The 144179-nt window shown below is 39.0% G+C and overlaps 4 protein-coding genes across 8 annotated transcripts; 2 read left to right on the top strand and 2 right to left on the bottom strand.

Moving 5' to 3' along the window:
* Window positions 1–39725: 39725 nt before the first annotated feature.
* On the top strand, window positions 39726–71240 carry WDR17 (WD repeat domain 17). 2 transcript variants are annotated; one of them, XM_053459619.1, is made up of 30 exons: window positions 39726–39911; window positions 43072–43200; window positions 46170–46353; window positions 47110–47340; window positions 50075–50326; window positions 53003–53125; window positions 53798–53976; window positions 54915–55083; window positions 55171–55262; window positions 56459–56541; window positions 56728–56814; window positions 56972–57136; window positions 57899–58101; window positions 59121–59270; window positions 59404–59534; window positions 60193–60318; window positions 60696–60851; window positions 61256–61320; window positions 61784–61916; window positions 63173–63261; window positions 63852–63951; window positions 64188–64327; window positions 65225–65245; window positions 65885–65996; window positions 66539–66680; window positions 67230–67332; window positions 67714–67815; window positions 68164–68262; window positions 69505–69688; window positions 70519–71240. In XM_053459619.1, the coding sequence occupies exons 1-30, from the start codon at window positions 39867–39869 to the stop codon at window positions 70636–70638; spliced, it is 3915 nt and encodes a 1304-aa protein (XP_053315594.1). In that variant the 5' UTR covers window positions 39726–39866; the 3' UTR covers window positions 70639–71240. The 2 variants fall into 2 exon arrangements, with proteins under 2 accessions (XP_053315594.1, XP_053315600.1); XM_053459625.1 differs by lacking the exon at window positions 65225–65245.
* A 2695-nt stretch (window positions 71241–73935) lies between these two features.
* Window positions 73936–78397, bottom strand: SPATA4 (spermatogenesis associated 4). The gene is made up of 6 exons (XM_053455300.1): window positions 78238–78397; window positions 77173–77302; window positions 76635–76753; window positions 76075–76295; window positions 75342–75461; window positions 73936–74178 (listed from the first exon to the last, which is right to left on the bottom strand). Exons 1-6 carry the CDS (start codon window positions 78339–78341, stop codon window positions 74060–74062), a joined length of 813 nt encoding a protein of 270 aa, XP_053311275.1. The 5' UTR covers window positions 78342–78397; the 3' UTR covers window positions 73936–74059.
* Window positions 78398–84514: 6117 nt separating this feature from the next.
* ASB5 (ankyrin repeat and SOCS box containing 5) lies at window positions 84515–102975 on the bottom strand. 4 transcript variants are annotated; one of them, XM_053455282.1, is made up of 8 exons: window positions 95313–95437; window positions 94756–94956; window positions 89660–89739; window positions 88237–88344; window positions 86822–86972; window positions 85870–86004; window positions 85418–85609; window positions 84518–84832 (listed from the first exon to the last, which is right to left on the bottom strand). In XM_053455282.1, the coding sequence occupies exons 2-8, from the start codon at window positions 94865–94867 to the stop codon at window positions 84687–84689; spliced, it is 924 nt and encodes a 307-aa protein (XP_053311257.1). In that variant the 5' UTR covers window positions 94868–94956; window positions 95313–95437; the 3' UTR covers window positions 84518–84686. The 4 variants fall into 4 exon arrangements, with proteins under 4 accessions (XP_053311242.1, XP_053311264.1, XP_053311257.1 ...); XM_053455267.1 differs by lacking the exons at window positions 94756–94956; window positions 95313–95437 and adding an exon at window positions 102751–102975 and having other exon boundaries at window positions 84515–84832; XM_053455289.1 differs by lacking the exons at window positions 94756–94956; window positions 95313–95437 and adding an exon at window positions 92444–92533 and having other exon boundaries at window positions 84517–84832.
* A 14211-nt stretch (window positions 102976–117186) lies between these two features.
* SPCS3 (signal peptidase complex subunit 3) lies at window positions 117187–127830 on the top strand. The gene is made up of 5 exons (XM_053459608.1): window positions 117187–117570; window positions 120396–120469; window positions 124219–124295; window positions 124534–124649; window positions 127223–127830. The coding sequence occupies exons 1-5, from the start codon at window positions 117428–117430 to the stop codon at window positions 127353–127355; spliced, it is 543 nt and encodes a 180-aa protein (XP_053315583.1). The 5' UTR covers window positions 117187–117427; the 3' UTR covers window positions 127356–127830.
* The last annotated feature ends 16349 nt before the right edge of the window (window positions 127831–144179 follow it).

The raw sequence follows: 144179 nt of genomic DNA, 5'->3' as shown, positions 1-144179 counted from the left end.
CTTTACTACTACTACTACTACCACTACTACTTATACTACTACTATTACTACTACTACTACTATTACTACTACTACTATTACTACTACTCTCTGCGCAGGTTCTCTTTGCCTCTTTAACATCTAAATCTTTTTTCTTATCTCCCTAATCCATAAAATCACTTTGTTCCAGCATACATCATAGTCCAACAATATTTATGTCAGTATGATTTCTTCCATCACACGGTTTTTGTCCCAATATCATTTGATCAGGACGTACAATGGGCTTTTGCACTTTATGGCCAGTAGCACATAGATCACAGGTTTGGGGTCCCATGCTGGATACATGTGGTTGTATGTTACATGCTTATATCAGCCGTATACTACAGCTACCTCAGCGGCCTTGACAGTGAGTAGGAAAGTTTATAAGAATCCTATAGATTGTAAACTCGTTTGGGTAGGGCCCTCCTCACCTGCTGTCTCTGTAAGTCAATTTGTTATGTTACATAGTACTTGTTATGTCCTGTCTACCCATTGTACAGCGCTACGGAATTGGATGGCGCTATATAAAACAATAAATAATAGGAAGAAGGAGACTCTGTCTCACCTGGCATTTCCACAGCGTGCACAGTCTTTACATGCAAGCAGAATAACGTATGAAGCCTGGGTCACTACACCGAGCATTGTAAAATTCCCCATAGCACTTATTGCAAACAATTAAAAAATGTAGTTTACTATAAATGTGCCGTCATCCTCTAGACGTCATACCACATTCACTGTGCCGCAGTGGTCTTAATGTTACATAGTAACATAGGAAGTGTCCATAAGTGATCGTTTGTATGCTAGATGGAAACTGGCTATGTGCTGTTGGCTGTCATTACTTTCATTGATTTCAGTGAATTAAGATTGCTTTCTTGCTTTCCGTAGACACAGAGGATGGAGAGGAAAATGAATGTTGTAGAAGATGTATTGCTGGCAGACTTTAATGACTCAATGTAAAGTGTTTTAGTACATTTGTTTCTTAAATTCATGTGTGAAATACCCCACTTGCCATACTTTTAATTCTACCAATTTTACGATAACGTTTTATCTATACTTTTGCTACTCAGTGGGCAAAACTTTTAGTTGAAAGTTTAGATGCTACTAGAGCGTTTTAATGGTTAAGTACTGTTTTGATACCATGGTCCAAAATATTGAGAGAGTTCCTATGCACAAACAGGTGCAATAGGGGAAAACAGTTCACACTAAAATGTATGCATAATGATCAGTTCTGACATAAAGGGGTGCAATCACCATAGCAACCAACAAAATGTCTTACTCAATATAAAATAAATTACATGGTTTTCCTTTGGTCTTGAAGAATCCCTTGGCTTCAGCTGGCTGAAAACTTTCCTATGCTTTTCACAAAAGGAAAGTCACCTGCAACAGTGAGAGTGAACCTGTTGTGCATTAAATACACACAATGTTTGTCTGAGGGATAATAGTAAGTTAGACAAGCAACCCTGTCGCATTCTACACTGTTGTGCTACTCCCAGGTTTATTCTCTAACCACTAGAAGAGGAGAGATAAAACATTTAAACACAGTGACTTAACAGTGCCTTAAACAGAGTCAGCCACAATAAGGGGATGGCTGGCTCGGGGACATGTAAAGCCAAATGGTCCTCATGGTTCCACACACCATAACCAACACAGACTAATGTGCAATTTAACACTCAAACTTGCTCTAACACACACACACTCAGCCTGTCTTCAAAGCAACTTGCACATATGGACTGCTGCATTCATACAGCTGGGTTGCGAGGCAGGCTGGCACTTGGAGAATTAGGACCAGCCTGGGGCAACTGCCCTCCTGTCACCAGGTTTGTCTACCTTTAACCACCACAATGGGTAATCTTGCGAAAAATGAATAATTACTTGGTTCATGCATTGAAATTTATTACGTTTTGTGTTATCTATATAGTTATACAGTTGTCAACTTTTTTTGCCATTGAAGAAATTAGGGTTTGGCCTATCATCCTTCATAAGCCCAGTAGTTGTCACTCAACTCACCTGGACTAACTCTGTATGGAATGCATTCTGGTGTATTTTTTTTTAAACCTAGATACTTAAACAATTAAAACAAGATCATGATTGAATATTTCAGGGTCGTGACAACCATCAGTGTGACTCAAAAACTATAATGATGTGAGTGTGTACAACAAGTTCCTGTGCACATTATTCTCTCTGTGAAGGCAACACCAATATTAGCAGGGAAGTGTACTAAAGCACTCCATAGTCCATTTACTAAAGCAATTGAGCATGTGCATTAATCACCCATAAATGAATGTGATGGACAGATATTGAATTTGCAAATGCATTAAGACTACTTGCACCTTACTTTCCAAAGTGCTATTGTAGACCAATAATTTTGTATTAACATAGATTACTAAATATCTCTGTAGCCTCACATAAAATTATGGGTATTGACTTCCTCCAAAACAAGAATATGGCACTCAAATGGTTAATCTTTGCAAGGGCTCAGGACTAAGCTTTTTTTACCCGCATATACACATCATCATAACCTAGAGTAGGTCCCTTACGTGCAGACTTGTGAGTAGCCGGAGAAAATCTATGTGAAATTACACATCTCCTCTCCATGGACCATTAGGAAATTCCACACCCAACACACTGTGCTGATAGTCGAGGTGAACAATACAGTAGGGGAACTTGATTTTGTACGGCAGCACTGAAAGCCCCGCAGTTATGCTGTTGACTACTCGAGTTAGTTTAACAGGCAGGTCTGCAAGTAAATATCCATGTATCTATGCTTAAAAACCAAAATCCACATGACTTAACAAAATGGGCATTAGCAAAAACACATTCAAATGCAGGAAGCAGTAGACAAAAAGCAGCTAGGAAAAACTTGCTCAGGAATGCAACATGTGATGCCAACAAACAGACCTTGAACCGGCCAATTATATAACTGTTCCAATTAGGAATTACGGTACTTCTAAGGAGCCAATGTAGAAATTAGGTCATATCTTTACTTTCGAGTTTTAATTTGGAAAGATAACCCTATAGCTTTGGATAGCACAGATACCAAGTATATGTTTTCCTCTAGGTATAGTGGATGAAATTATTCCCATTAAATGGAAATTTACTATCTCTTTAAAGGAACAGGACATAAACTTGCATTAATTTCCCAATTGTTCCCATAATACTTCAGATTTATATGCCAGTTGGTGATTGTATTGGCCAGTGGTGTGCCACAAGACTCCTCCATTGTATGGAAGTTCTTGATACTGATTGGCAAGAAAACACTCTGCAACATTTTTATATGACATGCGAGTAAAAATGTTCAGCTATGTTCTCCTACACATGAAATAGCAGGGGGTCGGGAAAAGGGGCAGAATCCCCTGTACATTTACAAAAAGAAAACCAAGTAAATTTAAAAAGACCTATCAGCCATCATATGCATTACACTGGAGGAAGAGATTGAGCTATTTCACACACACTTCTCCACCCTTGACTACCTGAGGCCAGCTGGAAGGCACAAACACTATATAACCAAAGGTATGTGTACACCCGATGATCTATATGAGCTTGTTCGACATCCGATTAAAAAAACATAGGCACTAATATGGAGTTTCTTACCCCCTTTGCAGCTTTAATAGCCTCCGCTCTTCTGAGAAGGCGTTCCACATGATTTCTAAGGTTAAGTGCAAAGGTTGGGTGAGAAGGCATGGCTCAGTGTTCCAATTCTTACCAAAGGTGTTCAGTTGGGTACTATGTTCTATGTACAGTTTCTCTTCACCAAAGTTGTCAAACCATGTCTTTATGGACCTAGCTTTGTGCAAAGAGGCACAGTCATCCTGGAAAAAGAAAGGGCCTTCCCCATACTGGTTCCACAAAGTTGGAAGCATACAATTGTCTAAAATGTCTTTGTAAGCTGTAGCATTAACTTTACCCTTCACTGGAATTAAGGGGCCTAGACCCTGAAAAACAGCACCAGAACCTAACAGCACCAAACTTTACAGTAGGCACTATGCTTTCTGGTAGGTGATGTCCTCCTTGTATTCGCCAATGCAAGATTTTTCCATTGGACTTTGAGAAACATAATTCATGACTCCAGAGAACACATTTCCACTGCCCAAAGTCCAATGTGAGTGTGCTTGGTCTAGTGCTTCGCGGCTGAGCCGGTTACTCTTAGATGCTTCCATTTCACAATAAAATAACTTACAGTGGACCAGAGCAGATCTAGCAGGGCTGCAATTTGTGGCAAAGGTGGCATCCTATGGCAATCACACTTTTAAAGTCTCTGAGATCTTCAGTACAAACCATTCTACAGACCTTCTTACACAAATTCACTTTAATACACACACACTTATATATAGTCAGTCCATCACACCTCATATATGACAACTCACCACACATTCTTACCTTGCGTGAATTCTTATTGCTGCCTATTGAGCGCTATTACCTCTCTATTGGTGCAAGGTCATGTAGTGTCTTACATACACACAAATCGGTCGGGCCAAGTCAGACTGCCCCTGTTTGAAGAATTTTGGACCGGTCTGAGGAGCATTTGCTCCCTGCCACACAGCCTACCGCTGGCTGCACGGTCACACAGACAGTCTTCTGTTAAGTTCCAAAATGCTGTAAGCCCTTCTACACACACAGCATTTTGTGTCATAGTGCATGTCCACCGCACCCTGCGTTTACTAATGGCACCTTGTTATTTTTCAGTGGCAGGAGCACTTTAATAATGAATATAAATCCATGTATGCCTATAAACATATTTATTACTCTATTTGGGGTATCCTTTGCACCAAATGCAAACACAATTCCTTCTTGTATTTCAACTAAGTATTCTGTTACAATAAACAATTTACAGTGTATAAAATTAATCTTTAATTAATATTTTGCCTTTCAAGATATGTTTTTGCAGAGCTTGAGGCAAAATCTGTAATTGTAAAAATCGTTTCTTGCAAACTATCTATGCATGGATTTAACAAGGAATCCTTTTGGGTATAGCCTCAGTTTTCTTCAGCCTTTGGCAAAGTCTGACATAACAGTAAAAAAAAAAAAAAAAAAAAAACGCTTTGCCCGTATAAAACACCTCTGCTCTCTCTTTCATGTTATTAGGAAAATCCTTTTGGGTATAGCAACAGAACAAAAGGCTTTGGAATAAAAGATTGGATGTATTAAAAGAAGCTGATCACTGCTCAAATCGAGCTTAACTGTATGGCTACCAAAGGGACAGGCAACACATTGTACACCAAACAAAGGTTCAAAGGGTTAAAAGATAGAGCAGAAAAAAAAAGAAAAGAAAAAGCTACGAACGGCAGCATAGAGACAGGCTTGCAATTCCATGTTTCCATGGCAACGGATGCAAGAGTAAAAAAAGGAAGGGGGTATATTTCACTAGTATTTTTTCACAATAAAGATACTGAAGCACAGAAGGTGTATAGATGAAAGATATATTTAATGTGTTCTGCTGAAATAATATAACAATAATATAACAATACTATGGGTTTTGCAAATATATCGTTCCAAGAAAATACAAGCTTCATTACCTAGAGAAATTAAAACTATGTAACACGTACAATAATTTTCATGCGGCAATATCTTCAATTTATGTCCTTGTTTTGCAAAAATGTAACATCTCTGTCTTGGGTCAACTGTAGAAGAAAGATAATATGAAAAAAAAAACTATAGGCAAATTTAAATTTATTGTAGCACATACCGGTATTTGTTTTGTGTTTAAGAAGGAATGATGTTGCACGAGAGGAGCCCTAAAGCACTCTTTAAGATTTTGGTGAGGTGCATTCAATTTATTCGGTGAGATCTCTCACAGCCTTGGATGTTGGTCGGTAATAAATAATGAGCTTTTGCTAGTTTTGGATTTATCTGCTTGACAAATGCCCAAAAAATGCTAAGTGGTAAACCCCTCACCATCATTTTCAACAAGGTTCAGATGTTGACTAATCTATGTCAGATAAGAGACCAGGAGATTTTCCCCTCACCTCCACCTATATGAGTGTCATATTGGGAAAATACAATATAATGTATGAAAAAATAGAAAAATTAACTCAAAAGGTTATAACAGAGCTAAGACGGTAATCTAAATGTATTAATTAGGTAAGGGTAAATAACTAAAATTCTTTATATAATTAGTCCAACTTTCATGCATACCCAAAAGATAATTCAGATCAGAAGTTATTCTCAACGGTACAACCTTGTTCATTACGGTATATACAGCTAGTTCTAATGGTACAAATTACCAATGAAACTGTCCTATACAAAGATCTAATCAGCTCCCCATAATAATGAAAACATTATAAAATACCGTATAATGAACTTACAGCATAATACCAAAGTACCAGGCGATTCATTTGAATCACTACAAGGCAAAATGAAAGCAAGCTGGCTATACAATTAACCTCCTGGGACAACATTGTCAACATACAATAAATTCCAGATTGCATGATCAGGAATCTTCACAAGAGGTAAAAATACGCTACATGTTGTAAACTAGATTATGCTATAAGATTATTGTGTGCATGTTATGTAAATGGAATATACCAGTACAATATAAAATTTGTTTTATATCTGTTCTTTTATCTTTGCTTTTACGCCAGGTATTATTATTATTTATTGTTTTATATAGCGCCATCAATTTCCGTAGCGCTGTACAATGGGTGGACAGGACATAACAAGTAGTATGTAACATAACAATGTGATTTACAGAGACAACAGGTGAGGAGGGCCCTGCTCAAACGAGTTTACAATCTAGAAGGATTTAGGGTCTCACAATAGTTGAATCCTTAGTTAAATTTCAGAATGCATGTTATAGACATAAAGCTATCCTAAATGTAAGAGAAGATCGAGGATTAATTAAGATCTGAGTCTTACATCAGGCAGAAATAGGCAGACTAGATGGGCTAATGGTTCTTATCTGCTGTCAAATTCTATGTCTCTATGGTGGCACTCTAACCTCCCTTCTTGCGACCATGGGTAGGTAAGTGATTGGAACCCCTTTCCGCCTCCTGCAGACAATAATCCTATGTGTTCAATGTACATGTAAGCTTTCAGCTATAGATGGAAGCTTCACGTCTTCTGCTTGATTTCTGCTTACATACAGTGTTCTGTGCGCTGACATGTTTCATCATCCACCTATCAAAGTGTCATTCTTCCCATACCATATGAAGAAAAAGACCTCAGAGGTTGCAAAAGCTTATGGGACTTCTTCTTCTACATTGGTTGATTTCATTAATCAGAACTAAAAGCTTTGAGAAAAAATAATTAAGAACTTCAGCTTAGAGCAATTATTCCAGGCAATGCACTGCACATCAGGATGTGACCGCTTCTGAGACAGAGAAGAACGTGGAGGTGGATTACTGCCAACACAGCTCTGTAGGACAGATGGACACAGCCCCAAATTAAGACTGCTTGGATACATCATGACAGTTGGAACGCCACTAGGCAGTCCATTGTCCAATATTTCTTCTTAGGGATTAGTTGCAGGAAGCGTCAGTTGGGTGTATTGGGCATGAGTGTGCACACACATAGACACTTGCTTCCAGTGTTATTTATTTTTCCTGCCCAGCATGATACTCTGCTATAGGTAAAACAAAAATAAATCCAAAATCCACGTGTAAATAAAATAATACTAATAAAGAATACTCTCCAAAATAGCAGCTTCCAGAAAACACTCTTCCTCAGGTGCTCAAAGACACGATACGATAACCATGGAGCGCATATATATGGAGAGAAACAAAAACAACACTAATAGTGTAGCAAGTAAACACAAGAAATAAAAAAGAGGGGGGTGTAAGTTGCACTCACAAACTGGTTGAATAGAAAAGGCTCATCAGGTTCAGTAGGATTTGCAGGGTTTAATATCTTGTAAAATCTATAAGAACAAACAGACCACAAATGGTGCAGTATCTTCACAATTCAGGGGAGAGGGAGATCTGGATACACTTACAGTTCAGCCAGGCACAACTATATGTGAATAGTGTGCAAAAACGCAGTGCAAACCCAAGTCCACTGTGGAAGATAGATCGTCTCTACGCGTTTCGCCAGTGGTACGCTGGCTTCTTCAGGAGAAAAAACAAATAGCTCTGTCTATGCGGTCAAAAAAGATCAATAAAATGCACTTTAGTAATATGAAGATACTTCATCCTTTTCTTGTTTATGGAGTTTTTCTTCTGATGCACTTTTCATTCGCACTTTTTCATTGCACTTTAATCCCTTATATGGGATTCAAATACACCACACTTAATAAGGGATCTTTCTGATATATTATATTGAATGCAACTAAGTTTCTATTTAGATAGAATGTTCCCATTGACATTGGCACTTTATTTTATTTTATTTACACAATATATAGATAGTATATATCATATTGAATATAACTTATTCATAACACTGGCACTTTAACAGTGCATTTAATATCATATATCACCCAGGCACTTTATAATTATGTCAGAATGATTTGTATTCTATTTTTATTATATTGATAAATTATGTGTTAATGAATTGTATTTTGGCACCTGACATACAATTATGTCAAAATGATTATTATCCTTCTTAATGTATTATATGTGTTAATGAATTGTTTTTTTGGTATCTAATATTCTTCTACAAAAAATCAATTACTTTTAATATATTTTTAATATATTTAAAATTTAATATACCCACTATATCCAACCCATTGATCATTTTTATCCAGAATATAAATTATGTTTATAGTATATTTTTTTTATTTATTTTTTATTTTAGTTTCAATTTTATCCTTATCTAATGATAATAAAATAAATGTTTTTAATATATAAATCTAATACAAAGAGACCAAAAGGTATCTAATAGTTGATCTTTTATTGGAGGAATATTTTCTACCGTATGGTATTCGTGTCCATGCAGCATGATTATTAATATTGTTCTGGTATGTCCCCGTCGTGGTTAATAACATTACATCCACGAATACCAGTTGAAATAGATGTAACGCCGCCCCGTTGTTTATACTATTATACGTCTAGAAACAACCGGCAGTTGGACGAAACGATACACGCGACCATGTAATCGCGTGCACGACGTAGACGCCAGGTGGACCAATAGTCTAATTAGACGCACGATGACGGCTGGAACCGGGAAGTGAATGAGATTGGACGTTGGAGGTCACGAGACGGCTGAAACCCGGAAGAAGACTACTATTTAACCACGATACTGATACAAGACATTTTATTGATCTTTTTTGACTGCATAGACAGAGCTATTTGTTTTTTCTCCTGAAGAAGCCAGCGTACCACTGGCGAAACGCGTAGAGACGATCTATCTTCCACAGTGGACTTGGGTTTGCACTGCGTTTTTGCACACTATTCACATATAGTTGTGCCTGGCTGAACTGTAAGTGTATCCAGATCTCCCTCTCCCCTGAATTGTGAAGATACTGCACCATTTGTGGTCTGTTTGTTCTTATAGATTTTACAAGATATTAAACCCTGCAAATCCTACTGAACCTGATGAGCCTTTTCTATTCAACCAGTTTGTGAGTGCAACTTACACCCCCCTCTTTTTTATTTCTTGTGTTTACTTGCTACACTATTAGTGTTGTTTTTGTTTCTCTCCATATATATGCGCTCCATGGTTATCGTATCATGATACTCTGCTAGCCAGCTAAGTAAGCAAATGGAACTTTAAGCTAAAAGAGACATACAAAAGTAGTTCTTATAGAAAGACCCTGCGCATCATATAGGGGAGTTGAGGAAAGGGTGCTGTTTCATTAACCATGAATAAACAGTCCTGTAAAAAAGAAACAAAGTTACATGCTATCTGTATTCTGCGTGCTGCAAATCATTTTTAGGTTTCCTTAGCCTTCCAATTTATTCTCTGAGTAGGCAGGATCTGAAAACACTATCACATAGCCAAGATTATAGGAGCATACGAGAATGCTGGAAATGTTCTTCTTTTCTTTGTGTACAGGCTTACCTGCAGATATTTTTACTTTCTGTATTTCTGTATCACAATAGAAATGGTGAACAAAATGTGTTTAGCATATTTAATTAACCCTTTGATCAGCATGTGCATCATTGGCACTCAAAGAGGCTATAGCTCACTACATATTGTGTAAGGGAAAGAGGCAGAACGCCCCCATTCATTTGCAAGGTGGACAACGAGAAAATTTAAAGAGACTAGACAGCTATCATACGCATTAAATATGTGCCCCTGATAGCCGGAGTGTCCATTTGAGGCATGTATGTTAAGGGACTTCTATGCACGCTGGCATAAATGCTTGATAGATTTCAGCATCGTTTAGGAACCAGACAGATATTTTATGAACCAAGAAGAGTTACATCCAATAGAAAACTGCACTAAAACATAGCACCAGAAATCACAGCTAATTGGATTCCGTGAATAGCATTTTTATACCCTGTTCACCTTATTTTTTTAGTCATTGTCCAGGGGCAAGTAAAGCCAAGTTGCGTAAACACACTTACATACATGTATCAACTTACCTTGCATGAAGCCTGTCTTTATCCCTCTACCGCATAATGCAAGTGACCCCGCTGAGCTTCCACCTCCCAGAATGTGCTACCCAAATTCAGACCGGCCATGTTTGAAGAATTTGGACCAGTCTGGCGTCGATTGCTACCCTGCCGCACAGGACAGTTTGCTTTCGATCCTATATAACATTTTAAAACCAGTACTATAATTTCTTGAGGACACAACCCTAGATAGCGCAAAAAAGATCACAGCCATGTATTGTCCATGTCTCCTTTCCAACTCTGGCAAACAGAGCACTCGCAATCCATGTTTGTAACCCCTGGCACTTAGACAAAGAGCTTTTCCGAGGCCAACTGTGGATCTAAACATGTCCTTGTCCCAAATTTACTTTTAAGTTCTGACACTCTAGTATACATGTGCCATCTGTAAACTATAAATGCAGTTTATGAGAACCCTCAACAATCAGATGTTATAACAATTACAAAATGTATGAGTTTCCCCTGCTATGCTTCATGTGACAATAGATGAATAACACCTGTGTGTAAATTACAGCACACATTTACTCTTTTAAGCTTTCCTGGTGGATCAATCAGAGTCTCTTTGTCAGATCTGTGTACACCGAAATCTCATGAGAGGAGAAATTGAAATGTCTTAAGAACAGACTACAGTTTAACAACTTTGGATATTGAATTGTAACTACAGTAGATTTCTCAAATTCCTCAGCAATAATGCAATCACTTGGGGAATGTGAAACACGAGAAATCATTGAAGAAGAACCTTCTTTAATGCAATATGTTTAATATTCTCCACTAAAAACTAAACTACGACTGCCGATTTTAGTTCTTTGTGAGACACATATATCCCAGTATAACAACACAAACTCTAAACCTTACATTGTATGCTTACCTCTGTTTGGACAAAATGTATATTTATTTCACTAAAATGAGAGTAAATGCATAAAAAAGGATTACCAATAATCTGGATGCCTGGATACATTGGTTCAATGCCAATTCAGCATTCCAGTTTTTCTCTCAATGTAAATATGTGGCTTTCCATTTGAAACATCATATTTACTAAGAAGTAAGCCGGTGAAAATGAGCAGATTAGATGACTCTACATTTGTACATTTCTATGTGAATGTTTTCTGTCCAATGTGGTTTAGTGCCCCATGGCCATGTTATTCTTAACTAAAATTCTATATTCTATAATGCCATTATGTCAAAGCTAATGAATAATACTTTATACATCATATAGTATGATGTGTGATCCATAAGAGAAATGTATTAAATATGATGGTCTCATTACAGGGAGATGGAAGCATTTGGTTATAATATATAAATATACTTCATATTCCAAAATTTCCGTTGCTCTACAGTGGAGAATACTATGACAAACCTTCCCATGATGAGTGGGCCCTGACTGGGCTCACGAGTAGGGCCAGGCTTTTTGGCACCAGTTTTGGTGGGTTGGGGTTTAGGGGAAGGTTACTTAAGGGGCTGTGACACGAGTTTTAGGGAAATTTTGTAGTCACCTTACCTTGTATTGTTTGTCCTGCCCTCCCTCCCTGTTTATTGTGGTATGTTGGGGTATTTTTATTATGTTGGGGTACTTTTGCTGTTGGTAGCTTACTAGGCATCTAGGGGGTGTGACTGCTCTGGGGGGAGAACATTTGATGGGAGGTTCTCAGTAGGTGATGCTGGGAGCATCAGGTTTGGGCATATTGGTATGTCTGTCCCTGTGTGGTGGTTCCTAGTTTGCCTGGTAGGCTTTATGGTCTTTGTTAATTATTTATGTTTATGGATGTTTTTTATTATATTTATGTGGTATTCATTTGGTAGTCTTTGCCCTGTTAACGCAATCAGGTGTTGGGCCTAAGGTTGCATGGCATTGACTTGGTTAATAAATAAAATTGGCTGTGGCCTTTTCAACCCAAGTTTCATGTGTCTGTCTTTATTGGGTTAAAGTAAATTGTGGGGGGGGGGGGCTGGCCCATAGATCGAGGGTACTTCAGTCCTAGGTTTAATTCATGGACACTTACAATCCACTAAAATGATCTTGTCTCACTGAGTAGAACTATAAATTGAATGAACAGGTCCAGCGCACTCAACATTTAAAATACAAGCAGAAATTGTATTCAGCCCATTAAAAAACAACTCAAGCCTTCATATAAATAAATAAATAAATATAGCACTCCATTGTATTTTCACATAGGTTAATTCGCCCATTAAAATATGTTTTATATGTTTTACCTACTTTATTTCCTAGAGCTTGTGTTTAAAATAGTTTAGAGCTGGCTTATTCATCAGCTCAGCTTGTCAAACAAACATTTGAGGAGATGACAAATATAAGGGAATTGTATAACTTTCTTCTGAAGCTTCTAGTCAAGGCAGACCTCAATACATCTGATTCATAAAACATACATCAGTATCAGGAGAATTATCTCCAAAAAATAAATGGTATTTGCACAAAATAATACGGTAGTATACCGTGGCATAAAAATTTTTTTTTTTTTTTTTTTTTTCCAGGACGAATTAAGGTATTCATAGAGGCTGAAGTTAAAAGATAATGTGCACCACATCACATTATATAATGTAAAAATTAAAAGTTTGATATTTTTATGATATAATATTATGTAGTATTATTTCTTCAAGTATGCCAAACCTAATGGCATTATAGTCTTCTGCTGAGGAGGCAATAAAATGTTTCTAGTTGACTTATCACGAGAGGGAACCCTGAAGAATCACAACTTTTGACATGAATGGTTTTCTTCTGAGGTCCATTTTGCCAACCACATGTCCCATGTGTGGTTAGGGGTGAAACAGTTAAAGACATACCATTAAAAATTGTACTACTTCTTTCAAAAAAAGGTTACAGTGTTTACACATACAGAAAGGTTAAGCAGCATAATAAGTCTTGAAGTTCTTGAGAAGTATTGATTTTTCACCTCATCTTTCAACTTGTGTAGTAAAGCACGTTCACCAGAAGAACAAAGATTCATATTTTGTTTGCAGCAGCTCTTAATAACATGCAACATTGTAGTTATTTTTAAAATAACAGCATTTCACTTTATTGAAAATCAGGAGATGCTTAGGTTCCAAAAGGGGATTTGCTGTAATAATTAATAGGATTAATCCTTTGAGTGTAAGGGCAATTGTCATAGTTTTTCCATAGTTATATTTAGTGACAACCACATTAACAGTTTATATTTGACCTGGGAAAGCCTATAAGCAGTAATTGGCCCATGAAGCAGGCAGCCTTATACGGCTGCTTGCTATTATGGTAATCTATTGTGTTTAAAAGGTACAAGAGGCATCATGCTACCAGCTGATCAACTGTGAGGACAGCTAAATAACATGCTAGTAAAAAAAGCCTGATTTCTGCTAGCATGCAGGGATCAGTGACTGCAACATCATGTGTCTATACTGTAAAACCCCACACCTAATTAAAAACTATATTTTAAGTTACAAAATGGACTGAAAAGCTGGAAAATGTATCAGCAGCCCAATTACACCACAACAATGTGTTTTTAGCAATTACTAAGGGACTGCTCTAGAATGTCATTATGTATATGAAACATAGTTGGCCATCTAGGCCAACTTTGTCAACTGACTTGCCCAGTGGGCCAGTAGCTGGTAGGGCTACATACCTACCGTATATTCCGGCGTATAAGACGACTGGGCGTATAAGACGACCCCCAACTTTTACAGTCCAAATATAGAGTTTGGACTATACTCGCCGTATAAGACTACCCCTCTACCCAGCGTACAACAACCAGCCAATCACGGCAAGCGATGTACCTTACCGGTGATTTGCTGGTTGATTTGCTGACATATACATACATGCACTGCCCTTACACACACACACACATATATATAATATATATATCTATATATATATCTACACATATGCCTGTCCATACATACACATTTATACACTGCCCTCACCACACACCCCTGCCTTTACACACACATGTATATATATATATATATATATATATATATATATATATACACACACACGTATGTATATATTTATATATACACACACACACGTGTGTGTGTGTGTGTATATATATATATATATATATATATATATATTACACACCAGTGTGTGTATATGTATATATATATATATATATATATATATATATATATATATATATATATACACACACACCGGTGTGTGTGTGTGTGTGTGTGTGTATATATATATATATATATATATATAGATATATATATATATATATATATATATTTCTCCCCCCTTTGTCCCTTTCTCCCCATCTCTTACCTTATCTTCTGTCTTCTTCCATCCAGTTGTGGGAGCCCGATGTCTGGCACTTCAGACCTCGGCTTCCCTGCTCTCTAATCACTACGCGCCGGCTATTGATGCCGGGCGCCGGGACATGACGTCATCCCTGCGCTCGACATCAATAGCCGGCGCCTAGTGATTAGAGAGCAGGGAAGCCGAGGTCTCAAGTGCCAGACCTCGGGCTTCCCTGCTCCCTCATCACTACGCGCCGGCAATTGATGCCGGGCGCCGGGACATGACGGCATCCCTGCGCTCGGGATCAATAGCCGGCGCGTAGTGATTAGAGAGATTGGTGGCTTCGTGGGAACCTCCGGCTTGGTAAGTACCCGGCGTATAAGACGACCCCCCACTTTTAAGAAGATTTTTGGGGGTTAAAAAGTCGTCTTATACGCCGGAATATACGGTACTAATACTGCAACTGGAGAAGCAGACCAGGTCATGAAATGTGACGGCACTGGCTGGATATCCACGGCTGACTGCTGCGTGAGTTTAGCAATGTAACATGTGGTTGTGTGTATTCACCAGATGGCTACTGGCCTTAAAGTGCCAGTGGCAATAAAGGAGGCACAACATGTGCTCCACACTCCAGATCTACCAACTTTCTGCCTACTCCTAGCCCAATAACACCTACTTTTTGTTCAGTCCTCACCCACTAAATGCTACATGAGCATTAAAACGGCCTTAAAGTGCCAAGGCCGCATTATCAGCGCCAGTCCGGCCCAGGTTCCCCTAAAGTTTAGGTTCCACTGTCTTATCAAAAACTGATTGCTTCATGGGTATTTGTTTATAATATAACATTTACTACTAGTTACAGTTTTACTGCTATGGTGTTAAATAAGTGCTAGACACCATAACTGCAGTATTTTTCTTTTTAAAATTCTAGACAACTGCAAATGTGTTAATTTCTTTTGCAATGAATCAATAGCCACTCAAACATATGTGATATGCAAATGCAAGGTGAAAATCTATAATGTGACTTTAAGACATGCCACGCTGAGATGACAAACAAGAGGTGGGTTGTTTTTGAGTCTTGTATTAATTTTATGCTGGTATATAATTAGAAGTCGTTCTGTACTCTGCAAATAAACCAGTATCTATGGAAACTAGTCATAGTAGAAAGGGTGTAAAAAGGAGACAGGCAGGATAAGCAAAAGACTTCTTTACAACCTTTTTTTCAGCGTACCTAATAATAAGACATACACATATACATTGATTGTGGCATTTAATTGTCCAAACACCAGAAATACTAATTTTTATGGAGATCTACTAGTTTCATTTCAGATCACTAAAATGATCTGGCGTTACCCTATGAAGAATCAAACTTTTTCATTATTTTTTCATTATGTATTATATTTATTGACAAATCACAATAAAATATTAAATTATTTCACCCTTTTGATATATCTTCTGGAGCGCTTGCAGTCATATATTGACATCATTCTCGAAAAGAAAAGATTCTACCCCATGAGCAAACACTGGCAGAAATATCAAATTTATTTTCTTTTTTTTTACTGTTTTCACTGGTTCAGATTCTTAAGTATAATGCATGAAAGAATATAATACAATTCTTCACGCGATCCTAAACCACATTCATTGTTTTAGGGAAGGAAAACTGAAGCCCCCCCCCAGCTCACTTTCTGGCCTAGTAACTGCACAGCTGATACCTCCCACTCAATCAGATGTCACCCACTCTTTGGTACAGAGCATCATCAGCCTCAGAATAATCATTGGGTGCCATTGTAGCAGCAACTCACCAGAATTAGGAATCTGCACTCACTCCCCACAGGAACTCAGGTGCTTAGCTGTGCCAGGAAGGGCCAGCTCCCCAGTAAATCAAAAATAGAAGAAGGCTCCAGGCACGCAGGGGTTCCATCAGACAGATTTATTGTAGGAAACAGACAACAACGTTTCGACCTCACAATGATAAAGACCTCATTGTGAGGTCGAAACGTTGTTGTCTGTTTCCTACAATAAATCTGTCTGATGGAACCCCTGCGTGCCTGGAGCCTTCTTCTATTTTTGATTGTAGCAGCAACAACATTTTGAATAAAGTTTTTCCTGTTACAGTTTCTTATATTTTCAAGAAATACCCTGGTTAAGCTTTTGGTGGAGACAACAGTTAAGAGCTCAAGAGTCCACATCAATAACTTAAAAATGGAACTTAAAAAAGAAGAACCAAAGTAATAATTTTCTGTGCTGGATTCAATTGTGGTACTTATTGCCAAATATAACATATGAAAAACAAATATTTGCATTAAATGAACAAAAAATAGAGAGTAAGATCAATTTTTTTGTGTGAGATTAGTTTTACTGGGAAGCAGAACTGCCGTCAGGGGGGATTCAAGGAGGACCCATGCATGGGGCCCAAGAAAACAGGGGATTCAGTGCCTCTCTGAACTGTCCCAGGCTCATTGGCGCCCCATCACCCAGGCCCTTGCAGGCCTAGATGACCTCTTTATGGGGATTGTGGCTAATTGACCTTTTTCCAAGGATTGGGTTCTGGTTTTCCCACTGCAAGTTTTAGGGCCTGGTGGTCCCATTGGGAGACTGGGTGGACTTTGGGAGGAGCATGGGGTAGGGTGGAAGGAGAGATTTGGCATAGTGGTTTGAGGAGCATGGGGTGAGACTCAACAAATCTATTAAAAATATTTGCCTGTACCTCATATCCTTGTTTGGTTCCTTGCCTCAGCTTGACCTGTTGATTGCTCCAATGATTACACTACTGTCACTCCACCTTGGCTATTCCAACAAAGTTCCAGGGTTTTGTCAACCAGACCACCTGGCTGCTTCTGTCTTCTGTATCTGTTGGAGCTTGAGAGTCTATCACTCAGATGTTGCCTCCAGTTACTCATGGCTGCCATAGAACCACTTAAGATTATTCCTGAAGCCCACCATTACCTTCCCGGGGCTCTACCTCCCTAGCTATCCAGGAAATGTTGGTTGTGGTACATGACACAGTATAACACATAGGAGTACTAGTTCAACTGGCAGTTATAGAATGGGCAGTGTGCTTGAATTAACAAAATAAAACAGATATTTGATTATTTAAAATTTAAAATTCAATTACTTCATTTGGCGATTATTTTAGCATTGACTATTTACACTATATAGGGAGTGACGTACAAGTGAAATAGTCTATTCAAAATGTTAAAACACACCTTTACCAGACTGACTACTTACCTCCTATTATATTGACATAAATCTTGGCTACACCAGAATGACTGACAACCATGCAAGGAAAACAGGATTGTCCTGAGACCAAGACATATAAAATCATGGAGTAGGCGCATTGAGAATGGGCTGTTGCTTTGAAATGTGTGTCATTTGTGTTATGTAAAATAAAAACACTTGGTGACATAAAGGCACCATATGATAACAGGGGCGCGCGGCATATTTATTGCTGTTTTATTGGACTTGTGTTGCATTGGCTCATCGGCGGTGCTTTATATCCATCCAGCACCATAGGAAACCATGTTAACTATGTGAGTATCATACTGTATTAATGTGTATAAAGACGTATAGCATCAAAAAGATTAGTTCAACTCAATGTATGTTTAAATGCTATTTATTTTTAAATTATTAAAACCATGCATTTAAGGAACAGTCTACTGTTCCAAACAGCCTCACCGATGATAAATATGTATTAACCCTCTAAGTGCCTGGGGTTTATTCACTTGGGAGATTTGCCTAATTTTCTGAAAAATGCTACCATTAGGTTTGGGTCACAACCATATAAACAGTTTATACTTACCTAGGGAATTTTTTTTTTTTTATTCAGGACATGTTATGGTAATTATAGATATCTAGTTTGAGGCAAACTATGCATTTGTTCACATGATATATGGGTAATAAATTTAAAATCCAATACAAATAGTAAAACGAATGAAAAGTAAACCATTGTCTAAAAGCCTCTCCTCCCATTTATTTTAACGTATCATACACATACAGAGGTACATACATATAGATTGCAAATAGAGACATGATACGTCTGTGCAGAGATAATGTGCTAAATCACAAAACTATGGTAAAGACACAAACTCTAAGTAGAAAATATAAATGTCCACATGTACGGTATCCTGAATTCTCACATTGTTCTGGATGAGGGTGAAAAAACAAAATATTTATTAAATGCTATTAGACTGAATTTTTATATATTTCGTTGATTGGGGTAAGAATGGTGAAGAGGCACTGATCAAATCACAGTACCTGATCCCTGCATGGTAGCAAGTATCATACTCACAATAGATCAGCTGACAGAATATTGCCACTATTATCTGTAACCATAGTAGCAAGAAGCCAAGGGACCCCTGCTTTGTGTATGTGTGAACTTCGATATTTCATTTGATGTAGCAGGCTTGAGTCACAAGGTACCAACTTGATTTTAAAAGGATACACGCTGTACATATTTATGCTCAGAGAACATATTATATTACTTGAGATAACATATTACAAGATATCACTTGTTACCTAAAATTGATTACATTGTATTATGACTTTGTGACAATTAAAGTCAGCTCCAATAGAAAAAAATGAAACAAATGGAATATCCATGTATAAACAACAATATAGCAAGTGAGATGCATAGTTAAGGATAATAAATCCCCAAATCATGATGTATATTTCAAGTGTAATCTCTGGTCTATCCACTATAGAGAGTTTGTCAGAGAGCTGAGTTTTCAACAACCTTACTTCATTACTCATTGTGTTAATCCAGCTAGAAGGGCTCTGCCCTGTATAATGCATAATTTAAGAGTTGTGGGGTTAAATCTACTTGTACCAGTGTATGGTCAAATCAGGGGGTTGAAACCACAAACACTCTCTATAGTGAATACATTCCATAGTCTGGATAATTAGGACTTAAGCAAAAGTATATATACTGTCATGTATTTAACACAAGAAAAATAAATATAACATATATGATTTTTTTAATTATTTAAGAAGTACTCCTGCATAAAATTCATTTAAAAGAAAAATCTATTCTTAGCTTTATATAAAAGTTTCCTAGCAGCATAAAATCCATTCTTAATTAAAGTTGCAATGACTCATACAGACGGAAAAAGTTAAAATTATCACGACCATGCAAAGCTTCTTGAAATTATTCATGAAAATATTTATATCCTAATATAACAAAATGTAAAATCTGTCATTATTTAAAATGGGAAAACAAGTCTTAGAGGGATACTCTAACACAAAACAAATGGCGGGACAAATTTATGTAAGTAGAAGCCAGGTTGGCATATCTACATAGATCTCAAAATAAATATATATAATATAATATATATTAAAAAGCAGAAGAGCTCTGTATGGTTCCAAAGAAAAAAAAAAGTAATAAAACATAAGATTTTTTTTCTTTATATTCTAAATATGCAGGTTATTTTCAGTTACTGAAAAATCATAATTTGGCCTAGTTTTAGTGCATCCAGTCCAGATCTGATTTTTTATTTTTTATTTTCCACATATGGCCTACGTAGAATCTAGACTAAAACTTTTTCTGATCTATAGACAGTAACCTATAATTAACTAATGATTTAATTCTCAGTCTACCATAACTAGTACTCTTCTTTAGAGAATAAAAATAATGTGTTTTATTGGTCCTTTCAATTGTAATGATCTACAGTGACCATTAGAAGCAGCCATGTAATTACCTATGGTCCCTGTAGAGGCATGAGTATACCAGGTAAAATATGGTCTTATAGTGGTGCACCAAGGCAACTTGAGGTAGCTCTTGAGGCCAATTCTACGGCTGGACATTTGAGAGTTGCTTACATCTGCTACTTTCACATTTGTAGTTTCTGGTCCATTAGAGCACCATAGTCATAAGTTGGCGCATGTGCTATCCGTTTGTCAAAGACCCACCTTTATTAGAGAGCTATTCCTGGCAGATTCCACAATCACGTTATTATAGTCCGTAACTGTTTACTCATCCACTGCATTGCCAAGATACTGCTGGTTAGCATCACTCGGTCATTGCCCAAAGAAGGAGCTACTCTGCTGAATTTAACACATGCAGTGTGACTTAATGCAGTATTATAAATAGTCACTATTGTTCAGCAAACTTTCAGACAGCAACTTTCAGAAATCCTCTTTGTACTGAAACGTTTAATCAACCTAAAGATATGTTGTGATTGGTTACCTAAGAACTAACATTTTTTAAGAACATCCTAAGCATATTTTACAACAATTGAAAGCAATCTGGAAAAATAATTAATCTGACAATAATCACAACTAACTACACTAATTTCCTGCAAAATAATTATTTAATATATTGATAGATTTAATAAAAGGAAACGTGGGACTCAATTATCAGTGAGTCAGCTGAACTCAACATCCTCCCAAGAGAAAGCAACTCCTAAAGAAAGCTATTGTGAAATATAAAGTTCTCTCGAAACATAAACACAATGTCTAAGCAAAACCAGAAACAATAATTTTCCATTGAATACAAAGCTATTATGTCAGGCAAAAGAGAGACAAGTGTACCATTCCCATACGGCGATTCACTAACTTAGCTATTCCGTGATGTCTTAGACCAGAAGACTAAGTGTCTTCCAGAAGATAGCTGATCATAGATTGTAAGTTAGTTTGAGTAAGGCCCTTCTCACCTGTTGTTTCTGTAAGTCAAACTATTATGTTATATTCTACTTGTTATGTCCTGTCTACCCATTGTGCAGCACTAAGGAATATGATAGCGCTATATAAACAATAAATAATAATAATAAATCATATTTGTGGTGCCTCTTTTTCACTAGCGCCTTAACAAAAGCATCCATCAGGGGTGCTAGTATTTCTGTTAGGGTATGTTATGTTTCCACAGTTTAAAGAAGTTGAGAAGTAACTGTTATATTGGTTTTTATACATTCAGAACATCCAGTTATGGCTAAGTGGCTGTAAATAGCTGCGTGGCTGTAAATAGGTATTTGTTAACCACCGAGCATGATCTTGGTGAAACAAGCATACCAAGAAAATGAGCTCCCAAGTGCTACACATTTATCTGTATATGTGTTATTGCTAGTTTAATCACAAAAAACAACACCAATGCGAATGAGTTTACTTTAGTCTGAATCTATTTTTTCTGAGCAATATAATAGACATAAAAGAACCTTAGCATAATGTAAGTGTCAATTATTTAAAACGAATTTGTACAAAGTCACTACATACACCACCCTTAATTAAATGTGCTGAACGTACAATGAAACATATAATTATGTGACTCAAGGATAAAAAATGTACTATTTCAGAAGAATAAAACTATGAATTCCCTGGTGCTCAACTCATTACTGCCATATTGGACAGATCTAGAAAAGATTTCGAGATACTCTTAAAAGGAACCGCTGCTGTCCTCCGGGTCTGCTTAGAGTTTCATTAAAATGTCTTGTTCTATATTTCCTTCATGTGTGATGAGCAAATGATACAGTTTATTCTAATGTCCTGTCCGCAATATATTAAGATTTCTTGCATGTAGGGCCATATTTGTAAAAATAAAATTTGTACTAATCAAATGCCACAACTAGCATTTTGCCTCAAATTTTTTTGATATGGCATTTGTCTTTTAAAAAAAATGCAATTCTCATCAGTTTCCACAGAAATTTTATAACATTTGGAGACCATGGCTGATTCGGTACCCTGATATTCTTCCTTGATAGCAATCGATTTAATACAATATATAAATTTACTGACTACATTAACTTGGCTTGACAGTGTGAATGGATGGTGTGGATGGTTTGTCTTTTTTTTTCTCTTTTGTTTTCTCTGTTGCGGGCTATAGACTGGGAAGATTTGTTGTATTCCCGGTCTAATCGTGTTGTATATGTTTTATATTGCAATCTTAGACGCATCAATAACTTATTTATATAAAAATGCTGGAAATACTTGCTGCTCCATTCCGTGTAAACTGAATGGGAATTATGAATATTTGTATTTATATGCCGCTATATTTATTATATGTACTTTCGGCTGATATATGATGTTCCTTTTTTATATATATTGTATGTGATGTGGTCTAATAAAAAAAAAAAAAAAAAAAAAAAATGCAATTTACATTGATGCATGCCTCTTAAGATGTAATTTCTAATTTTAACCATTACTGTAGAAAGCTGTTTTTTTTTTTCTTTTCAGAAAGTGACTGAGCGCCTAGTCTAGGCTAGCCTCTACCATGTCAAAAATAAAATTGGTGCAACGAGAGACTTTGCCAGTTTACTTCAGTGGGTGCTTTTTTAAATGCTTTATCTAGGTTTTTGTGTTGTTGCTTAAGGCCATACAGTATAATGGAATTCCAATATTTTTTCCTTAGATATGTGTTTACAAATGGTATTCACTGGGTATGCGCTGAATTCATATAATTTGCATTGTTTTGCATGCAAATAATGTCTGCTGCAACCTGCCAATATTTAGAGAGAAAAGAAGCAGACATTGGGCATGTACAGAGATGGTGGAGTTATATGTGAAGCAAGCTGAATCTGTGTCAAACTCCTTCACATGTCTTCCTTTGCATTCAATTCCTCTGTTGAAAAGAATGCATACCTGGGAACTCTCTGGGTTTGACCTGGTGTCTCCTTAGTCTCCTGGCCCTTATCTTACTTCTCTAGGGCAGGGAGCAGTGCTTGTTTAGTAAATCAGCGCTGATATGGTTAACTGATTTATGAATACGTTATTTATGCTATGCTCTTACAACTCTGCCCTCTCTCCTGCTACACAACTCTACTTTTCCACTCTGATATTCTCTCTTTTTCCCATCTTCATCATGCCTTCTCTGTTCCTCCACACCTACACCACACATCTCTCTCACTTCCCAATGAGATAGCCTCCACAGTCTGGTTTCAGACAACTTAATTCCACCAAAACAACTCTAACTAAAGTATCCAGTGACTTACTCTCTGCCAAAGTCAAAGGTCTCTTCTCCTTACTGATACTCCTGGATCTCTATGCTGCATTTGATACTGTCTGTCGTCACCTTTCACTCTTTCTTCTATAGTTATACGAAATACAACTTTCTCTCCTGGATTATCTTGTACCTATCTAATTGTTCTTTCTTTGTCTCTTTCTACTTTCTGTGGCAAGACATCTTCTCATCTTCTACTTTCTGTTGGCTTTACCCAAGGACCAGTCCCTGGCCCTCGGCTGGCATAGCATGTTTTCATGGAACCTATTGGTCTAACGAAGGAAGCAAGATATATCCTTCCTCCAGCAGGGATGCCCTTCATGTACTTCCTAGTTGTCCACTGCACATCTTAACAGACAATGCTGCATCTAATGATGCACAAAAAGTCTTGCGCTTCATTAGATGTCACAGTAAAAACACTCTTTGTGAGGGTGCATTACAAAACTGTGTGCTTTGAGAAGAATGCATCTTTATTTTTATTCACTATAGTGCAGTGAGAGGTCCATATATAAGCATGGACTAGAGCAACAAAATCTAAGACTTTAAAAGGTGAGGGAATATTAAATTGATGTAAAATATATAGGACCAACTAAATAACTGGTGAAAGCAAAATTGTGTGGGGGGTGCGCAAGGAAAGCTACTTAAGATGGATGAAACAAAGAATGAAAAAGACAGGAGAGTATAGGTGGGTTTGATTTGCTGCTGATGACTCACATAGCTGTTTTGCCTGGCGAGGATGGAATAAAATGTAAAGTGAACAAAATCTGAATGTTTGAAGGAATAGTACCAGATGCAGTCAAGGAAGGGTACATGGACAGATGGCATAAACATTTAGAGGTCGGTCATAGACAGTGGTTCATTGAGAGTGGTTTTAGTAAGTCATTATAATTAAAATAAGGTTGTGGAATAATTATTTACATTAAAATAGAGAATGTGCTATAAATGGTGTTTGGAATAGTATTACTGGGTTATGGATATCATGTTAATATGAGAATAAGGGAAGCAAAATGTGTTCCTGGTGTTACATACGGTACCTGCAATTAGAGCCCTGCGCGGGACTGCTTTTTTAATCCCGCTCCCTCCCGATCCCGCTGTTTTTAATCCCTCTCCCGCCCGCTCCCGCAATGTGGGTGTTCCACTCCCGCCCACTCCCACCACATTTGTGGCCAATCCCGCCCGCTCCCGCCACATTTGTGGCCAATCACGCCCGCCTCCTTACCTGATTTCCCGCGCAGTCCCGCAAATTGTTCCCTCACAGCGTCTCTTCTCTTGCTCCGCCCAGGAACAAGGTGGAGTCACAGGAAGTGACGTCACATCACGTGACTCCGCCTTGTTCCTGGGCGGAGCAAGATAGGAGACACTGTTATGGAGCAGCGAGAAGACAGCCTTGCAGGACTGCGCGGGATTACCGGGACCCACAGGTACAGTGCCTGACCGCCCGCTCCCGCCCGCAGCCCCAGCAAGACCGCCCGCGCCCGCAAGTTTTTTGGCGGCTCCCGCGGGACCCGTCTCCCAATGCAGTCCTCTACCTGCAATGTAGGCGCTCTTCTTCTGAGTGGAGGCTGCGCTGAGGCGGTCCTGGAGTGGAGGGAGGTCTCCCTCGTCTCCGTGGAGGCTGTGGCTGTCCTGGATTGGACATCGGCACTGCTAGAGCGGTTGTGCGGTGGAGGGAGTGTCTCCATATTCTCTACAGTGGTTGCAGTGGTAGCGAGGGGGAAGGGGGTCTCCCCCTTCCTTGAGAAGACAGGGAAGAGGAGCGACTAGATTGCAGCTATGTAACACCTGGGTTGATTTTGTTTTGCTGCAACCCACATGTGTATAAACCCGCTTCAACCCGCCTCCATACATGTATGAGTGAGCAGCCTCCTGCACCCCAGTTTGGCTGCCAAATAGTGATGTGTGCTGTGTAAATTGTAAATTACCAGCCTTCAGCACTCCTACCCACCCCCTCTGCATATACACTATAAATTAGCACCCCCCCCCAACAACCCTAACCTGCCGCACAGCCTCCTGCCCCTAAAACCCTCAGACTATGAATAAGCAGCAGGCAGAAGAAACACGGAGGGCACAGACAAGAGAGATAGAAAAGAACGATGAAGGTAAATCATCCTAACCTTTCCTTCCAGGTACCATAGCTCACAGAATTACCACTCAACCCTCTGAAGTTGTGTTCAATAAGGCAACACAATAGGGAATATGAGCCTCTCCCCTCTGTATAGTCACTACGCTTTTTCACAGGATGAAAAAGTATAAATGACATTGCCAGAATGATGCAAAACTTTGGAGGACAGCAGCTGTGAAATGGCACTTATACATATAAAGGGTTTTAACAGGTCACCTGCAGTCTGCACTTGCTACAGACCCCACCTGCAGTCTGCACTTGCTACAGACCCCACCTGCAGTCTGCACTTGCAGATGCACCAAAGCTGATGTCTACACATGGTGCCAAAAAGAAAGCCTAAGGCAGCTGTCTGCAACTTGGCACAGCAACAACCGTCAATCTTGAGAACAGTCCCAAGACCGATCCTGCACATAGACTCCTACCTAACCCAGCACCCGAGCCCCTGACAAAGCCCCACAACAATGCCTTTTGAATGATGCTACAGAGAACGCTGTGGACCTTCAATTAATGTCTATGCTGTGCCATGTCTAGTAATGTGTTGTAGCAGTGTGAACAGCAGTGCATGCCAACATAATGTGTTGGAATTGCATTGCATGATGTGCACATTTAGAAATTTGAACTGACAACTAACAAAGAGGTTGCCACAGTAACTGGATGGATGCACAGTAAAACATTGCGGTCCGTTAGGATTTTCTGTTTATGAAACTCGTTAGAAAATCCATGATGCACACTTAATTAGTACATTTTATAACATCCTGATTTGAATTATTTATGGGGGTGCAAGACATTAAAGCAGCATTGGCTCAGCAGAGGTTTCTCGCAGAATGTGATAATGTTGGTTATAAAATATGTAGGGTGGTGCTGAAAAAAATATTATTGTGTAATAATCTAAGAACAATACCTAACAAAGAGTATGATCCGTAGAAAAAAAATAATTGTGAAATTATCTGAATTTTGTATATGGTGCCATCTGGTGGCTTTACAAAGAAAATGCAACAGCGATATTGGCAATACACTACCTAATTCTAAAGAAAATGTTACATTAATTGACATTTTCTCTAGGTAAAAGCTTCATATGGCCTTTAACTGCAATGATTGTAAAACAGATTTGTTAAAACTTGTCATCTAATTAGCCACTGCAGTAGCTGTGCCCTTTAGCCATAGTAATTAAATAGCAAGATACCAGTTTGATAATTAACAACAGTACTAAAGCAACGGTGATGTCTCACTTTTTCCAGTTTGACAAATTTTAACGGTTCATCATAACCCTCAACAGCTCCAGTATGCACAGTTTAAGACTTTATGAGGTTACCTGTATTCACAGTTCACCTAAGGCTTCCCTGATGTCAGCGACAGTTTCTCCTCATCATACATGACCTTTGCACTGCACTGTTAGAAATTATATTAATAATGGCTAGAGCTTCTTCTCTGGAAAAAAAAGTGAGAGGGCCAGCTGGAGTCCTTTGTCCACTTGCCCCCATTCCACCCTTTTCTATGTAGGACACATAAACTCACAGAAGGGAGTCAACACTAAGTTACAGTATAACATACCCACCAAATCCCCCTCTTTAGTATCCTTCCTTTCTAGAAGAACAGAATGTTTGCTGGGTATGAGTGTATCACATTTTACAATCAGCCTAGATTGGTGACATGTATAGAAACAGCAGATATGTTTGCATTAAACCAAAAATAAAAAAAAACGCACAGCTAAAAACAAATTTTAAAAAACAATAAAAAACCAGAGTTCTTCATTTATGTTGTTCTCCTTTACTTATATTATCCATTTAATTCATAACTATATTAGGCTGCTTACTATGTTGTAGGAGTGTATAAATCATGCTCTAACACATGCATAAATGAAACATTCATAAATAACACCACATAGTAAACTGTGTTTCTGTCGTATTGGAGTCTTTTTCTTGCTTAAATGATATAATAGGACTCAGGGACAAGCCCTGTGAGCTCCCATGTGTGACAATCATTAATCAGGGATGTATAATGAGATGAGACCATTTTATAAGACACTGAAACTGTATTGTATGTGAGCATGAATGTGTACTTGTGTGTGTGTGAGAATGGATGTGTACTATCAGTTGCCAGCAGTGCTGTGACCAAATTAGGCAGCAAAATGTTTCCACTGCTCCTTTCGGTTTGAATGCTTTGTGTATTGTGAGTGGTTGCCAAAACATTTTCACGTTTTCTGAAGCAATACGATTTTCTATTTCTCATTGGTGGTTGATGGATCCAAACAGGCTTATTGCAGTCAGTTTATCATCAAAATGAAAGCGCCATTATATACTGTATGTCCTACGTAAGTGGCTGTGGACGCCCACTTTGACAGCTACGTAGGACATACATAGTTGGAAGTTGGAACTCTAGGGGTTAAAGGATGTTACTTCTTTAAATATTTATAGTTTATATTTTTACATTTTAACTTTTAATTTTTTTAATGGAAACGCACAGCTCAAATAATACTTTGAATAATGATGTACTTCAACACTAACCTGATGTGTCTAAATTTAAATATTGAAAAATGATTATAATTTGCCAAATAGCAACATTCAAAATGCCCATTTACACATATAATTAACTGGATTCGAGACAGAAGTTCCTTATGCCAATAACTTTATTCACATCAGCTGCTTACTTCTTCCCACACGGAATCATTTATTACTGTATAAAGTTGCTTGACCAGTAATTATTTTTATATCTCTTAATTGGCTCGTATGATTTACACCCACTGATAATCCTTACACATTACTCATACACTGGTCATTAGCAACATACTCACTGAAATACATTTAATATGTAATAGCCTCTAATATCTCGAAATCAAAAAATTCTAACCGCAATACTAGCATCGCATGTGCCGTTTGCCGTGAAGATTTGCGCTGGCAGGTAAATTCTACTGCACTTCTCACAGAGGAGTCATAGCAAATGCTTTATAGCATGTTCTAGCTATGGATTTCTCTGGGGTGGATGTGATGTTAATGCTGAAAATATATTTAAAAATACAAACAGAACATTTTTATCTGCATTTTTGGACCTGATAAATCCTACCTCCTGCACTGCACAGCACGAATATACTGTATTGGCTCTAATATAGGCCGTACCCGATTATAGGCCGTACCCTAAAAGTTTGGTGCTATTTTAAAGAAAAAATACACGTTAGTGGAATGGTAATCCATTCTAATCCCGTATCTAATGAACGGGAATACATGTATTTTAACATTTTTGGTATCTATTATGCAATTAGTCAGCATAGGTTATATATATTAACAGAAATTTGGAAAATCAATAGCCATTTTAAGGTCTCCCCTTAATTCATAAAGCACCTTTCTTATAGATATTCCCCTTTGCTCCCCTGATATGCCACTCTGCCCCCCAGATATGCCTTATGCCCCCTAGAAGTGCCACTCTGTCCCAGATATGCTTTATGCCCTCTAGAAATGCCACTCTGCCCCAGATATGCCACCCTGCCCCCAGATATGCTTTATGCCCCTAGAAATGCTTTCTGCCCCCTGATATGCAACCCCACCCAGGCTTACCAATACACCCCAGACTCCCTGGTATCTAGCGGGGCCAGCCGGTGGACATCTGCGCCACGCACGCAGAGAACCTCCGCTGCCGGCACTTCCACCGGGGCTTCTACGACGGAGAAGCACTGGTGGAAATGCCGACAGGGGAGGTTGTCTACGCGCATCGCCGCAGCTGGTGAACGTCTGCGTGATGCGTGTAGACAACCTCCGCTGCCGGCACTTCCGCCGGGGCTTCTATGGTGGGGCACTGGAAGGTCAGGTCACGCTGGTGCTCCTCCATAGAAGCCCCCCGGCAGCCTATAATCTGTGGCAAATGCGCATTAGAGACCTCAGAGGCTTGCCAGTAAGTCTGTCTCTTGTAGGAGTCCAGAAAGACCTCCTATACTGCGAGATGAGCTTGCAAGGAACAAGTGAGTCTGATATAGTTATGCGGCCAGACTACCCGAGCTGCTGCTGCCGCTAACCTCCTACTAAACACCTTACCCATGACCATCCTGAACTGTGGCTAGTACAATGAAGGAAAAAAATATTTGATCCCCTGCTGACAAAGATATGATTAGTCTATAATTTTAATAGTAGTTTTTTTTTAACAAAAATGCCATATATACAAATATAATTGCATTTATCCCCCCATATTACTACTACAGACTTCCCCCATGTGCAGTGATTTGTTCCCAGATATTGCATTTGAGATCCAAAAGTGTATACATATGAAGTGGGGACCAAATATATTGGTCCCCTACGCACAAATTGTGTATTATGTTGAGCTGAGAATTGAGTTGATTTGCTCTGGTCAACTCAACTGAGTTTGCTGACACTAAACAATTACGGTAATTATGTTATGGAAAATAACTTGGCTATCAACCTGACCACAGCTCAGGTCAACCCTTCCGAAGCTGACTTGGCTACCAAAGGCAGCAAACGAAGTTACTGCAAAAAAAGCATTGCAAATGGTCTATTTAAAGAAATGGGACTTGGACTGAGTAGCTGACAACACAAAACATAATGACTATACCTGCGCATGTTATGCATTGGATTTCACCAGCTACGATTTTATGGTACCTTCTTCCAAAAAATGTAAAAATGAAATAAAGCTCCAAGTACACAAATACATCATGTGAAATGGGTACTGGCAATCTCCTGTAGCTTCTATAATGATATCGAAAGATTTGTAATACTTTGTAATACTCAAAGGGCAAAAGTGCTAGATTTAGTATGGAGGCACTTTGCAAGTTTAAGTGCCACTTATATATATATATATATATATATACTTAATACACACAGGTGGACTATACATGCCTATGTAATCACATCAAACTTAATCTACCAAATAATGATGTTTCAAAGATACATGCATACAAACAGTATACATTCACTGGCCACTTTATTAGGTACACCTTGCTAGTTCTGGGTTGGACCCCTTTTGCTTTCAGAACTGCCTTAATTCTTCGTGGCATACTTTCTACAAGGTGTTGGAAACATTCCTCAGAGATTTTGGTCTAAATGGACATGATGGCATGATGCAGTTGATGCTGATTTGTTGGCTGCACATCCATAATGCGAATCTCCTGTTCCACCGCATCCCAAAGGTGCTCTATTGGATTGAGATCTGGTGACTCATTGTCATGTTCAAGAAACCAGTTCGGTCGCTCGTACGGACATTTAACCCGGCACAGACTAACTAATTGAACAGGGAGGGAGACCAGTGGCATCGGTCTCCCTCCCTGTTCAATTAGTTAAAGACCAGTGGCATCGGCAGGGCAAGTTGCAGCATTGGGGTTTTAAAACCCCAAAGCTGCAACTTACCCTGCCGATGCCACTGATCTCCCTCCCTGTTCAATTAGTTAAATGTCCATACGAGTGACTTTATTGTTCGCTCGTACGGACATTTAATTAATTGAACAGGGAGGGAGACCAGTGGGATGTGCCGGGTAAGTTGCAGCATTGGGGTTTCAAAAGTCTGCACGAGCGACCAACAGAGTCGCTCGTGCAGACTTTTAAAACCCCAATGCTGTAACTTACCCGGCACATCCCACTGGTCTCCCTGTTCTATCAGTTAAATGTCCGTACGAGCGACTTTATTGGTCGCTCGTACGGACATTTAACTGATAGAACAGGGAGACCAGTGGGATGTGCCGGGTTAGTTACAGCACCAGGAGCCTAAAAGTCTGTACGAGCGACCAACAGAGTCGCTCGTACAGACTTTTAAAATCCCAATGCTGCGACTTACCCGGCAGATCCCACTGTTCTCCCTGTTCGATCAGTTAATAAATGATAGAACAGGGAGACCAGCGGGATCTGCCGAACAATTACGGCACCAGGAGTATAACAGTCTGTACGAGCGCCCCTATTGGTCACCAGCAGGGGGCTCGTCTGCCATCAACCAATGGCAGACGAGCCCCCTGCTGACGACCAATAGAGTTGCTCATACGGACATTTAAACTCCTGGCGCCAGAGCGGCTTTAACCCCGTTTTAACCCCTTAACCGGGGAAAACGAAGAAAACCCGAGCACGAAGAATGTCCGCGAATATTCGCCCAAAGAGAAGACAGGACCAGGCGAATATTCGCGGAATACGAAGTTTTTTTTTTTGCCGAAGACGAGCATGAAGACGAACACGAAGAGCCCCCTGGTGCCCAAGTCTAGTAATTACCGTTCAGACAGCCCCACTGCCGCTTGGCCCTAATAAAATTATGATTTCCTGCCACTACTGGCACAGTACTTTCAGTACGCAACTTAAGAACATCATCATTACTAAGACATTAACATTATGGATTTCTGTTTTGGAAAAATGCCAAAGCTACTGAGAAACCACATAGATCTGAAATTTTAGAATTCATTTATGATAAGGGAATTCTGATTAACAATTCTTGAGCAAAGTGATAAAACTAATGAAATCACTTTTGCAGCCCTATAGAATGTTCCTTCGGATTGTTCCACATTGCACCAGGATTGCTTTTAATTCATAAATTTGTTCTTTCAAAGTTTTTTTATTCTTTGGTACTTGGAAAAATAAAAATAATTCAACTGAAAAAAGCATAGCAAATCAAAAATGAACACAGTTTCTATTAATGAGTAGTCACTCATTACCTTTTGCCACAGGAAAAATTAATCAAAATGCCCCATTATACAGTGCTATGGACTATGGTGGCACTATATAAAACAATAAATAATACATGTCCCTTTTATACTGTACTGTTGTATTTGTTAACCTCATTCTACATACAGTGTATTGTTATTATAATTTTGGTTGCATAAATGCAGCAAAAAAAAAAAAAGAATCTGAATGGTGTTAAAAATTCAAACATATCGTATGTGGTATGTTTATATATTTTTTGTTTGTATTCCTGGAGTATAAAGGCTCTGGGAGACGAGCAACGACCTCTGCCAGAAGGAATGGGTGATATAATAAGGATGTTTCAATCTCCCAACAAGCTTTGTGTGACAGGCAGTCTGCTCCTCCAATCAGCGTCCCGCCTGTCAAAGATTTTACAGCCGATTGGGTCTAGCACTGAGCGCTGCTGATTTGCAGATAGCTGTGTGTGCCTGTCAGGCTGCGGATGTCACCCAGTGTGGGCTGTGCTTGTACAGTTACTGTGGTAACCTGGTGAAAGGGAGGTCAGTGCTTGTGTTCATTAATGCCAGTATGGTACCATTACCTCGTGTTAAATCATATTCGCACGTCTGCTCCTCTGGTGTGTGTCTGTGTGTAGTGCCATTATCGGCTCTGTGGTTGTGATAGTGCCTGGGACGGTGTCGTTGGTTTGGTTTCGTTTCCATGGTGTTAAGTGGTCATCTGATTATAGCTGTGTTTGGGCTGTGTGTGTGAATACATTGTCATCGTTGACATTTATGTGGTAGTAGGACCCCTGCTTGATGCTGGTGTGTTTATAAGGGTGGGAGTTTGTGTGTTTATATTGGAGATGTCATTCCTGTATGTCACCCAGTTTTCTGCTGTTCGATGCTGACACTGGCCAGCTGTGTGTCTCTTCAGATGCTGCCAGGCTGAACGCTTCTGCATTGGGGTTGTGTGTATTGTGAGATGCTGACTCTGCCTGCAGCTTTCTGAGAAGCCTTCAGCACCTGTCTGCTATCCAGCCTGTTCAGACTACAAGCAAAAGAGAGCCTCACAGCCTGCAGACTCCTCCATCTCCTCCATTCCTCAAGCAGGTAGGACATACAACATTTCATTCCCCTACTTACTGTGAATTTGAAACTTCATGAGCCCAGCTCTGGGTAATGACTAGAAGCAGAGCTTGTTGTAATCATGGTACATGTGCAATAGGAAAAATGTATCATATACCAAATGGTTAAATTGGACTTTAGATGGTAAGATTTGTTTGGGTTTTTTTTTAGTTAAATGTAACTTAAGTTATCTTACAACGTATTTCTTTCCACAAAGGTTTATGTTGCTTTACAGTTAGGATCTGCTACTCACTATGCATGTTTTAGCCAAGATTTGCTTTCCGAACAAAGGATTTCTCTTACAGCCAGAATCATAACAGGAACAAATGTATACACTTAACAATATTTTGGTTGGAAATTCTGCACTCATTTTAATGCTTCCGATTTGGAAAAAAAAAGAAAACTAGAGAAAGCAGCACTTTAAATGGATACTGCAATACCCCATACCTCTCCACCAAAGTGGAACGCATATACAAATTCATTGTAAGTACTTTATCAATTATTTACTTGCGGGGAAAAAACCTGGTAAAAAGAGCTGCACCTCTGACTGTCTGTTTTGGCTTCTGGAAACAGCCAATCGCTTGCATGAATGCACCTCTATTGAAGTCAGAGGTAGAGCTTTCAGCACATGCACACAGTTGGCATACTTGGGAACTTTCTGGTTCCCCTTGTGGGATGCGGGATGCTGACATCTGTGGCCGGTCCAACTGATGTGGTGTGCAGGGCTAGCATCGCATGCACGAAAAAGCTATTGTTGTAGGGGAAGTGGGCAGGGAGTGGGGCATGTGGCAATGCTGCTCCCATGACCTGGACGATTCACCTGTAGTTTCTGGGACGAAACCTGGAGAGTTCCCAGGTATGGCAATGGGGTCTCATTAGATCCCATGGAACCTTCATGCGACTCAGTGCTGGAGCTGGCTTGCAGCTTGTATACAACGCAAGCACAATGGTAAGCAGGTGATGCGTTCAACTGAACACATTTCCCGCAAGCCAAGGAAATAGCAGGTGGGGAAATGTGCCAAGTTCTAATTCTTATGTTATGTGTACAAATTAGCAATGTACACTTAAGTCACAGTATGGGACTTTTGGCAATGGTTCACCATTCTGTGCTTCTTTTACTATTAATGTCACTAGCTACATGAGATTCCCTAGCATGTGATTATGCTTAATTGTACAAGAAGCCATGACCTTTCTATTCCAGTGAGTTATCTAATTTTTCACCAAATAACTGTTTTAATATGTAATCTTTCTGAAACAAAAAAACATGATTTAAATAACAAATACAATATACATGCCCTGGTCATTGAGTAATCTCAGTCATGTCAACTTTGTTTTGAACCATTTTGATTGATCTGTTTTTACGTCAAACTGTGATATCCGTAAATCCTGTCCTAAGTTAGATCTTTGTATGTATTCATTCAAAACAAATGTACAAGTAACTCTTTATAGGCTAAGCTGAATCTCTGGAACTTAATGAGCGCTATAAATTAAAGTATAATAGGATTTCTCCTCAACTCGAAACTATCTCCTTGCCCACATGTGTAATCACCATAGAAATGCTTCTGTATCTACATGTCAAGTAATAAACCAAGTGTTTAATTCTTTGGATGTGTACTTGAAGTAGTGTAGTATGCCTGACTTTGATTCATATGTAAAGGCACAGCTATGTCAAGAAATTGTACGTCTATACAAATGCTCTGTAGCGTATTTCTTTATATCGCTTTAAAGCCACCTAACATGGAATGTTACTCTGTTTAGCAAGCTTGCATGTCTTTGTCACATGGATGATGTAGTGAGGTAATGGAATGACTATACTGTATCAAATATACTAAATATACAAAAATTTCAATCAGAACACTGACTAGTAGAACAGTAAGTAGAATCTTTAAGGAAATCTTCTGAAATACAGCATCACGTTAAAGCAGGATCCACTTTATAGTTTTATTTTCTACATGCATACTTTATGTATTTTCAGTTAGATGTTGTTATTATTATTGATATTATTGAAATTATAAGCGTAAAGTGTAATATACAGAGCCTTACTCCGTGACTATATTTAAAATAATTACAGTGCGTGGGAAAGAACTGAGAAAAAATATAATGCATCACAATTTTTTTATTATTATTATCATGTTGATCTCTGCTGTGTTATTTGTTAGATTTTGAAAAACTTCATCCCTTACTAGGACCTGGGCTTTAAAATAATGATTGTTTTTTGCCGCTAAAATGAAACTGTTCTACCATACATAAAAGCATGATATTTAGTTTTTCATACTTTACATTTGTTCACAAACCTAGAAAAGTTAATATTGATACTAATATAGCAAAAGCAACATTGTTTATAGCAAACTCTTGAATTGTTACTTTTACAGTAGTAATAAAATACAAAGAAAAGTCAAGTTAAAGGAACCAGGATTCCCAGATGTCAGCGCCTTTATAGATTAAAGGTTATATAAATTTCATTAGATATAGATTTCCTGCTGATATTCAAGACATACACCTCCTAAGCACCAATTCAGCAAAAAAGTATGCAAATGGAATTGTCTCGATGAACCCTCTCTAACTTTCACTGATGGGAAGGGGAGAAGACATTTATTGCAGAATGTAATTGACAGCTACTAACCTGGATGCACCTTTCATTTCCAGGTGTGGTCTGTTGAAGCTTATTATCGATTGTGCACAATCGTTAGCCATTTTGAACAAGGAGTAAATTGTGCGTATTGTACCCCAAATTTTTACTTTGTATACTGTATTCTGGAGGGGGGCCCTATAATGGTGTTTGCTCCATGGTGCCACCTTTCCTTCATCCATCCGTGGCACAGAGTGGACCATATTTATAGAACAATTTTGCAGCAATTGTAATACAATCAAGAAGTGGAGTGCTCTTCCTGATTGCAATAGACTGCAGTATTACTGTTTGTAAATATGGCCTATTGTTCCTTATACTTTTTGACCATCCGATGAACTTACCTTCTTGATTTGAAATAAAGAAATAATGATTACAGTGTATCGTTAACTTTGCATTGATTTAATAGTCTTGGTTAATGGTTCCTGACAGTGAAGAAGTTATAAAATCTCTGGGGTGTGAGCTCAGCCCAACACTGAAATATGTCCACACACAAATAGAAGTCTAATGGATTAATTTGAAAGAGGATTTGAGTCAAATATGTGAAAGCAGATTACTAGCTGGATGAGCTTCTTTCTAATAGACCTTGACCACTTCATACTGATTTCAATCTGAGCAACAGCCTTGTACTTGTATTTTTTCCTGTAATTAACGTTACAGCGATATTTTTGGATATCTTATTTCATATTTTAGTTTAGAAAAAAAAATTATTTAAAGTTTTGTTACATTTTTCTGACACTTACAAAGGTAGATGCAGTTTGAATGAAAGTGTTTTATGCCAAATATCATCAGTTTTTCTTCCGGATAATCTCATTCTGCATGACAACTGGCAAGTGGTTTTCTAATAACACAACATTTGGGGCATTCTGCACAACTTCCCGTGTGTGCTTGGGGGTTATCTATATATTATGGTATATTTTAAGAAATGTCCAGCTCAGCCCTTCTTACAGGATATGCACATTGGACTTGAGATTTTCAATCCTCCTGTGAAATTCCTAGAGTATACCTTAAAGAGAATGTTTCAGATACTTCCAGTGAGCCGTTATGTTATTGTTTTTGAGCTGGATTATCTTGCTTGGCATCCTTATCAAATAAACCATTACAAAGTGTTTAACAGCAGACATTACATTAAAGAGAAGTTTGTGAATTTGTGCTTGCCAATCGACCAAACAAATAATTATAGCATTTAACTGTACCATCGGGAAATGTATCCAAGCAACCTGTAGAGCAATGTATCCTAACTCCAGGGATTAAACAGCAGCCAGAACTATGATAAATTCTCTTTAGTGATGGCTAAGATTTTAGTAACCTCAAATCTGAGACAAACATACAGCTGGGTCACATCAAATATGTTATGTGACCCTACAGTTGTATCCGCAGCTCACATACAGAGGGAGAGCTGCACCAAAGATAACGGTTCTTTGTGAGGTAAGAGGGTGAGCTGTACAAGCTGCACTGTAGATAGGAGATGGAGAGGGAAAGAGAAGAAGATGAGAGGAGTGAAAGGGGAGGAGGAGAAGGTGAGGGAGTGTGAGAATGTGTATATGTATATGTATATATCAGTGGTGAAAAGTTGAGTGTGTGAGTGTGTGGTGTTAAGCATGGGTGTGGGTGTCAGCAAATGGTGCCAGTGGTAAGCCTAGAATTTGTGAGCCCCTAGAAGAGTAATGAGGGCAAGTTTGTATATTTATGTGTGAGTGCATGCCATTAGAATGTGTGTATTGTGTTAGTATGTGTGTGTTTACAAGGGTAAAATGCTGTACCATACACCACTAACCATAGCTCAACCTTGAATCCCTTTAGCCATTTAAGATAAAAAGGTCTGTAGAATAGTACATATATAAACATCAGTGTGTCTGACTGGTCAACTACCTGGCATGTCTGTAATTATGAATATGTATGATCACCTTAAACTATCATTGTGTCAGCTTAGACTGTCGGATAGCTGTACAATTAATGACTTAGTGAGATAAAAACACAATTTCTGGGAATTTAGGAAATCCATTGTTTAGTCCTGTTTTATAAGTGCTTTAGGACCTCATTTGCAAACAGAAGACTGATTAGTTTGGATCTGTAAATTAAAACTCTGTTGTCTATTTTCCTGTTGGCACAACCTGCAAAGTTGACTTTTTATATTCCACCCAATCCACCAAATACCTTGCCATACCTCCCAATTGTCCTGGTTTAACAGGACAGTCCCAATGCCCTACATAGCTTCCCCACTGTCTCAGCTTTTCTAGGCAGTAGGGATCATGGACCAGTTTGGGAAAGTTTCTGATTTCTCTTGACGTGCCTAAGGAGCTTTAAAATCAATGTGGGTTTGTGCTTTTGCAGTGCAGACCCCCATTACAGTTACTTCATGGCTACATTGCATGCTTTAGATTTTTAAGTCTGAAGTGCATGTTTTACTTGTATCAACATTAAACTACAGCTACTGCACCCTCAACCATTCTTCCAATTTGCTTAAATAATTCACCATTTGGCTTATTCCACCAGAAATGTCTACCCTGTTGATGACCTTTGAATCATTCGCAAGAAGCAGGGGTGCCTTTAACATGGTGAAAAGGGGGCAGCTGCCCCTGGCCCAGTCATTCCTCTCTTGTACCGCCCAGTGGATCCTGGAACCCAGTGGAGTCACGTTATGTCACGTGACCCTGCTACGTTCCTGCTTCCTCTGGGTGGTAAAAGAAAAGTTGTTTGCACAGTGTGTGAGCAGCAGGCCTGTGTGGAAGTCTCCAATCACCGCAGACAAATCTGTAGTTGTGGTAAAGGGGTGGGGGAGGTTGTATGAATGAGCATGTATGAATGAGTGAATGAATGAGTATTTGCGAAAGAATATGTGTGAATGAATGAATTTGTATTTGTGAATGAATATGTGTGAATGAGTGAATGAATGAGCATGTGTGTAATAGCATGGATGTGTAAGTGGGGGCAAAGATGGCACAGACAGGCTGTTTGGGGCAAAGATGGCACAGACAGGCTGTTTGGAACAAAGATAGCACAGGGAGACTGTTTGGAGCAAAGATGTCATAGACATGCTGTTCAGGAACAAAGATGGCAAGTCCTATGCATCCAATCTAGGTGCTAAGCAGGTCTTGGGGATCCAATCTGAGTGATAGCAGGTCATATGTGTGCAGTCTGGGTGCAACTCTTGGACTCTGAGCTGGTTTCTCAGTACAAGTCACCATTTATTTCTGCAAAGACACAACTAAGTGTGTTTTCAGTTGCCCGTGCAAACATTACTAACTACAGCTTCCTAGAGCTACTGAGTTCTCATTAACAGGCAAGAGTAGAAGTCCTTTTTAACTATGAGACATCATTTTTGAGTATATGTCAAGAAGTCCATGCTAGCCATACATTAAAAATAGTAGAACATATAATTGTATTTCATGAAAGCTATCCAGATGGCTATATATACTGAGACAATAGAATCTGTACATTTGCACTGATAGTAGATATATAAGATTTTTAAGTAACAGAGGACAGAATCAGAATTGTTAATCATGTTGTCCTTTAGCTCCTCGGCACTGAATGGGTTAAGCAGTGCAGTTGCCAGGTTATTGCAGCGCTGTGTATATGTATATGCTGTGTGACTCCACCAGTCTCAGGCTTTCTCCAGCGTCCTTTAGGAAGTCTGCATTATTTTCTGAGCAGACAAGGTCTATCTGTCTACTGAGCCGGGCTCTTTCTGTAGAGAGTGCCGCGTACAGCAGTCTTCTTGAAGCAGGATACATCTGGAATAGAAATGGAAATCCTTAAGTGGTTCACAAAATATGATACATATATAAAGGTATGGAACACAACATCGAGATGTTAAGTAATAGCATGTTTCCTAGCTTATTCTTTGATTTTGGTTTATAACCTCCTTTTTTTTGTCTGCCGGGGTATTTTTCATTAGAGATGTTTAGTTTTAGAATGATGTTCTATAAATAGAAACAGAGGCAGGCTTCATTTGCTGCTGATGAAACAGCCTACAAAGGAAGATGCTTTTATGGTTTCTCATATCTCCATGGAAACGGAGGTATTCTTTGATATTAGCTGCTGTTGGATTGCAAACATTGTTACTACCAACTATTCTCTCAGATACGTTATCATAGTTATTTGTATTCCTGCTAGGTATGAGCTAGTGATTAAAAAAGAAGAACAGAAAAAGTACTGGTGACAATAGAAACATTGGGTTGTAAGGTAAAGGTGAACAGATGAATAATGTTGCTGAAAGGTAAAATGTATTATTAATGTATTTCAGATGATGTTTTTAGCACCTTTGCTACCGTTTTGTTCAGTGTGATCAGATGAATGGTCTCACCTTTGTAGTATGTGAGTGTAGGATCAGTCAAATTTACTATCTTGCAGGAATCAACAGGATATTTTTAATGCAAAATGTTGACAAAAAATATATATAACGGTCGGGTTGTTTTTCTTGATTCAAATTACATTTCATGCTCTGTAATATAGATTTTGATGCAAAACATGATTGTGGACTTATTACTGTTAATAACCTTTTATATAATGATTTGAATTTAAGAAATCTATTATTTTGTTGTATGAAGAAAGTAGTTAAACTCAAACAATTTACAAGAAATGTATATCTCAGCAGAGAGGAAACTTCAATTATTTTAATATTCCAAACTGTACTTAGACCAAGAATTGGGTTTTCTTCAACACAAATTAAGTAAATATTTTGTACACTAATGCACTTGAAAATAGGTTAGGGCGGTGAATCACATGAAACTTATATAATACAATGAATTTTCCATTGTTGATCATTGGTTATTAAAATGAGAGACATTTATAATTATAACTAGTGAAACGTAATAATGTTGCGGAGCGATTTCTTTAAAATAAAGTAACTGTTGCCTCTGTTAGTCTCCTATGTGACCCAACATGGTCTTGGAAAAATATCGCTACAGCTCAACAACTTTCACATTAGGGCCAGACTTACCTGTGTAATAACACTTGAAAGAATGGAATTTAAGAAATTACACACATTGTCCATCTGCTTGAGCCCAAGCTACAAGTTGTTTGCCAAATTGTAAATACACACAAAGTTGTCTCTTCAAAAACAGTAATACATAAAATCTAACCTTTATTAAAAAAAAGTTATCAGCTAAATATGTACAAAAGGTGAGTGGGGTTAAAAGCCAAGAGTTTGGGCAAATTAGCAAAATGCCTGTGTCCAAGCAGGTAGTTGACAGACCAGATAGAGTTGGTTGTTATGGTATCAATGATTGTCAACTGCTGAAACAAACTATTTGCCTCGGTCCACTGACCACTGTTGTCTATATATTTATATTAACAAAATTAGCCAATTTCATTAATTCGTACTAATCTCCAAAAATAAGGTCAAACCCCCCCTAATGAAATGGGCAAAAACTAGGCAAAAAGCAACAAATGCAGGATATTTCACTCTCACACTCTCTAAATGTCTCTGATGACCACTTCTGTGTCTTGCAGCTCCACTTCCATGTCTCACATCTTCTTGTTCTTCATCTTTTCTCTTCCATCTCTGCGGACGTAATCTCCCAGCGAATTTCTGTCAAGATTGGAGGATTGGGAGAGAACATCACTGGAAGCTTCACCATTTTAAATTAAGATAACCTTGTGTGAACTTCCGCCAAAATGGTGGAGTTTCTGGTGATGTCCTCTCCCCCGTTTGGAAGCTCCGCCATTTTGGTGGAAGTTCACCAGGAGGTTATCTGCTGCTACACTGTGCCAATCACCCCATTTGCTGCCCATACCATCCAGAACAAATTAATACTCTGGATACTGACTTATAGATCTTAAGAACTCTGTAACACCTCTATATATCTACTCTTGTGTGCAAATACACCCCTAACCATTTGTTATAGCTAGTATGTCTCTTCTACCATTACTACCTCTTCCCACGTGCGTGTTCAGGATTTCACATGTGCTGTACCACTTCTCTGGAATTCCCCACCCTGTTCTATTAGATGTTTTTTATGAGAAGCATACAGCCTTTCCTTCTAACACTCTGAACCAGAATCCTAATCAAGCCACTTGCAAGATCAACAGACCTCTCTATACTATCCTTGCTCCGCCCCCTTCAACCACCGAACAGATTGTAAGCATGCAAGAAGAGGGCACCAGTATGTGTTAACTTGTGTTATATCATTTTAAATTGTAATTTATTTTCACTAATTTATTGTAAGAGCAGAATGGAATCTGGTGGTGCTATACTGTATAAATAAATGTAATGTTTTATTATCACATTTTGGTAGGGAGGGCATATTTTGTTTCTGCCTCGGTGATTAAATGTACACAGTAGCCTGGATACTACAAAAGTGTCGCAAAAGCTTTAGACACAATAATCTACCTTACTGAACACCAAGGACAGAATGTGAAAGTATCACAGAGCTGTATTTAATAAAAAGTGTGCTTTGACGCTACAGTTAGGTTAGCTGTGTGTGTGTGTGCAGGAAAACATGGAGCAATTGTTTAGTATTATGTGCCTGGCTCTGTGGAGTGCTACTTGTAAAGGTTTTCTATAACATGTTTTATCAGGCTGATGATATTTACAGTGTTGGACATGGCTTTATAGAAGACATGGATATTGGATAAAATGTGCATGCCTAACTTCATTAACATGCTTAAGTGTTACATTGTTGCTAGGAAACCTTGTACACATGTTTTTATTTTGTACATAAGTGCACCCACTCTCTTAGTCTTCAAATAAGAATACAATGTAAGTGTGGAGGAGGGTTGGAAATATATCTAATTACATGGGAGTAAAAATGGTTTTCCATATATATGTGGTCTAGTAACTTTATCTTATGCAGTCACAAAAATTAAGGCAATTTATTCAACATCCCCTTACTCTTACTATTCATAATTTTGTTTGTACGATTACAATGAGTAAAGCATCAGTCAGACTCAGTTAAATAAATCAAATGATGGGCTGGTTATTTTATATTTTAATTATTTTGTTGCAGATGAAAATGTCTCAAGTCAAGCAGGTTGGCCTCTTGGCAGCTGGATGCCAACCATGGAACAAAGATGTTTGTGCTGCTAGCGGAGACAGGTTCGCATACTGTGCCACCCTTGCTATTTATGTATATCAGGTACGTTTTGGATTCTGTGGTACCATAGGGATGAAAACTAACCTGGAATTGTGCATATATATTATTTTAAGGGTGATGTTTATTCAACCTCAACCATTTTGATTGAGCTTAATGTGGTTAACTTGTATTCAGCTCTCATGTGCTATATTTTATGTTATCTTCCGTGATATGTTTAGGAGGTTACAAGGAGTACACATGCATGGCTCTTCACAATCCTTCATTGGCAGTGTCCCTCACCCCACACTGTGTATTTTGTAGCTGCATAAGGGGTATTTAATTAGGTTGGCGACACAGGTATGGAACATTAGGGAGCTCGAGGGAGGAGATGATAAATGACTGACCAGGGTAAATAACAGAAACACGCGGTTATTTTATTTCTGATGGCAGCCCTAGTGCAAGTGTTGAAAGCCACATGGCTGTCAGGATTTAAATTGGCAGTGCAACAAAATGAAGGTTTCTGGTACAAATTTAAAGATGCCTCATATGTGCTTTGACCTTCTGTCAGGTCCGAAGATTTATTTCATGATATCACTATTGCAATCTGCTTTTGTGAAATGTGAATGTAAAGTAAATAGTTAAAAATCTAAAAAAAGAGACATCTCTCTGAAGGTTGAAACACTGTATCAGTTTCACATAGACTCATTATCCGGTATTTCTTTAACATACAGTATATTCTGGTAGCTAATGTTAACACATGGATTGTGCAATTGTGGATCTGCCACTCTAGGGAGCGATCACTTCCACAGGAGCCCACTACTTACCTGTGCGTTGCTTGCACACTGTCGAGCAATGTCTCTTGTACTGCCAAGGGGACGCGGGAACCCAGCGGAGTCACGTCACGTACGACACGTGACCCTACTGCGCATCTGCTTCCCCTGGGCGGTAAAGCAGAGGTTGTTTGCACAGAGTGTGAGCAAGACAGAAGGAAGCAGCAGGTCCCTGCGGAAGTCTACGAGCGGCACAGAGACATCTGTGGTTCAGGTAAGGGGGTGGGGAAGCTGTATGAATGAGTATGTAAGATTGAGTGAATGAATGAGTGAGTTAATGAGTATCTGAGTGAGGGAATGAATGAGTATCTGCGAAGGAGTAAATTTATATTTGTGAATGACTATATGTAAATGAGTATCTGAATGAGGGAATTTATGAGTATCTGTGAAAGAGTGAATGAATATTTGAATAAGTGAATAAAGGAATATCTGTGAATGAGTATATGAAAGAGTGAATGAATATTTGAATGAGTGCATGAATATGTGTGTGATAGCATGGATGTGTAAGTTGGGGAGGCATGTCACAGGGATGCTGTTTGGGGGAAAAGATTCCACAGGCAGGCTGTTTTGGGGGCAGAGGTGCCACAGGCAGGCTGTTTTGGGGGCAGAGATGCCACATGCAGGCTGTTTTAGGGCAAAGATGGCAAGTCCTATGCTTCCAATCTGGGTTCTAGGCAGGTTCTGTGGATGCAATCTGGGTGCCAGGGCTGATTTGATACTAAAGGGGGGACTGGCTGGGTGGCATAAATACACAATGTAGGGCTGGCTGGGGGCAATACGCAAGGGTGTGGGAGCATTAATTCACAAGGCAGTGCTGGATGGGGCATCACATAAATCAACACTAAAGGGGGGCTGTTTGGTGGGATAAATTATACAATGGGGGACTCGCTGGAGTGCACAAATACACATGGGGCCTGGCGGCATGAATACATAAGGGACGCAGCTGGGGCTATCACATAAATCAATACTAAAGGGAGGGGCAGGCTGGGGGCGATACACAAGGGGCAAAAACCCAAAAGACATAAGCAGTGTGGAAAGAAAAATTGTTAGCTTAGCCCGTCCAGATGCGGGTGTCAGTGTGGCAGAGCCTGTCCTGGTGTGTGTCTGTTTGGGTGTCGGTGTGGCAGAGCCTGTCCTGTGTGTGTTTGGCTGTCAGTGTGGCAGAGCCTCTCCTGGTGTGTGTTTGGGTGTCGGTGTGGCAGAGCCTGTCCTTGTGTATGTGTTTGGTCATCTGTTTCCCGGCACTTTACTTACTATAGGAATAAATTGAACTATTTAATTTTTACTTATCCAGAGATAAAATGCACTCTTGAATTTGTAGTCACTTCAGAGGACAAAACTTTCTAAGCCCAGAAATCAGTGAGAGGAAAAGTAAAGGTTTTGTGTTATTTGTTTAGTTAATTTCAATCTGCATATTTTTTTAAAATGATCAGTGTACTGATTACTCCCAATCCCATCACATAAGATTCTATCCTATATTATTTGCCTAGCACTGATGTCATCTTTATCCAGATTCTGTCTATTTTACTTATTTCTATAAAAAAAAGCCACCAAAACCCTCAGCACCAGGCCCATAATGCTCTTAATCTGGCCCTAGTTAAACTTAATAATATAAATTGCATGCATGGAGGGCTGCACGTTATTTAGGAGGGTAGGCTATAAGAGCACATTCTATTCATTCATTGATAAAATATAAACATAAAATTTTTTTTTTTTTGTGATGTTTTCCCAGATGTGAGAATTTAATCAGTGTTTGGGTTTATAGAGTAGAGCATTCTTATCATAGTATATTCAAGAAATTCTCAACTATTTATGTTACAATTATATTTGAACAATTACATACTATGCAATAGTTTTAATGCAATTTGCCACAGGGCTTACACTGTATTGTTTCTATTGAAGAGATCCAAAAAGATACCTGTACTCACTGTGTTTTCAAGTAAAAGTTTACATAGAGTTTTGAATATACTGAACTGCTCTTCTTCAATATGAGAGATGTATAAGAGTACACTGTGGGTATTGGGTATTCTTGATTGGGATATCATAAAATGTTTATGTGACAGTTCTTCTTTTTTTACTATATAAACACCATAAAGTCACTATTGCACTTTTGACCTTAGGAACGGAGTACATGTTTTCTATACCTTTTTGGGCATTGTTTTTATTATAAGTACATATATATGTATATTTTTTATTTCCTAGTTGGATCATCTTTACAATGAGTTCAAGCTCCGTGCAATCATGTCAGAACATAAAAAGACAATCACAGCCATTTCATGGTGCCCTCACAACCCTGACATGTTTGCAAGTGCGAGTGCCGATAATTTAGTTATTATTTGGAATGTGGCTGAACAGAAAGTGGTTGCCAGACTTGACAATACAAAAGGTAAGTTACAGAGCACCATTGTGTGAGCTTTCTAATAACTATAATTCGGATCATGTAAGTGAAGAAATGCCATGCAATCATCGGGAAAATATATTTTATTCTAAGATGAGCCAATACATTTTAAATTACATGCCTTTCCACAATTTGCCTACCAAGTTTGATCTCAGTTGGGTCTTGGTTAAGCAGGCTGAGCTTAGTAATGGCACTGGAAGTAACCCACAAGAAGTTAAACAAGGCTTACTCCTTTCACAATAGTCTAGGTTAGAGTTTAGGACTCCAGGTCTCAAGAACTAGAAACCCCCAGTCATATTTGCTCCAATGTCTATTCCTGCCTACTTACATCTTACACCAACAACTCCCTCTTGTCTCTAGTGCAGTGAATGAAACCGGTCTATCAGAAACGAACATAAGCATTAAACAGAGCAGCTGCGTACCAACACTGAATGTGCAATTGTAGGCTAGGTTTGTGGCTAGGTTTGTGGCTAGTTCTAGCCAGTGGCACAACCATGTCCACCACCACTGTTGCTAACATAAAACAGTAAAATGGTGTAAGTCTAGAAGTTTCAGGTAGTTTCTATAGTAAACGGTCTTTAATAGTAATTGTGAAAAATATTGGCCATAACGTTAACTTTAAAGCATGGGATTCGGTAGAATCTATATTAGTTAATGGAGAGCCTTGAATAACTGTAACTAGTGTTATTTACTAGATAATGGAGTTTACATGACCATTGTTTTTCATTTTCTCTCATCTGTCAGGAATCCCTGCTTCTCTTAGCTGGTGCTGGAACTCAGGTGACGCGGTTGCGTTTGTTTCACACAGAGGCCCTCTTTATATATGGACAATTTCTGGCCCGGATAGCGGCGTAGCCGTTCACAAGGAGGCACATAGTTTTCTGTCAGACATTTGTCTATTTAGATGGCATCCAAAGAAAAAAGGAAAGGTTGTCTTTGGGCACACAGATGGCAGCCTTTCTATCTTCCAGCCAGGTAAATTCCACAGATTAAAATGAATGATTTTATTTGAAAACATGAATGATATTCCTGAATTCTTATCAGTACATAAGTACATAAGCACTGTGTTGTTGTTGTTGTTGTTGTTGAAAATATGTTTCTTCTGATAAAACAGAAGACAAAGAAAGACAAAGAAATAACCATTCAAGCAACAAAAGCCTCAGCAACAATATCTTACAAATACTTTCTTTGCATTTCAATAAAAGGAGTATTTCTGCGTTCAAAACTATATATTGTGTGCAGTCCTGTTTTGTTTTTGTTTGCTTATTTTTATAAGATATTAGTAGGCTACGGAGATTTTTATCCAGGAATGTATTTATTCTTGAGGTGTATGACACGATAATAAAATGCAGACAAACCGCAAACTTTTCTCTCCATGTCTAGAGTACCCATTCCAAAGTCCTTCTGTGTCAGATTGCCTGTCGTTGGGAGTATTGCTCTATGTCTGTACTTTTATACTTTACTTTTAACATGACTGTGCCAAGCAATTCTCATTGTCAGCTTTAATTTGATTATTCACTTCCAGATAATGTTAGCTTAAAAAAATATAGTTTGGACTACTTGCAAGCATAGGAAAGTTGGACATTTTTAATTGATTGTGCAGATTTCTGCATCAATTTGGTATAGAAGAAGTTATCCGGTTTATTAAACCGGCTAACGCACTTCCACAACTCATTAAAATTGGTCATTAGTGTGTCCTAAAAGTGAAAATATATGATGCTTCACAGTAAAGCAATATTCTAGAACAGAACATATAGTATAATCTTGGATTATAAATTGCAACTCATTCAATAAATGGCAAAAGAAAAGTGAATCGGAAAGAATCAGGGTGATAATTACTTGTCTAGAAAATCTAACTGAAAATGTATTAACTTAGTCCATGCCGCTCATGGAACATGGGTCATAATATATGAAAATATAAACTCATTTTGCATAATTTTTGTGTGGGCAGCTTCTATGGCAGAATACGTAGGAAAACATTTTAATAGAAGGACACAGTATTTGGTCAGTTCTGTGGATTTATTCAAATAACTTTTCTTCAAAGTGAAAATCCTCAAATTAGTGCAAACATCTACCTGTTTGTCAGCCTTAGTGTGTTTGTTTAGATCTTTTGTATGGGAAAGTGAGAACAATATTAGTTTGTCTGTCTGTGTAAGTGCTATAATTTAACAGCTGATACTTTGTGTCTTATGGGCTGGAACATCTGGAGACAGAGGGGGTCATACTGGTTGTCATGGTTAATTACAAATCTGACTTTGATTGGCCTTTTTATTAACCAAGGCAATAACCTAGAATACCTTCTCCATTATCAGGCAGAGTATATCTTATATGACACATGCCTTGAATGTCTTTTGCATTATACATTTCCATTTCAATAAATTGAGATGGAGCTGTAATGACTGTGATTACTATGGTCATGAACTCATGATGTAATAAAGATAGTCTGATAGAGTTATTTTTTGTCTGTGAGTAAGTAGCAGCCATACAACTTATGATTCTTTACCGTTCTCAGGTCTTTCACATGATGATTCTGTCTGTCCTTTGCCTGTTGTTCCTTCAATATGTAGTATACGTGTGTGCATGTTCTGTATGGTTGGTTGCATAAATTTGCCCATATGGTACTATGTAGTTAACCGTGTGGGTTGCAGCGAGCAAAATATTCATTACTGAATAGCCATTGGATGTATGGAACACGTTTAAGATGGCATTTTTCATTGCAGTGAGCTTTATAATATATCCTTAATATTATTTATCTTCAAACTTCTGCATTATACACTTCCATTTCAATAAATTGAAATGGAATTGTATGTCTGTGATTACTATGGTCATGATGTAATGTTAAAGACAGTAGAGTTCATTTGTGTTTGTGAGTAAGTAGCAGCCATACGACTTATGATTCTTCACTGTTCTCAGGTCTTTCACACGATGATTCTCTGTCTGTTTTTTACCTGTTGTTCCTTCAATATGTAGTTTAAGAGTGTGGGAGTATAAGATCGTGCATGAAGGAGAGAACACAATGTCTTGCAATGGGAAATATTTTCAGTATAAATAAATTGTGGTGTCTAGGGCACATGTGTAAGGTACCAGATGCTAAACCATGGATACAGGACCTCGAGGTATAAGCCTAAGGTAGCAATTTATTCTTTTTGACCTTTTAAATGAAATAACAAAAAAACTCTGTTTCAGTATTCTGTTAGACCTTTTATTTTCACGGACAAAACTGAGTTCACCTCCATCCCAATGGTCATGTCAGGTGAAAATGATTCATTGTTGCAGTTTAGTCATCCGGTGACCAAATAAAATAATCAAAAGGAATTGTGCTTATCTAGACCAATTTATCTTTATGTTTTAGGCAAGAGCTATTTTCTCAATCCATGAAATTATTCTCTGAGTTGCATGATTTAAGAACATAGAGCGCATGCAATCAAGAAAGATTTAGCCAGGGTATTGTTAAAATGTTGAAAGTGCTGCCCCTATGTGTGTTAAGCCACGATATTCTTCTTTTTTATGATCCTGGAATTTTCATGACTGTTAACCCTTGCAATTTCTGTTGCATAATCCAGAAGGGTGTTTCACTGTGGTTCATCATTGGAATTAGTGTGCAGCCCAAAATAGGGTTTTTTAAATTACAATTTTAATTACAATTTTTGTACCTTTACTTTAAATAAATAATAACAATAACTGACAAATGTAACTATATGTTTTTAAGGATGCAAAAGTCAAAAGCATGTTCTGAGGCCGGAGTCTCTTGAGGGAACAGATGAGGAGGATCCAGTGACCGCTTTGGAGTGGGACCCGCTATCCACAGATTATCTTCTAGTTGCTAATTTGCACAATGGAATCCGGCTGGTAGATTCTGAATCCTTGTCTTGCATCACGACATTCAGCTTCCCGAGTGCCGCTGCTTCTGTTCAGTGCTTGGCTTGGGTACCAAGTGCTCCAGGCATGTTTATTACAGGAGGTAAGGAATTACTTAACCCATTGCATTACTTGAAAATCAGCAGTGCCATGTATTCAGTTATGACTTTACTTTCCCCGATACCCTCACTATAGAAGAATTCATATTAAAATTTTCTGCAATTTTCTGTATTGTAAAATGCATTCTTACAAAACAAAAACACCCACTTACCTGATACAGAAGTGGTAGCTCTGCTGCAGCAGCTGCCCTCCTCCTCCATGACTATTCAGTGGCAGCAAAGTGCTCCCGTTGACATCAGTAGGAAGACTTTCTACACACAGCAGTAGGAAGACTTTCTACACATGCACACAGGGTTGTGAACACCTACCGTGTTCCCTGAGCCAGCACTGGAACTGACTGGAGGTGAGCATATCACACGCACAGATATGTGTTTGGACAGATCTTCTACAGGGCTTTTAGCTGGGGGTGTAGAAATGGGCAAACAGACCACATGAAAGATTATGGACCTCTAACCTATCATATGCATTAAAGTGCGTATGATGGCTGAAATGTTCTTTTAAGAAAATAAGGAGCTTATGAGCAAGATTAACATGGAAAGGAAGCGTATCACACAAACATACATTCAAACCTCATGAACTAAGAGCCAGTATTAACAGACTAATCGAAACGTAAAATGTTAAATCTGAAAACAACACCTTCAAAGTGGTTGCTTTAAGTGAAAGCAGTTGGAAAATCAAGTTTAATTAATATCCGAGAACATTGTTAATGAGCTAGACCTGATACTCTGCACAAATTAACTCTTGAATTGTCCATCTTAAAGCTTCTAGAGAAGTGATTTTAATGGTGACACCAATTTGTTCTACTAATGGTTCTAATAAAATCATCTCCTTTGCATACCAAGCCAGTATGTCCGATGTCTTAGGAGACTGGGGCATCAACTCTGAATTGAAATAAGAAATGTAAATTCCTTTAAGGTTTGGTGGTCACACCATTTAGTTTTATTAGCCTTCTTATTTTCTCTGATAAGAATTCTCATTTGTCTGCGGTGTCTCTGTTCGTATCCTGTGTATAATATGTCAGAAATAACTGGATCATCTTTGTATCATAGTCAGTGATGTCAGTAGAAAGCATGATCTCCTGTGCCTTGGCAGGAAGACCCACCTGCTGATATTATATAATGAGAAAGTACTATTGATTATTACAAATAGTACATCAGACATCAGCAAATTAACATGTATTGTGTTACAGCATTGTTATGTAACTTTAATTAACATGTGGCTCATATTATCATTAATTGAAGTATTTATCAACTGATCTAAGTTCTTTATTATCTGCAATTGAATTTAATAGTACGGTAAATAATTTAGGTGTCTACTGTTTTTCTATTAGTTATGGTCATGTTTAGTCTATACAATAATTGGTGACTAAATTTTAAAGTTGAAGCATTTTTGCCGATAATATCTGAAAATATTGATAAACCCAAATAAATAAAGCCTTTGACGTGCTTGGTTGCACTGCATAAAGAAACATCTTTACTGAGAATAAATATACTCTAAATGTGTTTGGTTTGAGCATTTGCTTGCAAAGCATGAGCAAAGTGTTCTTTTTCTGGTTTCTATGTATATGTGAAAGTACCCGAGTTTTTCTTTTCCCAGCAACAAGCTCATTAGTTATCCTGGATGAATTGTGTGCTTTCTGTCTACCCCTGCTGTCTTTTGCAAAATAAATGCAGTCTTAAGTATATCTCACATCAGGGACACAGTTTTAATTATCAGGAAAGTGCCTGTATGGTGCAGGTGCTAAAACCAGAAAAGCGCGGAGGCCTTTAGAAAATATTTTAGTGCCACTGCTTGCTTTTTTTGTAGATTGAGCTTTGAAAGATTGCACGTAAGGCACCAGTGCATATCCTGCTGTGTTGATCAATGCACAATAAAACAAATGGTTAATGCATTATGACACGGCTGTTCATTCACACGCAATAATGTGCTTGCGTGGCAATGTGAAACATTTTACAGCCTGTAGGAATCACTGAGTTTTACAAAAAGGGGACTGTATTGCAGAATGCACAAAACACCGCTGTGCAGGTCCCTACCGTTTCTACACTTGTCCCCACCCATTAAAGAAATTGGTAGAAACTGATTTCATTTTACCTTACACCTACTGAAAAGCCTTATGGTCACCACCGAATGCATTTTTGTTCCAAAAAACTTCCATTATCCGCTGACTTCGAGGATGGCGCTGTTGTCAATGATATTATTTGTGACTTTCCTTGCTTAATCTCCACACTGAGCTGATTCTTTATGGAAATACGAGTGAGCTTTGAGTCCCCTATACTTAAATTGTTCAGCGTGCCTGGCAGGGTGAGCCACTCTTCTTTTTGTTAAGAATTACTGCATAGTCCCCTCATTTCCAATAGTGACCCAGTTCCGCTGGCAGCCATATATGCCATAACATTGCCTCCGCCATGTTTCACAGATGGTATGTTATGCTTCGGATCCTCAGCCGTTCCTTCCTTTCTGGATACTCTTCTTTATTTATGAATGCAGATCACTGATCCTTTGTGGAATACTTTGAAACTTAAATAGCTTATCACTCAAAGTTTTTTTCCCTAAGAGATCATGGGTTTTAGAAAGAAAAAGAATATCTGTAGACCACCTGTTTGCTTTCATTTTAACCGAGACACTGCCTTACTCTGCTGAATGACTGTGATGTGCTCAGATTCTCAGGTCGGAGTACTGCGTGTGTGGAACGTGTCCAAGACGACTCCCATAGATAATTTTAAACTAAAAAAGACTGGCTTCCATGCTTTGCACGTGCTAAATTCTCCGCCAAAGAAAAAAAGTGAGTACCTGGATATTGATTTTTTAAAAGAACAACCATATTTTTTTGAAATAAAAAAAAAATAACACAACACTAATATTAACTCAAGTACCTATTGGGCAGACACACTCAGCCATGATCATTGAACTGGGAGTATCTTAAATCTTTTTTCATTTGTACCTTAAGTGAAGGAAACATCTCCATTAGAGGTATCCTTCCAAGAAGGACACTCTAGACGCATAAAGTGAGGCTATATCCCACTGGATAAGATAACTAACAACTCCCAATCTGTGTCTGAATATGAGCAATAAAAAACTAGAGACATTTCCATATGCCAGAATGAAAATATGCCTAACAACATAACCTTAGACTCATGATTGGCTGAACTATGTGCACTTTTTCATTCCTTGGTAAAGTGCATGAGTATGAATGTGCATGTTAAGAAAATGACAATTAGTCCATTATACCAAAGTGTATACAGGAGAATTTGTTAGTGTTTAACTGTGATAATGAATGTCTAATTCACATAAAAATAAAGTTGTTTTTTTTAAATGAACCTATCCCACAATGTTCACACAATTCACAATTAACATATGATTACATTTAGCCTGTCCTTTAATAACTATCAGAAATGTTAATATATTCTTTCTGTCGGCTTTCTTTTTTTTCTCAACTTCAAATGAGCTTTTTTAGCACATTCGCCAACTAAAAACCATCACATATCATCTACCAGCGAGGCAGTGCCTCCACCAACCCTGACACAGAACCAAGCTTTCTCCCTGCCTCCTGGTCACGCGGTCTGTTGCTTTATGGATGGTGGAGTGGGGCTTTACGACATGGGAGCCAAAAAGTGGGATTTTTTGAGGGATCTGGTATGTATCCTTTGATTAAAATTGGTTCAAACCGCGTATTGCCATGCTGCGTGAAAGAGCTCACAATGGATTTTGCTTTGAAATCCATTTTTAAATAACAAGTTTGTCCAAATGTTATCCAACCGTTATCCCTGTCTGATTTAGGAAAATACATTGTATAAATGTCTAAAGATTGAAATGAAATAACAGCCAGAGTAAAGTAAAAAAATATCACGTACGCAGCGCCGCGGAGCCTCGGTTGGCCCCGGATAGCCGGCCACAAGGCCGGTGGGCAGAGCCGCTCGCCTCGGGTCCGGAGCGCGGACAGAAGGGGGCCGCCTCTCTCCCGTAGCGCACCGCACGTTCGTGGGGAACCCGGTGCTAAATCATTCGTAGACGACCTGATTCTGGGTCAGGGTTTCGTGCGTAGCAGAGCAGCTACCTCGCTGCGATCTATTGAAAGTCATCCTTTGAGCCAAGCTTTTGTTTTTAAATAAAAAAAAATTAATAAATAAAAAAATATCACGTAGAGCTCTACACGCTGCCCGGACTAAGCACCAGGGACTCAGAAGTACCAGTAAGTGTGGGGGGGGGGCATGAGGATCCAGGTCCCCGGCATCGCTGCGGGGATCTGGATCTTAGTCTCATAGTCAGACCTTGTTGAGGTCTGATTATAAGACGACCCCGATTATAAGACGAGGGGTATTTTTCAGAGCAAAAAAACTTGTCTTATAATCGGGCAGATACGGTATACATATTAGCAATTTTATTAACAATTAACACAATTAGCACTATAGAAGTACTTAAAGCCAAATTTCATTCACATTTCCCAGTTTATTCCCAGCCTCCGCGAGGGTCGGGTGAGCAAAGGGAAAGTAACTGTTATGCTGTATGTTCTGTACAATGTGGTAAATGATTTAAAAACTGTATTCCAGTGTTTATTCACATTTTCTTTTTAGGGTCATATCGAAACCATCTTTGACTGTAAATTTAAGCCAGATGATCCTAACCTATTAGCTACTGCATCTTTTGATGGAACAATAAAAGTTTGGGATATCAATACACTGACTGCTGTGTACACATCACCAGGCAATGAAGGAGTCATTTATTCTCTCTCTTGGGCACCCGGTGAGTTTTCTCCTAGTTATTTTTTATTATTATTTATAACCATATAAAGCTTCTTATCTAATGCAACTTTACTATTGTATTCAACAGGAGATTTAAATTGCATAGCAGGTGCAACCTCCAGAAATGGGGGATTTATTTGGGATGTTAAGAAAGGGAAAATGATAACTCGTTTCAATGAAGTAAGTCCAATACTAATTAACTGTGATTAATGATTTCATGACCACGTTGGTTTCCAGAAGTGATATGTTAAGGAGGTCAAAAGAAATCAATATTGCAGTCAGACTGTGGCAAACATGTATAACTGGTCTTCGTTGGCTGTAAATTATATTATTGAACCCAGTATGTAAGGACATCTAATGACCCAGTAATACAGTGGATCATAATATATTTGGCATGTCTGCATTCTCTCTGTACTTGCTGGTCCTGTCTAACACTCTTTCACCAAAACGGACTGCATATAAAGTCCCATGAAAGAACACAGGATGCTATAAATGAAGGGCAATTATCTAATTGCTGTAGACATCTTGGTGCAAGTAAAATCACACGGTTGCTGACAGTTACCCAAATTCTTCCAATGAAAGCAACTGGGGTCAGTCCCCGACTCCCCCCTCTACCCCTTGTTAGCTCTCCCCGATTATTAGTGTCAATTTACCAGAAGTGTAGCCTAGTCTACTCTGGGTTATCATATTTTGACTTATTTTGTATACATGATCCCTAATGTTTCTTACCATATCACACATGGCATTATGGGTTATCCCTCTATTTATTACAAACCAACAACTTAAGGTGTCATACGATAGAATAAGAAGGCACACAAGTTTTACAAATACTAATTGCTGTAAGTTGTGTCTGACCACAATAAATATATTTTCCAAGAATTTTGTATTCTGCTGTAATTTATAACTTAAAGAAAATTCACCAGTCACATAAGTCATCATGAATGGCGGGTAAAACATCAGGTGTAAATATTCCATTTGCATTTTCTGAGCCAAATCAGCCATATACAATAATACATTGTATCATTTTCACATTTAGATGTGATAAGAATCAGTGGTGAAAAGGTTTGTGATGGTGGTATTGATAGTGAATAAATAGATACCCAATCAAGTATTTCTACTGAGCAGATCAATGGAAAGGGATTCCTAACCATGCCATCCAATCCAAGCTCCCCTCCATCAATTTATGTGACTGGATAGAGTAGACTATATTCATGGCCAAAGTAAGCTCCATGCCCTGTTTTAATTACAGTTGATTAATTCATTAATTACCAGATAAAGATATCTCCAAGAGTATAATATGTTATACAGTACCTTGGTTACCTTGGTTACAAATTACCTTATTGCCCCATTGACAATTTGTCCTTTTTATTTTGAAGCATGGGAAAAGTGGGATTTTCTGTATCTCTTGGAGTCACAAAGATTCTAAACGTATTGCAACTTGCAGTGGTGATGGATTTTGGTAAGTTCGAAGCTTCTTTATTGGACAAACCATAATAAAATGTGTGATCATCTAGCGTAGAATTGTATTTTGTTTATAGTACAGTCTGTTTTGGACATGTGAGGTGTTTGCATAGTTTTTATTGACTTGATGTTACTGTTTTGGAAGCATGACACATAATTCATACTTATTTATCCATTGTATTAGCATCATCCGAACAATTGATGGAAAAGTTCTGCACAAATATAAACACCCGGCAGCTGTGTTTGGATGTGACTGGAGTCAAAATAACAAGTGAGTAAGATGTTCCATTCCATGGTTAGAAAGGATACAGCAGTTTACTGTTTGGAGCCTCTTCTTCAGAATTAGATTCTCTTATAAGTGAAAACTCATAATGTCAAACTACAACATAAGCCCTGAGTCTTCGATTACGAGCTTTTATGTCTTACAGGGACATGATAGCAACTGGGTGTGAAGACAAAAATGTCCGGGTCTATTACCTGGCAACCAGTTCTGATCAACCTCTGAAGGTTTTCACTGGGCATACAGCCAAGGTGTTTCATGTGAGGTGGTCCCCCCTTAGAGAGGGAATCCTCTGCAGTGGTTCAGATGACGGGTAGGTGCTATTTACTACAATTGACTATCTTTTACTACAAGGCTGTTTATTAAAAAGCAAGATTTATAGACACTACAACTACAATACTTTATAAACATGTGTTTGCATTATAGTATTTTGGGGGTTTTATTCAGTTTCGTGTTTATTACATACAATTTTTCACTTTCTTCCCAGACTAGTAATGTAATAAAGCTCTATGAAGAGATGATTTTGAGTCTATTGTCTAAGAAGTCAGGTGGTCAGTCACCTGAAGGGTTTACTCAACTCAAGTCAAATGCCCTGGCCTCCTAACACTCGCAAAACAATTAACAGATTTACTAATCTGCAAGTTGTTTGCCAGGACGTTAAATTTTGTGTTACAGTGGAAGGCATATGAACTTTGACTACATTGGGCTCCATGGACTTGAATGGGTCACATTTAAGTCAATTGAAGTCAAGATTTAATGCTAATGCGAATTGCTGTAAAACCCTTTTTTTGCTAACTCGCAAGCACTGGCAGATTATTGAAAAGACCCTTTTCAGTCTAGAGGCCACCACGTGGATTTGCCTTCCTTCTTGTTTTAAGTATATCAGTTATATATATCAGTTGTATCATTGTAAGTAGTCACATTATCCTCTTGTAAAATACAAGTGCTAAAATGTAGATGAAACTGGTATCGTTGTGATTTAGGTTGCGTACTTACTATTATTAGTTATTTTATTTTTATTTTTTTATTCCTAGCATTTTTCTTTGTGCTGACTAGATTCTGGTATTGTTTTCAGCACTGTCCGGATCTGGGACTATACGCAAGATGCCTGTATAAATGTTCTCAGCGGGCACACCGCTCCAGTCCGGGGTCTTATGTGGAATACGGAAATCCCTTACCTTTTAATATCAGGAAGCTGGGATTACACCATACGTGTTTGGGATACAAAGGACGGAACATGTTTGGACACTGTTTATGATCATGGGGCAGATGTATACGGTATGTCAGTTTTTGTCCAGTCTTACAATAGAAAACTAAATACCTAAATAGAAAATACACTGGTTATTATTAGGTAACATTTATATGTTTGTGCCCTCTTGTTACCTTTAATTTTTCAGTGGATACCAAGTGTCCTGCAATATTTTTATTCTTGATATTTTACAGTGCTATGAATAATTATATTAAATAAACTTAATTGATTTTTTTGGAATTGGCTGTTTTTCTAGTATTTGACACTGTCCCAAACACCAAACAAAATTAATTATAGTGTCTAGTGTTAGTCCCTGAGAATTAGTGTGGTACATGTAACAGTCACCTTAAGGTTAGTCTGTAAGCATATACCGTATACCGCAAATGCTCTGAAAAATGCATATCGTCTTATATTCGAGGTTATCTTTTATTCAAACCTCAAATAGAGGTCTGACTACAAGACTAAGATCCAGATTCCCTGCAGCGCTGCAGGGGACCCGGATCCTCCTCTCCGGCAGCCGCTGGACATCTGCACAATGCACGGAGATAACCTACGCTGGTGCCGGCACTTTTTCCGGGGCTTCTATGAGAGGAGCGTGACATGACCTTCCGGTACTCCACCATAGAAGCCCCCGGCGGAAGTACTGAGCAGCAGCGAAGGTTGTCTACGCGCATTGCGCAGAAGTTCACTGGCTGCCAGAGACCTGGATCCTCCTCTCTGGCATCCGGTGAACATTTACTAGTAAAGTTATAGGGTAGTCTTATATTCAGGCTTTTTTTTTTTTATTATTAATATTCAAATTTTGGGGAGTCATCTTATACTCAGGAAAATACGGTAATTGGGGGCAGACATAGACTGCAGAGCATTATTCTAATTGATATAGAAGGTTCTCAACCCATTCTTTTAAATTTCATTTCCATAGCAACTCTAGTCCATACAATACTATTATCTAGAAAAAAGCAAAGTATTTTAATCCTGGGTTTCTTTAGAACTGTCAAAATGTATTTTACACAACAATATTTAAGTTACTTTTTATATTACTTCCTAGGTTTAACCTGCCACCCGAATCGACCATTCACAATGGCATCTTGTTCTAGAGATTCCACTGTGAGACTCTGGTCACTTACACCGTTAATATCACCTCTGCAAATTAATATCTTGGCAGACCGTCCATGGGAAGAAATTATTGGTAACACTGGTATGTAGTTTTCACATAATGAGTGTATGATCCCTTTTGATGATCACTTAGTTTATCACATACCCCATTTGTAGCCATTCTCAGAAATGCTGAGACTAAACCTATTTGTTAATTCTTTATTCTTGTGATTTAGACCGTGCAATGGAACCTGGAGCACCACCCCTACTATGTGGAAAAGTCTCCCGTGACATTAAACAGGAGGTGGATAAACTGACCGGTAATCAGAGGGGAAAGAAATTAAGGTGGTTTTCAGAATGTCTTTCTGTGAGTATGAGTTGTACCAGAGAGAAAAACAATACAAATTGTTGTAAAGTATAAGTAAAACTATAGCAATATACTGGAAATATCTATAAAACAGTTGTGCTCACACAGCTGTGGACAATTAAAGATATGGGATACAAAAGAATAAAAATATTTGATTTAACCCCTTAACGTCCATTGACGGATCACACATGTCACAGAAAAACGGTCACTTAACGACCTATGACGTGCCTGACACGTCATGTCATTAAAAAAGTTTAGAAACAATGTTGCTGTAATGCCTCGATGTCTTATATGTAAGTGCCAGTTAGTCATCTATTATGATTGGAGGAAAAGATGTGATGGTGTCAATATAAGGTGGTAGAGGTGAGTATATATGAGTACTGCTTGAATGTTTTTTTAAAACTTGCTGTTTTCAGGATTAATCTGGCTATTTTGGTGTCACAAAAAGGGTGGGAACCTCTTCTAAGGAAAATTAGGCATGGAGTTTAAAATTTGGATTTGTCAATAATCCAGAGTTACCTTTAAAGTATTTTATTTATGCTTCGCGACTGGTGTTTCATGGTGGCATTGACAGTATACCAGTAATTTTGACCTTGAATTTGTATATTCTTGGTCTTCTTTGGATATTCTAAGTTTTCTTATAATTATTTTGTTTTAGCCTCCTGGAGGTAGTAAAAATTTATGGGACTTGATTGCTGTTTTGAAAGGTCAAGATGACAGTTTGCTTCCACAAAACTACTGCAAAGGAATTATGCACATGAAACATTTGGTTAGATTTAAAACAGTAAGTAGAATATTTGTGTATACATATATATATCCATATAGGTCCATATGTCTTACACTGTTAACACAGATCTCAGAAACCATCTAACTTGACTCCCACAAAAAATATTTATAATAAATAAAAAATTATTGTCTTTTCGGTTCGCGATCTGGACTTTTATCATGATCTTGCTAAAAGTCCAGATCAATCATTTGTCCTACCGAGTGCCTCACATTTGTGGATTGGTATATGTGTGTGTGTGTGTATATATATATATATATATATATATATATATATATATATAATCTATATATATATCAAGATTTTTGTATGGGGTGTGTTAGCAGCTCCCATTTACACATAATGGGACAGATTACAAAAATTTGCATTTCTGTCAGTCTAAAGCACAAGAACTAACGACAGTAAAGATGTCGAAATTTGGTGGTGGAATTGGTGCACCCAGCAAAGAAGAGAGGCTAAAAGAAGCCGCAGAGATCCACCTGAGACTGGGACAGATACAGAGATACTGTGAACTAATGGTGGAGCTTGGAGAGGTATGCTTTACTAAAGAAAGCCAGATTAAGTTTCAGAAAATATATAAAGATTCAAAGATGACTATAATGGAACCTTTTCTCACCTGTTCTCAAGCTTGATTGCCATTTCACACTGCACCAGAACTGCCTTTCATTCTCATTCATGCATAAGCCTTGCTTGGATGACTTGGAAGTGTTTCTGTCATCCTGACTGTTCATTTGTAACCAGTAGAATATTTGTAGTAACACAGTAAATTATCTTTAATGCTTTTATGCTAGAGCAGAAAAACACTGCTGGCTTACAATGCATTCGTATGTTAGTATGCTAGTGCTGTTTCATTTAACTGTGACAAATAATACAGCTATTTAGAGATCGTATAAATACAATCCATTCATTCATACGTTCATTCTTTCTTTGTTAATAGTGGGACAAAGCATTATCGGTTGCTCCAGGTGTTTCTATGAAATATTGGAAAAAATTAATGCAAAGGTAAGCAAGAATGATTAATAATGAAAATCAGCTGACCAGAAAACATACGCACAACATAAAAAGATCCACTTTGGAGTCATTTATAACTCCAGGATTCTCTGTTAGCACAGGGACACACCTGTGATGTTGATGATATGTCATTGGTCCTCAAGGACCAGTTCATTGTGATGTATTCCATATGTCCATGGTCATTAAGGTATTAAACAGCAGGGGCTGTGAATTATAGATAGCTGGACCACTGCAGGTTTCCTGACCTGATGTATGAGAATGTCTCATTATTCATTTGGTAATCCATGTTGTTACTAAGCCACCTTAGAGGTGTGAGCTTCTTGTAATATGTGAGCACTTTTTAAATGTATTTCTGGTTTTTTTAATAAGCTGTCCTAAAAATGTGTATACTTGGAAAATGACAGCAAATAACTTCTCTATTTCCATTAGTGATATATTCAACCATTTTTTGCAGGCGGGCAAGTCAGCTCATTGAAGAAGAAAATGATGATGTCATTCCTTACTGCATCGCTACCGGAGATGTCAAGAAGCTTGTCAATTTTTTCACTTCCAGAGGACAACTTAAAGAGGCTTTACTTGTGGCACAGGTTTGAATATGAAATATATTTATTATACATTTTTTAAGGTATATTGTATGTTTAACAGTAGATGATATAATGATCTTTGAAAATAAAGTAGAAATGAGAGCACCTGAAGTCATGATGAGACATATATCATAAATACATATTACTAAATTGCAGAGTTTTGGTTACTGCAGGTGAGATGAAACGTGTAATCTTTCTGGCCGAACTATGGGTTATAAAAGGCCTCCCTTGGTCAAGTTTCTGCTGTTAAAAGGGTTGAGAGCTCAAATGTATGAGGCCCTATATAATGTATAGTTAATTTAAACTATGTGTTATGCAGTGGTCTGTTCTTCATGCATGAAAACTGAAGCTGCAAATTACCTGCAAACTACTGATTTATTTTGTAAATGTGTCTGACCGTCTGTTTTATATACAATATGGAATACTAAAAATGAAATGTATTTATAACTGCGAAGAGATTGGAAATCCACAAATTAGAGAGAACCTGCTCACATGGCACATTCGTGCAGACCTTTGAGTTTAGTTAGAGTTAGACACTCAGTTGGTTCTGTCTTGACTTTGAACAGCTACATTTTTCTAGTTTAGCCAATCAATACTTAGGACTTTTCACATAAACCATATCTATGCTCATATTAGTTTAGGCTAAGCCCTTAAGGTGAAAGAATAATTAAATATCTTGCTTTGTTACAGGAGAAATAGAGGCAGAAAGCAGGTTCACACATTTTAATAACACGTGGATTTGTTCAGAGATGCAATGCTGAAAAAAACCCAAAAGTAATGAATACAGATAAAAAAGACCCATGCACTCTTATAAATTGAATATGAAAAAGTTATTATTTTAGTTCAAATACACTTGGTAACACATCTTCCGAAACATAACGTTGGAGGCAAGCTAAAACATGCCTACTTTTTTTTCTTTGATTATTTCTGGAATGTATTACCAGCAATGATCTCCATGTTATTGAAAATGTAACACCATTTTATTCTTATTTATCATAAGAGAAATTTCTTATTCTACTCACACCAACTTATTATCTATGATGAACACAAGCCATTAGCATGAAACTATTGAGCACATCTAATACTATCAACCTTACTAGACCACTGAAATGTTAAAGAAAAAGAGTTGGAATCGGGATTTTCCATTTAATATAATGGCAGTACAGTCATGGAATGTGTTGTCGTATACTTTGGTTTCATGACACGTCATAAAAATCTTTATTTGCAGATTAATATGTTTTATTTGTTTTGGCCTTTAGTCAGCTTGTGAAGGAAATATCCAGTCTGGTCATGTTTCAGTACCGGTGGCATCCACGACAGATGGAAATAACGTAGAAGATCATAATGAGTAAGTAAAGTGGATGAATTTGGTTCTAGAACTCATTTATTAAATATAAAAATGGAACGCGCTAAATAAAAAAATAATTAAAACAAATATGCAGGTACTCAATATTTTGCTAAAACAAATCAAATCAAAATATTGAGTACCTGCATATTTGTTTTAAGTATTTTATACTTAGCGCCGTACAGTTTTTATATTTGGTTTTCTTCTTTGTATGATCCATTATTAGGAGTTTTTTCAATGTATTTAAATATTGAGTGTCTGGCCCCTTGTAAAGGATAAGTCGCTTTCATTATTTTTACCCTTCTGTTGGTCGGGATCTGTAAGGTTTGCCTTTTATTAACTTATTTCATTTTTTTTATCACGTTGGTGTTTATTTAGCGCTGTACACCATTACATTTATTTTTCATTTACTAGCTATAGTGTGAGAGGACAGCATGATTACTAAAGAATAGTTAATTACGATCCGCCCCGAAATTAAATCCGTCGTTGCAGATCTTTCTTTGCTTGAGTAACATATACCCAGATATTCTGTCCACGTGTGTCTTTAAAGCACCGTAACACATTAAAGGCTCTGTTGTCCTTTTTACGCTCAGACTTCTCCACTCAGTCAGCACACAGTTGGCAGAATGGTATTTTCAGGATGGACGGGCCGTGCTCTCGGCGTGCTGTCATTTGGCTGTCGATAATATTGAGGTAATTCTTCAACATTAGACATTTTAACCAGTGCTTTCTATTGTAAATAAAATGTGTCCCTGTACTTGTATTTATTTTTATTATTTTACAATCTTTTTTATGGAATTGTAGCTAAAACCCCATGCGCTGTAATTTATGCTGTTGTCCATGAACGTCTTCTGTGCAATGGATTGATGACACGGCATGTTTAATAATCAACTGTAACGTTCATTTTATGTTATGTCCTTTTGAGCAAGCTTGCCATGGCTAACCTAATCCGTGGCAATGAGCTGGAATTGGCTGTGTGTGTGGGCACAGTGATTGGGGAGAGTGCGGCACAAGCAACACAATATGCGTTAGAACTACTGGCGAGGAAATGCATGACTGTTACCACATGGTGAGTATTTCACACATACACTAGCTTAAAACGAGTTTCATCATACAGTGCAGTCACGTTTTCAATGATTCTTCACTATGCATATCAGCAGCATATTGGCTTTAGCACTCGGTGATGCTACGAACATCCAAACATACGTTACTGACTTACAGAGATACACACTATCAAGCACACTGCATCTTCTGTTTTGAATCCAAACGTTTAGGGCTGCAACTAACAATTATTTTCATAATCAATTAGTTGGCCGATTCTTTTTTCGATTAATCGGATAAAAAAATAAATGTAAATTTTTCGTGTATTTAAAATAATTTAATGAACAAACAGGATGTTAAAAACAAACACCAGAATAAAAAAAACTTTGATCAAAATGCATTTCTTGTTTTTATTTCCCATCCTGCCCCCCCCAGTTATGCACATTTTAGCCCAAGCTTGCCACTCCACCCCCTAGATATGCGTTATAACCCCCTGATATGCCACTTTGCCCTCTGATATGCCTTATACCCCTGATAGGCCAATCTGCCCCCCAGATATGCCTTATACCCCCAGATATGCCACTCTGCCCATCCAAATATGCCCCCCAGTTATGCCTTATACCCCCCATATGCCATATGCCCTCTGATATGCCTTATACCCCAGATCTGGCACTCTGCACTTTTGCACTGAAATCATGGTACCAAAATGTGTCCAGATTTCTTACAATAAAGAAGGATAATGAATATAAATGAATAGTTTGTTCTTCCAAAAAATGGTGACAATGCCAGCATCAGATAGTTGTAACATTTGGAGTCTAAGCTTTACAAAAACATTTTTTTCTGCAATATAATTATATGGATAGTTTTAATTTGTTTTGTGTTTGTAAAAAGTGTAATTTTTGGAATTGTGATGTCTTTCCCTTAGCTTCCCATCCCTAGGATACAGGTAAAAAGATACTTGTGTGTGTGTGTGTCAGTTATAAATTAACGATACAACATTTGTTGTGTTTTTTTTTATATATATATGGAAGGTAGCGTTATTAGGTGTTTATTGTTACACAGACTACCGACAGCCAATTTACTGTAACTATATCATTACATTGTATGTCACAACAGCACTGCTCTCATGATAACTGTGTCCTGTTTGACTCAGAACATTGTCAGACCACCTGAATGAGGACATCTTCCATTAAAATGTAGTTAAATAAATATGGGGCTCACTTTGTGCTGATTCTTACATTACTCTGTATACGGCTAATGCCAGACGTACAGAATGTTGTAGCCTTATATATGGATATGTGTGTATATATATATGTGTATTAATATGTAGTTGGTCCCACCGTTGCAGCTATAACAGCTTCCACTCTTCTGGGGAGGCTTTCCATAAGATTTTGGAGAGTTTCTGTGGGAATTTTTACCCGTTCATCCAGTAGAGCGTTTGTGAGGTCAGACACTGATGTTGGATGAGAAGGCCTGGACTTCGGTCCCTATATGTTTTCTGAGAGACACATATCTCTGTTCGTACAACTTTCATTTTAGTGTCAAGTAGTGCTGCTAAACGAATGTCTTACTCCACATAACACAGGGATCTGGCTGCCGATCTCCTCAGGATGATACCAAACAATGAACTCTTTCTTGTCAAGCTGTGTGCATTTTATCCGGGATGTGCTGCAGAGATCAACGATCTACATACCAAAGTATGTGTCCGAAACATAATACTTATCCATTCATCCCTATTTATAACACCTTTATTTATTACATAGACAGTCATTCTATATAGTATATAGGGCTGAGTGGATACAGAGTGGGAGAAGTGAGTGACTGTGGTTACATGGTGCTGCTCGTTGGTAATTACTAGGTACTCCTAATGTTTGCATGAAAACATGTACGTGTGCCTTTACTTTACATTAAGGGGAAGTTCTGTTCATACAATTTCTTGCATTTGGATTGGCACATTGCATAGATCTCATTGATCCTACAATGCAATGACTGTAAGCACAGTTTAAAGGAAGAAAGTCAATTAAGTTACACAGTTAAAGGAATTAAAGAGGGTGCAAGTAATGTCCAATGTGTGAGCACAGTGCACTGGAACCTAACCTAGTGAATGGCATGTAAATAAATGGCCAATCTACAATATGAATCAAGCCTAATGTAGGTTTCTCTAGAATTAGTTACCAACTTTCCACTATATTGCTTCATGTGATACGTTAGAAACGGGTCGTTTAAATCTTTTTTTCAGTGTAACTTGCCGCCAATGGAAGACTGTGTGCAGCTAGCAGAGAGTTCGCACTCTGATGGAGATATATTTCAAGCGGTCAAGTATTACTTATTAAGTACCGAACCTGAAAAGGCTCTTCCAATTGGGATCCACTTTGTAAAAGGTATTGCCTGTTTAAATTCATTCAGAACTAAAGAATTCAAATGTCTGCATTTAAGAACCTAACCTAGCTCTATCAAAGTTTAAAACTAAAACAATATCAGAGAATAAGCGTGGTGGAATGGGAAGCATATGGCTTTTTAACTGACGTCACACTAAAAAAAAATGAATATCTGGGAATCCTGTTATTCTGTACAACCTTAACCGCCTTCAGTGACTCAAGAGGATGAAAGAGGATCTACAGTCTTGGTCACATCCATATTTTACCTGAAAATGCAGAGTGAATGTAATAAAAAAAGAATATACTACCAAATTTGTTATATGTGCTGCAGATCCTGCCTGTTAGGATCCCTAAAAAATTTAAGGGACATAAAAAATGATTAAAACTAATGTTTGCCGGGCATGGATGATCTTGTGGGTGTGGGGTATCAGCCGGGATTACGATCGCTCAGTTGGACCTATACTGTCAATTGCTTAGGAAGGAGGGGAGTGATGGTTGGTCAAGATATATCTCTCGTTTTTTCTCTTTTTTTTTTCTTATTATATTCCATAGAACAAATTAGCAGTTCAGATTGGACTTTAGACTCTATATGTCCGATTCTTGACCTCCTCAGCTACATCCGCACAGAAAGATTGGTTCTTCACAAATGTAGTGAGTGAGTATGCTTTCTCTAGTTTCTAGAGAATTCAATATCTGTGGATAACCAGCCACAGAAAACAATTTGCTCTTTTATTGAATATAAAATTAGCAGTCTAGTGGTTCTATGTTGACACTTGAAACATTGCCTCACCAAAACTAAAATAATGAAATGAACCAAGTGCCACTGATGTCATATAAAGCTATTGATCATTTCTGAAAGTGGACATGTTATCTCATTTGATGTGAGGAATAATAAATTAATAAATATTAATACTTACATTAATAAATAAGAAATTAAGTATTTGTGTGTGGAACACTATGGATGGAATACTAGTATGTATATCTTATGATCATCAGACAATAACCAAAAAAAGTGTCCTACTATTTTCTCTTACAGAGTTCGTAATGAGCTGCTTATACTATGTGGATACGCAGGTGCATTGCTAGCTATAAGGAGAAACTATGCGAGCATTGTTCCTGCACTCTATGAGTATACAAGGTAAATCAGTAAGAAATGTCTCCTTTCTTCTGAATATATTCACATTATGTATAACTGAAACACGAGTGACAGGGGCATGTGCTTTAACCATATCACAGAACTATAAGAGGGTCTCCCTGGAATTCTTGGATGATGTAGTAGTTACATGAGATCTATATCCTTGTAGAGGTTGCCATAGAAGGTAAATCACTTCATTCTAGTTGTAAAAGGGTGAAAAGACTTGTGGTTACAGAGCATGGGCACCTCTACCTCTTCATACACCTTTATCCCCTAATCTTTCTTCAATTTTTTTGGTTTTTAATACTTTCGAGTATATCTATATTGATTTTAAACTATGATGATTTGTAGCCAGCTGCTGAAACGCCGTGAAGTATCTGTCCCCCTAGAGATAAAACAGCTTTCCGAGGAATTAGAGGCTTGGAGAGTGTGTACTCTGTCCTCGAACAAGTAAGTGCTGGATTATTATTGATTTATTATTCATTAATTTATATTTTATAGTGCCATCATTTAACCTCTTAAGGCTTAAAGGTAGTTTTTTACACTTACAGAGTAAAGGAATTTTAGCACCTTTGGGATCTTCTTTTCAAGCATAATTTCCTCCTCTCTCATTTAGTTTACTACACATATTATATATTGGGTTTTTTCAGGACAATCTATTTAAAAAAATATATAGATATATTTTGGTATTTGTCCTGATTTTAGGAACACCCCATATGCCATGGCATGTTATTATTTGGATGTGACGGGGATTAACGTGAATCATGTATTTGCACTTTTTTATTTTATGAATTTTTACACTAAATCTATATATCTGCACTAACATAACTTGTACCTACTCTCCCTCTTCCAACCATAAGTTTAAAATAAGTGTTAAGAAAGGTAGCTGTACAAAGACTGGTGATCGCTCGATAATAGGGTGATCAAACAGCTATAAATTAAAACTATTAAAAAAATGCAATCTCTGCCAACAGCAGTGTCTATAGGCATTGACATTCCACAGAATTTCTTCAATATAACGGTCCCCTAACGAGGGGTGAACAATGCAAATGTATGATATCCCTATTAATTATAGTGCTTTTATGCACAAAGTCTGTTCTATTTTAGCAATCAGCGTTTGCCACCAAGCAGTTTGCTGGAGTAACGCAAAGGTGATGGTTATTCTTCAATATGTAGCAAATAATTAGTTAGAGGTAATGTGTGTAGGACTCACCAGTGTGGATAATGTTTCTGCAGGTCGTGCAGAACGCTGGTCCAGGGCTCTCTGCAGTGTGTGTCCGTGTGAATAACAACAACAAAAACAACACAAAAAAATGATTTTACTGTGCTTCTTTATACACATCGTATATATTGTATTTACTTATTTACTGGAAATAATATTGTACCGGTTGATTTAGTATTTGGGCTGCTTGGCTGAACTTCACCCGAGCCTGAATGTTGCCAGCCCTCTCCCAGTGACTATATAATTGACATTCTATGCTTAATTTAAATTTACAAAAATGGACAAAATAGATTACCAACTAAAAATTGTATGCTAAATCTCGCTGTTTCTCTGTTATGCAACCATAGTATTAAAGAGCCGTATGTGCAGCTCTGGAATTCTACACTTTAGTTGTTAACTTGAGTTTTTAGGAACTATCCTTTATAGGCATCTGTTGGTATGCTGACCTCAGCAATATTTTTTTGCAATAGGACATGTGAAGATCTTCCATACACACCTCCAACAGAGTCACAAAGAAAGGTTTACGCAAGCCTGCTATCGAAAATAAAAGAAGAGCCTCTGAAAGGATTGATCGGACCAGATTATGTCACAGGATCCAATCTTCCAAGCCACTCTGATGTGCATATATCTTGTCTGACAGGGTTACGAATACAGGTATGTTCTGTTCCTTTCTGTATTTTTAATTCATGATTTTATTGTTTTACAGGAATATCATGACAGAAAAACATCAAGTATTTTATTCATAGGCACCCCAAAAATTATTAAAATACAAAATGTTCCAAGCAGGGGTACGGCTAAGTTAAAAGTGATTCCTGTTAGTTATGACAGGGATATAAAATGAAAAGAAGTGTAGCCAAACTGGGAGACTAAAAAAAATCCAATTGATATGCTCCCTTTCCCCGGATAAAAATGTTAATTACATAAACATGTCACGCGGGCGGAAGGTCCTGTCATGCTGGTGCTCCTTCATTGAAGTCCCAGCAGAATTGCAGGGCAGAAGCTGAGGTTGTCTGCACGCATTGCGCAGACGTTCACCGGCTGCCAGAGAGGAGGATTCAGGACCCCTGCAGCTCTGCGAGGGATACCCCTCGCTGGCAGCCGGTGAACGTCTGCGCAATGCGTGCAGACAACCTCCGCTTCTGCCCTGCGCACAAACAACCTCAGCTACTGCCGGCACTTCCACTGGGGCTCCTAGGATGGAGCACTGGAAGGTCATGTCATGCCAGTGCTAAGTCATAGAAGCCCAGAGAAAGTGCCGGCAGGGGTTGCCAGAGAGGAGGATCCAGGTCCCCTGCAAATACGTCCTGTCCCCTGGCACCTAAAGTTTGCAGGCGTGCTGGGTTCAACAACATTATAGAAAAAAATATAGGGTAATTATGAGGGTATAGAACTTGTTCAGATGTTTAAATTAAGGACCAAAACATAAGGAACTCCAAATATGTTTTTACATGCTGTATCTTCACATCTCCACTTTATTTTTGCAGGGCCCTGTGTTCTTTCTGGAGGATGGCAAATCTGCAATTTCCTTGAATGATGCTTTAATGTGGGCAAAAGTGAATCCTTTCTCACCTTTAGGAACAGGAATACGACTTAATCCCTTCTGAAATATTTCTGTTATTTGCTTTCAGCTTTCTACCGGATAACACATGCAGGTCTGGATAGGACTTACGTACTTCTGGTTTCTCCAACTTTCATAGTAATTCATAGAAATGGTTAAGTCATAACCCAGTCTTATACATGATGGAAAATACATTTTCCTCTTTGACTGCCCAAGACCAACATGTTATATCATATGGGCTACATTTTACAACGAATAGATCACATAAGCAATGCCAGTAGGTCAATAGTTTCTGTCTGATTAGAGCATCATTAGCTGCTTGATGTTCATACTTTTGTTGTACATATGTCAAAATATAAAGGATTTAAATTGTGAAATTTATAACCATTTTTAAGTAATTTGTACTGTAACAATGTGTCTGGTACAGCACTCAGTAGAAATGTGTAAGCTTGTGATCATAAACATTATACCTTATATAATTTGTTTATACAACTGTTGCCCATACTGAATAAATTCTAAAACATGGCCATAGTTTTCTTTAAGTGAGAGATTTTATACATTTTGAAATATTTTTTCCATGTAAAGTCATGGTCTCATGCTTTTGCTCTATTTTTATATTAGCTGGCATATATGTAGTTTTTTTTTAGTTTTTTTTTTTGTAAATGGTTTACTATGTATGTACTTATAGTTGCAGTAAATAATACTACAATCTTACCTAGTTTACATTATGAAAAGGCCTTGCGTATTTGTTTACTGCATTTTGTTGATGTCATAACATTTAAGTGGTAAGAACATATTTTCAAAACAATACTGCCATGAACCAACCAATGCAACACAGTTGTTTACATAATAAACAAATAAAACGTAAATGTCTGTGATTTTTCCTGAACACGTATTATTTACAAATGATGTAAAAGTTCATTTATCTATATGTCAGGATCCACTTTTCGCTGCCTGAACCATGGCTTAATCATACATGCAGTATATCCATCTGCTACCACTAGTGGCCACCATCCTCCCTCTGGAGCGCTCAGAACCCAATTACCAGGTGCAGCTGAACCGACTAAAAGTACACTTTCCCGAGCAGGGACATAAACGCTGATCCTTCAGATTAAAATTCTGATGCTCTACCGACTGAGCTACCTGGGCTTTGTTGCTGCAAGTGTCCTGTTACCTTTACAGCATCATACAATCTAGGGACCCCCGACTAAGCATTGACTTGAACCTCGGACACTCAGATTTAAAGTCTGCTGCTCTACTGACTGGGTTACCCAGGTTTCTAGGGCATGCTAGGGGAGAAGGGATGCAGGAGGTGAGTGTGGCATCTGTGTATCTCTTAGTATAATATAAAGGGTGGGTTTGGAGGGGTGGTAAGGAAAATGAAGCATTTGTTTGCAAAAACACGGTAACAGGACGAGACCCTTACTTGCCAACCAATGCCAATCAATAATTCCCTATTCGGCTAAAAGCACACTCGCTTGTATATAACCATACCTAGTAAATTAATTCGCTGTAATTGTAGATGGCCTTCCCTCACTTTCCTGTGCAAGAGTTATACACTAATTATATATATATATATATTGGGTAAGCGCTGCTAAATTGGGGGTGCTACCTGAGAAGATGGGGAGCTGAAAGGGTGAGTCTGCAGGGTAAGAAGGCCTGCAGAATGCTGCCCGAGGAATTAGGTAGATGTAGAAGGGAATACTTGCATAGAAATGGTGGGGCTCTATTGGTATGCTGCCCAATTAGATGGGACAAAACAGAGGAGCTGAAAGAGAGAAGCGCTGCAGGAAATGCTAACATATAAGGAGTGGAGCTCGATTGGGGTGCTGCCCAATTAAGTGGGAGCCAAAATGGAGAGTTAGCATGCCAGGAGAGAAGGGCTTCAGGGGGCTGCCCAAGGAGGGGAGGATGGAGTGTTTGTGTAGAAGGGTTGCTGACCAAGTAGGTGGCGTTGAAAGGGAGAGCTAGCATGTAAGGGGAGAAGTGCTGCACAGGGGAGCTTATGGGCTGGGTGATACCAAAATTATTTGCTCTGGTTGGGGGGGGTAGGCAGCCAAGCAAATCAAGCTCTCATTTGCCTTTTGCTTCACACTGGTACTTTCTCACAGGTTTTATAAAGTTTGCCCCAAATCTGGCCCATTGCCCCCTAATTTTAATAAATGCCTTGCAAATTAATAGCCCATCTAAATGACAAACATATTCTCATTAAGCCATTACCTATTAGAACAATTAACTATTAAAATACCAACATTTTACATTTTATTTCAACCTAAATTTTACTTGATGTAATGAATAACTTGCATAGCCTCAAACTTAATTAAAAATTTTAGTCACTAGTTCAATAACCATAGCCTCCAAATGCTAACATACTTAAATTTTGTTTCAAACTATTATTTTGTTTTTCTTTTATTTAACCCCTAAAGGCCCATAAAGTAATAGTACATTTAGAACTTATAAATTATAGGGTAACAATAACATTGTAAAAAAACATTTTAAACCACTTTGGAACACTCAGAACTTACTGTGTCTCTGTCTCGCTGTCTAAGAGGACTGAATGAAAAAGTGAGAATGAGAATACAGACAAGGGCAATGTTGTGTGTGTTAACATGCATGTGACTTGTACTTTTAAGCGATCAAATACCAGAGAGACGCTTGCCCATGTCTACGGGGCAAGCCTCTACACGGATGTTGTTTGGAGTAATCAACAAGCACGGCTTTGAAATAGCTGAGTGATGAGTATGCCTGTTTTTTTATGAGAGTAGTATTGTAATTTAGAATCTATGGTTTAAGATGTATTATGGAACAAAGATACTATTTTTACCCATATTGGTGTTTTCTCAGAGGCGGACAGTTTTTCTCAGTGATTCATACAACACTAACAGGCTAATTTAAATTGAAGATGGTCATTGCGGCAACAATTAAACGTGTCCTTTCTAGTCTCCTTCTTACATCAAAGTTCTCATTCACCCTGTCATACTCACTATTGATTTGCTTCCACTCGCTTTACATTCTATCTTCTGTCTCTCACACCCTTTCTCATGTTCTTGCTCTCTTCACCACCTCCCATTTTTCCTTCTTTCGTTCAGCATTTCATGCTCATTGTTGCTGCTAAATGACCTTGAAGGATAATCTCACGTGCGCCGTCTTAACTGCATTTAATTATTTGGCTCAATCTGAGCCGTCTCTAGCACCTGGAGATCTATCAATTCAATATGCCAATATATATCGCTATTATAACAACTCTTACAAAATAATACAAAAACAAAACGAAATACGTAAACAAAGAGTATCCTTTTCTCACAATATTTATTTATTGATATTGAATCCACATTCACTTGGCTTGATATTTAACGAAATACCTGGATACAGGTCGAATACGTTTTAACACATCTATTTATTCATTGATATTACACAATGGTGACAAAATGTGTATCTTAATAACGTCAATCACTTTTTCTCTCTTTTTAAGATGAACTCCGAGTGGAGCAAGACGTTGAAGATTTTACACCCGATAATACATAACTCTGATCAGCTTGCCGGACCTTGATTTCTCTAAACTGAACATTAGATTTGCTTCGGATGTCTGCATTAGCTTGAAAGAGAAATGCACAAAACAGAGTTAACACTGCAAACTATAAAAGGAAAAAACAAATCATTTTCAAAAAAAGTTCCCTGTAATATAATTCTAAAATTATTACAAACGACTATGATTGAACAATGCAAAGCCCAGAATGAAATGGTAAACCCCTCATAAAATGTTGTAGCATATTAAGAAAATAAACTTAAGTATTTTGGTCTTTTTATCAAAATAATAATTAAAAACGTTTTTCCTGCTGCTAATAAAGAGTTTGTAGTATTATTGCCTTCTGCTACATACTACACAGTACAATTAAGCATTTCCTAAAATATTAATGGGCCAAGATTTGAGATAATTACACATTTTCTCTGGAGCACATTTGTTTCTAATGCTTAATTGTTAAAAGTGTTATGGTCGGCCAACTTGGTGGAATAACTTTAACCCTTTGCATGCTTGGAGTCAGGACATATTTGTGGGAGGTTTGGTCAATTTATGTCATTTTGCTATAGTTGTCAGGTTTACAGTTAATACATTGTGTAAGCACAAGAATCCCCACAACAGTCTTGTGTTTAAGTATAGAAGTAAGGGATACCAAAGCGGATGGACTGCCCCACCAGTAATCATTCATAGCTGTCACTATATACAAAACTGAATGTCTATCATGACCATGGTTGTGCCTTAGAACAAAAATAATCCTTGGTAAGGTAAAAACAGTGGGCTACCAAATCTTGTGTTTCTTAAGCTCAGAAAGCAGAATGTTTCTTAACAACAAATAATACACAATATGAATCATATATGATGTTATGCTGCCAGCATCTCAGGAAAGGCTTGATAGGACTGCCTTAAAATCAAGGTAAATACTGCTGACAATATTGTCACTTTATAACGGTTCACGTGCACTTAATTTTAGTTAATGGATGGTGATGTGTGCTACATGTTTCATAAAACAAAAAGTTCCAAGCAAATTACCGAAGTATATAGTTATAGTCAATTTAAGTATGAGAAATGTAATAATGATTTGAATTTGAATACATTTCTAGTAAACAATGACACATCTCATAAGCATTTGTATAAGGATGTAAAACATTTGATATGAAATCTGAATACATGAAATAAGTTATGATTTGTATTTTAAGTAAATATAACATAGTAAGATTTTAAGCACTCACTTGAACTTGAAGAGGTTGATTGTTTGGAAAGGGTGTCCTCTTCCTCACTTTGTTCAGAAGAAAGGGGAGGTGAAAGACGGATGGCCTGTTCACCCAAAGTTGGTTTCACATTAAATCGTTCTACAAAAGAAAACAGCAATCAAACAATTAGGCAATACTCTGGAGAGTGTATTTCTCAGTGTTCAAATCTAACATCATATCTTAAAGAGGCAACTCCAAAATAATAATAGAGGGTTAATCGTTTACCAATATAAAATGCCAAGAAATCTATGAATATCCATGACATCCAAGTTCATGACATCCAGTTCTTGAGTTGGTGGGATTAAATGGCTGCGTGGTCATTTAGGGTGAAACGTCATCTGAGATCGTCCTCAGAATTGTTGGACTCATTAATAAGGAATCCCATACATACATAATTTTCGAAAGATATAATTCTAACATAATCAGTGGTGTTTGTTATGGAAGATTTAAACGTATATTTAATACAACCTTCCACATTAAATAAAGGTGTGGAGACCTCTTAATGTTCACAAATATCTCCCATCTAAGAGACCCTACATGCAGGAAGCCAAATAACACCCGGAGTGCAGAGAAGATAGAGAGAGACACTGAGAGAGGGAATGTCCGGAAGACTTGGCACCTCTTTGTCCCAATGTGCCACCCCCTGAGTACGGCACTAATAACACTGAAGGCACACATGAATATCACAAGTAATGTTTCCAGAAATACTCACTTGGATCTTCAATCCTTTCCTGGTACCGCTGCTGCAAATGTAAATCCAGCAAAGCCTGGACCTTCTGCTGATTTACGATGAGATCCGGCTCTGCAAGAACTTCACTGAGCGTAATGTTGCTTTTCACGGCTTTTGTTGCCGTCGATCTAGCCATCATAGGTAATCTCTCCTGATAATGCCAGTCAGTAAAGTCGACTTCGTTATCCTGGATTGTTTTTATTCTTTAGAAGAAGAAAAAGGTACCTTACATAGAAATGTCACATAATAAAAATAAACAAAAAATGCGTTGGCAGCTTTTCAATACTAGTAACCACATTTACAAGTAATTTACAGCTTAATGTAGTTAAATAAAACGATGCAGGAAAATTGCTTATGAAAATAAATAAAAATAATAAAAGAGTTTGTTAAAGTGCATGAAGAGTGAGACATTTTTATTACATATTGTATTAGCCAAATTCATTAAAAAAGAAGAAACATTTTTTTCTCTCTTTCAGGAAACAAGGAACAGCTATCATTATAAACAAAACAAAGCCAACAAAAACGGTCAGTGTGCTGCTTACCGTCTGTTGGTTAACATTACATAGACATCTTGTAATAATAACTCTGCTGCTCCAGGTTTGCTATGCAATGTTCCCTCTATTAATTCTTTGGAAATATTCAAATTCCTTTTCGAGAAAAACTGTAACAAAATAATACAAATACGCAAATTATACGCGATTTCAAAATGATTGAATTATTAATACAAAAAAAGGGAACTCAGAAGCACAATACATCGACTAAGGACTTTTTGGGGACTGTAATAATTCTCTTTTTTACAAGATGGATCAAGACTTCACTATATATTAGGATTTTTTGCAAATCTACAAAGCTGTTATTCTCTTTTTTGTACTCATGCCATGCATGAAAAATATTCATTCTGACTATATATATAGTATATATAATATATATATATAATCCCCCCAAATAATGATTTGCATACTCTTGAACTATGTGTTTGTGGGAATACGTTCCTTTTATTATGTACAGTAATTATTTATTTGTTTGAGGATAAGTCTAAATGATCAGAATGACCGCAGAGGACTGGTAACTTTACTTCACCTTTTCCAGCTGGGACCAGTTGCCCAGTTTTGTAGCGAGTGATGTTCCATTGGAATATGAGGGCAGCTGGATGTCTTCTGAGAAATACCAATAGAATATTTCTGCTATGACATATCCATTGGAAAGGTCTCTGAAGCAAATATACACAAAAGAAATCACACTTTAAAAAAAAATGCATTTTGAAAACTCGAACAAACAAGAACTTGATCTTCAGGGCAGGCATGAACAGGCTTCGTGGTGGACATTTCACCAGGCACTCCATACGCATCTATCACCCGGGAACGTATCGGACCTTCACCTACCCATAGCCCCATTTTTCCAGTCTGTATGCAGAGTTTATGACACTGAAGACCATCTCGGCCCGGTAGGATTTCCCTTCCCACAGAGAGCATGGCGAGACTACTGACGGTGAGCATATCACACAGGAAATAGTTGGGAACAGTGACAAGCGCATATGGCGGGATTCTGCTGTGCATGTGCAATGGGAACACCGCAGAAAATGCATTAAAGCGCATATAATGGCCGCGTCCCCGATCTGGGTTATGGAGGAACTTGCTGGCTGCCGTGTCGGTGCTAATGGAACATACATACCTATAGCACTGCTTACCAGACATGTTTACATTGCTAGACTTCTTCTGGATATATAATAGACTGTAAACGCACGCAGCAGGTAATCGCGTCCTGCCAAGTAACTATTACACCCTGCAATATACATTTGCAGCAATACAAACCCACAATATACATCGCTGTCTACCTGGAGCACCAAGACACTTTAACCCATTCACTCCCACCGCAGGTCCTATGTTGTAATAAAACGGCCTGCTCAACCATGGCAGTATTACTTCATGTTAAGCAACACATATCAGTAAATGGTTCTTGTGCATATACACGTATTTGTGTGTCAATTCTTTTAGTATTGCGGAATGCAATGAGTTTATATATATATATATATATATATATATATATATATACTTATATATATCTTTTTTTTTTTTTTTTACAAGTCAACCCCAGCTATCCGATCTCCAGAGCCACTTCTTACTCCATCCTCTTCCCCTTTGATACCTGCGGAAGTTTTTCGGTGGGCTGCTCAGATCCAGGCTCTGCAGCCACCTGAGTACATCTCGAGGGACCCCAGTCCTGCGAGGGGCTTCAGGGTATGACGTCATCAGGCCAGTTTTAAACAATCTGAGGAAAAGGCACTTTTATCAGCGGAACACGCTGTCAGGGCGACCAGCGCTATGTGTCGCTATGGAGACCGCTACTATCTTGACAACAAACACGCCGCGGTCACGTGTTTACCTTAAGGCCCCGCCTTCACCCTCAATGTCCCTTCTGCATGCTCGCCGGCGGTGTCGGGTCGGGAAGAGAAAGCCGAAAGACATAATACATGAGCCAGCTACACCCGATCATTCCATTTACTAACCCCAGACCGGTCACAGCCAATTAAAACTACAACACCCATGATCCTTTGCCGGCTTTCTCCATGCCAAATAATGTTTGAGGCTCATGGGAGGTGTGGTTTCACAACCAGTTACCGGCGCGTCCACCGGGTGTTTAAAATCAGAATGTTAATATGTTTAGCAAAAGCAAACACGGATGTTCTGTAGATTTTAGGTGCATTGTTTTTACACAACTCGAATAAATCCACTGCTAAAAAAAAACCGAAAAAAATAATATATATGAGGTAATTACTATGGTAACCAGATCTATTTTAAGGGGACAGTAGGGCAGGTATAGAAAAGTGTTTTGAAACGTACTAGTGCTACTAAATTTAAATAAAACTCTAATAAATAGTACTTAATTAAAATAGGAGCTGTCCGGGGGTTATAATGGACAATATTTAATGAGGGCTGTAGTTTGCCTGTTCTGTAAGTGCAGGGGTGCTGCTGCCACATTGGTTTCGCAAGCAATCGGAGACCCCATTACCCTGAAGCTCCCATAAACCCGAGGAAGGGGCGACACAGATTCCTAATATAGGTTTGTGACTCACAGATTCTTGGCCATAAATACCGTATTCCCAATTCTTAAGTAATTTTTCTTTTAATTGTGTAGAACATGGGGCTCCACTAGATCGTGAAAACAGACATAGAGCTGGCCGGGTATAAATGCTTTCACTGCTAATTAGCAGCACCGAAGAATACGAAGTGTCTTGATCTGTACCTCTGTATATACCGGATTTATCGAGTAATCCCGATATGACAGTTATCTTTGGGAACTATCCACTGTTCTCTTGTCTAAGGTAACCCCTGCCCCCCCCCTCCTCAGGGATTGCTGTGATTGCTGCTGTGTCACAGACTCACCTGCAGCTCAGGTGGAGCGGCCAGCAGATGGCGAACTGCACAGCACCTGGCTGAGGTTATAAAGGGGGGCATAGGGAGTTTTGGGGGGCTACATCAGTACAGTGCTGGATGCGGAAGGTGAAGAAACCTGGTGCCAAAAGGATTAAGGTCTGTCTATCGAAGTGTGCAGTGGGGAGATCTCTCCCTGTCACACAACAGGGCATCTTGAACTTTATTACACAAATAGGAGACTAGTTTACATTAATTAAAGAGACTTCCACTAATGGTGGATGAATCGACATAACCAAAGCGTTCATGGGCGCCAACTATATGCACCAACTTAAAATACCAGACTGCCGCTAGAGTTAAGCCTTTCGAGCGGGTGAAGTTATTTGGGTTATATGTTTATTACCGTATTCTGAATTGTTTAACTGCATTGCATCTATTTTCACCGCTATATATTATTGCACAGCGTTGTGTTTTTGTGCAATACAAAATCATATTTACGTTTGCTCTGTGTCTGTGGTTATTGCACTTAAGGGTGTTCGCAAACTGGATCCAACATCCATACCATGGATTCCTACTGGAGGGACTGACGCAGCCATGAACCCCAACTCCTGGGTAACAGTGAAGAGGTAACTGGGGAGAGAGATCTCAGAGATATTGGCGGGCTTACCCAAAACTCTGATTTTATTTTTGCATTACAGTGTAAATAGGTTTTGGTGTAATGGGAAAAGGTCAGATGGATCCTGGATGAGGAGCATATGTCAACCTGGGTTGGAGGTCATTTGACATCAACTCTGGCCAGGTTGTCAGCTTGAAATGAACTTACTGAACATTAATAATGACGCTAACCAATTTACTTTACTACTCTAATTTATCCATGTATAATGCAGCCTTGAATCATCTTTTACCCAATGCATGCAACAAATATTTCAACCACAACTTGAGGGAAAAACACTAAAAAAGAACCATGAAATATAGTTGTTTATTATATTTTGGATGTTTTTGTTGGGAATAAGTCAACCATGTTAAATAGAAAAAAATAACTATATCTTACCCTGGGATATACATATATATATAGTATGTATGTATGTATGTGTATGTATGTATGTATGTATATATATATATATATATATATATATATATATATATATATATATATATATATATAATGTAGTGTTGCTATCACATTAGGTATTTCTTTTGTCCATAGGTTATTGAAACAAAACCTATTTCACAATAGTGTTATCTTTTATTTTGTAACCATATGCACTATACATCATATATAAAATGTATAATCTATGCAGTTGTGATCTTTAGAAAGCATATATCTATTGAATGCAAAAAAAGATTATTTAATCACATTGATTAAGAAGTAAATATTACCTCTAAACACATTACAAAATCTAGTTAAACTATTCCAATGTTGTATTTATCAAAGGTTGAACAGCTGGCTGCACAGTTTGAATGTAACTAGTTTCAAAGCAGGAAATCATCTACTGTTTTCCACTTTTCCCAGCACTCAAACTAATTTCATATCAGTACAATATATAATATATTATAATAATATTTAACAGTCAAGTACTGGTGGTGTCAGAGGGATTACTTTGGGCCCCTAGAGGCATACCCCGATATAACGTGCTTCGCCTTGTCCCTTCCTCAGCTACAGATCACCTCTTGATGCCTCTCCTGAAGTGACTTTCATACACACTCACATACATACACTAACACAAACATTTATAAGAACCCATATATATATATATATATATATATATATATATATATATATATATATATATATATACCGTATTGGCTCGGATATAGGCCGCCCCCATATATAGGCCGCACCCTAAAAGTTTGGTGCTTTTTTAAAGAAAAAGTTTTTTCTTTAAAAAAGCACCAAAAAAAAAACATTCTGCCACTCTGTCTCCCCCCCCTCGAGATATGCTGCCACTGTCCTCCCCCCGAGATATGCAGCCACTGTCCTCCCCCCGAGATATGCAGCCACTGTCCTCCCCCCGAGATATGCTGCCACTGTCCCCCCCCCGAGATATGCTGCCACTGTCCCCCCCCCGAGATATGCCACTCTGCCCCCCCCCGAGATATGCCACTCTGCCCCCCCGAGATATGCCACTCTGCCCCCCCCGAGATATGCCACTCTGCCCCCCCCGAGATATGCCACTCTGCCCCCCCCCCGACTTACCGGAGCAGACTCCCGGGTATCTTGCGGGGGGCATCTACGCAATACGCGTATACAACCGGAAGTTGTATACGCGTATTGCTTAGATGTCCCCCGCCGGCGCCCCGCAAGACACCTGGGAGTCTGCTCCGGTAAGTCTTGGGGGCAGAGGTAAAACGCATCGTGTGGACGGTCACCGGCTGCGGCGATGCGGGTAAACAACCCGGAGGCTGTTTACCCGCATCGCTGCAGCCGGTGACCGTCCAGACGATGCGCTTAGACAACCTCCCGTGCCGGCACACCCTCCCCCCCCGTGGAAAGTGCTGGCAGGGGAGGCTGTCTGAGGACATCCGAGAGTAGGATGCAGGTCCCCTGCACCGCTGCGGGGGATCTGTATCCTAACCCCGCTGCCTGCCCGGCGCCCGTGACTGCATGTCCCGGCCGTCGGACGCTAGACCCCGAATATAGGCCGCACCCCCACTTTAAAGACTTAAAGTGGGGGGAAAAAGTGCGGCCTATATTCGAGCCAATACGGTATATACACACACCGAAGCACTGATATCCATAGGCATTCTCACTGACACTAAGGCTGTCCATAGACAATAAATTCTGCTGAGTAAAATTTGAAGAAATGCGCTGTCTCCTCCCTGCCGCATCATTTATATATATGTAATGGAGGCTCCCCATTACGAGGGGGTCCCCAGGGCTGGACTCCTTCAGACTTAGTTGGAGCACCGGGAGATGTCATTTCAGTGTGTAGGAACCTCAAGAGAGCATAAGACCTGCCTCTCCAGAGCCAACTATGGTAAAGTGTATGTTAGTATGTGTTAGTATGTTAGTGTGCGTAAGTATGTTACTGTATGTGTGTAAGGATGTCTGAGTACTGGATGTTAATGTGTGTAAGTACATATGTTAGTCTGTGTGCAAGTATTTTGCTGTGTTTGTGTATAGGAGTTGATTGGGGCTCCAACCTTACATCTTGCATGGGGACCCCAGCATATTGTGTTATGCCACTGCTCATATACAATCATTTAATATGTTTGTGTGAACTGTAATGGCAGCCTGTTCAGTCACACTTATCAGATACATCCCCCAAATACCTTGCATTCTTACACACTCTGGTATATTCACTAACACACTTAACACAAGAACATTTAGAAGCGCATACATTGCTACTTATAATGATCATTAGCATTCTGTAACACATTCATAATTATTTACATAGACATATGAATACACAGATGATCACAAAAAACAAACACATACGATCCATGCATACAGTTATAAAAATAGGGAAGGTCATCATTACATTGATGGTTAGCGGATGGTACAGGAGATCTGCTCCGCGTCCTAGTAAGGGTGAACACCAAGATATAACACCATATATCAGGGATACCTGAGCTGGTAGTGGCAAAGAAAATGGTGCTTCTTCCACACTTGGTTTTAAATCAGTGACCCTTAAGTGTATGGATAAATGGAAATGTGCATTGTCAATTTAGCTATTCTGGTCATGGAGCTAAGATAATTTTATGGCTAGCAAGTTTAACTCAATAATAACAGGTTTACCTTTATAGTCGCTTATCCTCAAGTTAATTACCGTATTTATCGGCGTATAACACGCACTTTTTTAACTAAAATATGAAGCTGAAATCCTACCTGCGTGTTATACGCCGATAAATCCTAGAGGCTCCAGTGGCAGAACTACCGGGGTCGCAGGGGTCGCAACTGCGACCGGGCCCTGGAGTTCTGCCAGTCAGGGGGGCCCAAGGGGTGCCGAGCGGTTGCTGAAGACGACCGCTCGGCAACTCTCGGGGCCCCCTGACTGACAGAAATCCAGGACTACTCTGCTGGCCGCCGCCGCCTGCCTCAGCGCTTCAACTCCTGTGTTGGAAGCGTGAGGCGTTTGTCTCGGGTGCCGGCGCTTCACGCTGGGCGCCGACATATGACGTCAGACGCCAGCGCTCAGCAGTGAAGCGCCGGCACCCGAGACAAACGCCTCACGCTTCCAACACAGGAGTTGAAGGTAAGTGACCGGGGGGGGGGGATCAGGGAATGAGAGGAGATCCTGAGAAGGGGGGTTAGGGAGGGGGTTAGGGAGAGGAGATCCTGAGAAGGGGGGTTAGGGAGGGAGAGGGGAGATCCTGAGAAGGGGGGTTAGGGAGGGAGAGGGGAGATCCTGAGAAGGGGGGTTAGGGAATGAGAGAGGAGATCCTGAGAAGGGGGGTTAGGGAGGAAGAGGGGAGATCCTGAGAAGGGGGGTTAGGGAGTGTGTGTCTGATTGTGTGTGTCTGAGTGTGTGTGTCTCTGAGTCTGTTTGTGTCTGTGTCTTAGTGTGTGTCTTAGTGTGTGTGTATGTCTTAGTGTGTGTGTGTCAGTGTGTGTGTGTGTGTCTGAGTGTCTTAGTGTGTGTGTCTTACTGTGTATGTCTTAGTGTGTGTGTCTGAGTGTGTGTGTCTTACTCTGTGTGTGTCTTACTGTGTGTGTCTTAGCGTGTGTGTCTGAGTGTGAGTGTGTCTTACTGTGTGTGTCTTACTGTGTGTGTCTTACTGTGTGTGTCTTACTGTGTGTGTGGTTTCCCAGATAGCAGTGATTCTGATGAAGTTTTTTTCTTTCATATTTGCCTTATACGTGGTATAAATGTTATAATAAATGTTATAATGTAATAAATATTATTCCAACATTAAGTTCATAGCTTCCAAGTTAAAATTATTTTTTCATACTCAAATTTCCTTGTTAAAATGGGGGTGCGTGTTATACACCAGTGCGTGTTATACGCCGATAAATACGGTAAATCACTTTGCTAAATTTGCATAAATATGTATTAATTTGAAAGTTGGTGAGTAGGGTAAATACGTCAATCAATCCATGCTGGCTGTAGAGTCACTAATGACAATTCATAATATGTCTACCAATCTGAAAAACAGCCAAAGAATTAAAAAAAATCATATTAAAGAACACTGTCAGGGCAGCTTTTCAGTATTTGAGTTCATCTTTTCATAGAGCCCTCACTTTTTGATAAAGCAGTGACCATAAATAAGCAATTTGGATCACTAAAAGTTTTTTATAGTCTCTCTGTATTGTAAAAAATCTATGAGCATGGTCGGAAGCTGAAGTTGTGGTATAAGATGAAATCTGGATCTTCCTATGCAGTTTCGGATGCATAATCTGCAGAGCTGGCACAGTGAGCATGGCGTGGCTAAAAGAAATGTAAAAATGTTATTAACAATTTAACTTTGGAGCCATCAAGCAGAACGGTTATCAATATATATTATGAAAGCACAAGTGATTGACGTTTTTGACTGCACGTCAAACTTTCTTTCCGCAGAGAGGTGAGTGTTGTATTTTGCATCACTCATCTGCCTGGCACTTAGTTGTCGTTGTATGTACCTGCTGACCAATGCCACAAGACTTTAATTAATATTAAATATATTGGCTACACAAACATTTTCCTTTATTAAAAGTATCTAAATAACGGGAAGGAAAGCCCCTCTTTCAAAAGACCCCCATATTTGACATGCTCCATTCAATACTTTCCCTGTAGAACACTAGATATGCATTTAATATACTATTGGCATCTGATCTGGAGCATCTGCTAATCTTTTGGGGATGAGAGTATATATTGTTTGAGAGGATAGGAATGGGTTTACGATGACATCAATAGGAGCTGCAGATCAAGCTACTAAATCTAGAGTCTTCATGGTCGGTATTTGATAATAATTCAGAATCCCTCATTCCTGTTGCTTAATGTTAAATGTCCGAACAAAACGATCTGAATACTAACCTTCATATAAAAGCAAGTGGCTTTCCACTGAACTTCTGGCAGCAGCCACATCCACTGGCCGTTTGAAGTCTATATTTTTGGCATTAACATCAGCACCAAATTCCAACAAAAGATTCACAATGTCTGTACTGGACTGCTGAGCGGCAGCGTGTAAAGGGGTGTCTAAATGTCTGCCTCGCTGAACATTAGCACCTAAGAGAAGGTTAAAAATATGAAATACAACATAAAATAGTGTCTTGTTAATATAAATAAGCAAAGTCAGTAGGAAATACTTTTAATCAAAACCTTCCACGGGCTCCCTATTAAATAATCATTCAATCTAAAACCTTCCAAAGAAGGTTTGGAGTTTTTTACTTTGTAAATAACAAGTAAGTGTGCTTTTGAGTCACACGTTATTCTACAAGCCCAAAGCAAAGGAGATTTAACCCAATAATCAAACGCTGTGTGCTCACCTGCGTGCAAGAGCTTTCTCACACATGTAATCTGCTGGCCTTTGCACGCAACATAAAGAGCTGTTCCTAAATGGGGAATGTCTTGGTCAACATCAATACCCCTAGAAATCAGTACATCGAGGCATTCACAATGACCTGCAATTACCAAACACAAATAAGAAGGAAATTAGTAGTTGGTGTCGGAACAATATTTCTATATTACATGATACCAGGTACAATGATCTCTCTCTGGATATTATTATTCATTTTTGCTGGAGTCTATTAGCTGAATAATCTAGTTTGCTGATACAGGTCATGGATATCAGTCGATGATTTATTTGCCTTGTGTTAATCAGTTTTCCTCAATGCATATAAATTAGGCTACAAACTCTACACTGCCTCTTTATTGCACCGTTTGGTGCACATCAGCCGCAAAATACAAGTTTAGTTGAGGTGCAAATGGTATGGAGTGACATACCCAGCGACCCAAACAGCCATGCAAACAGCGTAAGTATAGATACCATGCACACTCCTCTTTATAACTGTATAAAATGAATGAGCATCTAGATAGCTTTAAGCATCGCATAATTAATGCTCAGTTTAATAATAAGAAACTGTTTGACCGGGGAAGCTGAATCTGGTGCCAGTAATGAAGATTATTTCTACAATAAACTCCATATGTAGGATATGGATAAGTGAGATCATCTTTAAAATGCCTACAGTGTCATAATGCTCTAAGCCATGACACTATTGTTACATTAACATTTTTACTTATTTTAGTAGCCAATATATACAATATGCATCTTTGTGTTCCTTACTTGTTAGTCAGATCTTACTCTGGTGCCCTAAGACTCTTGTAACATGGGGAAGAGTTAAGGTGAAACTGGTCTCACGTTGTTCATAGGAAACAAGCATGGTCTATGGGACTATGAGAACATGGTGTGGGAGTCTGCCCAACCGATGACCACATTACCTTTACTGGAAGCCTCGTGAATTGGTGATGGAAGGCATGATTCCAATTGAGCTTTCGCACCGTATTCCAAAAGTAGTTCCGCACAACTAGCGCTGCCTCTTGAACAGGCATTAAATAAAGGAGTCACGCCATCAATTGTTGTAGCATTCACCTAAAACATATCACAAAATGTCTACGTGGAGACATGAAGCAATGTGTCTCAGGTGGGCTCTATGGGTTTCATGCAAATACACGGAAGTCATACTTATTTAATTAAAAAAAGGTTTGTCAGTCTGGAAATACCCAGTGCACCAAATCATCATAAGGTAAGTATCAATATATTTGCCTCTTAGCATCCATCCTGATGCTCCAAGTTACGTAAAGTCCATAATGATCCCCAGTGCAGGGGATAGCAGAAGCAAGGTAACAATGGTTGCGACGAATGAAATGTATCCCAAAATCCTTGGATATTGATAACTTAAACATATCGATCTAATTTTATTCATACATCCTCGTTTGGATCCTGAAACCACATAGCCCTAATTACTGCTACAAGAGAGTTACCTTACTACTCTATTTCCACCCCTGCTTTTGCTTCAATTATCCATACTATTCTTTTCGATTGTAAGCTGCTCATGAGCATGGCCCTTTTAAACATGGTGTAAAGTACAATAAGGCTAGGTGGTAAGCTTATGGGCAGGGTTCTCAACTCCTGATGTATGTATTAATGTATATTTGTTATGTATGTGTTAAGCACCCCATTTAAATTGTACTGTGCTGCTAATTTAAAATAATAATAATTCTCCCTATGTTGGTTCTTAGCTGCGTAAGAACTGTCATTTTTCAGATTCCCTTGATCCTACTTCTTACATCTTTATACACCCTATCAATTGCGTCTGTTGTTTCTTTTATGCATGTACAAAAATGTGCTGTATGGGAGAGCTGGCATCTTGCTGTTGCAGCTTTTACCATCCTATAATACCCAAACACATTTACATTAATGGCTGAACGCTTAGAAATAATATCTGGAGCAAGTGGACAGGTCAGCTGAAGATGTACTTTGGGTCCTGGGGCTCACATTTTCAGAAAGAGCGGCCTGTAAAAAAAAAAGTTGCATTCTCCCCTCTGCGTAAAACTCTAGCCTACTTGCTGCTCAAGCGGTGAAACTCAGTCCTACCACAAATCTATGGCACAGAACATAATTTATCATTACAATGGGAGTTTCGCGCCAAAAGCATGCTTTATAAACCATCAACTGGTTGGCTTAGAGCACTTATTGATATTGTTAGCCTGAACTAGTGTATCTTGGTAAGTATGCTGCAATGTCTTAGTTTCCAGTGGCATCTTATAAGCACAGCTAAATATTCTTTTAAAGACAAGTGGTGCTGGTATTAAAAATAACTATGGTTCATTGTACAGTTATTCTTGTAGCTTACGTTTGCTCCTGCTTCCAGAAGGGTCCGTGCACATCCCACATGATCTCCCAGGCAAGCCTCGTGCAGTGGAGTCACGTGATCGATGGTGAGCGTGTTCACATTGTAACCCTAGGTGTGAGACGTAATTCATTTAGGTTACATATAAGTCAGCTTATGGTAGGGAACATTTCTCTGGCTATGCTAATAGAAACATAAAATAATGTAATTCTTTAAAAAAAAAAATGAATGCACAGAAAATACTATTTATGTATAAAAACAAGTAAAATTATTTCTTAATTCTTAATTCTGCAAATTTAAGATCACTTTGTATAATATGATATACATTAAATGTTGACATGTCTTTACAAACTTTACCAAGCTACATGCCATTTTTAACATGTCCCCCAAGGCATGGCTAGGCACATGCCCATATGTATATTACGAAACCAATGTTATCCAGGAGAAGACCTCCATTGTTCTATGCACTTTTGTTGAAGAGTTAAAGGGTTTCTCAATTGTTGGTACAGTATATTGTTGGAGGGAACAGCTCAAAGAGATGGCAGACAACAATAGGCTGATTGGGAAAAGAAAAAAAAAGAAAAAATGTTGGTGCGCTAAGCTAGTCACAGGCTCAAATAATACAAATGTGTAATACGAGGCCTACCAAAGGTAGGCCTCGTATTACAAATTTGTATTATTTGAGCCTGTGACTAGCTTAGCGCACCGACATTTTTTCTTTTCCCCGTTTGCACATATTTGAGGTTGTTGGCTCCTCAGCAGTCTGGTTGCAGCTTGCTGTCCAGGGGTTAATAGGGAGGAGGTTTAATTGCACCTCCCCCAACACATTAATAAGGTTTTGGTAGCCGTATAAACTGCTCTGTGTGCCCACTATGTAGGAGGTGAGAGTAGGTTCTCACCCTATTGAGAGTGTGCCTTGACGTGGCGGGTGAGCTTAATTATGCTTTGGCCAATTCATATAACCAAAACCTCTCATTTATATTATGTTTATATATTTGTTGCCAACTTTATTAGGGTAAGAAGCGCAGACAGTTTTTGTTTCTTGTAACAATAGGCTGATTACCTCGTTGTAAGACACTATTTGTGTTGAATTACCTAGTTATGGATGAATCTCTATTAATTTTGGTGTCATGGGGTAATTTATACATTACAAAGTAAAGTACTTCCCATCTTACACAATAGCTACGTTTCACCTCTATTCGTACGACGGACAAATATGTGCATATCGGTTACAAAAAATAAAATAAAATGCGATTTTCACAATAATCCAAATCTAGGCATTTTTAATTTACAGTCTAAAGTTATTTAGCAAATTGAAATAATTATCTTGGGCACACAAAATAAATCAGTATAAAAATAAAAAATATAGGGTACAAAGCCAAACATGGCCCCTGAACTGTGGAAAAGAGAAACTGTATTTTTCTACCTGTGAAAGCAAAGTTTTCAGGGCAAGAAGACGCCCTTGACTAGCTGCTTCATGCAGTGGTGAGCGATCTGCCCAGGAACCTAAATGACAAAATAAATACAAATCATGAAAAACATCATATTATAACTAACATCTGAGCAGCCATCAGAATGTGCCCTCCATAAGTTCTATATGTACTTTCCTGGGTGATTCACAAGGATGATATGGATAACCCGTAAGTCTAATTGCAGCAAATTAAGGATCTATTATTTCTCAACTTTTTAGGCATTTTTTGCAATACTGGAATGCAGAAACCTGAATAATACAACATAGTATTTACTACTGCACACAACTGCATTAAATATCAGGTGACATTTGGAATCATTTGTTGTTTATATCAATCAGGAACAGTTTGTTCAAATTACTTTACAGATAAGCACTATAATTGTTAAAAAAAATAACAATAATTTGTACTTAGCTGTAAACAAACTTTGCTTTTGTGATAAAATAAATCTAATTATCAGTATGAGCGATCCTAAGAATTACCAATCTCCAATACTGATCAGCAAGAGTAAAGCATCATGGGTGGACAAGCCAGCCCTTTACAGGGCAAACCTATTGAAGGCCACTTGGTCATATAACACACAATCCCATTAATACATTGTAGGGAACAAAGCATGACCACTGAATTCTTTTCTGCCTGGAAGGTTGTGATTCCAACATTGGCAATGAGAAACTGACTGGTTTGGTATGAAGTGGAAGAAAAAACTATGCCACGGAGACACAGATCTCCTGCTCCCAGATACACACTTGGGGAAAGGGATTGCAAGGCCCCTTTGGGATAACCGTTTTATTGGAATTCATATACCGCTCCGGCTTACAGTGATTTTCTACACATGAATGTAACTGCTGAACAGATTCAGATTTGTGAAATCCGAAGAGCCAGGAAAGTCCTCTGCACACCTATAGTGGTTATTGATGTCCGTCCTATACAGGCCAGTAATATTGTGGCCCAAGACACACCAAGACACATGCCCAATGCATTCTATGACTTTGTAACACTTACTACAGAGTCTGGAGAAAATACTTTTCAATGTTGTAAATATTTGTGTATATTTGCATTTGATATTTTAGGTCGGTGATTAGGGAAATATTTGTTCTGGTGGTCACACTTGTAAAGTCCATGTACAAATAGGACAATATGATTAAGACATATAAAAGTAGCATTTAAATATGTGCAAATACATCATATTACTGTCGCACATTGGAAACCCGCTACCGGCAGCTAGGCAGCAGTTAGCCAGGGCAACGTCCATGTGCTGACCAGATCTGTGTACCATACCGGGCTCTCCTGACTACCCGCTCTGTGTACTGACCTTGGCTACATCTGACTACCTGCTGAACCCGCCATTGACTGACTACCTGTCCTGTATCATCCTGGGGCTACCCGTCTTAAGCATCTCCTATTTACAGGCATACGGCCCTCCGACAAGTGCTTTGCTACCGATACTGAGTTCCTCTCGAGCCTCGCCACTATTGGGCTCCTCAAAGTCCCTGATCTCCTATATTAGGGCTTAACCCTATTTGTGTTGAATAACCTTTTGGTGCCATGGGGTAACTAATACAATACAATGTAAAGAACTTCTCATCTGACACAATAGTTACATTTCACCTGTACTCATACAACAGACAAATTATGAATAGTTATTCAGGGTGAATCCTGTGGTGTGTTCTCCCGCTACTGGCATTGTGACAATTCCAGAGTAAACTCCATACAGCCCATATAAACCCACTCTCCCTCAACTTGGTGGCTACCCTTGGTAGATGCATCTAGCCACAGTGACTCCATGAATCCTTGGTTGCCACGCTTGGGCAGCCTTATGATGAGCAACAAGTTACAAATGTAGACTGGTAGGTCTGAATATTACCTTCTACAAGCTACTTTTAAATGGAAAGTGTGTCTGTATTAAGAGATCACATTAAATAAATGTACCTAAAACATTTTAGGAAAATGCACAAATTCCAACATAGTTACAACAGATCAACGAACATAAGCCTAGTGAGAGTATAATATATTAGTATATTCTCCTAGTTAAATTGACTGTATCTTGGTAGATTATCTGCTAGTTAAATGTATAATTAAAAGGCTGTGGGAACCCCATAATCCATGCAGATATTTGAATTTCTACGTTCAAAATATTTACTGATGTGAAATATCAAAGTGAATCAACTTTAGCCTCCGAAGACGCAATTTTAGGATCACTTAACATAACTTAAAAATAAAAATATGTGACAAACCTGAATCAATATCCAAGATAACACCTGCAGCATTCCAAATGCTCTCAAAGTCTTCATCCAGGAAACTGGATAATGCCATCTCCCACCTCATCTCGTTGACAAATATCCCTGACACTCAGCTACTTAAATGTATCGTGTAAAAAGTTGAAAAAATATCTATGCCAAAATTTTAAAAAAATATATTTGCTTACCAAAAAAGTTCAAAATACCCACAGCGTAACCCAAAACACGTGTAATTAATCATTATGGATAATAATAATAGGTGCGTAAGCTGTGTTTAGACTAGAAACAAGATCTGGAATCATTTGATATCATTTTTTTTCCAGTTCCAAGATGGCGGTTGTTGCTGAACTCTGGGCAGACTATATTTAGGAAATATTACACTCCAAGTCATCTGAGGTATACAAACACGAGTCTGCCTGCTGCAATGTTCCGTAAACAGACTAGCATTCAATTAAATAAATGTAACAAAGATAAGGGGTAAAATAATTAAGTTCCACACCGTACCTAAGTCTCCGTCGCCCCACGGTACTTCCAACCATCCGTTATGCACTAAAAACAAACTCATATCTGTGCTACATTCAGCTCATATTAAACGCTGTTCCATGTTTGAGTGATTAGGAGGGCAGCTATGTTTGGGATGTCGTAATATAAACCACTTCACAAATAAGCGTGTGTGGTAATGTGAAGCCCAGATGCATTTATTATACATAGTAGGGGGCTGGACGCACACTCCACCTCTACTCTTTAATTCTTCTCAATCAAAAGCTGATTGAGGTTCATGGGAGTTGTAGTAGCTATAGATTTTGTCTATAGTAAATTCTGTAAGATATAGTTGTTAGTCGTGTTAAACATGCCATTGCATATCAACACTCTATTCGCTCATATATGAGTTGATTGGGTGATTAATGCAACAAATGTGACTTTACATTTTGTGAAACTATGAAAAGAAATGCAATAGATAATACAAAATTACTAAAGAGGAAACAAAATGACCCAAGAAGGGCGGCTGTTCACTCCCCTCTTCTTAAACCAAGTGGGCAGTGGGGGGTAATAAATCAACTATGGTATGGTGCGTCCACCTTTATGCCATCTATGCCTCTCAACCCGTTCCACTGACCATCGATACAAACCTATTACATTTCAGTTGACTTCAGCGCTACTGAAAAGTGTTTTTGGTTGTTGGGGTTTATTGGATGAGTTGCGGTTACATGAAAAAAATCAGCCATTCTATGTATGGCTAACCGTGTTTCTCCTGCATACTGAGAATGACTCTATATAATGACATCACTCTATATAATGATATAGCACCATAGTCACGTTGTGCAAATGTAGATATTAAGACTGATGCAGATTGGCTTCCAATCTCTTAAATGACATAAAAGTGTAAAACTATTGGACCTCCTGGTGCATTGCTGAGTAAGATCTATTGTAAAGCGGGAACGAAAGCAAATGCATAGAGGGGGTCCTGATGGATCCCTGTATGTACTTGGATGCACAAACACCAATATTTTAAGGCTACAGAAATCTTAGCATTAAAGCATATATGATGAGTGGTGATTGAGTGGTGATGTAACATCTACAGCTTTCTAAGGAATGTATTCACCAATCTTGACTAATACAGGAGAGTCAAGCTTTTTAACTCCCTAATGCCCCTATATATTAGGAAAGGCGGCAAATGGCCACATGTTGGCATTTCTGCACCACTCTTTCTCTGTGAATCCATCTGCATTATTCTGGGCTCCTGAAGTACTTCCGCAAAAGGGCAGAGCCATGGCATGCACCACGGAGAAAGCCTCTCTCCATTCCTCCAATCCTTCACAATTCTCTGTCCTTTTGCAGAAGTATCTGGATAACAAAGCCGATAGTGGGGAGAAGCGGACGAAGAAAGAAGACAGCAGAACAAGAAGAGGCAAGAGGAAAAAGCAGAACTGAGGAAAAAGACAGGGACACGGAATTGGTCGGCAGACAAGGTAGGGAGACATTGTAAGGGGGGGAGTGACAAGGCCCTAGACTCAGTCGGCTGCGCGGCAGTGCCACAGATCTGAGGTCCTAATAAAAGATGACCTCAATTGTAAGACAAGATCTTTTTTGAGATGATTTTTTCTAAAAAAACAAACAAAACAAAAAGAACCCTTCAAGCAAATACGGTACTTTACAACGCATTCTTCAACCTGTAATAAATAACTTGCTGCCTCTATGGTCTCCCTTTTGTTCTTCTCTGGGCTGCTTGAAGCACCCAAACAGTCGCAGAAAAGCACCACTTTTGAAGTCAGTTGGTTCTTGTTAGACCACCTGGAGGCGGCAGTGACTACGACATGCATGCGCTTTAGCGTATAGGAGTTTTATTCAGCTGAGGTAAATTCACATGTGACCCCCTTGAACAGATTTAAACTCGGGTACCATATATGCATTAAAGTGCATACGATGGCTGGAGTGTCCTTTAATGTTTGCCGCCGCGAGAACAAATACAGCAATAAGCAATACAATTAGAGGACGGTACTGCGTGTAAGAGCTTACAATCCAAATTAAAACCCGGTCTTCATAAATGTCTTTTTGCATAACACCTAAATATTTTGAATACCTGGGGCGGTGTCGCTGGATAGCGTTGTGTCAGTTTTATGCTACATTTAATGTTAGTTTAACCCATGAATCTGCTTTTTCCTATCTTATATCAGAATGCAACTAGCGTCATGCAGCGAAGCCGGCAACAAATCTTTAGTCAAAAGGCACCGACTCTCCACGCTGCAATCTAATTTATCTTCATGTATCATGATCCATAGAAACAGTTTACAGGCCTCCAGCCCTTTCCTACTGACCTTGGTTAGTGAGAATACCCCAGCTCGCTCTGCGCTTTGCCGGATACTTTTCCCGAGCGTCTGAGCTTCTTTTCCTCTTGCGGCTGCCCTGCGCTTCCGTCTTCACAGACATTCTTCTGGGTTCACCTTCTAGTGATCTCTATCTCATTGGATCAGCGACACTCGGGAGGGGGAATCTGCATGTTCTTCCTCCTTACCATTCTGATGAGGGAAAGTCTGCACTGAATGCACCTTTTCAAAAACACTGGAATCTTTTTAACGCTTACTCGTCGGAGGTAGTGGGCACTCAGCGGGGGAAGGGGTGGACTACTCTAGCACTTTCTATTTTTAAAACAGCAAAAGAATCAGCTTAACTGCAAACCGCAGCATGATTTTTTTTCCCCCTAATCTACTCTGTAGATCTGGGAAATAACCCTGCTTATCTTTCCCTTTCGCAGCGCTACCGAAACTGTTAAAACCGGAAATATTTTATTCTATCTTTTTGTGGATTTTTTTTATCTTGCTGTATATTGATTAGGATTGTCAATTAATTTCGTAATGATAATTATATAATATACCTCCTGGGCTCAGTCCCATATTCAGTAGCAGATGCAAGAGGGGAAAAAATATAATCCTCGTTGGAATAGAATACAGCTGGCATGGATGGCGGGGAAAGGAAATCTATTTTAAATATTTTTAGATTTTGGTAAACAGAGGTTGCATCAGACCTGCTCACTTAAAGCGCAGAGGCTGTTCGGGAGTCTATTTTGGTCCTGGAAGAGAGCCAGGAGCGTCTCTGATCGGTGGGGACGTAACTTTGCTTTCCCACGTACAAAGTGTTTCATTAATGTGCTTGATTAACTTTTTGGCTGTGAAGCTTTTCTCCATGCAGTCCTTTTACCATTGTAAGTATCAAGATGTCCCTAGATCCGGATGCCTTATCCAGCCTGAAGCACCCGTAAGACCCCCCCCAAAAAGTAAACCCATGTATAAAAAAAAAAAAACAAGAAACATTTATTGATGTAGACAAAAGGAAAAGTGAACCCTATTCGTTAGTCATTAAATAAATCATCGTAACGAATATATCATTCTTCCTAGAGTACTATATGGCATTTGGCTGAGAGTCTTCTCCAGACATCGACACCAGTGAATGGTTCACAGGCTTCCAAGTCACCGGCGCGTTGATAGTGGGCTCAACGCTGGATTGAAGCTTCAGGGGAAAATACATTGGGAGTGTACTCGGAGAGCTCATACTTGCCATCTCTCCCGAGTCTCCCGTAATGGGGAAAGAGAAAAGGACATTCAAACCATAGACATGCCTCTTACAAATCATGATTTTCTTAACTGGTCTCCAGATAAAAAATAGGTCAACTGGTTACGTGATAAATTAGTTTAAGCAAAGTCTGTTCACGGTTCTTTATTTATAAATAGTAAGCTACTGGGGAAAAGGCCAATTCTGTAATTGCTGAAAGATAATCATACCGAGTTATTCTTGATTTTTCTCCAGACAGCTGAGCAGTATATACATCTGGGAAAGTCTTACCTATACTCCGCTATAAAGTGTTCTTGTATTTACTATGACCCGACAGACCAGGGATGTCAGTGGATAATAATAAATGAACATTCGCATTAGGTTATGATGGCTAGCTTGAGAATAAAATGCTACAATTTAAGCACACACAATCTCACTGTAGATTATTAGAATACAGTAGGTTGGGATACAAAACATCCATAAATATTACCCCCATAGTAAGTCTAGGACTCTAGGGCAGGAGTAGACAATCTTCGGCTCTCCTGATGTTGTGGACTACATGTCCCATAATGCTCTTACAGTCATTATGCTGGCAAAGCATCAAGGGGAATGTAGTTCACAACATCTGTAGAGCCGAAGACTGCCTACCCCTGCTCTAGGGGATGAGGGAAACTACAACTTCTTCTGGTTTTTAGGGTCCTTGGGCAGAAAATGTAATTGCACATTAATAACTAGTGGTCAACAATCTGGGGATGAGCCTTCACCATTCAGCCCAGGAGGCAAGCCTACTAACTAAATACCCATTAATACCGTGTCCCAAAACAATACTTAATACAAACAATCAGATGCCGGCCAATGCATAGTTGCATAAAAAAATGACCATGTAGAAAGTTCATAAAAAGGGAACAAAAAGGATGCAATTAGGGTGTAAAATGCTGCCTGAAGCCCTAGTTGCTCTTGTCTGTCTGTACAATTAAAACACACAGAAACAGCACCAGGCAGTTGCCCAAGATGTTCAGAGGAACCCCCTGCCCGTTTTTCTGAATAGGAAATAAAAACAGCAGTAATGATCCAATGTTTTTATGTCATGAAATCAACTGTTAACGACGGGTCTGTATGAGATCCGCTTTCACTTACAAATCCATTAATACAGAGCGGCCACTAGATGGCAAACAATCATCTCTGTAAATCGCAGTATTTTGCTTTCTACATGGCTGGAAAATAATGCATTAACACTGCTTCATTCTCTAATGGCTTCCTTTGTGTGACCGCTGTGTTTTCCCCATTCAGGGGCGTAACTAGAAACCTCAGGGCCCCCGGTGCGAGAATCTGTTAAGGGCCCCCCCCACGTCATATGCCGGCGCTCAGTGTGAAGCGCTGGCACCCGAGACAAACGCCTCACGCTCCCAACACTGCACTCTGGGCAGCGCTGAGGCAGGCGACAGCGGCTACGGTGGCGGAGAGCAGAGGCATCCTGACTGACAGAACTCCAGGGCCCGGTCGCAGTCGCGACCCCGGTAGTTCCGCCACTGTCCCCATTACATTTTTCATGGTGTTCCTTTTGCAGAATCCCCACATATGCATTTGCCCCTTCCTCCACCCCGCACATATGCATTTGCCCCCTTCTTCACCCCCCCACATATGCATTTGCCCCCTCCTTCACCCCCCACATATGCATTTGCCCCTTCCTCCACATATGCATTTGCCCCCTCCTCCACCACCCACATATGCATTTGCCCCCTCCTCCACCACCCACATATGCATTTGCCCCCTTCTCCACTCCCCACATATGCATTTGCCCCTTCCTCCACCCCCAGGTATTTTCTGGAGATGTGTTCCGCCAAGCACTATAGGCAGTGGTCTGTTTAAACACCTGTGCGCATGCGCAGCAAGTACCTAGATAGATTTCAAGCAGCCAATCGTTAGCAAGAAATGACGGGCGACAGAGAGGGAGGGCAGCTGCAGCAACAGGACTGCAGCTTCGAGGTCAGATAACCCCATATAGTTGCATTGTCTTTACAGGTAAAAAAAAAAAACCCAAACACTGGCGCATATGACCAGTGAAATGTAACGGTATACATCACAACTACTACAATTACAAATGTGTAATAATGTTTCCATTAGTCATCTTTTTGCACCTATGACAGTTGTATAGTTCCTTTCACAGTGAATTTTTGTAGCTTGTTTCCCAGACTTAACACTTTCCCTGCCAAGACTGCCCGTGAGGTTGCGCAATATTCTCGAGGAGGGTGTGAAAGTGTGTGCATGCATGATCTCAGTAACAAAGTGCCAATGGACAATGACTTCGAGATGGACTAAGAATCAAAACAAAAAAAATGACCTCCAGAACCAGGACGGCTTTCTAAAAGGTAGCAATGAGAAATAATATAATAAAAAGTAAAATGTATGTATGAGAAACCCCATTTGTTTCCATGAGGGAAGAGTAACCAGAGGCAGAAATAACGTATGTATGTTTTTTTTCTTTAAAAGCACGTTATTTTTTAGGTTGCCTCTGAGCCAGTAAGTTGCCAACACTGGTTTTGACTTTCTTGTTGACACCAACTAGACAATTCTTTTGATGTATAATCTGTCCTTTTGTGCATTTACTTCATATTTATAGATGTGATCTGCGCGGAATGAATGTCATACACTTTATTTCCCACAACAACTGCTGCCGACTGACATTATCAATTGTTAAGAATGGAAACTCCAGCCATTCATATCGTCAGTCTTTCCGCTGTTTTCCAGCACGGTGAGATTCTTTTGGCCTCCTCCCAAACGGCAGGACAGCAGCGGCATATGATGCTGAAAAATACAATCCCGTTCCCTAGACCAGGCTATCGCATACACACCGCTGGGAAACGACATTGTGTATGACATTAACATGCTAACATGTTTCATTTCCATGTAGTAAATCAGTCACTTGATATAAGGTGAGCTACACACAGCCTGTATTAAGTTTTGCAATGAGAATATACAAAGGTCAGGGTCAGACTTTAAGTAAGGTTGGAATATATTTGTCTCAATCAGTATTTAGTTATCGACAATTATACATAGAAGCATGGAATTTAACTGTCTGCCCTTTTTTGATGATGTAAGGGGTTTAAACCCTTATCTGTTTTTGGTCAGGTTGAATAGTGAGGAAAGCTTTATGCCTACCCCATGCCTATTTAAATTCCTTCACTGTATTAGTGTCTACCACTTCTGCTGGGAGACTGTTCCATTTACTACTACCATGACCTCTTGTTCTTAGTGCTCTTTTTTTTCAAAAAAGCTTCCCTCCTGTCTAAATCCCTTTGAGTATTAAAGGGGAGTCAAGGAGAAAATTCTTAATACTGCCCCCCATGGTTGCTTGGTACCCGCAAATAAAACAGTTTATACCCCAAATGTAAGACTTATCATCCTTTCCACTGTGTCCGCACTCCCGCTGGCTTTAGTGAGTTAATCACATCCTTGTTGTGATTTTGGATTCGTGTTCAATTTCACAGTATTTAGGATTTTTTTTTTGTTTAATCCATTTAATGTCTGGTTTTGGAAATTCGGAATATACGGACAGTAAGACGGAATCAGACATCGTCAGAAGCAACTATATCGGTGTTTCTCTTACAGCTAAACCCGTTTATGTCTTCTCTGCCTTTAAACTTTAATTTTGGTGGAATTCAGACAAATTTTGCTCATAATAAATGACTGGACAATGTTGGGTCTGCGCTGTGCGGGTATGTCTACGCTGTCGTAGGTATTCACACAAGTGTATATATTTTCCAAAATAATGTCAATAGTTCATAGCGCAATACCATGCAAATTTTGGAAAACAGTAGTGGAGATTACTTGGAGTAATTCTGGTTCAAAATGAGAAAAGTCCGTTTATCCCGTTAGCAATAAATCAGTAGGATTATTCCACTGGTTGTGATACCGTGGGGGTTATTTAAAAACTTCAAACATTTTTGAAGTGCTGGCATTTCTACTTTTCTCCATACTCTCCTTACTATATGTAATCAAATGGGACGTCCTGTAGCCCCCTGAAGAAGCCAGAATGGTGAAACACGTGTCGCCCCCCCTAGCCTGTGCATCCGCATTCATACAGTATTACTTATTGATGAAGAATCCGCAATTCGCTCAATTCTAATTTACATTACATTTTATCTTGACGGGGTCCTCAATTGCTTCAATACCTCCTACACTGTAGGCAATTCAATTCAACACGACTTTCCCTTAAATGTTTTATCAATGAATCCTACTGTAATATGAGAAATAGAAAACAAATCTCTAGATCCACCAGTAGGGTTAGGATTGACAGTAATAGCAATTCATTTTTAATAAATAAAAGTTATATGTTATATTTGTTATTTCTTGCCTAATTTATCTGTCCATAAGTATCTAAGGTTTTACCCCCTTGGGAAAATGTAGTGTTATAAATCTGGGATTTCTTCCTTGTCAAAACTGGACAGGGCTCAACATATACCAGAGCACAAGTAGTGCTGCATAAATTCTGCGCTATTATAATCCCTGGAAGGCACTAGGAATTTGTAATGTAAATGTAGGATTTAGTAAAGTGATGTATACACACCATATAACAGAGTAATGGAGTAAACAATAGTGTGCCTTCATTCTCACGGTTACCATCTGCCTTTTGGCATACAATGCGTGCCAATGCGCGCCAACACCTCTCTGTACAAGCGGTACTATATGTAATGTACTCCATACACACATTATTATTACACCACTCTTTTCAGCAAACTACCTTGGGTATTTTAAATTAAAAAAACAATTAGCACAAGCACATTGACAACACGTTTTCATTAATGGGTAAAGCACATATAGCCATACATGTCTGAATAATTACATTTACCAACAAGTTAAAGGGAGACTCCCATCACAGTTTTTTAATATTATTACTATTACAAAAACACAGCTTTTCAACACATTTCTTTTTTCGAAACGATAGTTTTCACACAATGCAATGTTTTTGGCATCGTTATATCTGCTACGGTTATGTTTCCATAGCCCAATCTACTAAACAAACAACGGCGCTTTATGATAAACCGATTTCCTCAGTCTTAATCACCCAGAGAGAACCTCTGACTAATGGAAGTCTACAGAGGAAAATACTTCATTAGCTAAGAAGAAATTCATATTATCACTACTATAAAAATATCTGTGCTTGGGTAACGAGTGCCATCCCCAATATAATGACTGTGGCACCAGCCATATCTACAGATAAAAGAAGTCTATTTGAAAAATAGACCTGTGACAGAAAAAAATGGTGGTGTATCGAATGTAATTAAATATGTGAACATCGCCAAGTAATACGTATAAACTTTTGCATATATTTTCCATTCCAGATGTGAGACCACCACAAAAACCCAACAAATAAAGTACAGCCCGTCAGTATTGAAACGGTGACACACGATTACTTGGTGTGACTTTGTACGTCAGCATATTGGATTGGAAAAGAACCAATGATAGAGAGGATAAAGTGCAGACTGTCAGCTGTTTACATCCATAAGCCATGAATTCTGTACAAACTACAGCCCTTTTCACAGTTTATTCACGAAATGGCGAGTCGACAGAACAATTTGCGTGTTAGTTGTGGTTTCAACGTCTTCACTTTACTATAAATTACGGAGGACCATCCCCAGTGAGCTTCTGCAGCAGAATCGGCTTGTTTGGCCCTAGTTTGGAGGAATGTGGTTGAATCTGAGAAGATAAGATGTTTTTGCAAATGTCAAGAGTAAGCCTGCTGCGGTCATCAGCAGTCACATCATCAATAACGACTAATGATCTAGTTCCAGGGGCAAGCTAGTTAGATACACACAGTTTGGGCATGTATGGCCAAACACGTTCAACAGACGAGGTGGTCTGCCCCGAGTCTCCACTTTCATCACTCTGGTGTTTATGTAGTTCTTAGCAAATTGTTACCTAGCTTTTCTGTTCTAGAATATTTCTAGGTTATTTTGGTGTATCTTTCTGCAATTCCTACCTGCTTGGCAGTCTGCACTTTATTCTCTTAGGGTTACACTTAGTGGCCAATGTAACCAGTGTGCAATCATATCATCCTGTCCTCATGCTATGTGGGATTATTTATTTTTGAAGCTGGGTTTGTTGCTGTCAAAAACACTTATTCCGTTCACTACCGCCACATAAGCACCTATGCAGAGAACAGTATTCAGACATGGATGGGGTAGATTACAAAACCAAGGGTGGGCGCCATATTAGCTTCTGCATTACTATTCCCGTCACCCTCGGTGATCTGCAGAGGGGTTCATATTGTCCAAGTCTGACATAAACAGTGGTAAACGCCTCCTGTTCTCATTTATGTTTCAGAAAATGTGTAAGTTAATAAAATCTATTAGAATAATAATTATAACAGAGTGCTTTTTTAATTATATATATATATATTTTCTTAACTGTATTATAGCGATATTAGTGTGTGAGTTGATCTCACACGCCTCAGGCATGTTTTGTTACAGTGCAACTTATAAAGGCATAGTTCAGCGATACATCCCCCTCCAGCACTAGAGAGTTCAACCCCCATCACCTCCAGCCAGCCATAGTAAACCCCTTAATCACTTTCAGGGAGTCACAATACTAAACAAAATGACACTTAACCCCATCTCCAGCAGGCCTGCTATCACCAAAGAACACATATAGCACCACACTTTGCCCTGCCCTGAACCGGTGTCTATTTACCCTTTCAGTAAAGGGGTGGGGGCAATCATACGGTTACAGAACACGGCTTACATTACTGGCACCACACACAGTACCTTGTCCTTGGGTTACAGTGTAGAACTCGGCGGCAATCCTTGCTGCCTCCTTCCGATTTCCCTTCACAATGTAGAAATGGCTAAGGATGGCAAGACTGATTTTAACAAACAATTTGAAGCAGAAAAGTGCAAGGATGGTGAAATAAACATTTGAGAGCTGCTGGGCGAAAGGTTTTTCCTCTAGCACCGTCATCGCTGTCCCAGAGACTTTGTCGGTGTTTGGAAGTTGTCTAAACTGTGTTGACACCGTGAGCTGCTCACAACAGCTGGTACTAAGGAAATCAGATAGCAGGTGCTCATGATGCCTGCTGCTGGAAATATGGGCATTATTTATGCTGCATATAACTTGTAAAATTAAATCCACGTCGCTAGGGACACAGAATATTATTGGTGTAAATGGTTTAATGCTGTCGTCATCACAGTGTCATTCTACGGGATTTATGCATTGACTTTTCTTATATTAAACATGATTTAAAAACCATCGCAAATCAATGTAGTTTTAGAATTGAAAACAAAAGTTTATGTGAAGTGGTTTCATAGACACTTTATGGAGATTCGCATTGCAAATTGTCACCTGCCTCTCCAGTATTAAAGTTATTTAATTTAAAATGTATTTCACCAAGCAAAGAAGAGGATGATGCAATTTAGCGCTGCCACGGAGGTTGTGGGTAGCGAGCCAAATTAACTGGCCCAAAGACATGATTAACCAGTGCATGTATGGTACTGAATTTAAAAATCAAATTTCTGGTGGCCTTTTTGTTCATCTCTAAGCATCTTAGGAGACAAATGCTCCACTGATTCCACTCATGCCTGGCACTGATCTCCAATAAATCAAATTAGTTTGTTGTAACAAGCAATTCACTAGGGTATCACGTGTTTAACGAGGTACAGAGCAGGCTCAGTGCCAGATTAGAAAACCCAGAACTACCCTCTTAGTGTACCGAACTTGGCTTTGGCTTACTACCTGTCCTGTGTACCTGACCTTGGCATCGAAGCTACCTGTCCTGAGTATCTACCTGTGGCATCTCCTATATACAGATATCCATCCACTACTCAGTCCCCGGTCTCCTATCTTAGGGCTCAACCTGTGCTCCTGGGTTCAGGCATTGAGACATTGCATCATCTATGTAATTTGGCCTCACTGGAAGTCTGTAATACTTAATAAACAAACAGTTTAAATTACCTTTTGATGGAAATATTGTTCTCTTGCTTGCTTCTCGGTTGGCAACAAATTTTGTACTTCTTTCTGCATAATCGTTGCTAACCACAACATTTTATCTTTATCATTGTGTCTACATAGAACATATTTTACTCTAAATATGGAGGCAAAAATTAAACTTGTACATTACTTCTATGCCCGGGTCCTGCTTATCTTACTACAGTAATTGCCTGCACTGTAATTACCCCCAATAGCACAGCAAGGGAATTTTAACTTGCATGGCATAGGCATAATGCTATTATGAATCTAATATGAGGCAAGAAGGTTTTAGTCTTTAAGTTAAGAACAAACAATCAAATTTGATGTTTCTCATTGTACCCAGTTAAAAGGCATTAGATTGCCTGAGTTGTTTTATAAGTATATGTATGTACGCAAAAACACACATAGTCACGCTTTTCTCAAATGACCTACAAATAATTCTGAGCTTTCAGATTTTTAACCCTTCAAGGGTTAAGAAGCCTAGTGCTATGAGAAAATATAAAAAAAAACTGGCAGCAATGAATTGTTTCCAACACGATTCCACATCTTAGCATTCGTTAGTAACACACATATTTTTACACATAGCTGACTTGTTGGCTATTTCTAGAATCGTTCCCCTGACTCACTCAAAATTGAAACATATGAGTTGCTTATGATCTCATTTACTATTATCTAAGGTATTACATGACTATTTCTGTTTCCTTGGGGGCGTATAAAGATACATCACTTCACACTATTAAAGAAAGAATTAAACCCCAGCAGATTAGGACTTGGATTTGCTATAGGTCCCTGTGAAGCAATGTGAATTTCAGAGTCGTCATCTCACATGTTAAAAGGTCAAATACTCCAGTATCATCCAAGTTTAGAACACAAGAGGTTTGCATTATCAAAGTGACAAATATTTCTGTACCATTCCAAACAATGTAAAACTACCTTTAAATACCCTTATATATTGTGTTTCTTTTCCCTCAAGGGGATTTGCCCTGAAACATCAGTTATGGTGATTAATCACGTGCAAACTCTCCATGGCTGTTAATTTCACCTGTATGCAAGGCATTGATAGCGTAAAATCTTGTGTAGCTCTCATACACACCCAACATGTGTACCAGTTGCGGCACATATGTGTTGTCAATATTGTACCCAAGACTGGATTGCCTTACAAGTTTTGAATGTATATGTGTGTGTATATGCTTGCCCCATATTTTGTTCTTGTCTTTTATTTTTGACAGATGTCTATCCTACAGAACAAGGGACTTATGTGTAGAAAGAAAATACCCCACACTATTTTAGATATGGCATTATTATCCATACATATATTTGTGTGTCGGGATTAACCAGGTGGTTATAAGTAATGTCATATAAAGATAAATATATTGTGACATTCTGCCCTGGTTTCCTGGCTCCTGTATTGTGCATTCAGGTTTTTGGACTGTTCCTAGTTCAGCCTCTAGTGGCCGCTCTGCCTATGTTTCTGCTCTCCTCCTTTTGTTGTCACCTGGCCTCGTTACCTGCTGCCCTGCAGTATAAAGGGCTGTAGCTTCCTGCAAACTGGGCCTTGGTATTGTAGTAATAGGACTGTTTTGCCCTGGTCCTGTTTCTGAATTATTCCTGGCTTCCTTTTTGTTCCTGATTCTGTATTGCTCCTGCCTTCAGCCGTGCGAGTGGGCTTCTTGTCGTGTGCCCTGTAAGTGGGCTTCTTGTCGTGTGCCCTGCAAGTGGGCTTCCTGTCGTGTGCCCAGCCTGAGGGCTTCTAGCAGCATGTCCAGTCCTGTGCTCTGCCAGTGAGCTTCCAGTCGTGTGCCCTGCCGGTGGGCTTCTATTTCAGCATCAACCTTGCCAGTTCCAGTCCCGCACTTCTGTCTGCTGTGCCTGTCTACTTTGCACCATGAATCGCGGTGTACAAACAGACAACGCTATCCCTGCACCGAGGCCCCTCGCTAACCTGCTTACCCAGTGTGTGACATATACGTTGCTGTGAAATTTGCCAGTTAAATCACAGAAGAACACTAGGAATCAACCCTTTATATTGGTTATTATGATAAAAAGGATTGCTGGGACTGTCAAGTAATGTAACCGGTAAAAGCAAACTTTAAACCGTATACTTGAATATGAAAAATTTCATAATTACGTTTTTTTCTTTAAAAAGTTACAAAAAAATCCAAAACCCAAGAGGTTCTTTTCCAATCGGATATTTCTTGTTTTGGGTTTAGGTGTATAAGCCCAGAATCTGTCATTTTTATCATGAACCGGTCAAGTGCTAAACATTACCAGTTAAGTTAATAAAGCAAAAAGCTATACCGCACTCATCCTTATCTTTCTGGAGATCGGGACAAACCACATTTCCGCCAACTGTCCATCACTCTGAACAATAACGGGTCTCTTGATTTATAACGGCTATGAATTCACACAAAAGAAGCCAGGATAAATACGTTTGGACAATATTTTGAGGTACCTCTAAAACCAAGAGACATAACTTAAATTGTCTGTCTAAAATATTGATATGACTCTTCCAAACATAAATATTAAAGCATACATAATGTAAAAGGCAAGTGTTATACTGAGTGATCCATATTTTAAAGTGTAAACACGTACTAAAATTGCTATCTATTAAAGATCTATATGTTATATTGGCCTTAATGTGGGAAATTGAGAAACAGACACGAGCCAAGTATGTGCCTCATTTGGTTCCAGAAATTATTCACATCTTCCTAAAGCCAAGAACATTTTGTCACTTAGCTGCATATAATAGATGAGCATGCCTGTTAAAATAATGTAAAGTGTGGTTTTTTTCCTTTGGTTAACACCTCTAGATTTGAAGTTAATTGGTACTGTGACATCAAACTAGTCCATCAGGGGATTTCAGAAATGTGAAAACCTGAGCAAATCACATTTTGTATATAGAAGAAAAGCGACCGGCAAAAGACTATATATCAAACAGGTTGCTACAGTAAAAGTAAAAAAAGACTTCTCTCCCACTTCCCTAATGCCAATTTATGACGACATATCACGCCCGTTAGAATAGATTGGCACCAGTGCGCAGAAACTGTGACATCACAATTCGGAACAAGAGATTTTTCCAGCGGCGCCCTGTGTTGTGCACCCATTAGGGCAGTTGGTACAAAAACTGTTTTGTAATCCTGAAACCAAAGCTATACATATCCAGTTAATGTATGTTTATTTGTAATAAATATAAGTTGTTCTGTCTCTTTAAATCTTTGGCCTTTAAGGCCAGTGGTCGGCAAATGACATGCAAGCTCTTACACTCGTCCAGTACGTGGTAGTGTGTATCCAATCCACAACAGCACATTAACGCACCAGATGAAATATGCAAGTGACAGCAAAGTAAGCAACCCATGCCACATGGCACCGGCCCACCGGGCATTGGCTTGATTAAGACTTTAGTAACCACTGTAACATCAATACAAACAAATGACAAAAATAGCTTGGAAGACATGCAGGGTTTTACTCCCTTAAGTGACAGTTTTGTTTTGTTTTTTGTATATGTTTGTTCACGTGTGGTTCCCCTTTTCCATGTTTAGTGTACCCACACAAATTATATATATTTTTTTTCAAGGACAGGTGAGGCTTTCTCTTTAAATTGTTTTATTTTTGTATAGTCTGTCATTTAGTATGAATTAAATGTAACAGAAAAAAAGTAGAAAAATACATTTTTGCAATTTTACTTAGGATTTCTTTCACAAGTTAGGTTCAGCGGATATGATTTATGTTCAAACAGCATCCCTGAGTAGAATACCCCACATGGATAGGTTTATTTTATAAGGTAGAAAAATGGTGACATCACTGGATACAGTTTATTTTTTAATTTCATTTTATTATTTTTTATATTTAATTATTATTTTTATTTTTTTAAGTATTTTTTGAATTGGCAGAAATACTGTTTCTCCCTCTTTTCACTTTGACCCCCACTGCTGCTGATCAGCAAACAGAGGTCAATTGTAGGTGCTTGCCATACACTAACATACATTTACATACTCTAAAACCATACAGTAACAGACACATGCTAACATCTTATGCACAGAAACACGCTAGCATGCTACGCTGGCGTACACACATGCACACACAAGCTAACAACATACACTAACACACACACTCTATATGCTGACATACATACATGCTAATGGCATACTGCAACATAAACACTATACATGCTAGCACCACACTCCTCAACACATATGGGCAGACACACTGGCTAACAATATACATATATAAAATGTAGGGGACAGCTCACGCATGGGGCGGCAATGACAGTTTCACACAGGTTTCCAACGTAAAAGCGTGTTTATTTAGATGTTGTAGTCACAGAGCACCTTGTAAACAAAACAAACTATAAGCCTGTCCGGCTCTAACTAAACAGCAGGATACCTCTCTAGCAGCCTAAGGTCTGACGCAAAGCAAAGTAACCAGTTTTGTATGGGGTAAAGCTTCATACCTGGTGAGCTGCAGCGCTGGCTGTAGCTGCTCCTTCATTCAGTTTCTCCCTTTACCTGCAAACTTAACAGCCCTCTCTTTTAAGGCTTCCTCCCCAGTAACGAGCTTAGGAAGCCTCACCTGAGAGCACCTGGGTTTGCTACCATGCCTGGCAGAGGTAACCAGGTGAGATATATATACCATCAACCACGCTCCCATACACTTTACCACATATCCCCCCCGTCGACTCCAGACCAGAGGTCTGGACAGCGTCAGCAACCATACAGTACACCCTGGACAACGCATCCGCATTCCCATGTAACTTCCCTGGTCTATGCTCCACTGTAAATCTAAAATTTTGCAAGGAGAGAAACCATCTGGTCACTCTTGCATTCCTCTCCTTATTCTGTTTCATCCATGCCAGAGGAGCATGGTCAGTCACCAACACGAATTCCCTGCCCAGGAGATAATATCTCAGGGACTCCAACGCCCACTTGATGGCGAGACACTCCCTTTCCACTATGGCATAATTTTCCTCGGCTGGGGTCAGTTTCCTACTCAAGTACAGCACTGGGTGTTCTTCCCCATTAACCACTTGTGACAAAACTGCCCCCAAACCTCTAGCAGACGCGTCTGTCTGAACCAGAAATGGTTTCCTAAAATCAGGGGAAACGAGCACTGGCTGGTCACACAGGACAGACTTCAGACTCTGAAAAGCCCTTTCTGCCTCGGGGTTCCACTTTACCATCACTGACTTACCACCCTTTGTTAAGTCTGTCAATGGTGTGGCCATGGAGGCAAAATTGGGCACGAACCGACGGTAGTACCCGGTTATGCCAAGGAAAGCCCTCACTTGTTTCTTTGTTACTGGCCTAGGCCAGTTCTGTATCGCCTCAATCTTATTGATCTGGGGTTTAACCAGCCCCCTACCAATGATATAACCCAGGTATCTTGCTTCCTCCAGACCCACTGCACATTTTTCAGGGTTTATGGTTAGGCCTGCATCACTAATGGAGTCTAACACGCCCTGTACCTTACCGAGGTGACTTTTCCAGTCAGACGAAAAAATTACCACATCGTCCAGGTAAGCAGCGGCATAATCACGATGTGGTCTCAAAATCAGATCCATCAGCCTCTGAAAGGTAGCAGGGGCCCCATGTAACCCAAATGGCATCACAACATACTGGAACAGGCCCTCTGGAGTGGAAAAGGCAGTCTTCTCTTTAGCCTCCTCAGTTAACGGTATCTGCCAATAGCCCTTTGTAAGGTCAAGTGTTGTAATGTACCTTGCCTTCCCAAGCCTCTCAACCAGTTCATCCACTCGGGGCATGGGGTACGCATCAAACTTCGAGACCTCATTTAATCTCCTGAAGTCATTACAGAACCTCCACGTCCCGTTGGGCTTTGGGATTAGCACTATGGGGCTTGACCACTCACTAGTAGATTCCTCAATAACACCTAATTCAAGCATGCGCCTGACCTCCGTGGATACCGCCTCTCTACGGGCTTCTGGTATCCTGTATGGCTTCAGGTTCACTTTACTGTGAGGCTCAGTTTTAATATGGTGTTTTATGAGGTGGGTACGGCCCGGTATGTCTGAAAACTTGCGTCTGTTTTCCTGCAGGAACTCCCTCACCTCCTGCTTCTGGGGCACTGACAGTGCCTCTCCTATGGTTACTGGGGGAACTGGTTGCCCCACTTCTTTGACCCCTGCCTGGGTCGCCCCCAAAGACTCCCGCTCTTTCCACGGCTTGATCAGGTTTACGTGGTAAACCTGGAAGGGTTTTCTCCTGCCCGGTTGATGGACCTTGTAGTTCACCTCACTCATCTTCTCTACAACCTCATAGGGACCCTGCCACTTGGCTAAAAACTTACTTTCAACGGTGGGCACTAAAACCAGGACCCTGTCCCCAGGATTAAAGGCCCTCAACCTGGCAGATCTGTTATAAATTCTGCTCTGGGCCTCCTGCGCTCTTTGCAGATGCGTTTTAACTATAGGCATCACCGTCGCTATTCGCTCCTGCATCTGAGCCACATGTTCAATAACACTCTTATATGGGGTGGCCTCGGTCTCCCAAGTTTCTTTGGCAATATCTAACAAACCCCGTGGATGTCGGCCATACACTAACTCAAAGGGGGAAAACCCTGTAGACGCTTGGGGCACCTCCCGGATAAAGAACATGAGGTAGGGTAATAGACAGTCCCAATCCCGACCATCCCTTTCTACCACCTTTTTTAGCATATGCTTTAGGGTTTTGTTAAACCTCTCCACTAACCCGTCTGTTTGAGGGTGGTACACTGAGGTACGGAGGTGAGTGATTTTAAACAACTTACACAGGTCTTTCATGACCCGTGACATAAAGGGCGTACCCTGGTCAGTAAGAATTTCTTTAGGGATCCCCGTGCGAGAGAACATGTAAAACAACTCCCTAGCAATATTTTTGGAGGCCATGTTTCTTAAGGGTACCGCCTCTGGGTACCGGGTAGCATAATCCAAGACAACCAAAATGTATTGGTGTCCCCTAGCAGATTTGACAATGGGCCCTACCAAATCCATGGCAACTCTCTCAAATGGTACTTCAATGATGGGAAGTGGCACCAAGGGGCTACGGAAGTGTGGTGTTGGGGCACTCTTCTGGCATGTGGGGCATGACTCACAATACCTTTTTACTTCTTCATATACCCCAGGCCAATAAAACCTTTGGAGGACCCTCTCTTGTGTTTTATTAGTCCCCAAGTGCCCCCCAAACACATGGTTATGGGCTATGTCCAGCACCAGGTGTCGGTATGGTTTTGGCACCAGAAGCTGTTCCACAATTTCCTTGTTAACTTTGGTGACCCGGTACACTAGATCCCCATTCATGGCAAAATGCGGAAATTTCTGGTCAGCTTCGGGTTCCTGTGGTACCCCATTTACTACCGTGACATTTGCCCGTGCAGTTCCCAGAGTGGGGTCTCTCACTTGCTCGGTCCCGAAGTTACCCCGAGACATTTCTAAATCTAAGACCTGTTGGCCGGGTAGGGAAGTTTCTTCTTCTTCCTCCCCAGCTAACACCTGCAAGGGGAAAGAATCTTCACTATACATTTCAGGTGGGCCTAGATCCTTTTCATCATGCCCCTTACTGGTATCATTGTTCCCAATGGCCGTCTCACCTGACCCATTATTTACAGGGAGGGTTACAGACTCTGCCGGAGTTTGTTCCCCAGCTGCAGAAACGTCCCCCCTTCTCCACAACTCCCAGAACAAGGGGAAATCGCGGCCTAAAATAACCGCATGCATAAGTCTTTTTACAACTCCGACTTCGTAGGTCACAGTTCCAGATGGGGTCACCAACTTAATGGGGGCCACAGGGTAAGCTACAATATCCCCGTGGATGCATAGCACTCTTATGTGCTTGTTCGGCACGTAGTCCATAGTCACAAGGCCAGCCCGAACCAAAGTCACCAGGCTACCCGAGTCCAAAAGTGCCTTCACGGAGCAGTCACCTATCTTCACCATACAAAAATGCGGCTCAGTCTCTGATTCTGGAATGGCTGCACAAACAGGTTCTGCAAACAGGGACTGACGCCGACTAGCGTCACACACCATGGGCTCTGAGTTAAGAGGGCAATAGGCGGCTATGTGTCCCCACTCATGGCACCTCCAGCACTGGGGGGTCCCTGGCCTCCTTAGTAGGGAGCCCTTTCTAGGATTGTGGGGTCCCAGGGGTTCAGGATCAGTCTTTTGCCCTTGCCCAAACTCTAGAGCCCTGCTCTCTCTCACATTTTTCCATACACCTCCAGCTGGAACTCTCTTACCCAAAGATGTCGCGGGTCTGACAGTCTTGGAAGGTGTTGGTGCCGCAGGGACCTCACGGAGGAAGTCCTCGGTTGCTATGAACCTTTCCACCATGTTGACAAGCTGCTCAGCAGTTCTGGGGTCTCCATGCCCAACCCACCGTTGTAGCTCCGCCGGGAGGGCGCGGAGGTAGTGGTCCACTACCACCTTTTCCACAATCTGGGCTGGTGTAGTGGATTCTGGTTCCAGCCACTTGCGTACAAGATGAATCAGATCATACATCTGGGACCTGGCAGGCTTGTCCATGGTGTATTTCCAACAGTGGACTCTCTTGGCCCGAACAGCGGGCGTAACACCCAGGCGAGCAAGGATCTCCATTTTTAGTTTTGTAAAGTCCCGGACATCCTGCTCCCCGAGGTCATAGTAGGCCTTTTGCGGTTCACCAGTCAGGAAGGGTGCAATCACTTCTGCCCACTCTGCAACTGGCAGTCTCTCTCTCTCCGCCACTCTCTCAAATACGGTGAGGTATGCCTCAACGTCGTCGTCGGGTGTCATTTTTTGTAAGCCCCGCTGAACGGCCCTCCTCACGTTAACAGTCTCAAGGGGGCTTGCCTCCACTTGTTGGGACTGAGCCACAACAGTCTCTCTGAGCGCAGCAATCTGCTCCATTAACAGGCGATTCGTTTCCTGTTGTTGGGCCATAGTCTGCTGTTGCGCATGTTGCTGGGCGTGAAAAGCCTCTGCATGAAACTTCCGTTGCTGTTCCAAGGCCTGCTCATGTCTCAGGTTAGCCTGTATCAGCTGCTTTATCACTTCCTCCATTGTGCCGGATGGGCCTTACAGTGCTGCAGCCTTCACTCAGGACATATGCTTCCGGCCCTTTAAATGTCCACAAAATTCAGATGCTGTGTTTTGTCCTGCCGTTGCTCCTAGCACCACTGTGCCCGCATTCTCCACCAATTGTAGGGGACAGCTCACGCATGGGGCGGCAATGACAGTTTCACACAGGTTTCCAACGTAAAAGCGTGTTTATTTAGATGTTGTAGTCACAGAGCACCTTGTAAACAAAACAAACTATAAGCCTGTCCGGCTCTAACTAAACAGCAGGATACCTCTCTAGCAGCCTAAGGTCTGACGCAAAGCAAAGTAACCAGTTTTGTATGGGGTAAAGCTTCATACCTGGTGAGCTGCAGCGCTGGCTGTAGCTGCTCCTTCATTCAGTTTCTCCCTTTACCTGCAAACTTAACAGCCCTCTCTTTTAAGGCTTCCTCCCCAGTAACGAGCTTAGGAAGCCTCACCTGAGAGCACCTGGGTTTGCTACCATGCCTGGCAGAGGTAACCAGGTGAGATATATATACCATCAACCACGCTCCCATACACTTTACCACAAAAATTACACATTAACACTGTTGACACATACATACGGAATCTGGGACTACGATACAGTAAACATACTGGCACTATACATGTACACACATACTGACTCTAGCAGTATAGTATAGTCTGTGTGCATGTACACACATACACACATACTATACTATACATATACACACTGACTGACACTACACTATACATTTACACACATACACACTGACTCTGACACTACAGTATACATACACTGACACTAGCATTATACATATACACACACACTGACTCTGACACTATAGTATACACACACTCACATACACTTCTCCCCCTCCCCATCTCACCTCTCGAAGACCAGCCATGGAGCTGTTTATCTTCATGAATCCGACACCTTGTGCTTTCCGTAAGGGACGCAGTGAGGACAAGTGGCATGAGGCATCCAGGGTTACGTGACGTATATTACGGGACCCTCATGGCACCCGCTACACCATGCCCCTGCAGGAAAGTACAGTATATAGTGCCAGATTCATGATGGTAGCCCTGCAAAACCCTGGGCGCCAGGAAGTGTTTGTTAGACGTCATGCACCCAGCATTTGAGGAGCCCTGTTATAAAGTAGCTTTCTATGCATTCTTCATAAGGATGCATGAGAATTTAGATTGTCCCTATATGTGAACTAGGAATACAATGCATATGGAGGCAGGGTATTAGTTCATGAAGGCAACAGGAGATAAGGATGTCAAAGGACAACCTGTCAGCCATTGTTCAGCAGTGGTACCTACTGTGTAGAAGAAATCCTATGTGAAGTTGCAAAAACAATTAATTCTATTTTAGTATAGTTTTTGTTTTTAAAATATTAGCACTAATAATTGTATTGTATTCATATGATTTTAAAAGGTGACCATATTTGTCCTGAACAAAATTACGTCTTTCTGCAGGTCCATCAAATATGGAAAAGGAGAATCACGGTTCAACAAACATGGTAAAAAAAACAAGAAAACCTCCTGTCTTTATGGTATGAATATCCTCCAGTTCCAAATGGGTTGAAAAAGATGCATATGTCCATTGGGTTCAATTCATTACATTGCTCCATGGACAGTTATAATAACAATAAAAAAAATCTGATCTTATGTTGTGCAACAGAGAATGTTTTACTTACACACAATTCATGTTTTTCACATTTCTCATATATTTCATGTTTTTTAAAACTTGAATAAAAGCTGATTCTGCAGAATTCATGAACAGCCCTGCCACATCTTCTTAAGACTTTCTGGTACATTTTCGTTTACTAGATTATGACGTATATGTATGCATGTGTGTATATATATATATATATATATATGTATATATATATATATATAGTATCTCCCAAAAGTGAGTACACCCCTCACATTTTTGTAAATATTTTATTATATCTCTTCATGTGACATTACTACGGAAATGACACTCTGCTACAATGTAAAGTAGTGAGTGTACAGCCTGTATAACAGTGTAAATGTGCTGCCCCCCTCCAGCTGCAGGACCAAATGGGACAGTGCCATCTATACATAAGGCACACTGGACAGTTGCCCAAGGGCCCCGAGTTCTGGGGGTCCTGTGGTGAATCACATTGCTGCCAGCAAAGTGTTTCACCATGAAGCCCCTAAAACAGTGTAGTGTATCTATAAGCGAGGGGCCGCCTCCCCTGGGCCTGCTCAGCGGGCGCACCACCTCGACTTCTGTGCTCCCTAATCGCTACGCGCTGGCATCTGATGCCGAGCGCCGGGATATGACGTCTTATTTATGTTTGTGGGCAGGTATTTGTAAGGGCAGTGTATGTGTATATGTGTGTTTATGGGCAGGTGTGTGTGAGGGCAGTGTCAGTAAAATAACCTCTGTAACAAAAAAGCTGAGGCACAATATTCCATTCTTGACTCGGGCATGAAAGGACCCAACTACAGCTCTGCTCACAACAACCAGGCAGCGTGAGAGCCTGCCGCTCTGTCTCTGCACTTATTTGTAAGCTAAAAAGAAAAGCTTTCGGGAGTTTTCCTCTCTTTCTAAGGTCTGAGGCAATACCTGAGGAAGAGGAAATCTTTTGAAAGCTTATCTTTTTTTTTTAGTATTATTTAAAAAACATTTTTATTCGGATTCTTATAAGAACAAAAACCAAAAAAATTATAATAACTTGAGAGATGCGAAATGACGCATGTCAGGGCAATACATGTGTTAAAACATATGTTGAAATAAAGAAACCGAGTGAGATGTAGAATCGTCATATTACCACTCAGGGCGAGGGTCCGCTCAGGCAACATGGCGAGAGTTGGCCAGTGTGCAATGTATGGCGAAGCGGAAGATGGCGTGGGAGGAAAATATATCAAGTAAGAGGCCAACCCCTGCAGTAGGACCACTTGTGAGGAGTGACGGAGCAATTGAACATAATGGTGTAAAAATGATTATAACAGAACATAAGATAGTCGGGCGCGGCTGTAATCAATAACCACAATAACAGACATGTTGTAAATAAATGCGTAAGTCAATCATCAAGGGAAATAGTATCACGATTATTAAGCCAGGGAGACCAAATTTTTTGATACAGTTCACAGGTAAGTGAGGATTGATGTCCAAGACAGTCAGAACATCAGATAAAAGTGGAGGGACTGCAGCTTTCCATGAGCGCGCAATACACAACTTCACAGCTATAAAAAAGTGGACGATCAATTTACGTACAAGACTGGGGGGGGGGGTTATCAGGGAACATATGCAATAGGGCGGTTTCCAGGAGAGGGTCTAGTCTGATATGAAGTAGGGAACCAATAATGGAGAATATATTCCTCCACAATGGGGTTAATACTGGGCAAGACCACCACATGTGTAGCATTGTGCCATCTTGGCCATTTTGTTAGTATTATGTTAATCCAATAAAATGGTATCATTGCATAGTGCAATACTCTGGAATTTTGTCATCTTATTTATATATATATATTTAGTTTTTTCAGTGGCATGAATTAGTGGTAACCCCCCCCTCAAGTTATGACTGTGGTATATATTGTTCCTAGAGTCGCCACTGACTAGGTTCTCCTTTTCTATCAGTTTGTTATTGTGTGTGATTTTGAATTACTTTACTGCCTCTAATTGTTAACAGCGCTACAGAATGTGCTGGCGCTCCAAACATATGTAATGTAATTAACAGATTCGTTCAGTAGAATACAGCTTTAACCCTTATTACTTTTAAAGCCTGCCACCAGGTTGAATTTGCACCAAAGGTTAATATAATGTATTTTAGGGGATCTGTTTACGTGCATTGATCTTAGTGCATCCCATTTGGGGAGCTAAAGCACACACACACAAAATGTACACAAAAACAATAGAAACACCGTGTTGAATAGAACTCATTAATATTCACGTGTCATGTAAAATTAGTCTGGCGATGGTTTTTCACGAAAGTGATGGGCAACGCTCTGATTACAGAAAAAAATAATATCCTTGGAATCACTGGTTACGGTGCCGCTAGTCTTTACAGCTCAGATTTACTAAAAAAAACAACGCGATGTTATTCCTCTACACCCACCAACTCCAGAAATACGGCTGTTTGCCAGTAACAAATAAGGCGTCAAAACGCTATACGGCTAACATCACGTACTTCCTGTCTTATACACTTCCTGTTACGTTACCCGGAAGTTGCGCTATACAACCCGCTGCCTTAGCTGACAGACAGCTCAGCGCTAGCAGCAACTTCCTGTCTGGCACTTTCAGTCCTTACACAGCCATCCATTTCTTACAAATGTCCATTTAGCGCCACCTTTCTGACCAAAGAGCCCTCTTCACACGACTGTCTCCCGCTCCCCTGAATTGTCGCGGCTGTCTTTCTGTCAGCTCGCGCTGCCTCTCTCTGATTATATACCGTAGGCTCCCCATATCCGTCCTCGCCATGAACACAGCTTTGTCCCGGGCTAACTCCCTCTTTGCATTTTCTCTGAGTGTTATGGCCGCACTCACCTTCGGTTGTTTCATCACCACCGCATTCAAGGACAGAGTCGTGCCCGTCAACATCTACGTGTCCAGGGTGATGTTGTGAGTATCCGCAAGCTGCTTCGTGCAGAGCAATTGGTGCACCGGCAGTCAGTTTCCCTGTGCTTTATTGATCACCTTGTGCTGAGACTATCCGGTAGACTTTAGGTATAGAAGAGCATTGGAGCTCCTGCACAATATATTCGGGGACTGAGCGCCGGTTATAGCAGCATTTGGTTGTTTGAGAGTAGAGAATGCTAATGCATTGACTGGCAGATGCTGTGACAAAGGCTGCTTCTTATAACCCCGGGGTTTTGCTTGACGAATGCATCTCCTGCATGACATCCTGCTGGTGGTTTGGGGAAAGGGGCAAATGCAAACTCTTCTACCAACTCTGCTATTAGTGAACAAACTCAAAACAGAGTGTGTGTGTATATATATATATATATATATATATATACACACACGCACGCAACATGTATGAGTCTATCTGTCGCTGCGTGAAAAGCTGCAATTTTAAGCAGAGAGGATGCAGATTTGGCTTCTATAAGTAGGAAGATTTTATGCCAGCTGCCCGGTAAGCTGTGGCGGCACAAATGTATTGTGGCTGCTGGCACACGATGTGATGTGTGTGATAGAGGAAGGAAGTTGCACCGGGCACTCGGCTCTCGTGCTGCCTCTTTCTAATTTGCGTTTTTGCATGAAGATGAAACCATGTGCTATACATTTTTTTTAGCAAACCAAATGGTAGACCATAAAATGTAATAGATATAGACCATAATAGACCATAATAGAATCATTTAACACGCTATACGTCCACAAAAGTAATTAATAAAAACAGCAAAATATATCAATGTTTAATGTACAAATGTTGATGTTTTAACCAGCTGGAAAAACTGTCATTTATGAACAATCCCAAAAGATGGAATTCTAAATAACGATTCATCAGGAGTCCCACAAATTCTAAGAACATACTAGACATAAGTGTTCCCAAAGTATGAAAGAAGGAAATCTAATATTAAAATGTGTTACCTACAGCTGTAATCCCTTTAATGATGGCGGCATTCGGTTTCCCGGTGGCCAGTGCGAAGGTAACACAACAGATTTGCACAAATATTACGGTTATTCCACCAGCAGCGTTTGCTCTGCGAGCTCAAGGCCAACAGCTCATATCGTGTCAGATCGTTACACGATACGATGGCAACGTATTTAAACAGCTGTAAAGAGCTCAGATCTATTCTCTCCCTACTGTAGGCAAGACAATTTTATGAAACGCAACTTTTTTTCCGTAAGACCATGAATTTTTCGCAATGGCATTCTTTTCGGTATAAAGTAGAGACCGACCCCTCTGTTCATGCAGATAGTCGTAATCAATAAGGGAATTTAAACACGGATGGGATAGGGATACGACCGTCCTGTTTCTAAGATGAGGCCGAGGCCTGATTATGCAGGCTATATAAGCTCTAGCTGTCAGTAGAAATGTTATTTTATGTATAATTGTATAGTTCTGTGAAATCTGTTATACATATGGTATATTTTAGCTCAGGGCTCGACAAATCCCAGGCGCCAGGTCGCCATGGCGACGCAGAATTTTGTCCTGGCGCCTAGGAGTTTGTCAGCCTCTTAAATCCACAAAAAATGCCCCCGTGTCACCACGCGGGGGCGCTGCTGCTGCTGTCTGCCCAGGAGTCTGGGCAGACAGCACAGCCACTCAGAGCCCGCCCCCGAGCCTGTGATCACTCCCACGGAGTGATCCTGTAGGCTGAAACCGCGATTGCAGGGAAACCTGCAATAGCGTTTTCAGCTGCCACAGGCAGCTTCAGGAAAGGGGGTTCAGTGTTGATTGGGTCCCCACACAAGTGTGGGGACCTGACACAACATCCCCCTGCTGCCTGATCGCTCCATGAGAGCGACAGGGCAGCGTTAACCCCTTCAATGCCGCGATCGCGGCATTTAGGGGTTAATTCCCGTTTTTCAAGGGGCTCTGCTGCTGGTGGTCTGCCTGGAAGTCCAGGCAGACCAGCAACAGCAAAAACGAGCCCCCACAAGCCCTTTGATGACTCCTGTAGGCATGGAAGCCTACAGCAGTCATCAGAGACTCCCCCCTGCAATGGCTGGTCTATAGACCAGCAATTGCTTCCCAGCTGCCAGAGGCAGCTTCAGGGACAGGGGAGAGGGTTCTTTGGTCTCCATATGAGTGTGGAGACCAGCCCCAACACCCCCCTGCTGCCTGATTGCTCCATGAGAGTGACAGTGCAGCGTTAACCCCTTGAATGCCACAATTGTCTATAACACATTCGAGGCATTGCAGGGGTTAACACTAAATATCAGTCAATGATGTGCTCCAATGGAACATCAGCATTGAAAGTGTTAAAAAAATATATATATCAAAAAAAAAATAATTTAAAAAACCCAAACAAAAACAACACTGACCTGTAAGTCCAGGGTGCTTCCAGGTCAAATGCTGTGAGTTTAGTAAGTGGGCCGGTGATGATCAGATCACTCCTAACCAACTGTTAGTTTAAAAGAAAATCCTGGCTCCTAACTTTTTTAGCTGGCGCCTAGATTCACAACAAATTTGTCAAGCCCTGTTTTAGCTGATTGTAGCTAGAATATGTAAAACAGTTTCATTTGACCACTAAAAGTAACTGTTCAGAAAGTTGTCTTTGTCAAATGCATATATTACACCTTTTGTCTTATTATATATACAAGGAAAAACCCTACATAGATTATGTGTATATAATAAACATTGCTAGTAATTCTGCTGCTCTATGTGGTACTTCGTATATTAGAAGTAATGTTTGTGTAAAAGGCTACATGTTGTAGGGTATAAATTCACTTTGCTCCTTAATAGAAAATATCTAATGTTCTGTAAACGTATCTTTCAGAGAGAACGTGGAAGATTTCACCGGACCCAGAGAAAGGAGTGATCTTGGATTCATCACGTTCGATATAAATGCTGATATCCTTTTTGTGAATGAAACTGATCTCTGTTGTATGCGTTTTTCCACATTTAAGTGCTGATAAATCTAATCCCACTGCTAGTGCGTTCTGTAAACATGAAATCCCAAGGTTGTTTGCTACAAAATGTCAATTCCAAAAAAAATTATGTTAGTAAAACAAATTATATAATGCAGGTTTACTTTACACCAAGCGCCTGAGTAGCTGCCAATTTCTTATCCTTGAGACTTTGTACGGTCTCTTTAGAACACACTATGCAGGAGGGTTAAACCTATCCACTTGATGATATTGACACTGTAGCCTGTCTGAGAGGTGATAGCTCCTTTCTATTCATTGTTCCCAGATCATGCTCTTGACGGATGAAATTAATTCACTGAACATTTTCATGCAAAAACCGTGCATTAAAAATGTATTTGTAACCAGAAACCGGCACAACCCTGATAGAAGGAATGTCATGCTCCATTGTTTGTTGGCAGGAGGCATACATATGTCATTTTTCTGTTTATGAAGCACTTTATAGTTTACAGTATGATGAATGGTATATATACTAAATACGATTATATAACAAGTACCGTAGATATTGTGAACGGAGTATAATAGGAAAGGAGGTCATTACCCCGTAAGAGCTTATAGATTTAAGTTATTTAATGACAATACTTACATTGCCAATAGACTCATTTAATCAAAAATATGAAGGTCTTGGAAGGTTTGAGGACCTAAGATGTTCTACTTAGGGGCGCTCATGTAAGATAAAAGGAAACAGAAACAACAATAATAGTGTAGATCGTCACAACCAATAGATAATTGTATGGTGTTTGTTGCGCTCACAATAGTGCTGAAGTGTTCGGGCGTTTCTTAGTTTCTTTTCGTGTCTGGATGGAAAGGCAAATAGAGACGGAAACCAATGGTGTAATACAGGGCTTGACAAATTTGTTGTGAATCTAGGCGCCAGGTAAAAAAGTTAGGAGCCAGGATTTTTTAAACTAAGAGTTGGTCAAGAGTGATCTGATCATCATCACCCCACTTACTAAACTCACAGCGTTTGACCTGGAAGCACCCTGGACTTTCAGGTCAGTGCTGTTTTTTTTTTTAACCCTTTCAATGCTGATGTTCCATTGGAGCACAGCATTGACTGATATTTAGTCCCCACAAGCTTGTGGGGACAAATGTTAACCCCTGCAATGCCACGAATGTGTCATACACAATTGTGGCATTGAAAGGGTTAACGCTGCACTGTCGCTCTCAGGGAGCGATCAGGCAGCAATGGGGGTGACTCACGGGGAGACCTAAGAACCCTCTCCCCTGTCCCTGAAGCTGCCTCTGGCAGCTGGCACTCAAATTGCTGGTCTATAGACCAGCCATTGCAGGGGGGAGTCTCTGGTGACTGCTGTAGGCTTCTATGCCTACAGGAGTCATCACAGGGCTTGTGGGGGCTTGTTTTTGCTGTTGCACCAGCAGCAGAGCCCCGTACAAAACGGGAATTAACCCCTAAATGCCACGATCGCGGCATTGAAGGGGTTAACGCTGCACTGTTGCTCTCATGGAGCGATCAGGCAGCAGGGGGGTGTTGTGTCAGGTCCCCACACATGTGTGGGGACCCAATCAACACACAACCCCCTTCCCTGAAGCTGCCTGTGGCAGCTGAAAACGCGATTGCTGGTTTTGCAGCAACTGCGTTTTCAGCCTACAGGCTCACTCCGTGGGAGTGATCTCAGGCTCGGGGGGGCGGGCTCTGAGTGGCTGTGCTGTCTGGGGCAGACAGCAGCAGCAAGCGCCCCCGTGTGGTAGCTCAGCCTCTTACATCCACAATTTTTTCTGGATGTAAGAGGCTGACAAAACCTAGGCGCCAGGACAAAATTCTCTGTTGCCATGGCGACCTGGCGCCTGGGATTTGTCGAGCCCTGGTGTAGTACTTCCTTCCCAATATGTATAAAATAAAACTGGTTGCACTCACATAATCCAATGCACATTAGACAATGTCCTAACAAGCGCCTGGGGGGATATAGGAGACCTCACGGTGTCCAGGACGTTCGAGTCCTCCTTCAGTTTCCTTAATCCTTCTTTGGTGGTAGTGGGGTCCGGACGTAGATGTATACGTTATACCAGCTGATGAGGGCGTTATGAGAATAAAGCGCTACTGCAGTGAATATCTGAATATAAATTTATTATGGGACTAGCCCTTTAAAATACGCCAAATTCACTCGGTATGTGTGTGTGTATATATATATATATATATATATATATATATATATATATATATATATATATATATATATATATATATATATATATATATAATACGTAAAATACATTTAAAAAAAAAAAAGTCTAAAAAAGAAATATATAATAGTTCCTCAATGCGTTTCACCTATTAAGGCTTCCTCAGGAGGTTGTTTTTAAGGTGGCAGCTGTAAGAAAACCAAAAAGAGGAAGTATTTGTGATATACTATACGTACACACTATTTATATACTATTTAATTTTGGGTATACCTGCTCTTTTTTATGCTTTGTTTCAATTTAAGAAGTGCCTGTGTGTAAGTATGTGGAAGATGTTCCCAATTTATTTTGTGGGAATAAACTTAAACAACCTATCTGTGCTATTTCACTGAAAGGTGCAGGGCCAGCTGATCTTGCAGATGACGGTTCCTTTAAAGGTGCCATCCTACCAACTGAGCTGAACACCTTTAAAATTAATATAGAACTGGGACAGTCTCTCCTATGGAACAACCAGAAACAGGTGACATTTTGGTTGTACAAGTTTGGCCACATACGTACATCGCTTTAACTGTAAGGCTAGGTTTCCACTTGGGTTTTTGTCCGGCGTTTTTTTCTTGATGAAAAACGCCAAGAAAACTGCCACTGCATTTACCTGCGTTTTGGTGTTTTTTCTGTAGTTTTTTCTGGCGTTTTAGCCTTTCTGTGGAAATTGCTTTTTTTGACCTTAGGCAGTTTTTCCAGCCTTTACAAGTTAAAAGTTTCACCCAGCTAAAAGGGATTAGGATAAATGGCAAGTATCTGTCCTCTCCTGATGTCATTTACTTGGTAGAGTTCTACTTAAACACGCCCCGGCGGACCCTTTTGTCTCTTTTCTGTGGTTTGTAAGGCATGCTTTATTCCGAATATCTGCTCCTCTGGGCCCCAAATGATGGTGCAAATTGTTTGCTGTTGCTTTTGGCACGCAGGATCCAGTTGATGCGTTGGGTATGTTTGTTTGTAATGGCATGTTTGTTCCAAATGGTGTAAAATTCAATATGAACCAGTCCAGGACTTTGTTTTGTGTGAAACTGTTTGTTTCCAGCCTATTTGTCGTAGGACACACAGATACTGGGTCCATCCTCTGCATTGTAACTGTGGAAAAAACGCCATAAAAAACGCCAAGGCAATAAACCCACATGGCTTTTTCATGGCGTTTTTTCTCTCCCATAGACTTCTATTGGAGAAAAACGCCAAGATTTCTTGCAAAAAACGCCAGAGTGTCAACATGCTGCGATTTTGAAAAACTGCCACAGAGCCCAAAAAAGCAGAAAAACGCCAAAGAGGACTGAAAAAACGCCAAACAGAAAAACGCCAAGTGGAAATGGCATTTTGCGATTTCCTATCGAAGAACAGCTAACATCTGGCTGCAGCCGTTTTTCACTAAAAAAAAACGCCAGGTGGCGCTATTGGCGTTTTTATGGGCGTTTTTAGCAAAAAAAAAACCAAGTGGAAATCTAGCCTAAAGATAGTTTTTTCTTTCCTTAACTGGTATACATCTGCAGCCCATATTTGATTGGAACGTCAAGCAGCTTTTCATTTACTTATCCGCTGAATATTCAACTAAAAGCAATGTAAGTATATTCAACAAGTGTTTGGGATTACAATTGTGATTACAACTGGTACCAAGTGACCTTAAACACTTGAAAGGAAATGAAACTATCCAAAGTGCATAACAGTAAATGATTCAGTCTATAGTTCTTGAAGTAAATGTTTCTTAGACTTTTGAACTTCTGTGGGGACATGGCTGTATAGTATCTAAGATCTAGAAATTCAATTATAGAGAACTAACACGTTCTGATTTCATTTCAGGTGTTAAACCAGGTTGTTCTCTGGGACAAGATCATCCTCCGAGGAGATAATCCAAAATTGTCCTTAAAAGACATGAAATCGAAGTATTTTTTCTTTGACGATGGAAATGGTCTTAAGTAAGCATCTGGAAAATATATACTGCTTTTTATAAGAATGGGGTCTTTTTAAATAAGTGCAAGAGATAAAATGTATAAGTTGAAACCTGACAAAAAAAAAAACGATGTCTGTTTAGCTTTTGGCACCAGCTTGTGATATGATTGATTTGTGGTGATAGAGAGGAGGGTTCTGCAAGAGATCAAAATGTGAAAAATGCCTTCAAAGCCAAACTTGAATTATCAGTGTTTTGTATGGCGCATAGTGCGATCTCCTGAATGTATTACTACTTAAATTCCAAAATGTTTGCCTTTTCATCCACCTTAAGGGTATATTTGTCAATGGGTTCTAGTGATGTTTTAATAGGAGGAAATGGTTTTTTTTGCCCACATGTTAAAAAGGTGGAGAATTTAACCCTTGCATTACCAGATTTAGTATTGGTATTCTTAGTTTTAAGATGGCAGTTTGTGACCCTTACATTTTCAGTATGCTGAGTAATCTGTCAGTTAAAAGCCATCACCCCAAATTCAAACTATTGGCATGCCTATCTATAATTTAATACAGTTTCAACATCAAAATATCAATGATGCCACTGCATTTGTCTCTTGTAGAGACTAAGTTCAGTCAGTGTTTCATAATCCATCTAAATGCTGACATGGTAGGATATGTTTATAGGTGTTACACATGCTGTAGGTTCCTTTTTCTTACTTGCTAGATAAGACAAATGTGTCTGCCTCTACTATGGCATGATAGATACCGTTTCAGCTACAGTGTTCTTTGTTTTTTAGTTGGATTAAGAACCTAACCTGGTTCTGTTAGATTTAAAACCCAATCGTTTATAACCTTTAACTTTTATTATATGCTAAATAAAGTGAATCTGCTAAGGTTGTTATTCTGTAATGAGCTAGTTTCTAAATACTCCTAAATGTCTAGTTCACTAGGTAAGAGAACCTAATAGCTGGTTGTAATGTCTAGCTTACCCAAAATATCAGCTGTGAAATGGACCCACATGTAGACTACATGGTCAATACCCAGTGATACTATTACCTAACTGTATACTGCTATTGGGAAGTCTATAGGGAACTAATAACAGAGCAAATAAAGAAATGCTATTCTCCTACAACATGATCCGAATTGAACTATTAAACTTGCCTTTCACATTTAATGCCACGTTTAATAGTTGGTAATCAAGTATATGCATATATATCATATCAAGAAGATAAACGCATGACTATTTATTTAGTGTGTATAGTTCAACTCAAGATATTCGAATACATAAAGACGCGTTGCATTTCCTTATATTAAAATGATTGTCGGTTGTTTTCTTGCTACTTGTCAAATCAAAGCTTAATTTACATACTGTGGCATATACCGTATTTGCTTGATTATAAGACGAGGTTTTTTTCAGAGCAAATAATCGGGGTCGTCTTATAATCAGACCTCAAATAGGTCTGACTATGAGACGACTAAGATCCAGATCCCCCGCAGCTGCAGGGGACCTGGATCCTCCTGTCTCCACCGACCATCCCGGCCCCCCGCCCCACTTACCGGTACTTCTGAGTCCCCGGTGTGTAGCTGGGTCAGCGTGTAGATGTCTACGCGATTTGCGTAGACAACTTACGCTGCAGCCGGAAGGAGGCGTGGCTAGCAGCGGGGGTTGTCTGCGTCCATCGCGCAGACCTTCCCCGACTGTCAGAGATCAGAGTTCCCCCCACCGGTATTTCTGGGGGGGGGGGAAAGAGTGCTCTGTGAAATGCCTTTTAACCCCCTTAATGCCACTCTGCCTCCAGAAATGCCTTTTCAACCCTCTATACGCCACTCTGCCTCCTGAATGCCTTAAACCTCCCTATATGCCACTCTTACCCATAATATGCCTTTTAACCCAGAGTGGCATATAAGGGTATAAGGCATTTCTGGAGGCAGAGTGACACAGGGGGTCAAAAGGCATATCATGGGGCACAGTGGCATATAGGGTTAAAAGGCATATCATGGGGCACAGTGGCATTTAGAGGGTTAAAAGGCATATCATGGGGCACAGTGGCATATAGGGGGTATAAGGCATTTCTGGGGCAGATGTGCATAACTGGGGGGCAGGTTGGAAAATAGAAGGAAATAAAACCAAAATATTTTTCTCAATCATAGCTTTTATTAAAAAATAAATTAGTTTAGATGAATTAACATTTACTGGTAAAACTTTTCCTATAGGGTCGTGTTATATTCAGGCTTTTTTTCTTTTTTTTCCCCCCTAAATTAATATTCAGATTTGGGGGGTTGTCTTATAATCAGGGTCATCTTATAATCGAGCAAATACGGTATTTTCCCTGTAGCAATTGGAGTTCAAAGGAGGGGGTGTCTTGACTTTCAAAGACCAACATTTTCATTTGGCATCTGTGTCTGTGGGTGGGTGCTAATGCTTGTACCGACTGCTTTAATGTAATGTGGGGACACAATTTTGCGATTCAAAGCATAAAATACAAATTTACCTTCTCTGTTACTGGGAGCATTTTTTGAAATGGAAGACTGAAATACAACATTAAAATTGAGGACCGTTTTTTGGGTAAATACTAACTCTCACCTTTTTTTGTTTATTTTACAGGGGTAATCGAAATATAACATTGACTCTATCTTGGAATGTGGTGCCAAATGCTGGTATACTACCTCTTGTTACGGGTTCAGGACATATCTCTATACCATTCCCAGAGAATTATAAAACCACAATGAGCTATTAATTTATTGCAAGGAATTTTTTTGGTTTTTTTTTTTTTTACATTTTTTTTTAAATATCCTGCCTAAATTTCCTACAATAATAAAATACACAAAATACATATTAAGTGCTCCATTTAAATATACTTTATTCCAAAAAGTGGGATAGCCATGTGGCAAAGAGCCTCCCTGTAAATAAAGCTGAAAATTCCACCATTTCTATTTTTATTATTTTCAGTTGTACGTGTGTTTGTCTTCCTCGGAAGAAATAAAAAAAGCTATTGTATTAATTTGCTCACATCAATGCAATAAGTTCTCATTGGACATTGCTGAGCCTTGTTACTCTGACAGAACACAAATAATTACATTTTTAGAACACCTCCTTGTACTGGAACATCCATTCCCAAAACCCATTAAAAAGAACATGTCTTAATGTGTAGATGATTGTCAACTGTCTGAGCGTTGTTTTTCCAATAAAACTATCCAATGTTGTGACCAGTATTTCTTTTCATTTCCTTCTCTTTGCTCTGGTTTTGGACAGTATGAGTCTCTATCATGAAATCTGACATTAATGGAAGCTATCACAGCTTTTTAGCATACGCACATTCATATCTTGAAAGTACCAACAGCTTGTGCGGCTCTTATGAGTGTAATTGTAGCTACTTTGTTTAAAAGATAACCTAATGGACATTGTTCAACCCTGACCATCACACCTATATGAGCTTGTTGGACGCCATACTTCAGAACACATTTGTGGCTATAACAGCATCTGCTATTCTAGAAACCCATAAGATTTTGGAGTGTGACCATTCAGCCAAAGAGCATTTGTGAGGTCAGACACAGATTTTGGTCCAGAATCGACACTCCAATTCATCCCAAAGGTGTTTAATGGGGTTAAGGTCAGGGCTCAGTGCAGACTGCCTGAGTTCCTCCATCCCAAACTCATAAAACCTTGTCTTAATTGACCTTGCTTTTTGGACAATCTTGCTGCAACAGGAACGGACTTTCCCCCAACTGCTGCCACAAGTTGGAAGTATGTTGTAGCATTAAAATCACTGGAACTAAGGGGTTAACCCAATCCCAGAAAAACAGACCATTATTCCTCCTCCACCAGACTTTACAGTAGGCACTAAGCATTCCAATAGGAATCCACCAAACCCAGATTCATCCGTCGTACTTCAAGATTCATCATTCCAGAGAACATGTTTCCATGTGGTAAAGTGGTGCTTTACGCCACCCCACTGGACAGAACACCCGAAAAACCGGCCGCAAATTTTTTGACGAGTCCCATGGGACCCGCATCCCGATGCAGTCCTCTAATACGCATTTTGTGTGTATGTACAGTGCTCTAAAAAAGTATTTCCCCCTTCCCAATTTCTTCTATTTTTGAATACGTGTCAGACTTAAATGATCAAACTAATTTTAATATTAGACAAAGATAACCCAAGTAAACACAAAATGCAGTTTTTAATGATTTAATCCATAAAAGGGAAAAAAAGCTATCCAATCCTACCTAGCCCTATGTGAAAAAATAATTGTTTTAACTCTTTTAGTTACTAAATCAACCAATTAACCATCATTATGTATATAGTCATGGATTTTTTTTATAAAAATCTATATAATTAGATTTTTTTATTTTTTTAAAGTGGCATTTAGCTCTGAAATATATTTCCACAGTAAGACATATATTACACTAATTTTAATCAGATTTAAATGTTTAATTTGGTACACATTTAAATGTAATTAATCCCATCTTCTTTACTCCGTCACTTCAATAGTGATGGTGACTAATACATCCATGCTATCTGGTGGAATATCACTACCCCACCAGGACTTTTTATTTTCTTGAAATTGTATTATTTTTCTAGTTAACAAATTACGAGCCACTGAAATCGTAATACCTTTAATCAATTAACATTATATTGTCAGAAGTCTCTGTATAAAGAAGGTGATAATGCTGATTTCTACTTGTGATACAGGGATGTGTCCACTAGATGGCAACACCCCCTCAAGGGTCAATCTAGTTAGATGGTGTATAATTGTTAAGGTAGTAGGAATGCTTTCCGAATTATGTGAAAACAGTGCCATTATTCCACCGACCCACTACTGTTTTATGAGAGTAAAAATGTAAAGCTTTCAGTGTGAGTTCTAGATTCTGTAACAACTGTTTAACTTAAATGATGCAGGAAAATGGTGTAAGGCACACGGTTTAAATGTTTAAACTTTCAAATAAGCCATTCATGACAAAAAATAAACATGTATTATGTAGTCCTGTTGTGCACTAAATAACAGTAGTGAAAAAAATACCTCCGCCTGACATACTTGACTTCAATTTCTAATTTTTTAATTTCTAATCACATTTATGGATGTTTTAAATATTTCAGAAGATAAAACTGGCCCACAGTCATTTTCATTAGATGAGCTTTTCAGACTATGTGGAAGTTTGCTCACCTTTTGGACATACCAATGCACCAAAGTGATGGCACTTGATGACCACACAGAGTCATCAAGGACACCATGTTGTAGGGCCCTATTTGAACTGTCCAGATTTTATCAGTGCTCCTGGAAGTTTGTTCTTTAGACGTTACAAACTACTTTCCCTGAGACACCGGCACTGTCTTCCAGAAGTCTGGGCATCGACAGTCACTGGTTATAGAAGAGGAGCCAAAATTATTTGAATATGTTGAAGGTGAATTCACATGTTTTCATTGCCAATAGGGTAGCTACTGATGTGTGTTTAGTATGTAGTTATTAACGGAAGCACCTAAGCAGGAAAAAGGTAGCTAAAGTTTTACATAGGTTTCCTTAGTCACGGGTTCTTTCTACGTGAACACCTACAGTATATCCAGTCTTCACTCCAAACCACATCCAGCAGAAAATAAAGTCACATTTTGCAGTTGTTTTACTTGGCTTGCGTATGTGGCACTATATTTACGCAATTATGTCACGTACTATGCTAAATATGATGTAATCGTTGCAGTATTCCAATTTCAAGGAGGCTTCCAAGTCACAAGTAGTAGCTTAGCAAGAACCAGAAGATCATGAGTATGTGAGTAATAGTGTGAAGAGTTAAGGTAAGTGATACACACACACATATATATATATATATATATATATATATAATTTTTTTTTTTTTTTTTTTTTGTAAAAGTATTGTTTCCAAAAAGCTTTTAAAAATTTGGGGCAGAATAGTTGAAGTTCCATTTTAGAAGAGTGAATGATTATTTATGAGCTCCATCTACCTTACTTACGTACCCATAGCAGAGCACCAAGACACCATCCTGAACAGTTTCACACCCTGGCATGTGGTTGCATTTGCACATTAGCTACCTAAGCATGTCCCCCTCAGAATGTACTATATAGCAGGAACTTGCAAATCCAAAAGAACATTAGTAATATACTTAAATAAAACCACTGCATCACTAGAATAATGCAACATGAGCTACACAATTCTAAAACTTTAACACCACCGCAACATCATAAAAACATAAATTAGTTAATGATGTCATCAAATTCCGTGTTTGACTGCAACATACAGTATGTTATTTAAAACATAAGTTTAACCCGCTGACCTTACAATTGTAATGTACCATAGGTTAAATTTTACTTGACATTTTCACATTTTGGCAAATACCTGGTTAATTCCAATTTATTTATGTTAATAGTTTAAGAAAAAAAATCCAGACATAATAATAAGGAATAGTTTCTTTTAAGGGATTATTTGAAATCAGTTTTTTTTCCAGTTTGTACTTTTTCCAGAGGAGGGGATACCACACACCCTAAAAACAAAATGCAATGCCAAAAAAGACAAACTTGATTCCAAATGTCTCAAATAGCCCTGTCTTAATTGATTGCTTTGATAAATCTCACAAAAAGCCCCTAAAGTCTTGTTCTTAATTATAGCTGTTCTGGGAAAATTCAGTTCTTGGTTTGTTTGATGGAAGACATTGAAGCAGAACAAACGATGGAGCTTGTCCACATGATAACTGGTGGGCATCCCCATAGATGGATGATGCCGTCTAAAAACACACAGAAGGGAGTTTTTTTGCAGTAACAAGACCACCCACAGGGTTATCCAGTAAATCTGCAGTATTAGGAAGAATGATGGATTCCAAAAGCTCCAGAAATTTTAATTTCGGCTCAGAAAATTGACTTTTTTATGCAGAGGAGTCACTTGCCTTATTCTACCTTCACCCTTTAGTTCTCATCTCCAAAGATGAACTGATGAAAAGCTTAAGTCTGGCCCAAGATTATTTTAGTGTATACCTGACCTGATAATTCTTGGCCTTCCCTGAATGTTCCAATTATGGCAACTTTAGGGCAATTTTAGGCCCTCTTCTCCTTGTGTACTAATGTGTTTTAACATACTGGTACACAACATTACCAGTATATTGATCTTAACTCATCTTTAATGTTTTAACTATTCACTAGTTTTCGCTATAGTGTCTCCCATTGTAACGCCACTATGCAATAAGCTGGCGCTATATAAATAAATGTAATAATATTATTATAGCAGATGAATGACTGTCATGTCACACTTAACTTGAATAATGTGTCTTTCTAGGAAATAGTCCCCAAAGGAATACTATATGTGTATCACAAATGTGCCTAAACCATAGGGCACTTGTTCACCATTATATACCAACTTTTTTTTTAAAGGATATAGGAATGACAAAATATACCTACACTTGCAAAAATAAAGCAAACTCTAAAATCGTTTATTTTGCCACTCAGACATAAAGAGCTGCACCAAAAGTAACACTTTTTTAACCATCATTCTACAAAATTCTCCATTTCTCATGCAAGGCATATAAAAAAGGCTCTTTATGTCCACGCGGTTAATAATCTCTTCTACGTTAATCATCAACTTTACTCCTGCTTTTCCTTTTTCATTTATTTTGTAAGGTAAACAGAACACGTTAGACATTTCTGGTTCACAAACCTTGTTTCCAATTAGCCATAAGTTTAACATTAATCACTATGACGTGCATCATGCATAAGAAAATACATTTTTAACAAAAGCCCCCTAATGAAAGATTCCACTTGTTTCTGTCTTGTCAATATTTATTGGCCATATTTGTATTGTACCCCGGCTCTGTAAGATTTAGTTTATAGGAGCTTCGTTCTATTAATGTTGTACCACCCTCTGTAGATTTTTGTATGGTTGATAAACCTATCCAAAAAATAGATTTTGTTTTCATTGTACTTAGTTTGTTGCCTTTTCCCAACTGGCACATCTATATATACAGCTAAAAATGCAAGGACATGTATGATAAAATGCTTTCTATAATGTAATATTTCATCTGATATCACATATGATTTAGTTTGTAGCATGAAACTATTAACAGTCATGTGTCACGACTGTTGAACGTGGAATTGGTTCTTGGTTTCCTCTTGGTTGCTAATTATTTTTTGAAATAGCTGATATATGCAAGAATATAATTTTGCAATGGGATAATATAATTTATGTGAGAACGATATCATTTTGAAGAGCTCAAGATCCTCCAAGAGAACTGAAAAGGCTTTTGTGCCAAATACAGTATTTGTGAAAACAAGCCAGATAAATTGAATTTTATTAAAACCCATGCCCATTTATCTGGAAACATCTAAATCAAATACATTTTTCAAGAAATATGTTTTAGAAAATTTGTAATAGTTGTTACATCTATATTTATTTATCTGAGAACATTTTAAAACTGCAAAAAAAATCTTTAAAAACACATTTTCAGAGAAACTGCTGGAAAGATAAATAATATAAATAAAGAATAATAAAGCAAAATTGGTAACTTTAAAAACAATACCTATGATCATCTCTAACTAGATGTGATTTCAGTTTTGTATGTATATAAGAAAGCTGCTGCTTAAACTTTTTTTTCCAGATTTTTCCTTTTAAACACTAAAACTGTTATTTTTTATTAATTATTATTAATGGCAATGTGTTCCTGTTGTTACCTTATCATAGCTTTGCATGATATTTTTTTTTTTTTTACATTTTTGTATTAAATTCCAAAAAGCACTGTAATGAGATAAACATTCTTATGTCAAGTCTTTGTTTTGAAAAAAATATATTTTTGATATTTTCTTGCTTGAAATGAGACAGGATTTGACGATCTGTTAGAACTTAAGATATAGCAACAAGAGATATTTTAAAAATACACATATTCCCATCATTCATGAGAAAAAGGGAAATGGAGTTTTATAAGTGGGTGAGAAAAGACGGAGGAAACAAGAGTATTAAGTCACAACAACTGATGTCGGCAATAAGGTTCCCTTGTGACCAGACTGCTTTACCTTTTACAGGAAAGAAAGGAAACACACACAAAAAAATCAAAGGCAGTTTGAAATGTCATGGGAAAAAATAGGGAGGGGGGCACCAGATTGCAATTCCCGTCATCCTTTAAGGAGTACAGCTTTATTTCGTCAGTACAAAAATTGTACGGCGTACAACGCTATAGCTTAATTATCAATTTATTCACACTACATCTACATAATTAAAGGGAGAATAGGAACATGTTTTATGGTTCTTTGGCTAAAGTGTGTAGGAATGACTGTCGGAAAGAATGTCACTAGATAAATGTTTCAGATTAAATAAGCATGTTTTTAAGCATTAAAGCCCACAGAGTTTTCTGATTCAGCATAAGTAGTTAAACACAGGATTTGGGCAATATAATTGTATTTAAATTCAGTTATGATCAAACACTCTTTAGTAACAGGTTTTACATAAATGTACTATATGATCGATGTCCTATTAAAAAATTCATTCATTCATTCATATTAAAAAATCAAATCTATATACACAGAGTATGAATGAAATGATCAGGTAAAGAATACAAAAGCACCAGACGGTGTTATCAGTATAGAAATGGTTGCTTGTATATTAAATACCTTATGTATCACGCTAGAACATATCATGGATAGCGCAGGGTACAAATTTGTGTTCATACATTTACTGCCAAGAATAGCATGAATGTATTAATTTCAAATGAGTGGCAAAGAGTTTTGTACTTAGTACAAAGTGTTGTTTGGACAGGTTTTCCCCAGAGTTCCCAACTACATTCATTCACTTAAGATGAAACATTGTTCAGAACATTGTTAACTTGTCACCTTGTTTCACTTCTATTATTTGCTTTCCTAAACCTACTGTAAATTGCTGTGAAAAAATCTTTCTCATGATCTGATACCAGCATCATACTTTGTTCCAAGGGTCTTTTCCGTCAATAGATCTGTTCTGGACCAGACATTTGGATGATGCGGGCATGAGCAGTGATTTTTTTTTTTAAGGTCTTGACTCAAAATCAAAACAAGTCTTCTTTCTGTGAAATATAGCACATGGCCAGTATGGCAATCATTTATTTTAATCAGTGTTCTTAGTCATCTGATGTTAACATTATTAATCATGTCGAAATGTATAATTTATTTTCAGTATTGCTAAAATTAATAAAGGAATAGAGATCTAACATGTGTTTTGTATGTCAAAAGTGCACATTGCTTTTACAGATGGTTTTAAATATCTATAGGTTGGTCTGTACACTGCCTAAATCACTCTGATCACACAAAAAACTGATTCTATCCAGTTTTGTTTAAGCCATTTGATCACTGAGACATGTTGTCTATCAACACAGAAAGAGTTCTTTAAACAGAATTTAAAAATTTGCAACGCTAGGCCTACTAGTCATATAAGTTGAAACCCTAGCAAAAGTGTATTTTTTTCAAAAGTAGATAACATTGCTATTTCTCTATCCAGTGAATTTCCATGCAGTCATTTAATGTATAATTACGATGCAGATCACTAATTTGTACTTATTTTAGTTTCTTTTTTTTTTAGAGGGTTTTTTTTTTTTTAGTTTTTGTCCTCAACCTGAACTCGATGTATCAGCCCATAAATGCAAAGAACAGCGATAACCTCGAAACATACAAATTCCCATTACAATTTAACTGTATCCAGTTTAACTTTGTTCTGTCTCACTATCGCTATGCTGTTTGTTTTTGAATCCATATACATGTCTTTATTTTTACCACAATAAAAGAAATATTTAGTCATATCCCCTACTCTGGCCTAGCCTCTCTTCATTGTCCATTCTAAAGCATCTAGGACTTAACTTCTATACTAGAAGTAATTTAATAAGGAGGAATAATGAATCAACACCTAACTATATTTATTCTTATACAGGTTCAGTCATAAAATAAATGCTCAGCAACAAATAATAAGAAAGGGACAACCTTAAAATCATAAAAGGCATACACATTCAAATCCCCAGGTTGCTGTTTGATAAGAATATATTTTATTGATCTTCATATGGAAAAGTTTGTCCATGCACGGAGTGCATCTAAAATCGTTAAATTAAAAGTCCACCAGAACTCGATCGATGAAGTGTCCCGTGTGATCCTTCGACGCGTTTCGTCAAGTCGGCTTCCTCAGGAGAAGTGATTTTGATCAGTACGTACGATTTTATATGCACTCCGTGCATGGACAAACTATTCCATATGAAGATCAATAAAAGATATTCTATCTACACACTTTGATGGGCTTGAAGCATCTAATCCGTTTGTGAGTGTAACCACAACATCACTTATTTCAATTAATATTTATACTTTTTACACTATATTATATTGCGCCGCAACCATTTGTTCATCTGTATATCCACACTTTGAGGAAGAGTGTTTTTTGGGTTGCTGAGGTCATTAGGGAAGTATTACAACAAGTTTATCACTTATTTTTACCAACATTTGTGAGCATGAGAATTAGGTTTACTAGAGCTTTTCTGCTGTTTGAATAATAATTACCAATAAATACATAAACAAAGCAACAATTCAGTGCATACCCAGAAAATACCATATATTGCTTAGCCCACCGCCATGTCAATGTACCCCAAGTTTGGCAAGTCCTATTTTATTCTTCATGGCTATATTGCTTGCCAAGGAGGTGTTTTTTGAAGAGTATTCGCTGGGTATGCCCTGAATTATTGCTTGTCCTTTATGTAAAAAAAAGACGCAATTTTTAAAATTCTAGTGACAGGTACATTTTTTTTACAGTACATATTATTTTTTCAATGTAAACTATTCTATTAAATTGGTTGTCCATTCAATACAAAATGAATTGTGAAACCACATAAATTTTGCACATCAAAGGTCAGTTTTTAACGTAATTTCCTAATTTGAATACAACTGGGATGTGACTGGTTCTCCACCCTTCCCTTTTCCTCTCCACCCCCCAGTTGTACATATATTAAGTAATAAGTACATATGCTGCTGGCATAGATACTTTTGGCCTTGTTTCCTTTCAGATCCCCTGAGAAGCTCTAACCTCAGCTTAATCTGATAAAATGTTCTCACGGTTTAAGGAAAGTCATCCTGATACTTGGCAGTTTTATTCTGCTCTTAAGTTTACAAGTGTTATTTTTACTATGCCAGTATAATACATTTCCTTATTCAAATGTGGATGCTCATATTACCAGAAGCATCATTTAAAAACATTACCTAAGAAGCATTTGAAACAAACTAAACTTAAGCTAACTTAAAAAACATCATGGATATGATTTATGTTGTTCAGGAACAGAAATTAATTATTCCATGAAGGCTTTTCTTGTTGGGATGACAATGACGGATGTGTGACACTTTGGCCACTCAAATGGCAGTATAATTAGGAACTTTGAGAACAAGCAGCACAACACAGAAGAACGGGGTCTCTCTTTCAGCGTGAATCTTTATAAAAACAGCTGTGAGTTTAATAAAACTTTGAAGTATCCATTTCCCTTACATTTCCTTAGATCGGCGCATTGGGCCTATTGTGACAAGTCACACACCTGTTTGTTTATCTTTTGGTTTATAATGGATATGAAATGATGTAAAAGCTTTAATAAAACTCCCAGCACATACAGGTAACGCTGTCCAGCTGCCTGGACTCCCAAAGATAGATGGAGGACTAGGAAAAGATAATCTAAATATATAGATAAGATACAATCCAATTAGCAGCAGGCAAAATTCACAAATGATAAAATGGTCTAAGTTAGCGGCAGGCACAGTATTTTCATAAATGTTATTCAGTCCAAGGTCAAAATCACAAGAAATCAGAAATGGTACACTCAGAATGAAGAGCAAAATGGCACAACAAGATGACATTTTCAAAATGGCAGAAAAGGCTATACCTACACTGTCATGGTAACCCCCTGAGGCTGAGGACACATGGGGGTAGATTTGAGTATGGGAAGAAGGCACTGATGGATTCCTGGGGAAATGTCATTGCCTGCCTGCCCCATCCCCTCTTATGTCTAAGTCACCTTGTGCTCATTGGGGGGACACAGGGTGACCGTAAAACCCTGTCTGGTCTGCTCTAACCAGACTTCCATGGACATGCAGTCATTGGGGCTCTATATGGCCAGAAACCCTCCATTAACCTGTCCAAACTCTGTCCTGTATATTTACAGTCCTACAAACATTTTAGGAATGTTCCCTTCCAAATGTACTGTTAATTTCTGTTCTTGTAAATTTTGGGGCTACCGCATTTTAAATGTGAACTGATAGCCAGACATTCAATGGACTGTGAAGAAATTAATTTGACTAACACATAGGTTCCACAAGAAGTGAGTATGTGGGTGGAGATTTATAAGAGAATGAAAGGAGGATGTGAGTGAACATATGCATATATGTATGTGTAAATGAATGGTGATATAGTAAGTGTCTTTGTGTAAACGTATGGTGTTAGTGTGTGTGTAAATATATGATGTTAGACTGAGTGTGTGAGTATGTGTACGGTGTTAGTTTGTGTGTGCATGTGTGGTGTTAGCATATGTGTGTTTGCACATTACTGTTTGGTATTAGTGTGAGCATGTGTCAGCATATGGTGTGTATTGAGTTAACAGAGACACCCAGGTACCCTTGTATGGTGCCTATGACTCAAGTGGCACAGCTTTAAAATGAAAAGGGAAGTCACAAGTACATAATTAAGTTGTGTAAAGGTATATAGGGCTTACAGAATGTTTTTCTGCTTTTATTTTAGCTAGCTTTGTTTTATACACAAATATTAATATATTTATTAAATACTATGTACTATTACATGCATAAATACACAAATTAATTGTAGAAGAAGTAGGCATAAAGTGTGGTGCATGTCACTATTGGGCTTTAGCAATGTGTTGTCTGGGGGGTGTTTGCATTTTAAGGTGATGCTTCCTATAGGATATTTTACTAAGGGCCCTTGTTAAAGTGTGAAGGCATATCCGACATTACACCCAATCATATTTTCCCCACATAGATTGTTGCAGCCATGTCAAAAATATGCCCTTTGAGAACAGTGCATTTTGATACTCCTGAGGTCAGGTGCCTTCCAGAATGACTGGTGTGTGGCTAAACATCTTTACTGTAGGACACAAGGCGCACAAATACCCTGCTAGCGCTCGAAAGGTTAATTCGCTCCACACCCTGTAACAGACCCAGTGTATTGTTCATACCAGTTCACTTCTTCCCATTGCTGAGCTATAAAAGTTCCATGATCCAGAACCAATATTATTCTATGAGATTCAAATAATCTCACACGTAACTTGTCAAATCCACTGCTATTAAATAATCCATTCACATAATCCATTAAAAAATGAGAACCCCAATTGAAACCATACTCTTCTCATTTTTTTCCTACATATTTGGCAACTCTACAGAGTCTAGCATATGAATGATAAGTATGTACAATATACTAAAGTTTGTAATATAGCTGCATAAAAAACATATGGCCATTCTTATCACATTTTAATATTTCAGCAGAGGTATCCAAGTGACTTAATATTGATTGCGGTCACAGCTGTGAGTCGGTTTACATTAGGAGTATACCATTCACAGCACTCACCGACGCACATACACACCGAATAATCCATAAATATCCTGCATTGTTCCATGAGAAAGTCATACATTCCTTCTTATTGGGTCCATTAGCTTATATATCATAACCACTGGTAGAGTTCGTCCTCCAGCTGTTTTTGGACATTGTCTTTATATCGCCAGTGTTTTATTCAAATGTTACCAGGTTAACTACTCGATAGATGTTTAATAATTTATTTATACAAGTATTAAACTCCAGTACTTTTCTAACTGGGGTTAGTGAGTGTTGTAGTGTAAAACAATCTGTAGATCAAAAACCCTGTGGTATAGATTTTTTTTTGGTAATTACATTACCATTAATATCAACTTTTTCATATGTTTTCACAGTACAATTAGTTTTGGAATATACTGGCGGTTTTTATTGCCACAACTGTACTTTTCTCCTAAGAGACCTATTCATCAATATCACTTTCTGCGGAACCCATTATGATAAAGCGATAAAGTATTCTCAACGAGAAAAATAATTACCGAGAGAGGTACACTAAAGCCTACACATTTCTGTGTGATCTTACTTCCGTCCTTAGGTCATTATTTTTTAGATTGTTTTGGAAGTGATACCATACATTGATCAGATTCATATATAATAAATGCTGGTGGTCCAAGAAACCATCCACAGAGAGGAACACGACACTAAAAATGAAGATATTCGTGATTTTACCATAACTGGTAAGTATTCATGGAATGCAGAATTCAAAGATAGCAATTAACGCCCTTTACAGAAAGTCCCTGATTTACGTAAGTGGATGGTTACACAACTATGTGTAAGCCGAGTTTTACATGATTCTGAGACATTTTATTATATACCGTACCGTACGTTACCAGTTTGTTCCATAAATTCTGCACATGTCCGGATCTATGTATGTAGGAGCCACATAAGTCGATGTCATCTGCATTGCTTGTTTTTAATTTCCTCTATAAGAGCCAATTCTATCACAGCCTTTATGTTTGAATTGAATGGTCAAAATACTGTTGCGGACATCTCCCCATAACATTTGGCAAGTATGCTTTCATAGGCCTTGTGTAAATGCTCTTCCCATTCAGACAATTCGCACAATGACAGTCTTCATTTTTGCAGGTATCATTTGTAAGATAATTTTTAAATGTAATTAATTGATTATACAAGACATGACATGCTGTGTGTGTGATGCCCTAGAACTTGCATGTATGACATCTAAATCAGATAGCAAAATGTTACAGAGAAAACGGGAAAGCAGATTGAATGTGCCATAACTACATTTTCCCATGGGGCTCAACTGTATTGCTTGGCCCTTACAAAAAAATTACTGCAGTTTTTCTGAAGTAATACCGCTGTTTTCTTGGACATGAAAAAACTGCAATACTGCACTTTTACTGCAGTATTACTGCGCATTTAGTGCAGTTTTACTGCATTTGTACTTCACTGTACTGCAGTTGTACTGCAGTTATTTTTGTACGGAAGTACAAATGCAATAAAGCTGCAGTACATTGAAGTACAACTGTAGGTTTGCAATATAAAAAAAAAAAGTGCGGTAAATATGCAATAATACTGCAGTACATTGAAGTACAAATGCAGTAAAACTGCAGTAAATGTGCAGTAATACTGCAGTAAAAGTGCAGTATTGCAGTTTTTTCATGTCCAAAAAACAGCAGTATTACTTCAGAAAAACTGCAGTAATTTTTCGTAAGGGTCCTATATTTTTAAAATATAAAGAATAAATAATGGGTGTCGGTGCAACCCCACTATATAGGTGGCCTAGATGTTTTCCTGGGCTGCCGAGATGATAATGCAGGTACAACTTCCAGGTTCTCTCCTATCAAGTGTATGGGATGGGGGATGGGTGTAGTTAACTTTACAAGGGTACTAGAAAACAATGTGACTGGGGAATGCATCTCATTCTTCCAACGTCCTGCTTGTGCCAGTGAATCCTGCATACCAGTTACACCCATGATACTGATAAAAGTTGTACCGAATGTCTTCTAGGTTTTGGCATACCGTGCTACTATCTTATTTGTTTCTGTACTGGTACGTGCAGCCCCCTTGTAGCTGGCATTAATGACATGAATATTTATATAAATGACATTAGGAACCTCATATGTATTTCCTCTATTAACAAACATTATATATGTGACTATTGATTTCACAAGTGATGTGACATGTCCCAAAACACATCCATTTAGATCCAGAATACGATGCAGACATTGAGAGGGAGCACCTTAACATAGCTTGCATGTGTCCCAATATTTGTGGTGTGTCACTGGTGCAAATCCTTCGGATCCTTCCTGAGCTTACCCCCTTTCTCCATGAGTGTACGTACACTCACACTCTAACCTCACTAACCTCACTCTCACCTGGGTTGAGCTCTGCACGCATGGGTCCAAGCTGCTGAGCTATTACTACAGGGTAACATAAAATTGCGTTACATGAACCAACGTAGCTCTGGCCTCCCACATCACTGTTCTAAAAATTTGAACTGCCCTCCAGGTTCTACTCAAGACTTTCTCTAATGCATACTACATATAGCTATAAATGTTCTTATTATGTTTTCCACTGTACTCTAAAGAGCTTTCAAGTGTGAACTCATAACAACAAAAAACAACAATACTCACAATAACAATCACAAATAACAAATATGTATTTTTTAGTATGCAAATCAATGAATAGATGTTCTGCAGTACCACTGGTTGTCAGTAGATGATGCAACAGAGCTGTTCTATGAGCAGGATAGACGCTTGACTATAGTATGTATTTACTCATACAAACACTATAGTGTCCATGCATATTATTCACAAAATGCTTCCAATATACCTTAAAGTATATATATATATATATATATATATATATATATATATATATTAGACGGTACAGATCTTGGAAAACATGGAGAGGAACTCCTAGAAAAACAAACGAAAAATAAGCAAAGAGCTCCAAATTTCCATTTGTATTTAATTGGTTCTTGCATTCTTACTCTTGCTCTCTCACACACTCTCATTCACATTCTCTCACTCTCTCATGTCCTCTCTGAATGCCTCCCTAACTCTTCCGTGTCCCTATGTCCATGCCACACAGCTCCTATGTCCATGCCACACAAATAGCTAATCAGCCAATCACATGACAGCAACTCAATGAATTTCAGCAGATGGGCTACAGCAGCAGAAGACCACACCGGGTCACTAAAATTGGACAATGGAAGACTGAAGAACATTTCTTGGTCTGATGAGTCGATTCCAGCTGCAACATTCTGATGGCAGGGTCAGACTTTAGCGTAAACAACATAAAAGCATGGATGCATCTTGCCTTGTATCAACGGTTCAGGCTGATGGTGTAATGGTGTGGGGAACATTTTCTTGTCACACTTTTGGGCCCCTTAGTACCAATTGAGCATTGTTTAAACGTGAAGGCATACCTGAGTATTGTTGCTGACCATGTCCATGCCTTTATGACCACAGTGTACCCATCTTCTGATGGCTACTTCCAGCAGGGTAATGCACCGTGTCACAAAGCTCACATCATCTCAAACTGGTTTCTTGAACATGACAATGAGTTCACTGTACTCCGATGGCCTCCACAGTCACCAGATCTCAATCCAATAGAGCACTTTTGGGATGTGGTGGAATAGGAGACTCACATCATGGCTGTGCAGCTGACAAATCTGCAATCAGCAATTGCGTGATGCCATCATGTCCATATGGACCAAAATCTCTGAGGAATGTTTCCAGCACCTTGTAGAAAGTATGCCATAAAGAATGAAGGCAGTTCTGAAGGCAAAAGGGGGACCAACCCAATACAAACAAGGTGTACCTAATAAAGTGGCCAGTGAGTGTATGTAAACACACTTACACAAATGAACACTACCTACTAGAATAGATAGGGCCTACTGTAAAATTTAGCAGAGGAAGGATAATGGTTGGAAGCTACTTTCAGGGTTTACCCTAGTCCCCTTAGCTCCAGTGAAGGGTTATATTCATGCTAGAGCAAACAATACATTTTAGACTTTGTGGCATCAGTTTGCTGTTTTCTGTTCCAGCATGAGTTTGCCCCTAGAGAAAAAAAGCAACTCGGAGGAATAAATAGGAAGAAATGAGTTTGATGTGAAGCAACTCGATTGGCTTGCACAGAGCCCTGGCCTTAATTTCACTGAAGAGTGGAGGCTGCTGTAGCTGCAAAATGGTGGTCAACTCCATATTAATGCTAATGTTTTTGGATTGAGGTGTCCTACAAGCTCATGTTGGTGTGAGCGTTAGGTGTGCACATACACATATAGTGTTCATTTTATATGCAATCAAGTAAAGGCATAGTAATAGTTAATTGCTGGCACATGTTGTATTACATGTTATACAACATAAAATAGTTATATATGTCATGCACGCCTCACTGGGCATAGGATTTATAATGATAAAGCTAAATATCAATTTTGAATCTGTTTTAGTTTTCTAACTATATAAATATGTTGAGAGGGGGAAAATAACTTTGATGTGTATAACATGCTTTGTTATGTGCTTTGATAAAAGGAAATCATCACAGTATCTTAATTACAAAGTACCTAATGACTCCAATGGTCATTTCCGTTAAAACAAAAAGGAAAAAAGTAATTTTCCCCTAAAGGAAACTTGTGTTTATAATTGCAAAATTGCTAAGTAAGCATTGCAAATCTCCCATTTTCACACTGCCTGTTGTCTTTTAAGCCAAATTTCAAATCCAGTAATAAGAAGAAAGAATTTCTATTTTTTGTGTATGTATACATGTACACGTGCACTCATAATTTTGAAATATTCATTGTATGAGTATATATGTATATATGTATGGGGATTTATCATATATATATATATACACATCATCTCATGATCTACGGTATAAAGGTTAACACAAAATGTGGATATTTAAGCTAATATCTGAATACTAATAAACTTTAATTAACTGCTCACTTATGATATTTATTAGATTCAAACTGTCCCTTAGTTTAGCCAAAATAAATTGAATATTTTAAGGAGTAGCATAGTCTTAG

The sequence above is a fragment of the Spea bombifrons genome, chromosome 1 (genome assembly GCF_027358695.1).
Source record: "Spea bombifrons isolate aSpeBom1 chromosome 1, aSpeBom1.2.pri, whole genome shotgun sequence".
NCBI lineage: Eukaryota > Metazoa > Chordata > Amphibia > Anura > Pelobatidae > Spea > Spea bombifrons.
Note: the sequence above shows the minus strand (reverse complement) of the source record. Positions and strands in the feature narration are given on the sequence as shown.

What these genes read in the sequence shown, in the direction of transcription:
- WDR17 (XM_053459619.1), top strand. Translation starts at nt 39,867, where the DNA reads ATGGAAATCCTTAAGTGGTTCACAAAATATGATACATATATAAAG. An exon ending in TTGCTATTTATGTATATCAG is followed by an intron (nt 43,201 to 46,169) that starts GTACGTTTTGGA and finishes TTTATTTCCTAG; the next exon opens with TTGGATCATCTTTACAATGA. An exon ending in TGGAAAAAATTAATGCAAAG is followed by an intron (nt 61,321 to 61,783) that starts GTAAGCAAGAAT and finishes CATTTTTTGCAG; the next exon opens with GCGGGCAAGTCAGCTCATTG.
- SPATA4 (XM_053455300.1), bottom strand. Translation starts at nt 78,341, where the DNA reads ATGACGTCATACCCTGAAGCCCCTCGCAGGACTGGGGTCCCTCGAGAT. An exon ending in GTAATGTTAACCAACAGACG is followed by an intron (nt 76,296 to 76,634) that starts GTAAGCAGCACA and finishes CTTCTTCTAAAG; the next exon opens with AATAAAAACAATCCAGGATA. An exon ending in GGAAAGGATTGAAGATCCAA is followed by an intron (nt 75,462 to 76,074) that starts GTGAGTATTTCT and finishes TTTCTTTTGTAG; the next exon opens with AACGATTTAATGTGAAACCA.
- ASB5 (XM_053455267.1), bottom strand. Translation starts at nt 102,943, where the DNA reads ATGACGGTGCTAGAGGAAAAACCTTTCGCCCAGCAGCTCTCAAATGTT. An exon ending in CACTGTAACCCAAGGACAAG is followed by an intron (nt 89,740 to 102,750) that starts GTACTGTGTGTG and finishes TTTGTCATTTAG; the next exon opens with GTTCCTGGGCAGATCGCTCA. An exon ending in GAGAAAGCTCTTGCACGCAG is followed by an intron (nt 85,610 to 85,869) that starts GTGAGCACACAG and finishes ACCTTCTCTTAG; the next exon opens with GTGCTAATGTTCAGCGAGGC.
- SPCS3 (XM_053459608.1), top strand. Translation starts at nt 117,428, where the DNA reads ATGAACACAGCTTTGTCCCGGGCTAACTCCCTCTTTGCATTTTCTCTG. An exon ending in CACGTTCGATATAAATGCTG is followed by an intron (nt 120,470 to 124,218) that starts ATATCCTTTTTG and finishes TAACTGGTATAC; the next exon opens with ATCTGCAGCCCATATTTGAT. An exon ending in GACGATGGAAATGGTCTTAA is followed by an intron (nt 124,650 to 127,222) that starts GTAAGCATCTGG and finishes TTTATTTTACAG; the next exon opens with GGGTAATCGAAATATAACAT.